Genomic DNA, 144179 nt, shown 5'->3' on the forward strand with positions numbered 1-144179 from the left:
AGCCGACAAAACAATGTCTCTTTTTGTATATCTCAGAGTTTTTACATATATACATAATTTAATATAATTGTTTTAACATCCTGTGTACTATTAAGAAAGATGGCAGTCAGGGTTGTTACCACATGCAATTGTGAAAGTAAAATCCTTAAATAACTAAATTTAATTAAAATGAATGATTTTAAATTGGAAGATTTGGTTAAAAAATATAAAGTAAGGCGACAAAGACGACAAGCTAATGATTAAAAACTCACCTGGACGTCCGAATTTCTAGGTGAGCTTATAAAAGTGGTGAACAATATTCGTTAAGATACGAAACATTAATACAATGGAAAAATAGTTTTTCTATTCACTTAAAGTTGCAAACAGGCTGATAAAAGATCAATGACAGATTGAAAAGCGCATCTGTTATTCTTGATTTTTACATTTATTTCAAGTTTGCCATTTGCTGCGATCTAAAATATAAACGGTTAATTCTACACATAAAGTAGTACTAATTAAACGTCTGATCAACATATGGCAAAGACATTTTGTGTCGAGTCTTAAAAAAATGTTAAAATAAAAAAAAATTATTTGTATTTATTGTAATTTTGTTCCATGTCATTGGAAAATGCTCCGTCACTTTAAATAACAATACATAAAATTCCGATTGGAGACTAAAATCTGTTATGTTTGGACTGTAGTGCTATATTCTGTAACTTGTTATTTATATCCATTTGTAATTAATCAAATATTACATGAACTGCTGTAACACGGAATTTTGGATAATCCAAGAACCAAATCGGCATTATATAGCGAGATAATCCACTTATAAACTGTTTTCTTTATAAGTATTTGTTGCTGCTGAAATATTGTGTTTAAGATACCGATTTATATGTTGGTAGGGTGTAAAACAAATTACCATTCCGCATGAAAGAGTAATCAAGGGAACCAAGGTTATAGCGGTAATCCAAAGAATGTAATCCAGGGACAAAGACCCAACATGGAAAACACAAAAAAGAACACACAGTAACTAAAATCATACATACAGAGTAACAAAAGCAAATGAGCAACTCGGACTCCACTAAAAACTGGGAGCATGGACCAGGTGCACCGGTAGGGTAAGCGTCCTCTGCTTTTCTAGAAACACCCGCCGAGTTGCTCAGAAAAAGTCCGGGGTAAACAAACGAGGAAAGGAAAAGTATGACCCGTTGAATAAATCAGTTTTCATGGTGTAGATTGATACACCATAACGATCCACGAGTTCATGATGACGACCATAGAACATCTGTAGTGATGACTTCGATCTTGTAGCAACATAACCCTTTTCCAGAAGCCTATTTGTTAGAGTTCTAGTGCGATACAAAAAGTTTGCGTAGTTTCGGCAAGCTCTGGCATAACGTATGAGTGATAGGAACACTCCATACGCAGGTGCTGAAGGGATGTTGCCACAGATGAAAGGCAAGTTGACAATTCTGAATGAAAAGTCATCACGTTTGTCGTAAAGTGTGGTCAATAGTTTTCCTTTACCATCGATTTCTAAGTGTAGGTCAAGATAAGAGGCTGACTTCAAAGTGTCTGTAGTATACTTTATTTCACGTTCTTTTGGGTAGATACGATGCATCAAATCCCCGACATTAGGATTGTTTAAAGACAATACGTCATCTATATAGCGGAAACTGAGATTGAAGGATCTAACCAAACGACAGTCTTCCTTCCTGATCAGATCAGCTATAAAGTCAGTCTCATAAGAGTAAAGGAGCATGTCAGCAAGTAAAGGAACACAATTTGTTCCCATTGGAATGCCGACCGTTTGTTGAAAAACACGTCCACCACACTGGACAAATATGTTGTCGATTAAAAATTCCAGCATTTTGTAAACATCTCTCTCTGTATATTTGGAAGATGATTTTGAATTATTTCTTACAAAGTATGAGGAATCTCGACCAAGAACTATATATTTGTATCTAGGTTTACCATCTTTTTTTGGAAAAACAACGATGTATAATGTTTTAAGTTGGGATTTTAACTGAGTTTGGGGAATAGAAGTATACAGTGTTGAAAAATCATAGGTTTTAATCTATTATGTTCAGATAATAGTCTTGAACTAATTGTTTCCAAAAGATCTTTCGAATTTTTCAGGATCAACATTGAATTAATACCACTACGGAAATAAAAAGTGTTGTGGTAGGACTGCAGAACCCTCTTTGACAGTTGTGAGTATAGAAATTAAAAGTGTTGAAAGAGGTTTGGTGGTACATTTTGCAGATCCAGCTATGAAACGTTGTTTGTATGGATTATTGTGGAGTTTAGGAATCCAGTACATAGTTGGTAAATCACAATCATCGTCGTTGGTAGAGAGACCAAATGAGGATAGCACAGATTTATGGTTTTCCACAATCTCTACTTTGGAGAGTGTGGTAGCAGTATAGGTCTTATCACTGCTACTATTTTCTACGTCGACCTCTGATAATAAAGATTGGATGAAAAATACATGATTCAAAAATCTTACATTATTGTGTATGTTGTAATTTTAACGTAAATACGTGTGAAAATATTGACATAATGCTTGACAAGATATTTATCTAATGCTGTTGCTGTCGTTATTCCGATCAGAAAACACTATGTTTTTTTTTTAAATTATTTACTGGACAATCGTTTTAACATGACAATATAGTTTTCTGATCAGTGAGTCAAATCCTATCGGTAATTCAGATCGGGACAAACCGCGATTCTGGTTGCATTTTAAAAATTTTTTCTTACTCTTTAGAATCTGACTTAATGGTATGCCTTCTTCCAAACGACAAATATATTTTATTATTATACCTCAGTATATAAACATCAATACAAAATTTTCTACAGTAAAGTTGCTATTTTTCTCCTTTTTCAATGTTTGACTATTGCGCAGTGCATAGTTTTCAGACTATTGACCGGCTATGTCTAAGTTCTGTCACCGGATTGGACAAAGGTTTTATATTTATTCGGAACGCTTGGACTTCACCCTCTCTTAATGAAAACCCCGAAATTATCACGTCTGCTTGTTTTGTCTGTTGACTCACAAATGTCAAGGTTAGCCTCCTTAACTGACCAGGATTTGGACACAATTATTGACCAAAAGGACTTTAAAAACACAAAATCCGTTATACGCGTGTCGAAACGGATTTTAAGTGACTATCTAATAGAAAAAAAAACTAATATTCAAATGTGTACATTGTTGCTGTTCTTTATCTTACAAACACCATGTAATTGATGTTGAAGGCTACTTTCTGCAAATTCAAACTCCTATGAATTACTAGTGAAAAGGTCAATGAGACAACATTCAGATTAAAATATTGCCAAAAGATGCATGGTTTTCTGGGTTTTGAACATTTTGAGGTTACGAGGGGAAAATATCAGTGACATTCAAATTGAAAATATTGTAAAAAAAAAACCGTTTTTCTGGGTTACCATTTTGAGATGATCATTCAACTATGAACAATGGAGGGATATGGAGTAAATGTATTACAAGTCTAAAGTTTTCGGTATAATAAAGTACTTATAGACTGGGTATGAGGGAAATAGCAAGTTTATTGTTCCCTTCGACTGTGACTACAGAGGAACAATAAACTTGCTATTTCCCTCATACCCAGTCAATAAGTATATACAAAGTCGTTTGTAGACATGATTTTTACTACAATGTAAAAAACAATTACCATGCCGGTGCACTTGGTCTATGACTAAAGTTATGTGTGCATGGTTTCGGGATGCACGTTTTTATGCATGTTTCATATCTGTATTTATTAATGTTGTCAGGTGTCTCTCGAATCAACCGTAATTTTCCTTTACCGTTACATATATTATATAGTATTTATGTACAATGATGAGTATTCAAATGATGATGGCACAAATCCAAGGCAATAAAACGTACTTCATAAATGATTTGATTTGGTTAGTTGTCTTGACAAAGCTAATTGGAAGATTTTTTTTTTTTTTTTGAGAGAGAGAGAGAGAGAGATTTATTAAAATTATACTATTGGTTATTGGTGAGAAAGTTTAAATAACATTCCTTCTGTAATGTTGCGCAAAACATCATCTTTAAATCTTCGTTTAAACTTTCAGAGAATTGTTATCAGATATATTGGTGCAAGTTACACATTCACAAAATTTTTATGACAAATTAATTTCTTCAATTATTGCATGTCAACTTTGCTCTCCATCACGACGAAATACTTCAATGCATGCATTTGTTTCTTTTTTTTTTTGAATACAAAAACAAACATATGTATTGTATGTGATCAATTAATAAAAAAGGTGTGACAAGCTACAGAACCTGGCCGCCGTTCATTTGGCGGAAGAATTCGAGTTGCCCCACATGATATTTTTAAATATGAATGCTTCATTTGTTTATCTACACCTGTTTCCAAACCGTTTAACGTAATTCATACAAAAAAATCGATGGGAAGACTACACTTGTACTTTATATTTTATTTATCTATAAAAACCGATCTGACAAAAATATGTTAAAGTCTGAAATTGTCCAAAAACATATAAAAAAAACTTAGCAAAGCCTTATTACACGATGTGAAAACTGCGGATTGTAGATCATTCATTAATCATTGGTATAGAACATTTGTACAAAAAGAATGTTTCAGCATAACTTGATATCAACGTTAATTACAATACACAACCACACGTGACAAAGGTAAAATGGTCAATTGATGACAAGATATCTTATTAATAACCCAAATTAATAATATTTGAGAATTAGTGTTTGTATATACTAAAAAACAACAATTCATAGCCATTATTTTTGTGATGCATTCCATGATTCTAAGCAATGAATTGTAAATTGTCAGTCATTAACATGTTAGGGAGGTAGACCTAGGATAAGAGATATAACTCCTTAAATCAGTGATATGTTTGATCATATTCAATTTCACCAAAGCCTATCAAGCTTTCATTTGAAACAGAATGAAATCTATCAAAGTTACTTTGATGCTTACATGAAATTGATGCAAAATGCTGAATACAAACGTTCCAATGATTTTTAGAGGACGCTTACCCTACCGGTGCACCTGGTCCATGCTCGCAGTTATTAGTGGAGTCCGAGTTGCTCATTTACTTTTGTCACTTTGTATGTATGATTTTACTTACTTTGTGTTCTTTGTTGTGTATGTCTGTTTTCCATGTCTGGTCTTTGTCCCTGGATTACATTCTTTTGATTACCGCTATAACCGTGGTTCCCTTGATTACTCTTTTAAGAGTTGTGTCCCTTACCCAAGGTCTACCTTCTTACGAAAATTGTAACGCCAAGGAAATTAGCAATTTGAATATGATTAACATTCTATATGCAATGTTGTTAACAGTGATTTTCAAGAGTGAATTAATGTGCTTGACATTTGTATGAACAAATACAATTTCATCGTGCAAATCGAATTATTATTCACAATTGCCCATTCCATGGCTTTATACTTGTAATTGATACAAATGTAAACTTGAATTATAACTTATCTAACTGCAAATAGATTAAAATTTAAATCATTTACTAAAATTTTCCGTAGCACAAAATTCGAAACCCCTAAAACACTCAAACGTCATTCATTGTATGTCAACAAGGGGCTACAATAATGTAACTCCTTTGACATACTTCGGAAGAACCTTTCGGTGCTACATTTGGCTTCCTATTTTGATATTTTTTTATTGGTTGGTTTTGAGTACTTCTTGCATACGATTTCCTTTGAAATCTTGAACTTCTTACATAATTGGTTTTAATGCTATTGAAAATAGGTGACTCCTTGAAACACAAGTACAGCCAACCTAAACCATGAATATCTATATGATTGGTATTTTTATTAATTGATGACTTTTCTTTAGTTATTAATCATTTAATCACAAGTATACTAGCATGTATAATTATGAAATGTTAATGCTGCACAATCAACTCAAGTGATTCCTGAAATGTGTCAACCGTTATGTTACAATAATGTACATGGGTAAAAGTAGAATTACATTTAAAAACAACGGCTATTGTTATCAATGATACTTTATCAATGCGTTCCATAGATAAAAAGGTGTAGGCGCATAAAGCTAAGAATATTGCCTAAACATATCAACTTTGTTGCAATAACATAAAAGTTGTTCATAACATAGTAAAATATATAAATACAATATATAAGGAAAATTAATATTTTATGACATTAGTTCATTGTAATGACGTCGTAATGGTACCTAGAATTGTAAATTTTGTTGTCTTGTCGGACATATTTACATTGAAAAAAGCTATGTCCACCACCAAGAAACAACTATATATTTTAATATATGATATACAATGTAATAATGGATGTATTCAAAAATTAGAAAGAAGTTGTTTCTTGGATGTGGACACCATTTTCTTGCCAAAAATATTACCAGAAAGTGACTGTCTTTTCAGTCAAATCTCAAATTCACAATTAAATCATTAAACACTTTATGATTAATTTTCAGTTGATTTTCAGGCCAAAAACACCCTTTATCGGCCCTTCTACAGTGTAAAAATTCCTTGGTGTAATCGATTTTCTAACTGATTCCGTTCTACACCATGATACCCGTTGTAAAAATCCATACAGATAACACGCGTGATTCAAAATATCAAACACTCTTCGCCTACATTATACACATCAGTTGCATGTTGACGTGAATGAAGTAGAGTTGAAGATATCTGGCATTACATCGAGTGAGAAGATTGGTACAGCCCATGTATTGATAGCCAGTGTCAATGAGAATATGGCGACAACATTCATCATCAGTCCCACAGACGCCTATAAAAATAAAATTTAAATTTACGGGAGTGTATTGATCGCGGATACTACATGTACTATTTGCACAAACTAACACGAACAAATGAAAATCAAAGTTATTTTCAACCCAGACTACTTAGTATAATTTTGATTTTCTAAAAAAGAAACTAAACATGTAATTTTAGGTTGTGATGTCATTATCGGAGGATGAAGAGAAATCTAGTGTGAAAACTTTGATTAAATAAGTTTTTTAAACGGGTGACATACGAGTTCAAGGTCTTTAATTTCCTTGTACTTCCATTCATTTTGTAAATACCTGAATTTTCCAAATACTTTGACGAATATCAGTCTAAATTTTAAACTCACATGAGAACCGTAAAATATTAAGGGCTTTCTTGTGCTAGTGTTAGTTAACAACAAGAAGAATTCTACAAAGTGACGATTTAATTATTCAAATTTATCTACAAGACAATGGTTGCTCTTAACTTTTCATGACGTGTCCTTAATGGCATAGCACTTTATTACACTTTTAAAATTGCCGAAGGCGTGACTGTCGGAGGAAATGAAATTCAGATTTCGTCATGCAAACTCTTACCTTATTTAAGTTCTATAGTTCTTACAAATTTAATACAAAAGATAATCCTGCACAATGGCAAGTCATCCAGTCCTTACAAAATGTTCAATTTAACTATAACAAGTATAGGCTTACATTGTTGACTGAGTGTAAACAATCCTTCAATACTATCTTTTACAAACATTTCCTGGTCCATTGTTTAAAATAAAAGCCGAATAAAGAAATGTACACAATAGTCTCAGAATGCGTATGTTTGTGCTTTGTACTTGTTTTTCAATAGACAAGGGACATGTTTTCAATATACTGTCATGTATATAAAGTGCTGTGCCTTCAATGAATCATCATTTTCGTTTTGTTTTTATTATTTTTTTCTGACAAAGGAACAAATGATATTTATTAATTTTTGGAATGAACCTGAAGTTTAGTTTTTATATTTTGAATAACGTTCGCAAAAGCAAAAAAAAAAAAAAATGTCAATTTTACATTCATATGCAAGCTAAAAAACAATAACAATGTATTATTTTTGTGCTAAAAAGCAATGCTTAAAACGTAATTAAAAAGAAAACAGAAATAAACAAAAATTTAAAAAAAAATATTATCAGAATGAGTGGTTGTATGACTTCCCTAAAATTAGCAAGGAAACAAAATGAAACACAGACAACAATAAAAAATGATTTAATAACGGCAATGATGGATGCATTGCTATAAATTATTCCTTACCATATCTGGAATCCTGAGAATACCCGTAGAAAATACGATGGCGTTCGGAGGAGTAGCCACGGGCAACATAAAGGCAAATGAACAGGCAACTGCAGAGGACACCATTAGGTATAAAGGGTTCTCTCCCAAAGTCAGGGCCTGTAACATAGACATCAAGGTTGAGCAATATATTGTTTTAATTTTTTGACAAAAATGCTTTTAATGTGTTTGAATTGCACTAGATAACTGTCAAATCTTCGGACGTGATACGGCCAAGTAACAGACCGAAGGTCGCCTGTTTTTTAATAAACCATAAACGCTACGTACAATTTGCTTACGATAAAGATGGCCATTTAACCCGCCAATAATTAAGGGTCGTTTCCACCAACCGTTCACGATCATTTATTTATTATCATTATTTTTTTTTTTTTTTTTTTTTTGGGGGGGGGTGAATTACGCATTATTGAAGTTTAAAATTTATGGGAATTCTATTGATACATACGTTAAAATAGGCCATTTTATTCTAAGATCCACGGGTGAAAAACACTGTCTAACCTCATTTATAGTTGTGTAAACTGCATGGAAGAAAGTAATTGGAAGAACCCAAATATATACCGAGAAGTCAACATGTGATAAATCCGGATAATTCTAACATTTTTACAGCACGAACGTGAAGGCAGAAATGTAATTCTCAATATATTAGATCAGTCGGGGTCGCCATCGATTTCAAATTTTCATGTTTAAACTTCGACATTTTTTTCCCTTTTGACTTCAGCATCAGATTCCGATGTCTTTAAATTTTATATATAGAAACAATGACCTATTTTGTTAGAATAAAAAGGATATCAGGTATATTTCCTAGTAACATACATGCTTGGTATTTTGTGTTTAAGTCATGCGCTAGTGCATTTGTTCCTTTTAAGATATTCGTTCTTTTTTTCTGTATATGTATCATTAACACTGTTTCAAAACGTTCGGTCTGACAGTTAACAATGGGAACCGTTTATCTGTTGAGATTTCTATTTCATTCATGATAACATATTATCCTCCTTCACTCCTTGAAACGTTTACGTTTCCCATTTTAGCGTGCGTGCATCGTTTATCTTGCGTTTACACATCGCTTTGTGTTCGTTTAAAACGCAAGATAGAAGCATTCGTTTAAACGCACGATAGGGGCGTTCGTTTAAACGCACGATACGATCGTATGTTTAAACACACGATAGAAGCGTTCATTTATTTTTGTACTTTGATTATTTTCTCTATTCAACTGTTATTTTTATATTATTTGCTATTATTAATTTACAATGTATATATTTTCATTTTCTATCTTCCCTTTCATCATTATTTTTTAAAATTATTATTTTCCACCTTTCATCTATTGGCGTTAATACGCACGCTGTAAGCGTTCGTCAATCGTGCGTTTGGTGAGCGTTTAGCGTGCGTTTAGGGTGCTTTATACAATTATATTAAGGCGCACTGTTTCGCACACCACGTTACCCCGGTCAAATTTTGTAAAACATAAAATTAAAAGTTGAAATTTGGTGGATATATTGTTTAAATCTAGATAAGCATTTATACATAGACAGATGTAATATATGTTATGGTAAACAGGTGTAATTTAAATGAAAAATGGTATCCGGAACGTCTCAGTCCCCTGCCGTATTAGGTTCTCTCGGATTTTCAAAATACCTTATTTCGCACGAACTTTTGGGACTAAAACTGTGAGAGAATGAATCGAAAAGGGTCTTATTATTTTTACCTTTTTCCACCTACTCCATGCATACTTTCATCCTGTGGTAGTGTCTAAGTGCCTGATATTTTATAAAACATAGTATTTGGCTAATAAAGGCACCCCTGATTTGTATTAAAACTCAGTAATATTTTTTTCAGTATGTTACCATGGCTACTGGATTTTATAGGAATAATCACTAAATAACTTATAAATGACTTGAACCTCCACACACCAAGGATTTAAACAAAATATGCACTTTTTTTTATGACAAAACACTAGAAATTTCTGTGTGGACTGCCTCAAAACAGCTTTATTTCAACAAAATGAGACCAAATTTTCAGAAATGACCTAACTGTATTGTACTACCTTACGTATCGTGCGTGCTGGAAACCTAAACGTCTCAAAGAGTGTAACTTGTATCGAAACACATTACACTAATTTCAGACCAGTTTCAGTAGTAGCAGTTTGTTCTATAGAAAGTATATATGAGCTATCTTCGTCCATACAGCAATATCCAACAGTAAAATTGTCAGTGTGTAAAAACAACACCAAAAAATGTATTTGAGCAACCAAAAACTCTACAATTGCACCAGCTGGGTTGGCGTTCTTGCTTTTTTTTAAACTACCGCCAAGGAGCTCGTATAATATCTGATAAAAAATGGTCGAATAATCAGAATACGTTTAATTTGTTCATATAAATATAATGAAAAACATCAAATGCAAACGCTGATAAATTGTAAAACTTCTGTATTGAAAATTTTGACATACTCTTTAAATTTCAAGATACCTGCTGTGGAAAAATTTTTTTTTTTTTCGGATATCCGTTTTTTCTACATTTTTGAAATTCGGAGTAAGGGTATTGATCAATTTTATGTAACCGTTAATAGCATCATACTTACCAACTCAGCCATAATAGGCATCAGAAGAGTGGCAGTGGCGCTGTTGCTAGTGACCTCTGTTGCACCGGCCACAATCAAACATATGATGAGATTCATCACCCAAACATCCAGGTAACTAAACACTCGAAGACTACAACCCACCATCTTCGACAGACCTGAGACCTAAAATAATATCGAAAAATGGTTTTATGATAATAAAGAGACCGGGAACCTTGAAAAAACACAAAACACAGTCCCAAATCCTTATTCTTAAAAGCCCATTTATATTTCAATAGTGTCTAGTTTTTGACAATATGCGGATGCAGAAGAAAGAAGTTTTAATAATGGTATTAAAGACTAATCAAGGTAGACCAAGCTTATAGCGGTTATCAAAAGAATGTAATCCAGGGACAAAGACCAGCCATGGAAAACCGACATACACAACAAAGAACATAAAGTTACTACAATCATATATACAAAGTAACAAAAGAAAATGAGCAACTCGGACTCCACTAAAACCTGGGAGCATGGACCAGGTGCACCGGTAGGGTAAGCGTCCTCTGCTTTTATAGAAACACCCGCCGTGTTGCTAATAAAAAGTCAAGTCCGGGGTAGACGAAAGAGGAAAGGAAAAGTATGACACATTGAACAAATCAGTTTTCATGGCGCAGATGGATACACCGTAACGATCCACGAGTTCATGATGACGTCCATAAAACTTTTGTAGTGATGACTTCAATCTTGTAGCAACATAACCCTGCTCCAAAAGCCTCTTTGTTAGAATTCTAGCGCGATACAAAAAGTCTGCGTAGTCTCGGCAAGCTCTGGCATAACGTATGAGTTGTGATATAAAAACTCCATACGCAGGTGCTGAAGGGATGTTGCCACAGATGAAAGAACAGTAGACGGTATGACTAAACTATAGATACAATTATCCGATTAACAAGTATATAATTACATATTACAATTCTGAATGAAAATTCCTCACGTTTGTCAGGAGGTGATTTTTAGGTGATATGCAAATATTCCATTGGAGTTATCGTTCTTTTCACGGTAAAAAACATAGGTTTTAATGCTATTATATTCTGATAATAGTCTTGAACTGATTGTCTCCAAAAGATATTTCGAATTTTTCAGGATCCACATTGAATTAATACCGGTACGGGAGTAACAAGTGCTGTGGTAGGACTGCAAACCCTCTTTGATAACTGTGGGTATAGAAGTTAAAGTTCTGAAAGAGGTTTGGTGGTACATTTCACAAATCCAGCTATGTAACTTTATTTGTATGGATTCTTGTGGAGTTAATAAATCCAGTACATAGACGGTAAATCACAGTCATCGTCCTTGGTAGAGAGACCAAAAGAGGATAGCACAGAGTTATGGTTTTCCACAATTTCTTCTGTGGAGAGAGTGGTAGCAGTATAGGTCTTATCACTGCTATTATTTTCTACGTCTACCTCTTATAATAAACATACGATGTAAAACGTTTTGCAGACAAAAACAATGTTGTTTTGGGCTTTGTCTGCTGGTACGACAACATATTTGTCATGTATAGTAGACAATGTTTTGCTACATCGGGGTCTTTGAAAACTGATGTAGCATTGGCACTCATTGACCTACTTAAAACTTTCATTCGTTTCAAAATTAAAGACCTCACGGCCTTTAACCACTCTGACAGAGAATCAATGTCTTAAATATTAATATCAATAAATGTGTTTTTCCATTCAATTCTTCTTGTTAAAAGACAACAATAAATCATGACAAAAATACAAAAAAAAAAAAAACAAAACATGTGAGCAAAATATTTAAATACAGGACAGCTACTGCAAGAATAGAATGCAGTTCAAACAACATCAAACATCATTTTTGCTCATTGAACCTCTCTTTTTACATAGTAAGTCATACTCACCTTGCTAACATCGGCCAAGGCGAACCCACCACCTAGAAGTACAATAACTCCCCATGGAACCTTCTTTACTGTTGTCTCCCAAGTAAGAATTGGCTCGTACGATGGCTTTTTCTCTGAAATTATTTGAACTAATCAACATTAAACTGGACAGTACCAGTATCAATCCACTAAATGCTGCTACTTAATACATTTTACTATAAATTGGGAATTGTATGAGACCTGTGCCTCCGTTAATCAAAAATAGTTTACATTGTGAAGTTATTTTTTTTATATTTCAAAGATTCAGGTAACAAAGAGCTGATGTATTTTCTTCTGTTTATCTATCAAAAGTTATGTAAGCGCTTACTATAGTTTTAAGAGCATTTCATTTTATTTAAAATAACTGTTATATAGACTATATATTTACCGTTAGATGGTAAAAAGCAGAAAACTTTTGGAATACTTTTAGGAAGAATGAATAATGATACAGCCATTAATATGGCTGCTGTAGAATCTTCTGTGTATGGTTTACCACTGCAATAAAAGAACGATAACTCCAATGGAATATTTGCACTTCACCTATTACTATTCAAGGTTGGTAATTAAGACTAGAATCGTAAGAAAAGTTAAAACGGTAATAAAAAAAATGTTTTATATAAAAGCGTAATCAAGGGAGCTAAGATTCCAGCGGAAATCAAAATAATGTAATCCAGAGACAAACACCAGACATGGAAAATAGACAAACAAAACTAAGAACGTAAAGTAACTAAAATAATACATACAAAGTAACAAAAGTAAATGAGCAACTCGGACTCCACTAAAACTGGGAGCATATATTAGGTGCACCTGTAGGGAAAACGTCCTCAGCTCTTCTAGAAACCCCTGCCGCGTTGCTCACAAGAAGTCAAGTCCGGGGTAGACGAAAGAGGAAAGGAAAACTATGACACGTTGAATGAATCAGTTTTCATGGTGCAATTGGATACACCGTAACGATCAACGAGTTATCGATGACCATAATAAAACTTCTGTAGTGATGACTTCAATCTTGTAGCAACATAATCCTGTTCCAGAAGCCTAATTATAAGAAGTCTGCATAGTTACGGAAAGCTCAGGCATAACGTATGAGTTGTGATATAAAAACTCCATACGCAGATGCTGATGGGATGGACAAATCTGAATGAAAATTCCTCACGTTTGTCGTAAAGTATAGTCGACAGTTTTCCTTTACGATCGATCTCTAAGTGTAGGTCAAGATACTGACTTCATAGTGTCTGTAAAACCTAGCCGAGAGCTGGGAGCTAGGCGCTCTGCCCACAGAGCAACTTTTATGTGTGCCCCAGGTGGAGGAATCGGGTACCCCTGGCGTGTTGCATGTTGGGGTTGTCAGGCTATAATACAAAAAACCTGACCGCAAACCATAGAGGTGTCCCGTGTTGGGAAAGATGCCACGCTCCTTGCACGTTAAAGAACCCTGCTGTGGTATTCGATAGGAGTACGAACCTTTGCGCTCCGCCACAGGAGGCTAAATTGCCCAACCTTACCCATCCCTCTCTTTTTCTAGTGGTAATCAAAATTTGTCGACCCTATTATCCTTGTGTCCCATCCTTTTTTTTCATTTCATCATCATTTCATGTTCATTTTAACATCCATTTCATGTTCATCGTCTGAATATAGCGGAAATATTGCTGCTCGGACGTTAAACCCCGACAATCAATCAATCAATCATAGTGTTTGTAGCAGTATCCTTTATCTCAAGTTCTTTTCGGTAGATACGATGTATCAGGTCCCCGAAACTAGAATTTTTTTTCACAGTAATACATGTACGTCTTCTATATAAAACTGTAAAAAAATGAACTTTCTCCATCACGATTCGACAATTTTCTACAATAGTTTTCTATTCTATTTAACTACACCCAAATAAGAGCGTATTTTAAAATACATGTAATCATTTCAGTTAATGTCGAATCTATATCACAAGTCACATATGTACAAGTTTATTAATGTAATGACAATGCCAGTCACATTCAGATTTATCACTACACTTCCAAATTACATGTATGATATATCGCAACCTTTTTTTTCTAGACACAGGTGTTTTTTTCAGAACACTTACACCGATAGCAAAACTAACTGTCATCACTATGTGTATTTTTTGTTTTTGGACTATAATTCAGACGTTTATGCAATGGAAGTTTACATTATTTGTGTACATATCTGTTATTTCTGAAAATTCTATCCATACGATTCACCTTCCAGAGTTTTATATGGAGCTTACCGCGAGTTCAGTTTAAATAGATATGCCCATCCACCGAATCCGGGGATGTATCGGAATATCCACAGTAATGCCAATATAATAAAACAGACAAATACAACTATCTCGCCAAACCTGTAAAAAGCAAAATGTATCAATTTCAAAATAAAAATAAAAACGTGAAATACATAATAGATTCATGTACATGTATTCTATGGCATATGAAAAAATCCTTTGTCCAATCAAATCACTTTGAATTCAGGAAAATTGTTTTTAAATTTACATGCACAAGCGTTACAAGCATAATTACTCATTACGACCAAAAAGTGGGGAGATTTTACCGTCCATATCAATTAAGATATATTAAAAGTGTCTAAAAACAGTTCTGGACAAATTTGTTTAGATATAAACAGTATGTTTAAAGTATGACTGCTGTGACATACAAGTAATATCCTCTTCAGTGAGCTACTATGAAAATTAAATGTCATTCCGATTGGTGGTTTATACGGTCTTGAGTATCCTCGCACGACCGCCCCTTGCTGGGATTGTAAGAGTAGATGACTGTTAGTTGTTGGAGGAAGCCAAGCCAAGCCTTCAGGATAACTGACCGAAGACCTCAGTCAAAGTATGTCCTACTAGCGGCTGGGCTGCTCTGTTTACGCTCTGGTCTACGCCTAGACCCCACGTGGGTCCGAGAGCGTTTCTCCACTCTAACTGTTTGGGAGTACGTCAACACGAAGAATGTGACTAAATGTCAGGAAGAAGAAATACACACACACACACACACACACACACAGATATATATATATATACACGCAGTGTTCATTGTGTTTATTTGCAGAGGTTATAAAGTTATTCACATAGCAGCCACTTTTTGTTGACCTTGATCGATCTGGCATATACACTAATTCTTCATCAAAAGATGGCAATAATTAATGTCACATTCTCTTGTCTGAAGTTGACAGCGCATGCAATATTTACACGTGTTTACCATTACGTTGTGCCTACGAGGTCAGAATGAAAATATTTTCTTGACAAATAGTACATGTATATCTAATACGAAGGTAATAACGATCATAGTATGGTTCTACATTGTCTTGAACAATACTGGCGTTCAACGGACACAGTTTTGTTAAATAAAGATTAACAATAAACGCTCTATTTTTTTTATTTATTTCAAAATAATATAAAGTTGTTCTTTGTTTTCTGTAGACAATTAATATGAAAATTTCGCAATTCTGCTCACTATCATATACCGCAATCTTGCTATGCAGTCAAGACTTTACACCCCCCTCCCCCGCCTAAAAATCTGTACAGGAGAACCAGAAGTTTGTTACGGGTTATCAGGTGGACGAAAAAAAAAAAGATTTAATGTAAGTTCAATACATGTAACACTAATTACGGAAAAGAAACCAAAGAAACTGGTTTCGATGCCAGCCCTTTTTATATTCACAATACAAGCATTTCGCTGCGTTCATGATCTTTAAAGCTGCATTAGCTGCCAAATTTGTTCAGTTTTAATTCTACTGAATTTGCTGATTCAATAAAATAAGTTAGTAGTAATGCAATTGAAGCAATAAATGTCAATAATACGTACAGAATATTGTGGCAACGACGGTATTTTAATCAGAGAAGATCGAAAGCTCTGATCTAATTATTTTTCGCCATTACCTCCGAAGATTTCCGACAGGACATTCACCTGGGTTAAAAATACTTTAACTTTTGTGAAAAAATGACAGTAAGGGATATACAGATAACACGTGTCTTGTTTCTATTTCATTTCATCTACTTCTTGATTAGTTTTCAAATAAATAATGATCATATTTGAGCCACATAATATCACATTAGGTATATTTCAAAAGAATCCGTGCGTTATGTTTGCTTTGTTTTTCTTTTACGGCGTGAGCCCGTCGGTCTTCCTTACCGTTGAATAACCACTTTCGCTTTGCAATCAGATTTGTTACTTATACAGCACATGCGTGGATTAAGGTAACCTTGCATACGAATTTATCGAGGTCGATTTTTTGTCATGCAAGACAATAAATATATAGACACCTATTTCATGTATTTAATGCATTTTATTTGTGGATATCAAATGAAGTTATACAAGAAAAGTACAATTTAGTAGAAATAATTCAGAGTAAAGGGATATTTAAACAGAAAAAAAATTACATAAGTGACAGATAATGCAGCTTTAATAAATAATAAACATACTTAATTTTTCCTATTTTCATTCTTTCCTTTCTAATAGCTTCTTGTATGGCTGTTTTTCTTACAGGGTCTGCTTTTCTTATACATCTATTTAATAAACAAAGATATATACGTTAATAACTAATTTGACAGAAAAATTTCAAAACACAAAAAAGAAAAATTTTGTAGTTGTACAAATAGTTACTATATGCTTAGTAGAAATATATGTATTTGGTTTGACATACGGGTCCGTAGAACTCCTGATTTCTATTTGATATAAAACTACATGAACGGTGTACTTTTTCATTTTATATCTACTCGTTTATGTACTATTTGAGTGACAGTCTTTGTAAGAGTTATGCAAATTCTATAACTATTTTATATTTGTTATATGTTGCTTTATGGGTTTATATGCATATTCATTCATTCCAATCTGTCTGTTCTCGATAATTCTCGACCGCATTTCTAAAGTTTCTATTATATTTAAGTGTCATTTACAGAGTTATCTCCCTTAACTTATTTTGAATTTTCTATCATACATTTTTATAATTCATATCTCCTAAGAACAATGGTAATATGAAATACTACTTTCTCTTTACTAATACATTTTAAATATCAAATATAAAAATAAGAAGGTTTTCCTACCATGTATCACCTTTTGCATGATACTTAGCTGTAGAGCTACTTATTTCCCATTTTTATGTGTGACTTATTTATATGTATACGGGTTAATTAGCAGATCCAGGCCTGAGGATTCCAGGGGAAGAACCCCAATTTTTGTTGCAAAATTGTGTACTTAAGTGTAAAATGGAGCAAATGATAACCTGGAACCCTCCACGCCCCCGTTTTTACAATCTAGATAGAGCACTTCCTTTTTATAAACTTTGAAATCCACCTCTGGAACTGTCCTCTTTTCAGACCTCGGTGTTCTGCATACATTGTAACAATCATTACTTATAGAAGTTTATATTTGGAATAAAGACGATGAATAAGCAAACGAAATTATCATCCCTCAGATGGAATTTTCTTCCATTTAGTTTTTACCATTGTACGTGCCTATTATCTCTACGTTATATACATAGGATGTATCTTTACATTGATGCAACTCTCCCGATATCTATAACTCTAATATATGCTCCGGATTTTGGAGATTAATACGAAAGAAGGGATCCAACTGTAAATTTGGGCCATGTATAGACAAAATATTATTTCGGCATTTTTTTAACTTGATACAAGATATGATGGCAACAAGGTAACGAATAATTTCAATGCAAAGTTCCGCTATGCACAGTATAATAGGACTGAAGGGATCGAACCTTTAATTCAATTAAGGGATATTTTAAAACAACATTTAAGCTTGTTACAAGTCAAAACACACACACACACACACACACACACACACACACACACACACACACACACACACACATTTTTCTATATATAATCCAATATCAAAAACCTATCCATTCCGAATTCTTTGAATTGATTGCATACAAAATTTGATTTTTTTTTACCTACTGAAACCTGATAAAAATCACTCACAATGATCTGAGGAATACCAACTGGAGCCATATCCAACACAGTAACAAAATAAGTATTGACAAGGGAAAGGCAAAACCCATCCAGTTGGCAAAAGTAATACCAGAATCAGCCCCTGGAGAAACCTTTTCGTATATACTGAAATGAAAAAAGTGCAAACTACTATAGAGCAAGAAGTTTTTTTTTCTATAAAGCAATTGTCTATATATATTTTGATAGAAAAAAAATAATATCATCGAAATGTAAAGTATAGTCGACTCTTCCTAAGCAAGCGTAAGTGAAATATGTTCACCCAATGAATAGTTACTGTACATGTAATAGAAGTACCCCTTCACAATGACCTGTTTTATAACTGTCTCTAGGCAAAGCATGAAATAAAATTGACAAGTATACAACCTCAATAGAATAAAATCCGTATATCATTCCTTACCCATTAGCTATTCCCTGAAGAATCAGATTTGGCGGAGTACCTGTCAGCGTGGCTATACCACCTGCATTCGCCCCGTAAGCCACACAGAGGGCTAGACCTTTACCAATGCGTACCAACTCTGGACTATCTTTTTCATTCTGTTTGCTACAAAATCTAGTCAATGTTGTTTATCGGTATTGAATTTCGTAAAATCACGAAAATATTGAATGTTGATACTTATAAATTACAAATATGTTTATTCTGTAATTACATGTATACTTAAATACTCTGTTAGTTAAACATGGAGTTTTACCTAAAGGCATTTTCTATTCAGGGAGGGGTGAAGGTTTTTATGTTAAGTCTGATAAAAATTTTCATGCGCAAGTGTGAGCGCGAATTATTATTTTTCAGAATCATCCAGAATTAATGTTTTATTTGAAAATCTATACATTTTCTTTATCGGGAATAATCAACTATGTTTTTTCTGTCCATGGATGTATCCATATCATAAGCATTTGTTCGATTCATATGGTAATCATATAATAATAATATCATGATCATAATTAAGATAATCATATGATAATTAATATATATGATAGTCATATGATTCTCATATCTAGATATGAGTTTGCTAACGAATATTTATCACATGTTTTTTAAAAATCACATAATTATCATGCGCTGATTGTATGTAAATCTAAACTTATGTTAGATCCTATTTGATAATCATATGCTGCAGTTTTTATTATTCTCATGTGTGCCACTTCTCATGTGTGCCACTTCTCATGTGTACCACTTCTCATGTGTACCACTTCCGGCTATGCACTTAGTAGTCTCTATTGTAGTGTAACAAGTGCAGTCTTTCCCTTTCTGGACACATAACCAGTCTCTGTTTTTCAATTAATGGTTGCGCTTTTAAGATAAGAATCATGTAGATTGTACATGAAATTGACACTCAGTAAGAGTTCTCGTTGTTGAGTTGGTTTGATTTGGATGATTTTAGTGGGAGATGAATGTATGATTTTCTCAAAAGCGCAGATCTAAATACGGAAATTATTATAATGTTAAAATATAGCATACGTAGACTAAAAACCATCGGTTGTTCGGTGATTTTTTTTTCTACACAATGAATCACTTTACTATTGGCAGTGTTCGAATTTTATATGGACTGGTACATAATATACAGGAAATCTATGTATGACCACAAGGTGGCTGCAGGCAATTTCAATCTGCATTTCAATACAAAATTTGACAGAATTATTTCTCACCGGTCAGAGGAGTCCTCAGATGATTCTATATCTCCGTCCTCTGGGTAGGCACCGTTCTTAAACTTTAGTGCCGTTATCATACTGGCAGAGGAATCAACAGTCTTGACTGACGGAACTTCAAAGCCAGATTCTTCAGCTGCCGCCTCTTTAAATTAAATTTAATAATTGAAATATTCCCAGTATTGATATACATAACCAAGATATATGCAAAAGTTAGCTGAACACAATGTACATCTACTTTTTAAAATACGAAAACAAACTTGCTTAATTATTGGCAATACTAAAGTCGGGGTAGTGTCCAAAAAATACTGAATAATAACAAGACAAAAATGTTCAAAACTACCAATGAAAGGCAGAAAATACAAAAGAATATATGAAAAATAAATACACAAAATAAAGTAAACAAGATAAAAAAAACTTCAAATCTAAATATATTCATTATATAAACGCAGCATTAAATTACACACTCTCTCTAAGGAGCTGGGGCATGTACTAACCTATAGTTAGATACAACTACGTGAAGTAAGAATAAACATAATATTATCTAGACAAGAAATAGAAGAATAACCAAAGTGTATTCTTGTTCTACTCCATATCAAATTCACGCACTAATGGTTACCATGGTTATGAGTGATTATTTAATCTTTGTCTTGAAATATGAATGTTATAATTTAAACAAAGCATCAGCTTTAAAAGACAGATGAATTCCGAATAAAAATAAACATCTATTGAGCAAAAAATGTAAAAAAATAGAATTAAAGAATGATATGATGTTGGCATTTTTTACAGAGCCAAGTGCATATACATGTACTTACATGTACAACTGTTCACAAAACCAGACAAACGCCTGGAATCAATGCAGGCTTAATGTCAAAGTTACCATTGGTAAGTGAAGATGACTGAATGCTTAAAGTCATGAAAGTACCAGATAGAACCTATATTAAGTATTGATAATATATTATCGGTGCGTTAATGATGGAAAACTATAGGACTGGTGGTAAAGATACAGAATATGGGTTATACACATCAGAACCAACCCCAACCACAATTATAGATATATACCCACCACAATGTTAGCTCACCTGAATACAAAGGCTGACTTTCTACAAAGTTAACAGACATACACCATTGTTTAAGTTCATTTCATATGTGCATGTACGTTTTTCTTGAACTTTTTAAAAAATATTTATTGAGTGACAAAATTTACATGCACTTCATATTCGACGTTGTGGTATTCATATATTCATTGGTATAAAGGGCTCCTGATTTTTCTATCCATGTCTTTTTTCCCTAGGTTTCTCAAGGATGCATAAATGTGTGCACCTATAAGAGGTTCGACATAACTTTTATTTATCAAATTCTAAGCGTAACTTACATTTATGAAGAAAAAATAGAATAAATATCATAGACATAGGTCGATATTTCAGTTGATTGTTTTTTAGAAACATAAAATGTTTGCCAAACAGTCTTTGTCAAACTCCTACCATTTCGTTGGTCACGTTTGATTCTCTCAGCCTCCCTGACCTGCTCCATCACAGCCTGTATAATCGGTATCATCATAGATGTCGCTGCAGTGTTACTGATCCACATGGACAAGAACCACGTGGGTAACATCAGACCCAGCATCAACCTACCAAACCAAACAGTTCTTAAGGAAATAGACCTAGGGCAAGGGACACAACTCTTACAAATCATTGGAATGTTTGTGTTCAGCATTTTTACATCCATCTCATGTAAACATCAGCGTAACTTGGACTGATTTCATTCAGTTTCAAATGAAAGCTTGATAGGCTTTGGTGAAATTAAATACAATACAAACATATCACTGATTTCAAGAGACCCTAGGTCTGCCTCCTTAATCTTTGATCTTCCTAATATAGTAATGCTCGTAAAGGTCCTCTGATTAAGATGAATGCAATTCGAATAGGAACTTGCATTTGCGAGTAACCAGTTATAAATCAACTATACAAATACATATTGTTCAATAGATACATGTACATTGTATACGGACGTTTTACATTTTGAAATGATTCAGCACAGGCCAACTTATATACAGAATGTATATTTTGCTCCAGTTACACATGAACATGCAACAATAAGATTTAGGTAAACTAGAAGTACGCTAAATTTACAGTATCATTTCTGATCAGTTAACCAGCATCGCTTTTTTAGTATTAATGAAGAATCAAGCTCCATGCAGCGGCAGGCGTTCGTTCCGTCTCTTACTAACCGCTGCAGACAAGCCTTTCGAATTTCTCGAACACTTTTCAAATAAAACGTCGTATGACAATCGGATAACGTTGCGTAAAATCATTCACTTTTCCCCGACTTTGCAAGATTCTTGCATTTTCAGAGTGGTCTGGCTGCAGCGTCTAGAGTGAATTTCGAAAGTCAGACGCTGCTTTGGAGCTTGATGAAGAATATTGTCAAGGAATACATTTTTGGTACATGTGTATAAATTTTTAAATAACACGAAGATATTCAAATGTCCTCGTACTTTAAAGATCTGATAGTTAAAAATATTCAAACGGATGCATATAAAAAAAACCACATACATGTTCGGATTGGAGCCAAGGACACTTATAATTGCCATGGCAATACGCGTGTGTAATCCCACTTCCTCTACGGCAACAGCCACTATCAGTCCACCTAGAAACAGAAGGCTGGTATGCTACAATATAAATAAATAAAAAAGAACTTGTTTTGTGATGTTAAATTGGCGATGATTTCTTAAAGAGTAATCAAGGGAACCAAGGATATAGCGGTAATCAAAAGAATGTAATCCAGGGACAAAGACCAGACATGGAAAACAGACATACACAACAAAGAACATAAAGTAACTAAAATCATACATACAAAGTAACAAAAGTAAATGAGCAACTCGGACTCCATTAAAAACTGCGAGCATGGACCAGGTGCACCGGTAGGGTAAGCGTCCTCTGCTTTTCTAGAAACCCCCGCCGAGTTGCTCATAAAAAGTCAAGTCCGTGGTATACAAACGAGGAAAGGAAAACCATGACCCATTGAACAAATCAGTCCCCATGGTGCTGACGGATACACCACAACGATCCGAGAGCTCACGATGAAGACCACAAAACTTCTGTAGTGATGACTTCAATCTTGTAGCAACATAACCCCGTTCAAGAAGCCTATTTGTTAGAGTTCTAGCGCGATACAAAAAGTCTGCGCAGTTTCGGCAAGATTCTGGCACAACGCATGAGTTGTGACACGAACACTCCACACGCAGGAGCCGAAGGGACGCCACCACAGATGAAAGGAAAGTTGACAATTCTAAATGAGAAGTCATCACGTTTGTCAATAGTTTTCCTTTATCATCGATTTCTAAGTGTAGGTCAAGATATGAGGCTGACTTCACAGTGTCTGCAGCATCCCCTATCCCAAGCTCTTTTGGGTAGATGCGATGCACCAAATCCCCGAAACCAGGATTGTCCAAAGTCAACACGTCACCCATACAGCGGAAACTGAGACCTAAGGATCTAGCCAAACGATATTCCCTCCCACCGATCAGATCAGCCACAAAGCCAGCCTCACAAGAGTGAAGGAACAGGCCAGCAAGTAAAGGAGCACAACTTGCTCCCACCGGAATGCCGACTGTTTGTTGAAAAACAAGTCCACCACACTGGACAAATATGTTGTCGATTAAAAATTCCAGCATTTTGTAAACATCTTCCTCTGTATATTTTGAAGATGATTTGGAATTATTTATTACAAAGTATGAGGAATCTCTACCAAGAACTATATATTTGTATCTAGGTGTACCATCTTTTTTTTGAAAAACAACGATGTTTAATGTTTTTAAGTCGGGATTTTAACTGAGTATGGGGATTACAAGTATACAGTGTTGAAAAATCATAGGTTTTAATGCTATTTTATTCAGATAATAGTTTTGAACTGATTGTCTCCAAAAGATTTTTCGAATTTTCAGGATCCACATTGAATTAATACCACTACGGGAGTAACAAGTGTTGTGGTAGGACTGCAGACCCTCTTTGACAGTTGTGAGTATAGAAGTTAAAAGTTTTGAAAGAGGTTTGGTGGTACATTTTGCAGATCCAGCTATGAAACGTTGTTTGTAAGGATTCTTGTGAAGTTTAGGAATCCAGTACATAGACGGTAAATCACAATCATCGTCCCTGGTAGAGAGACCAAAAGAGGATAGCACAGATTTATGGTTTTCCACAATCTCTTCTTTGGAGAGAGTGGTAGCAGTATAGGTCTTATCACTGCTATTATTTTCTACGTCTACCTCTGATAATAAATATTGGATATAAAACGTTTTGCAGACAAAAACAATGTTGTTTTGGACTTTGTCTGCTGGTACGACAAGTTGATAAACTATTTATTGTATGAATCAAGTCAGATTTAAAGAGACATGCACTTATGCTACTGTCAAAATAGGATGTTGAAAGATGCCATTTATTGTAATTGTAAAGTCGTTTTACATCTTTAGAACTTACATGCATAAAAATTGAAGTTAATGTAAAAAACCCAAAAGAAACCTATAGGGCATTGGAACTCCTGTATCAACTTACGTTTATGTACTTGGAACAGACTTCCTTGGCCTCCACCACACCAAGCAAAGGGAAGATAACTGCAGGCAGAAGGGCTGTAACCGGTATAGGGAAGGCTTCTGTCAGCCATAGGATTGACATAACCAACAATCCGTAAGCGCATTTTGATTCCTGTGTAAGAAAAATATATCAGGTTGTATGCTTCATACTGTTTTGACCATATTTTGTTACATGTTACCATCAAAGGGGATAGAAAAAGGTTAGGTTTGGGTCAATCAGTCATCAGAAAGGTTTTTTCCAGGCCCCACTTCTCCAGCTGGAGGTAAGACATTAATTCCAGTAAGGTGACGTATATTTGACACATAAGTAAGTGTGTAAGTCTGGACTTGAACATACATATATATTCTGTTCACAATAAACATCTATTGCCCCTGCGTTATTGTCCCAACTAGTACAATGTGTATGTTACATCTCTTCGTGTAACATTAATATTTGTTTCAAAATTGGCAAATGTGCGATGTGTACAATGTCTAAAAACTGTACTGAACTTGTACAACTTCAATTTACTGTATACTAAACACTACTAAATAGTAATCATAAAAACATATATGAAGAAATTATGCAAATTTTAAAAAGAAAAACAAAGATGATACGCAAAAGTTTAATACATCAAACAAGGTGTTGTCACATGTGATTGACCTTATAGATAGTTGGATATACTCAGTCAATAATAAATTAACATAAATATGTTTGAAGAGTCAGAAGTTAATGATTGTATCTTTTTAATCATTAAGGTTAAGTAACGTACTTAACTTAAGGCATGTTTACATTTAACACAATGCTGATAGACATTAAGTAATGGATGTGCATATTAAGCTATGATATTGGTCGCTTACCATGCTTCTGTATAATTTATGTACATCAACTTATTTTTTTTCTCTTTGAAAAAAAGATGCAGGTGGTCTTTTGCATTTCAATAAAGGTGTAAGGGCTTTGTTTCGAGGAGTTATGTACAGAAATAAAGTTACTTGTAAATGATCTTAAAATATAACTAACGTAGAAATAACTGCTAATTAATGAAGGAAACTTGGTATAGAAAGGCTAATCGACAAGAGTCCGTCAATTAATGAGGGAAACTTGGTTTAGAATGGCTAATCGACAAGAGTCCGTCAATTAATGAGGGAAACTTGGTATAGAAAGGCTAATCGACAAGAGTCCGTCAATTAATGAGGGAAACTTGGTATATAAAGGCTAATCGACAAGAATCCGTCAATTAATGAGGGAAACTTGGTATATAAAGGCTAATCGACTAGAGTCCGTCAATTAATGAGGGAAACTTGGTTATAGAAAGGCTAATCGACAAGTCCGTCAATTAATTTATGATTTTTTAAAATTCTTAATCATCTAAAGATTCTTCATATTTATACAATGTCTTAGCAAAAAAAAAAAAAAAAACAAAACAAAACAAACAAACAAACAAAACAAAAACACACACACACACACACAACACACACACACAAAAAAACAAAAACAAAAACAAAACAAAACAAAAAAAAATAGTTTCAAAATTGATGTCGAATAATCTCGATAATGTAATATTTGAAAAGGGTGTTCATGACATGTACATAACATGTGCGTTGTAGATGTATACAACATGATTAGGGCAAAAGAAAGCGACTTTGATAAAACAAACCTTATCATGGTTAATTATAAGCCAAATTAATATCGCGACGGTCCGCATCATCTAAGGATATTTAGAATAATTGCATCAAACCATCACATACATGTACAAACCAGTGCGGATTTAGAAGGGGTGTGATCCCCGGAACCCCCTTTTTGTTGGAATATTTGGAAAAAAATACCAAACAAAGCATGGAACTCCCTTTTTTCTTGAACCTCTGGATCTCCCCTTTTCAAAATTTCTGGATCCGCCCATTACAACGTTCGATTAACAATGTCGTAAGCTACAGTGACTACATGAATTGCATATAAATCAATATAAGCACGTGGCGATTGTTTTTAAAATAGAAGCATGTACTGTTTTTGTTATGAATGCCATATTGGATGGTACGTGTTTACAAAATCTGATGATACACTATGAACAGGTATTAAAACATAAAACTTTGTATTATCATATTACTTTACTAAAAGGTAGAATTAAAACTTTCACTTACCGCGCTTTCTGATGTTGCTAAATCTATAGGAACAGAGAAAGCTAATATTGTAATAAAAATATTTCGCAAAACCCACAAATTCCGACCAAAATATTTCACCCTCTCCGGAATCATTTTTTTACTCCACTTTCAACTGAACCCTGCACTTGTGTGATAAAAACAGCCTTGAAATGTAACTACAACAGTTACAAAGTTGATAAGGTCATTAAATCATACATAGCTAATGTGTCTGTTTCTTGATTAACATGACGAATGTTTGAAGTTTGTCAGAACTCAATTGACCCATTGAAGCTATCAGAGTTTTTGGAGGTCCAGTTAGTTTTGATGGTGAACCATACTCCACAGATTTATATGCGTATAAATAAAACAATATCCTCCATGCATTTTATTATCTTTCATTATATGCAAATATAACTTCATTAAAGTTGATTCAAATTCTGATTCAAAAGTCTGATACATAATTCATTTACACGCTAATAGATTTGATTCCTAGCAATAGCCAAGTACTGATTATTTATTTTTTAAATCAAGAGTTTAGAATTGAGAGGTAATTATTGCTCTCTTGTTTTGTATTCAGTCATTATATTGTTGGTGTGTTTTCTCGGCAGCATGAACAATTTGCAAAGCACATATTTGTTTTCCTGTACGATAAATCGGTCCTATCTGTTTCCAGTATTGATTCTTATGAAAGAACACCACGATCTGCCTTCAGAACTAAAATATCAGGTGCACAGTTAAAAAGGGTGACATCTGCAAGTCAATTGATAGTTTACAACCATGAATAGTTCATTGACATGAAAACGGTAGAAAATAAAGCATAAATATTGAGATAACAAATACAAGAAAAACAAATAGGGCGATTTACAAGTATTTATGAGAGTAAGATAATATAAACAGCTGATCAAATTATATTTTGCAGGTTATTTTTGATTATAATATTAAGTATTTCAGCGGTAGGGTCCGGAATTTTTCAAACGGTGTGCCCTGTTAAAGAGGTTTAAATGTTTTCAATTGCTAATTTTGCCAATATTTTCCACAAATTTCGAACATAAAGAAGGTTCGAATCCCCTAAACTCTCAAATTTAAAAATCTTACCGCTTTTTCTGATAGGGCTAAATCCAAAGGGGCAACGAATGCAATTATAATGATACAAATATTCCGTATTGCCCACAAATGAATTGCTATATGTTTAACCGTTTTAAGACCCATTTTAGCAAAGGGACCATGTCTTTAAGGTTACGTATTTAAACTACTGGCATATAATTATCAGCTGTCGAGGTCATAAGGTCAATCATTGTCAACCTTATTATGTTTATTTTCATACGTTAAACTTTTTAGTACTAAACAAATATTGACAGTTTTCTATTATAGTTTACACACCGATAACAACTCAATTGTTAACTTTACGGTCAACCTAAAATGACCGTAGCCTTGAATGTTTTGATGCCCACGATTTATTTATTTCTCTTCCGCTCAGTGACATATGTTAAAGTACTTTTGAACTGTATGTAAGGGTTAATTAGAAATAATTACGAGTTTAGTTGTAACGATCTTGTTCATATCTTTTTTAATAGATTTATATAGTTTTATTGTAGCACATCACGAAAATGAATATAGTATATTCTTGACTAATCCGAACCAGAAAATTGATGATTAACATTAACCAATGTTGTTCCAGATTGCTCGTTCATATTAGAATTGACACAATGCAATTTATGCGTGATAACTTATATTTTTCGTTACTTAGATGTCGCTGCTTAATCACTTATCTTTACATAACAGGTAAACACAAACGCATGTCCTTAAGACGTTCCTTATTGACGGTGCCATTGTACTTGCCGCAACTATATTTTGAAATGTTTTTAGTAATTATTAACAGAACTCATTTCTCGGAGTTTCAACCGACTTATTCTTGAAGGCAGCTGTTTTAATGACATTGATAACAACATCTCTCCACTGCGGTATGACATACTCTTTAAGTACCTCCTTATTTTTTATTACCATCTTACAGTGAGAAAAAATGTTTACAGACAAGGACACATTATACATCGCTGTTTTCTAATTATCGTGTTCTAAACGTATAATTTAACATAATTTGAAGTGGCAGTGTGAACTACATAAGAATCACACACTAGTTTTTTAGGGGGATCTTTGATTATGATTACATTGTGACAGTGCACACCAGTGTATAAACTGAATTTATTATAAATAAATATTAAGGGAAGAGTATTTACATTTATAATATATTTAGTTGTTCGGAATGTCATATGAATAAATTCATTTATTAATGTAGAGGAAACCTTAATCATACATTTATAACTTTTCCCTTACAAAAGGAGAGCTAAATCTTTATATATTATTGCATCGAAGCACTCCTCCCAAGAATACAATGTATACCCCTACAATAATTCTAATGTACAATGGATGACCCTTGTATAAACAGCTTGTGTTAATATGCAATCAACAACATGACCTCTCGTACATCTCGGTGTTTGAAGATAAATTAAGTATTTGTTTTTGAAAATATGGGACCTGAGATCTATAGTCACGCCTCTACATTGGCGACCGGATCATTGCGGTAACACTAACAAGCATTCTTCCTACTTCATCTGGGTTACGGCATTAAACAGACTCAATCATTTCTTTTATGGCGTCAGTTTGTTTTAAACATGATAATATCTGTCATTTACATAATTGACTATAATTTGCTTACAGCTATCGTTTAAATAACAAAATTCGAACTGTGACAAAGAATATCAAAAGTCCTTAGCTTTTGATCCTAAAATAAACATCCTTGAACCACAGCTGCATGGAATTGATAAAATCATTTACATAGTTCCAGTATACATGTACTTAAACAGATTCTTTATTTCAGTTAGTTAAGTAGAGATGTGGGGGAAATTCCATGAGACAACGACCCTGTGGTAAAGAAGATCAAGAACGAAAAAAAAGCCGGCAATCGACCTTGCTACTTGTACACTAAATTTCGTTGTGAAAGTTTACAAATTTATAAAATCAACACTTTCATATAAGATAATTTCGTAATTACAAAAATTAGCAAAAGGAGACAAAACTGTCACTTAATTAATTCCTAGCTATGGTCATATATTCATGTACACGTACATTTGTATTTTTTTAAAACATGCTGTTTAGATCGAGATACATTTGTCAATCAGTGGTACATTATGACTAATCTTTTCAAGAAATCGAATTTAAATTTCATATATTTTATTACAAAAATGTATAGATAAAAATTAAAAAGGAATTAAAAATATAATTGATATCATGATCTGGGTCCGCAATGGGTAAGATACACATACATATATTATATTACGGCCAATAACTTAATTTTTATCAAGTTGAATCTTATGAAAAGGTTTGACTGGCAATACATTACAAAATTAGTATGAAATGACATAAAAAGTATAGTTACCATCTTTTAACACACAAATCATAGATCCAGAGATTTGGAAAGGGCGGGTTTTCTGATCAGTTGGATTCTGAAAAAGGGGTTCCAGAAAATTTTGCCCGATTTTAACACACTTTTCCGACAAAAAAAGGGGGTTCCTACCCGTCCCCCATGGATTTGCCATTGTATTAACAGTAAGATGAAAATACATATTTTTCAATGAATTGTAAAAAAAAAATACACTATATATTAACAATAATATGTTTATTATAAAGTTCTGTATTAGGTTAATTGGTATGTACTGTTACAGAGATTCCTAATAATCAGACACAGTTACAGCAGCATCTGAACTATGGTACTCAACAATCAGCTTTTTTTGTCAAAGAAAGTATTCCACAGAATATTTGACATAGATAAGTTTTGGTTCATACAAATTACATGATGACAGTTGTATAAACTTAACATATGACAAACAATATCACCACATGGGACAGCCATAGAGTAAATCTTCTATATACAATATTTTCGTGTTCATTCGATTTTTTTTTCATTCTGATCTGTCTAAACTTGAACATTTTGTTAAAAACGATAAAATAATTGCACAACTGGAAAAATAAATAAACTGAAATACTTGGCCTATATATATAAGGTAGAATGAAATGAAGTAAGAATTATACATCGTTCGTAAATTAGGAGCAAAGAAAATATTAATGACACATGCTACATATATATATTTAACTTAAGAAGGGGGGATGCAAAAATAGGGCGTGGGTTGCATACGATATATTTTTTTAATTAAAAGTTCATCCTATTCATATCAAAAATGCATCCTTTCTCAAAATTGAATGTCGGTTTTTGATTAACTGCAACGGTTTAAGAGAAAAAAAAATACATTAAAATTCATTGAAAGGGGAGATAACTTTTCATTTTTGCGCAACATTTTGTTGCTTTGTTAGGGAACTTTAAATTCATTTTAGGAGCCATCTATTGTCGCTTTAAAAAAATCCTTTTACCTTTTGACATACATATGCTACAATGTATAAGCATTACAATGGAAGAAAAAAATCAGTGGGATAAAATTTGAACGATCACAGGATCTGTCTGATTTCTACATGTACAATCTCTTAAAAGTAAACCATATGTATTATGTATGGGTACCATTTCTCTGACAAAAAGGGGTTTGGTACAACTAGAGCACATACGGGTATGTATCTTGACAGGAATGTATCTCGATCTAAACATCATGTTTTGAAAAAAAAAATATATATATATGGTACAACTAGAGCACATACAGGTACTTACAGTACTTTCAGACACAGCTAAATCCAAAGGAACAACAAAAGCTATAATAATGATAAAAATGTTCCGAATAGCCCAAAGGTGCCTAGCAACATACTTTAGCTTCGCCGGAATCATTGTTTATGCGCTAAAGTTACACTTCTTTTTGCGTATGAAGTTAGTTGAAAAGGTCACTCCAAATTTTCGTTCACGTTCAGCCCATATTTCCTGATTAAAATCTCAAGGACTTGAAATGTTTATAATTTAGATGTCTCGAAGTTCAATGACTGATAATAGAGCACTCAGGTAGACCATTTACGTCTGATTGTTCTCTGTGTCAGTTTACATGTCCAGTGATTCAGTACTCTGACATCTGAGATTAAGTGAAAACACATTGGAATGCGTTTTTTTGTATCGCTTGATAGATGTACATGTGCATTTTTTAATCTTGGACAACATGTTAATTATTATATTTTGTTATTAATTACTTATGCAGTATTGTAGTATACCTACATTGTATCGCGTGCAATGGGCACGTTTCATGTCATATTCGTAGTTCATCAGTACAACATGTGAATTACTGAAATATAATGATATGCCAAAACAGGCAACATGACATTTGTCATAGCGGATCCAGAGATTACAGAATCGGATGGTGATATGCCAGGTTCCAAAGAAAAATGCAAGTAAATATGCATTATTTTCACGTATGTCAATAATGCAATGCTTAAAAACTATTTCTATGTCACATTAGACTATATTGCTTTAATATTGATTACTATAAAATATAACTTTTCAAAATGTTTATTAATAACCGGATTTGATCGACCTATGAATGGGAAAATACAATTAAGGAAAGACTGATATATTTTTACGGATTACGAAGAAAAAATTTCAATCACGTGGTACACACTAAATTCAAGTCAATCGGAACTCCTCAGCCTTTCTAGTTACACGAAAGAAAACATCGGAGACACTAGGCGGAAGAATCTGTCCGGAATTTGACGGATCCGATTTTAAAATTATAGTTTTACTGGTTGAATTTTTTTCCTAGCCCCTCGCTTCAAGCCGTAATTCTTCCCAGAGTTATTGTTTGTTTTATTTCTAGTGATATATAACCAAACTGTTTGGGGTCACCTGGTGGATAGAACTGCTTTGAGGTGCATATGACTACGATTTCGGGATTTTGTTAAAAAAAGAAATTCTCCTTTCTGCATCAGAGGTTATTTTTAGTGTAGATGAAATCGCCGAGTTATTCCGACTGAATTCAAGTGTGCAACACGGGTATTGATGCTCCTTCAAATAGACCCAAAATGATATCATGAAGCTGAAACCTTTTAACGCTCCCGAACAAACTTTAATTAAAAACAACTTTGATAATCTTTGTCAGCTCGATTTGATATATTATACTTATAACCTTCAAGTATGGTAAATTTTGTAATGATATATATTTTTCCTAAAGCATTATACTAATTGTCATGGTCTGATATGTCTTTTGGTCGAAATCTCCGGCACTCATTAGGAATTATTGGTTGCCATGGTCCGAAATGTCTTTGGGTCGAATTGTCTGGCACTGGTTCACATTATGGTTCTTATAATTTGAGAAACGTCCAAAAAGATATCTTTTATTGTATTTAGTTTCACTTCATTCTGTTTCATTTTGTATAGTTTAATAATGTTTTTACTACGATTTGATTCATTTTATCGAATTAATTCGTGTCGATTCTTTCTTTTATTGATCATTTTCGTTTCATGTGCTTCGTTTTCATTTCGCAATTTTTAGGAAAAAAATATGAGTAACCATTTTACAGTGTACCCACATCACCGAATCGCACAGTAAAACATGCCGAATATCGCCCGTTAAGTTATATGTTGGTTCTATTATTACGTAACACCGAGTTAGGCTAAACCTTTGAAGTTATATATTGCAACTATTTTTGTTAACGTTGAAACGTGTATACATAATAAAAACCTATCCATGCATCAAACGTGGATTTGGTGGTCACTTGTTACAGACGTTGTGTCAACATAGCCATCAAGTGATTATAATGAGGACATCAAATGGGACATGCCACGTTGTGTTGTATTATATTTTCATGGTCACATGTTTAATAACGAAATAAGCAAAATCGTATAAAAAATTTATGACAACTCGTATCCGTCTATGAATATTAAGACAGTCAGTATATCTGTTAGAGGGATTCGGCTAACGCATCACCCTCCAACAGAATATACTGACTGTCCAAATAATCATAGACGGTCACCACGGAGTTTGTTACTTATGATATATGTATTTGATTTTTTCTTTAATAATCAATTATGGATAATATAATTTCAATCGTATAGTGTGAAAATGGCAAGTGTATTTAAAGAGTAATCATGGGAACCAAAATTATAGCGGTAATCAAAAGAATGTAATTCAGGGACAAAGACCGGACATGGAAAACAGACACACACAACAAAGAACATAGAGTAACTAAAATCATACATACAAAGTAACAAAAGCAAATGAGCAACTCGGACTCCACTAAAAACTGGGAGCATGGACCAGGTGCATCGGTAGGGTAAGCGTCTTCTGCTTTTCTAGAAACACCCGCCGAGTTGTTCATAAAAAGTAAAGTCCGGGGTAGACGAAAGAGGAAAGAAAAACTACGACAAGTTGAACAAATCAGTTTTCATGGCGCAGATGGATACACCATAACGATCCACGAGTTCATGATGACGGCCATAAAACTTTTGTAGTGATGACTTCAATCTTGTAGCAACATAATCCTGCTGCAGAAGCCTATTTTTTAGAATTCTAGAAAAAAGTCTGCGTAGTCTCGATATAAATGTTATAATCAATATGATACATTTTAATATTCATACGCTTTCGTGGTGAAAGTACTTTTAAGGCGGTTATCAAACGGATGTCAGCAAATAGCTATATGACTCTTAAGACACATGACTTCCGAGTAAAATGCAAACAAACTTTCACTTTATTAGCATTACAACAAAGATTAATCAAACAAAATAATTTCGTATATTTATATTGCAAGTAAAATAACTAATTTATCGAAAAACAATTATAATTATGGGAAAAAATGACTCCATATACAATTAATGTAAAACAATAAACGAAGTAACTTACGCAATTCTTGAATATTCAATGAATAATAACTCCAACCAATAAAACATATTTTGGGGAGTGAAAAACTACTTCAATGTCCATCACTTTGGTGTAAATAATCCAATCAAATCGAAATTCGAACTTAATATATATTTTATGCTACTCTATAAATAATCAAAGTTTGAAATCTTCTAAATTTATCAACTGGGAACCGTCGTGGGAAAGAAACAGACCGTTACACAACTTTTCGGAGCGTATCACATAATATCTCGCCATTATTAAAACTAAAGCCGTGAATCATATATTTAATATGTGGAATTGTACATGTACATATACAAACTTTGCAGTATAATTCAAAAATAAATAAAACAAATCAATACAAAATGAGTTAGAAACCAATAAAATATGTAAAGATTTATCTTTTGTTTTCATCTTCCAATCAATGGTTGTCTCCCTTTGAATTCAAGTATTTATATATTGTATACCGTTTTATCACCTAACTTGTATGGTGACGTCAAAAATGTGACAGCCGATATTTGAACTAAGACATTTTACAAAGTTTATGTTGAAAAAGTAATTCAAAGGTATTTGTGATTACATTTGTATTTGTGTAACAGAGGACGAGTTTTTTGGTTGCTACAAGGACAGATTATATAGTAAAATTGAAAAAAAATAATAAGGTATAAATTATTGAATGAGGAAAACGCCAGTGCAACGGATAAAAACAAGAATGAATGGACAACGTAAATTTCGAGTATTTTTATGTCCCCGCAACGATAAGTTGGGGGGCATATTGTTTTACGCCTGTTCGTCCGTCCGTAATTCCGTCCGTAATTCTGTCCGTCCCATAAGTTTTCCGCAATTTTTGTTAAAAATCCTTGAAGATATTGAACTTATGTTTTGTATGTGAGCCATTCATGATTAGTTACAGATCGAGTTAAAGTTTCGTTCCGCTACGCTGAGTTTTACAAAAATTAAGGGCCCTGGACTTAAAACATTCCATGGAAATAACAGTTTTCCGCATTTTTTTGTAAACCCTTGAAGATATTGAAATGATTTTTTGTATATAAGTCTGTCATGATTAGTTACAGAATGAGTTACAGTTTCGTTCCGCTACGCTGAGTTTTACCAAAGATATGTGAGTCTGTCATGATTAGTTACAAATCGAGTATAAGTTTCATTCTTCTACGCTGAGTTTCACTAAAATAATGGGCCCTGCACTTTAAAAATTGTATTGAAATAATAGTTTTTGTAAATGCTTGAAGATATTTGACTTGTTTTTGGTATGTGAGTCTGTCATGATTAGTTACAGATTGAGTTTAAGTTTCGTTCAGCTATGCTGAGTTTTACTCAAAACCACATGCAGGGGCATCATTTGTGTCTCACACAGACAATAACACATCTGACAAAGTGCTTTTTACAATTCTAAGTTATGATATAGCTGTATGAAGGTTAAATGCGGGGGGATCACTTTATCTAGTTTCGTATTAAATTTTCTCAGCCAATTCAGGTAGATCGATACATGTATTTTTTATTTATTTTCTCAAATGTAAATTGGTCAATGAGAATATTATCTCAGTACATTAAATACAAAAGTAGGATGAATACATTTTTCAAATGGTATGTGTTGGTTTACATGAACTTGGTTTGATAGAATGTGAGACTAGGTATAAGTGTATAAGGATAGTGTATACGTTACGAAATCTTTTTTTTTCCCAATTTTTTCAGTCTAAATATCAAAATATTTGCTGAAACATTTAGCAATGGAATAAAAATAGTGCTAGATATGTACATACGGTTACATTTCATTAGATGTTGCTATGGATGCAGTTACATGTACAAAATAATTCAATCTATTAATTATTTAATGTTACAACGAAATGACGAAATGTTTGCATTTGAAAATGATAATGAAATGATCGAACGGCCTTATGTATTTTTCCGAAATTTTAAAAATATCATACTGTCCCAGAAAGGTAACGCAGATAAGACAGGATTTACCTATGTGTGTCAACAGTAACGATTGTTACTTCCTTAAGAACGTTTTAGGTAGTATAAACATGGATGGAGTTCAAGTTTCGTTTTTAATTTTCAATGTTTTTGTTATCAAAAATGTAAGTATCAATTAACTAGAGCAGTATTCAATGATTATTTTTTTCTTGATTAATGAATTTATATGAGAGTTTAAAGAGTAATCAAGGGAACCAATATTCTAGCCGAATCAAAAGAATGTTATCCAGGGACAAAGACTAGACATGGAAAACAGAAAAAAGCACAACAAAGAACATTAAGTTACAAAGTAATACATACAAAGTAACAATAGTGAATGAGCAACTTGGACTCCACTAAAACCTGGGAGCATTGACCAAGTGCACCAGTAGGGTAAGCGTACTCTGTTTTTCAGATAAACCCTCCGAAATGCTCATGAAAAATCAAGTCCGGGTTAAACGAAAGAGAAAGAAGAACTATGACACGTTGAACAAATCAGTTTTCATACTGCCGATGGATAAACCGTAACGATCCACGAGTTCATGTTGACAACCATAAAACGTCTGTAGTGATGACTTCAGTCTTGTAGCAACATAACCCTGTTCCAAAAGCCCAATTGTAAGAAGTCTAGCGCGGTACAAAAAGTCTGCGTAGTTACGGCAAGCTCTGGTATAACGTTTGAGTTGTGATTTGAAAACTGCATTCGCAGGTGCTGAAGGAATGTTGCCACAAATGAAAGGAAAGTTGACAATTCTAAATGAAAAGTCATCACGTTTGTCGTAAAGTTTAGTCAATAGTTTTCAATAGAAAGTAGGTAAAGATATCAAGCTGACTTCACAGTTTCTGAAGTATGATTTATCTCAAGTTCTTTGAAATAGATGCGATCTATGAAATCCACGAAACACCACCACAGTGGGCAGATATGTTGTCGATAAAATATTTCAGCATTTTAGAATTTTTTTTACAAAATATGAGGAATCTTTACCGAGAACTATATATTTGTATCTAAGTGTACCATATTTTTGAGAAACAACAATAATGTTTTTAAGTCCGGATTTTTACTGAGTATTGGGAAGAGAGGTATACAGTAATGAAAAATCGTTGGTTTTAATGCTATTGTATTCTGATTATAATCTTGAATTGAGGGTCTCCAGGAGTTCTGTCGAATTTGTCAGGATCTACATTGAATTAATATCACTACGGGAGTATCAATTGTTGTGGTACTGGAGACCCTATTTGACAGCTGTGAATATAGAAATTAAACATTTTGAAAGTGGTTGTGTGGTACATTTTGCAGACCTAGCTATATAATGTTGTTTGTATGGATTCTTGTGGAGTTTAGGAATTCAGTACATAGACGGTAAATCACAATCTTTGTCTTTGGTAGAGCGACCAAAGAAGGATAGCGCAGATTCACGGTTTTCACTATCTCTTCTTTAGAGAGTGTAGTTGCAATATAGGACTTATCACTGCTATTTTTTCTAAGTCTACCTCTGATAATAAACATTGGATGCAATACGTTTAACAGACAAAAGCAATGTTGGTTTGGGCTTTGTAGGCTTGTACAATTTAATTTTACTCCAATTTGCTTCCTTTATTTGAAAAGACCATTATTTTTATCTTAGCATCTCACAATTTGTTTAATAGAATGTTGAAAAAATAAGGTTTTTGACAGACTTTTCTTCCCTTGAGCTGCTGGTCAAGAAATAGAGCAGGGACAACTGCACATATAGGAAAATGTGTCACGAAGAAAACCACAAGAATCCGTAAATTAACACACATGAAACAACAACAGTTTCAAATCGATACCGGTAAATTCATTCAATCTGATAAATACCCTTAAAATGGAATATAGATGGAAAATAAAGAACGCCCAACTTGCTAATGTTCATTCTTTTTTTGAACAATATTTCAAGTGACGTGTTCATTCTCTAACCGCGTTAAAACGACAACAAACGATCGATGTAAAGATATCATTCATGAACTGGCAAAACGCTCAACAAGTATTGGACAGACGTTTTGCTGTAAAGCAACCAAGAACTGTTTCTTGTATTTTCCTTTTAAAATGAATATTTCAGTATTGTTAATAAGAACTGAAGTACGTACATGTATGATTTATCGTTAAAACAAAACTGTAAGGAGTATACAAATTGCTTTAACATTACCTTCTGTGGCTATGACTAGTGACCGACGTAGATGTACACATGTTGTTTTCAAAATTTAGATATTATAAAAAAGTGTTTGTAAGAATCAGGCAATATGGGAAAAATCAGAAGCATGCATCCAAAAACCTCACAGACCTGACAATATAATTTTACTCAAGTAATATTTCTTTATTTGAAAAGACCATTATTTGATCTTAGCATCTCTCAATTTGTTTAATAGAATGTTAGGAAAATGAGGTTTTGGACAGAGTTATCTGCCCCTGAGATGGTCTCTTTCATTACATTTTAATGAAACAATACCCCAATTTACCAACATGATATGGAAAATCTTGTCTTTTTTACTGGATTATGATTGTATGTGCAAATAGTCAAATTAAACTTTCAAAACTGTGTTTTTTTCATAACATGTTTCACTCACTGTCAGATTCTTACAGAGACTGACACTGAAATGATCAAATTTAGACATTTGCAAGTTGTTAAGAAAACAGAATACTTTTCTTGTGCATCTGATCGATGGTTCCGGTTACAACAGAGTATAAGATTGTTTTATTTGGTTTCAGTTCGTTATGTCACGTTTCTTTCTTTTTGTTTAGAGAGAGGTTGATCCATCTCTTTTCTTTCCTTTTGAGTATTGCAATGGCATTAGATAGACACGATTAGAACTTTCAAAATGTGTTACAAAAGTTTTATTTTAAAGACCTGTCTATTTGTTATAAAAGCCTAAATCACGAATCTAATCGATTGACAATTAGTACCATTAAACCAACAACTAAACTGTCTATGTCAATCAAAAAATTGATTTTAAAATTTGTATAGTTCTCAAAAACGAAGACAATTGCGATCATTCTTAATTTCTCTTCATTACCATTTTAATCAGTTTGCATTTCTTATAACTCAATTATTATTTGTATTTTTTTCTAGTTGTCACGTCTATCTAAACAATATTTGCTGAATGGAACTACTTTACAGTTTCTGTAGTATGATTCATCTCAAGTTCTTTGAGATAAATGCGATCTATAAAATCCTCGAAAGATATGTTGTCGATAAAAAATGTCAGCCTTTTAGAATTTTTTTTACAAAGTATGAGAAATCTTTACCAAGAACTATATATTTGTATCTATGTGTACCATTTTTTTTAGAAACAACAATAATGTTTTTAAGTCGGGATTTTAATTGAGTATTGGGGAGAGAGGTATACAGTAATGAAAAATCGTTGGTTTTAATGCCATTGTATTCTGATTATAATCTTGAATTGAGGGTCTCAGGATCCACATCGAATTAATATCACTACGGGAGTATCAATTGTTGTGGTACTGGAGACCCTAAAACGAAGAATTTCTCTTCATTACCATTTTAATCAGTTTGCATTTCTTGTAACTCAATTATTATTTGTATTTTTTTCTAGTTGTCACGTCTATCTAAACAATATTTGTTGAATGAAACAATTGCTTTTAGCTTTTTGTGCATGTAAATATGTTTCAAAAGTCTTAAATGTTATACATAGAATATATCTTAACAAAATTTAAGCACAATATATCAACTAAAGGAAGAAATCAACAACCTATCTTCAAGCTATTCAAATAACCATTATTTAAACCTAAAATATTGATAAGTTTCCCTCCTGGGCCTCTATCAAGGATTATATATGTTTGACATATAACCAGGTGTTTGACAAAGAACGAACATTTATAAGAAACAAAATACTAAAGACAACAACGAACGTTCGTTTTTTTCTAAATCTTCACGGTCACCTTAAATAACAACTTCACGTTATTATGGATTTGTTTCTTAACAAACAGGTTATGAAAGGCAAATAGTTTGTTCTTGATTATTCTGATCTATCGATCACTTTATTTACATTCTGTAAAACCTGCATTACTTTAAATGTATAAAATATAGATTTATACTTTTTAAGGTTTGTAGAGATCTGTTTCTACCTCTCTTAAGAATTGTCATCGATTATCACAATGACTTTCCCATAACTATTCGACAGATACATGTCACTTTTAAAACCATTTAAAATTGGTGTCTCTCTTTCTAGAATTCCAGCAACAATTTGCTATGACTAGAACAATACCTAAAAGTTCTACCCTGGACAGTTATAGACAAAAACGATCAGAAAGGTTTCTGATGCTATGTTCTAAAACGATTTAGGAATAATATACACTAAACTAAACTAAAACTACAATTATAACTCAAAAATTCATGACAATGACTGTTATAACCCAAGACACTTCTAGAATTATAATGTATAACAGTACCATTGCCTTATATAGAATGTTCATTACTTTTCAAGAATAGATGTTCTCTATACATGTAGTTCTTTTGTCTTGAAATAGTATAAGACTGACTATTTTAGTTAAGTATTGCATTTGATTTTAAGCGTAATAAATAATTTTATTTTTCAGATAGAATGCTTTAACCCTTCGGATGTAAAAGTAACTCATATGAGAATACTAAATGCTAGCTGCCTCGGATTGCTTACGCAAAATTGTTGTAATTACAGTCTCAAAGTCGGGTTTAAAAGGTATATATATGAATAGTTCAAATCATATAAAAAGACAAATATCATAAAAGAAAAAACTATTTTGCTTACTGCGCTTTTGATGAAATGTGTATGTTTTTCTTATTAACGGATTAATTTACTTATGAAGACAAGGACGAATGCCAAACAACCTTTTTATAACCATGAAAAAATTTACCAGGTTGTTTTGAAATTTGTTCCCCAGAAAATACATATACAAATGTAACATATAACTTGGTGAGTTAGACTTCGGATGCGACTGTTTCCTTGCCTAAGATCTGTAAATGTACAATATCTATATCAATATAAACGTAAGGTGAACATAAGGAAGTATACTAGCCATTACACTCACTTTATAACAAACCACATATTACGAATACACAAATGGTAGAAATCATAATGAATTAATTGCATCTTTTCATATAACTAAATAAGAATATACAAAGAAAAGTATTGCAATTATCCTGGGCAGTTCTGTATTTATCTATAGCGTCTGGCGAGATTAATTCAGTTTCCACATACAATACGTACATTGTAAGGGTATAATGGCATTATGGAGGAACTATTGTTGATATTATCAATAACACATTTTTTTTTACACCTGCCCGATGTTGAAAACCTGATTGATAATGACTTTATGCAAACTTATCAGAACCTAATGTGATTACACTAGTTAATTTACTTACGTACACATAATAACACATTAAAAAAACAAACGTTTGATGGTTGTTTCTGTTATAAGATATAGAGTCAATATTTACATAGATCTCTAAATTTGTTATATTCTTTCAAATACTTCTTCCGTTACCTCTTAGTTACATTATATACATAAATCAGTCAGACTGAAAATAAGCCTTTCATGATATGGATTCTAAGAATAGTGCTTAACGGTTTTAAATGTTAACGATTCTGACCATATATGGGATACCATAAATCTTTTTAGACCCCCAATTCCATCATGCTCAAAAACGGATTTCAATGTAAGAGATTTTTTCTTTGGACAAACTGAGAATATGAAGAAAGACGTTATTTCTCTGTGTTCAACTAAGTTCATATCTTTCAAAAGAACTCCTGTTACAAAGGTAAGTTAGATTATTTTCAATAATTGATCTGTTCATGAAATAAATAAATTTAAATCATGATATAATACTTTAAAATTGTATTGTTTTTTTTTTGTTTTTTAAAAGGTATTGAACTGTATATTAAATTTACTGTATTAACAAAATTACCGACCTGATAAACTATAGACGTCAATTAAAAAAATAGCCAAAAAGGAAAGTAACAAAATGCAGGGGCGGATCCAGTCACTTTAAAAAGGTGGATGACAGCCAGAATTCCTAAGCAAATGTGGGGGAGGCTTTGACAGTCATTACCATTTTGTTTTTCAGTTTTACATATGGAAAATACGTATTTCCAAAAAATGCCAACCCCTGCTCCCCTCTGGATCCGTCACTGAAATGGTAACACAAAAATAACAACCAGAAAGTTGTAAACCACCTCAATGGTCCTGAATCGTCACATATACCTCAGATAGTTGTACAAATTTATAACAAAAACATTTTCTGTCTGTGTTTTGAAATAGCTAAATATCAATTTGATAAAAATAAAAATTAAAAAAAATCTTAATTTTTCGTTGGTGAATGAACTTTTTAACTGAAAATAATACGTGCATTACGACAAAAAAAATCATACTTTTGACAGAAACTAAATATCATTGCTTATAAATTTATTGGAAAAAATGAGAGGATAAATATGTAATACACATATTTTTCTTTTTGACAACAAAAATGTGAGTTTGAAGTTCGCATGGAGTTATCTCGAAAATGTTTTCGGCGGGATGGACGTGTACTCGTTTCATTTGGTCACTGACAAATGATAAAAAATATTTTAACAATTAATTGTATATTTTGATTCAATCTTGAACTTGACCCACCGTCCTCACAAAGATCAATAGTTTTTGAAAGTCATACATGTAGTTTGGATATTAATAAATTTTATTGTTTCTTGGTCTTTTTTTTTCTCTTATTTATTGTTCATATATTCTGATTTATTCAACGGGTTATAGTTTTCCTTTCCTCGTTCGTCTACCCCGGACTTGACTTTTTATGAGCAACTCGGCGGGTGTTTCTAAAAAAAGCAGAGGACGCTTACCCTACCGGTGCACCTGGTCCATGCTTCCAGTTTTTAGTTAGTGCAGTCCGAGTTGCTCATTTGCTTTTGTTACTTTGTATGTATGATTTTAGTTACTTTATGTTCTTTGTTGTGTATGTCTGTTTTCCATGTCTGGTCTTTGTCCCTGGATTACATTCGTTTGATTAAAGCTATAACCTTGGTTCCATTAATTACTCTTTACTGTTTTGAATTCTGATGTTATCGATTTTGAGATGAGGTAATTTCATGCTGGCCATCTGTGTAAAAATATACCAAAAATATTGAAACGAAATGTAAGCAGGAGGATTAGCGCGCTGTTAAACTTAGTTTGATCCACCTTCTTTTTTTTAAATGCCTGCATGAAGTCAGGACCAGTGTGGTTGTTTCCAACGTTCCAATTTTTACTCTTATATTGCCTTTAGTTTTGCGGACTTTCCTTTAGACTGTTCCTTTTGACTACTACCTGGATTTTATCAGTTCGGTAATTTTGTTATTACCATTCATACATTTTATCGGTAATCTGTACGCTTTCTTTTAATCTTTTTGACAGATATTTTTCCATCTCTCGTACGTGACATGATATTTGAAAATATCCGTCAAAACATTTGGAATGACACCTTCTTAAGAGTTTTAACGGAATCCGAGTTGCTCATTTACTTTTGTAACTTTGTATATATTATTTTGGTTATTTTATGTTCTTTGTTGAGTGTCTGTTTGCCCGTGTCTGGTCTTTGTCCCAGGATTAGATTCTTTTAATTTCAGCTAGAATCTCGGATTCCTTGATGAGTTTCTGGATTTTTTACTAAAAGAACATAAAAATGATCAAAAATGTATTATTAGGTTGACAGGGGTTTACTACATTTTGCAGTTGTGCAAAATGTAAACAATAACAACATACTATACCATATTTGTGAAGGAAACCAGAAAACCTCACACAGAAAGCAAAACGAAAACTCAACAATCGTGTATATTGATATGCAGAATTTGAATATCAGGTAATTTAGCTTTTTAACAATTTCATTTAGCTAAGAAAGTATATTTTACGAAAGCATTGATTCAATATTAAGGACAAAAATCTTTTTATTTGCTCCTTATACACATACACATCCATAAAAACAACACATTAAAAACGAAAATAAAAACACAAACAAAACACAAAACAAAACAAAGCAAAATAAAACAAAACAAAACAAAACAAACATGCACACAAAAACAAACCAAATAAAAAAAACAAAATCCAAATCAAAACAGAAACTTGTAACAAACAACTAATAGAAATCAAATCAAGTACAAAGCAATGTTACGAGTTTATCTAATGTAATCAGACAGGTACAGAAACGAAGCAATGCGATTTTTATTGGGAATGTGTTTATATCTTTTACAGCTTTGCGGTAGAAATTTTTACAGAATGTTTCTATGAAAACTGTCGCGGGCTGTTATGCGATATATGTGGTAAGACTATAAGTTAAAATCCCATGTTCCTTGAAATGCATGCAAAAATTATGTAAAACTTTTGACAATGCATTTCTGTTTAGATATTAAATGTGCGAAAAAAAAAAGAGATTGAAAAAATGAAACCTTTTGCAGAAATCAATAAGTAATATATATGCAAATGCCAATGAAATAGTAAATACAAACACATTTATACACATGCATAATATACTTATATATAAATATTTCAAAAATGTCTTCGGAATTTTAGAAAAGATGTTTATAATCACCACGGGAAATATTTTATATAGCTACGATTATACAATAATAATTGATAATGCACAGCTACGTTATTATATCGCTGGTGTCTCGACCATGAGATTCATATTATGTACAAAATAACACAAAAATTACAACAAACAAAATAAATTATCAATGATGGAATAAGACTCGTATCAGTAGCCTGTAAAAAACTAGTAAAACTGTGTTCTACATGAAATGTTTTTGTTTGGCTTCAATATATTTTATTGCATGCAATGAGTTATATACATACATGGAAGCTCAGTGAATTCGGCATCATGTTTTATGAAACACTTAAAAGAGATATTGAACGAGGCCATTGATCAAGGTCGACATCCTTTAAGTGTTCAATGAAACATGATATTGCATGTACCAAGCTGACATAATTGTTTTAATACATTTCTCTGTAGAATTTTTAATAATTTCCCTCTTAAAGAGTTAATCGTCATCACGATTATAAAACAAATACTTTGGTAAACATTTAATTTGGTCGAGTCAAGTATAATCACTGTTTGTGAGGTTTCTGCTTGATATCTTTTTTTTCAAATTTAGGCAAATGCCTTTTATATTGTTTAACAAATGTTTTATTTCATGATGATGATTTTGCTACATAAAACACTTTTATCGTGAATGTAAACAGCTGACGTTAGCCATGCAATATGACTTTGAAAACGTCAAATGCGCATTATCACAAAATATGGATTTGTTAGAACTACATCGTTTAAATGGAAACAATAAAACACAAAATGTAATAATTTTGAATATAATTTATTAGAGACAACAAAGTTCTCTTTACATTCTACTGCAATAGCATCAACGACAGAAACAGACAGTAATACCGATTCCACGTCGAGTTATCATGTCCAGAACACTTCGATGATTACTAACAAATTATCAACAACCCCCAAACAGGTATATTATACTAGGGATTTTTACAAACGTGTGTGCATTTGTCAGATAATGACAAATGCAAGTTTTTTTGGGGGGTTTTGAAACAGTAACTAAATCGATGAAGACTGAAATTGGAAGTCTGTCTAAACCATGAACCTTTTATAGTTTTTGAATGTCAGTTGCAATGGAATAAGAATAATGATCGAAATAGATTTACTGATGATCAAGGCATAAAGAACAAACCATTGAACACAAACTGACAAAAAAGTATACACAGAAAAATAAACTACAAAAAACTAACTAAAACAAAAGTGATCACTGATGTTTCTGTTTTGCAATTGTTAACTAAATTAGGAACGGAAAAACAGAACAGCTTCCGAAATCTTTTTTTTACCTGATATCACTTGATTATAGTGTATTGTTTTCTTTTGTTTATATAGAACAAATTAACGATAGTTGTGATCGTTTTACCGATAGTTGGTGTTGTTGTAGTTGTAGCGATTGTAATACTTATGTAAGTTTATCAAATGGAATTCTGTATACTTCTGGTCATTCACTAGTTTTAGAGAATATAAAAGAACAGTTACGAATATGTTGAAATGAGTAAGGTTTTAGTGCAAATAAAACTGAATTTTTATGAGAACTTCGAGTTTTTTTTCCATTAGCCTTCCATTGATTTGTAGTTTGTGAATTTGATAAAAACTTCGAAAATCCTCCTTCCTGTCAACCACAATGGTTTTCTTTTTTCCGAAATGCACAGTGTAATAACACACAAACAAGCATCAAATAACGTTTATTCATTGAACATGTAATGAAAATTAGGTTTCCTTACAATAATATAAGCCATAAGCAATGTATTGTTTTAACACAATCGAAAACGAATGTTTTGCGTATGTACATTGTAATTTACATTTAAAAAATGAAGATCTGGTTGAGCCCCTAGTTGGTAAATACTGAGTTACATAATTGATTGGTCAGGTATCGTTACTGAAATAATTTATCGAATGCGTTTGTTTTGTTTTGTTTTGTTTTGTTTTTTGCGTTATAACCGATTTCTATTTCGATAGTTTTGATTTTGAGTACTTTCTTGTGTACATCTAAGTTTCCTACATATTTGAAAGGTTACTCATTGAAACACGTACAAAGCATATCTTAATTTATAAATTAATATAAATGATTGGCATTTTTTTCGTATTTATATGCATAATGTATTTTACCTTATTTGTTTCTACAAAATATTATATGGATTTTTTTTTCAGTTACAGATTTAAAATTAGAAAAAGGTGAATAAACACAAGCACACCAACATGGTCAAATCAAATGCAAAGACCGTCGACATGATGCTCATTTTTTCAGTTTTTTAGTGATAGCTAACCTATTGGCATTTGTTCATTTGCATTATTGTATACAAATGATCTTGAAAAGCTTAATATCAACAAGTCATTGAATGATGCAATACATTTTATCAAAATGGTAGATAGATCTAAATGAATTAGTAAAATTTAAAAAAATATTCTGTCATATCTTTTAATATTTTGCACATCACCACATTTATATTGATTTCTTACATTGTTAGGTTTTGAAGTGTTAGCTCAACAATTTGATTGTTGCGTTTTTCTCTTGTAAGGAACGTCTATGTATTATTTTTACCATATTTTGTGCACTTGATGGCTAACTCATTTCTTTTCTATCTAACATTTATCGTCACAAATGAAAAAACACATTTATGTTAGATGACATTTTAGATATTCATTTTGTGTCTCTTATTATTAGAATTAGGGTATTTGACATTTTAGTATTTGTTAAAAACACATTTTTAATTTATGTATTTAATTTTAACATACTGTATGTATTTGCTGACGTTTAGTTTAATAGGAATTTGACACGTGTGGAATAAACTGTGTACAACCTTTAGATTGCAGTCAAGGATACTTTCAGTTTCAGGAGAAGAAAAACTTTTTTGACTGTACAATTCTTTTCGCGTCGAGTTATATCCAGAACACTTCGATGATTACTACCAAACAGGCATGCGATACTAGGGATATTTATTAACGTATGTGCATTTGTCGGGTAATAAAAAATTCAAGTTATGTATGGATTTTGAAACAATAACTAAATCGATGAAGACCAAAAATGGAAGTCTGTCTTAACCATACGCTTTTTAAAGTCTTTGAATGCCAGTTGCAGTGGAATAAGAATAATGACCGAAATAGATTTACTGATGATGCAATTGAAGAGACAAAACAAGACAACAAGGTAACATAAAAACAAGGCATACAGAACACACCATTCAAAACAAATTAACAAAAAAGTTACAAGGAAAAATAAATTACACAAAACTAACTAAAACAAAGATGACCACAGATGTTTCTGGTTATTGCTTCTGGAGAGATATTCACAGTTCGGTTTTTGAAGGGTCAAGTTTGTTTAGTGAGCAGTCAGGACATCGTTTTGCCGATAGTTGGTGTTGTTGTAGTTGTAGCGATTGTAATACTTATGCAAGTTTATCAAATGGAATTCTGTTTACTTCTGGTCATTCATTGGTTTAAGAGAATATAAAAGAACAATTACGAATAGTTTGAAATGAGTAAGGTTTTAGTGCAAATAAAATTGAATATTTATGAGAACATCAAGTTTTTTTTTTCATTAGTCTTTCATTGCTTTTTAGTTTGTGAATTGGATAAAAACTTCGAAATGACCAGGGGTTTACTGTTGTATATTTGAAGTATGTCTAATCTAAACAGGGTCTTTCATATGTATATTGTGCAATGTATTTGGTGTGCTGTATGCTTGTATTTTGGCTTTTCCTTTACGCCTTTCTTCCTTTTTCATATTTTGAAAACGAAGCAAAGGAAAAACACTTCAGTAATTGTAATAAAACACATTTTTGATTTATGTATTTTAATTTTAACATAATGTATGTATTTGCTGATGTTTATTTTAATATGAATGTGACAATTGTGGAATACACTGTACAATCCTTAGATTGCAGTCAAGGAAACGTCCAGTGTTAAGAGAAAAAAAACTTTTTTGACTATACAGTTCTTTTATAAATGAATTATTCAATGTAGTGTAACTATTTTGTCTGATAAGATTTAATTTGATTGAATCTTGTATGTTGTTAGACAAATGAGGTAGAATAAATAATTGTAAACAAATGTTTTTTTTTCTCAATTTTCAAGAACTATTTACTATCGAATATAATTCCTAATGTCCATTTTTGATTGCAGTAAAAAATAATAAATATAGATACAGAATAAAGAACTTTGTTTTATCTCCAAGCAATGCAAATATCTTATAGGCTAAAAACCACTAATTCCACTTTCCATAGGCTTCTATGCTAATTTCACAATATTCAATGGCTTCTCTGGACTTTACCTTAACTTTAACCTGCAGAGGACTATATATCAGCATGATTCTACATATGTCAGCTCACAATCCTCAGAATGGCATGTGGGGTTAGCAGACTTGCAATGCAGTACTGGTCATCGGAAGTGAAGGGTCTATAAATAGCATGGGAAATCCCAGTGTTTTCACAAGATAGGGGTATATTTAAAAATCATTATGGAGATTAGGCTTCACATCACAAGAAGCAAAATGCACCTATAAAATGTACAGAAATGTTTTTCCTTTCAGAAACTGTTTAAATTTTGTAAATAAGATGAGAACTTTTTTCACAGCACTATGAGGAACAGGGGTAATTTCTGCGTAGGACTATTTTTGCGTACGTTCCAAATGCTCATTGGTTGAATTGGTGGTCTGTAACCTAAACAGTCACTTTTTGTCTTACAAAAAATAAATAACTATACAGGTATCTTCCTACACACATACTGAATGCAATTGCAAAGTTTCAGTGAAATGTGACAAGCACTTTTTTAAATATTTGATTTTTAAATATAGGGTAACCAAGTTGTGCGAGCAAAAAAGTGACAATATTCTACCATACTTAAATGCATTAAATATTTGCAAAGAACTTTTTCTGACTTTTCAAATAAAAAATATCAATCGCAACTTGTTTTTTAACAATATTAATGAAGAAATAGTTTTAAAAGTAATCATTTTCTGAGAAATTGGTCTATTTTAAAAAATTTATTTCTGACATGCCTCCCCCTTTTTCTTGATCACATGTCAAAAATCCTAAATCTTTAAATTTTCACAAAAGGTGATATATTTGGCTTTAAATTTGTAAATACAGTGTTTTCACATTAAAACATGACCAGTAAAGGGCACCTAAAGCAAAAAAAGTACTCAATAATGGATTTTCCATGTTGCCATAGGGGAATGCTTATATGGCCTTAACCGCAGTAATGAAAGTGAGTTTTTCCTCATTTATAACCTAATTTTTGCTCAAATCTACACAAAACTTGATTTCAAGTGCTTATTACCACCATATTTAGGTAAATATAGCCCTCAAAGTTTAATATTTGATATTTTTAGTAAATTTTCTACACTTTTTACAAGATAGGACATAAAAATCAGCCAAAAAGACCAATTTTCCATAATTTGGACCTATAACTTAAAAAAATGCACATTTTGAAGGATTTTTGTAGTGTATTCCTCTCATGGCAAAGTTAACAAGATCTTCAAGTAGTTTAAAGCTATTTCAAGAAACTTTTCATTTTGCCATGGCTTCAGCTTAAGGCTAAAAACCACTAATTCCACTTTCCATAGGCTTCTATGCTAATTTCACAATATTCAATGGCTTCTCTGGACTTTACCTTAACTTTAACCTGCAGAGGACTATATATCAGCATGATTCTACATATGTCAGCTCACAATCCTCAGAATGGCATGTGGGGTTAGCAGACTTGCAATGCAGTACTGGTCATCGGAAGTGAAGGGTCTATAAATAGCATGGGAAATCCCAGTGTTTTCACAAGATAGGGGTATATTTAAAAATCATTATGGAGATTAGGCTTCACATCACAAGAAGCAAAATGCACCTATAAAATGTACAGAAATGTTTTTCCTTTCAGAAACTGTTTAAATTTTGTAAATAAGATGAGAACTTTTTTCACAGCACTATGAGGAACAGGGGTAATTTCTGCGTAGGACTATTTTTGCGTACGTTCCAAATGCTCATTGGTTGAATTGGTGGTCTGTAACCTATATTAAGAACTTTACATGCCTAGGACAAGATTCCCCGCCGAATGTTTTTTTTTTCAGAGACCCTTTGCCGGTTTAGTATTTTACAAAACAAACACTGTTATGCAGTATAATCTGAATTTATTGAACATTTTTGACATGGTAGAAGTTCAACTGCCCATGTAACTAATGTTCTATTAATTCCTTGAAAAAAAGATTTTTACTACTTTAAGGATCAGTATAATACATCTCGACCTAATCGCTCTTCCTTTCCCGACATTTCCTACATTTTGTAATATATCATTACAATGTGGTATATAAATGAAGTGATTGACGACAAACATAAATTCTTTTACAGTACGCAAAAGTAATGATGCGATCTAACTTGATATTCCTCAAATACTTTTTTGTTGTTCTTTGTTCCTAGAATGATAATCATTTGAATTTGCATTTCAATTTTAGCAAATAAAAAAAAATATTTTATATAATATTGAATTTAGAAAACAATTGAATGCAAAGTGGAAGAATGTACACATGCAAAATTGGTGCGTTTCCATTTCACGTTTCAGGTTGCATGGTACTTAGAATAAAGGAATAATATTAATAATAAAAACAGAAAAGTTGATAAATAATTTCAAACGGTCTTGCTCCTCACAGACGTTTATCAATATCCACCTTCCACAAGATTTATTTGCCTTTTATTTATAAATGAAATTTTTGGATATTGATTTGTAGATATATTCTATTGCCGACGAATCTTACATTATCGTCAGAATCGCATGAATTGAAGCTATACACAATAATCATGAGGTGGTATTTAGTTGCATTTTTTAGTTATTTTGAATATTGTAAGTGTTGTATTGAAATCAATTGGTTTGGTCTTCAAATTCTCAACAGACTTATTTTTACTCTTAACATTTGTAATGCTAATTTTCGTCGTGTATACATGCACCATACTGAATTTTGTTAAATTTAAATGGTTAGATGGAATAAGAACTGTATAACCATAATCCTGGAACGAAAATAAGACCAGAAAAAAAAATAAATAAACGAAATAAATACATATATATATACTACATGGCTACTAGTTGGTTTGTATTTATTTATGGAAAAATATGGCAAACTTGAAATTCCCATTTGGTTCAGCTTCGTATACATTATATATTAGAGTGAGTAAAATAACCAATTATCAATGCTGATCTGATAATCAAAGGAAACAAGATTTGAGATGAAATAAAAAGAATATATGCCAAGGATAAAGACAAGATAAGGACAACCGACACACGAAACTGATTTTGAAAAAAAAATAAAATAAAAATAAAAAATAAAAAAAGAAACAGAGTGAATTTTAATGAGCAACCCGGACCCACTGATAACTAGAATACATAGACCAGGTGCGCAAGTACGGTAAGTGTCCTTTACTCTTCTAGAAACATCCACTGATTTCTGCATAAAATGTAACGTCCGTGGTGGCTGAATGAAAAAAGGAAACTTACACGGTGAACAAATCTATTGATCATAAAAGCTTGCTAAAGTTCTGCACTTTAAATATTTCATTGACTACTTCATCTTCGTCTTTATTCAATTCTTTATGAGAATACTGTCTCATTATGGATATCGATATGTTTAAATCTGTTATGGTGGATAATATCGTGTTGTTAATAACAACTCTTTCTTCCTACTTAACTTGGCATTTACTATTTCCCACATTGTATACATCGTCAGATCATCCTTATTATATCAGATTACAAGATCAACTATACCCGATAACAAACTCAACCGATTTACGATATCGCATTTTAAGTATATTAGAAATCTCTGCCAATAACGTTTAAATCTTCTACTGAAAGGGTGTTGGTTAGTTATGCGTAAGAAGCTTGTCAAACGCTTAGAATCATTTTTTTCTTTTACTCGAAAAGAGCAGAATTGAATTGAGCAAACAAGCAATATTTGTAAATTTGACGTAAGCATACCCTGTTCATGAAAACTTAAATACTACAGAAAACCTCGATTCGTCTTGCTATCACTGCATACATCATTTTGTTATGACCGATATTATAGAAGTTACGCTAATAGGAAAAAGAATAAAGTGCGACCTTCACAAGATATGTCTCGTGCTTTTGATGTCGAATTCAAAAACTATGATACTCGTTGTGTTACAATCAATGGCCGTAATTATTGATAATGATATGAAGAAAAATTTAAACTTTTAACATGAATTTGCAGGCATATGTATGGAAATGATGAAGCAAAAAATTACCGTCAGAAGTGAGATGGTCAAAACATTTGATTACGAACACCCGCTTCTCCCAGTGCTCATTGCCGTCAATGAAAAATGTTAATTCTCATTGTATCATTATTTTATATGCATTGTTTGATGCATCATGCGATGCAGTCATTTGTAGTAATGGTAACTTGATTTGTCAGCCTTGAGATACCATCAAATTGGTTGATTAATCTTTATTAATTGTTTAACAGGAATATTGGCGTCTTATGAAACAACTTTTAATAAATAAATTTTGGCCAAATGCTGTAATTTGATTGGCCTTTAATCAATGAACATAACTTCACATGGGGACACGCCCCTTAATGGAACAATTTTGTTTATTGATCCAAACAAAAAACTGTCAGCAAAAATCAATATTAACAATATCTTGTCTGACAATGTAGTCTAGAAGATCAAGATAATAGTGCTGCGGACAGGTATCAGAAAGTGCTTTAGTTTTCGAGTTTAATGGCCATAGAGGGTATTCGGCTATAACATATGTCAATGGAAAAATACATCAATGTAGTTTTGAATATCGTACTTATCAAAGTGAAAAACGGTAAAGTTTTCTGTCATTTTGCATTAATTAGGGGTGGGGTCAAAGATCAATCGACCCCAATACACTTTGATAAGTAATTTAAGTGGAATCATGTATTGTAGGTATAGGAAACAAGTAACATGTAAAAGTCACATGTATAGAATTTCAAAAATGTAAAAAAGAACGTTTTCTGATAAAAGATGACTATTTAATCTCAGAAAAAAATTGCCCCTAAAAAATGGTTGCATTCTTGTTCATTTTCAATGATTAAGAGATAATAAGACACCGTAGAATATTACAATGTTCATCTGAATATTCTTTACTGAATTACAAATAAAATAAACACAACGTTCTCGATGAGATCTGCACCACGAGCTTTACAAAATATGTTTGAAATTGCAAATTTTTACATATTTTAACTACTAATTATACTAAAATTGTAAAATACAAAAGCATTTTTTGGACAACCTATTTTGTTTCCAAACTGTTGATACAGAAAAGGATGAATATTAAGTTTATATTTCATGTGTTGCCAAATTTATTACGAAACCCAGCCTTATCATTTTTTTTGTTTGAGAATCCCTGATTCATGGTTAAATATTTAACGTTTCATTTAAGATCCAAGCATAAAAATGCAACAAAAAAAATGTATGATTTTTGTATGTATGAAAATAAATCTCAATACTGTTCACAAAACAGTCCGGAAACTAGACAAATTGTCCTGAAACGATCCCTTGTTATTCAATTTTAGTACAATTAATACTTTAAATATGTTAAAATTTTTGCATTTTGCATTGCTCATGTTGCAGATTGAATCGAGAACGTTATGTTTATTTTATTTGTTATTCAGTAAAGAATACTTAGATATAAATTGTAATATTCTACTATGTCCTATTATCTCTTAATCATTGAAAATGCAGTAAAATGCAACTAGACATTTTTGTTCTGTGATTAAATAGTCAACTTTAGACGGAAAAAGTTCATTTTTATATTTTTGAAATTCTATACATATGATCTTGTTGTCCGATACCTACAGTGAACAATTTCACTTAAATCACTTGTCAAGGTGTATTGGGGTCGAATGACTTTTGACCCGCTCCTCTAATTAATGCAAAAGAGCTGAACACTTTACCACTTTTCAGTTAGAAAAGAATGATATTCAAAAACTACATTGATTAATCTTTCCATTGACATATAATATAGCCGTATACCCCCCTAGGCCCATTAAAATTCGAAAAATCCTCAGTCGTCTGCTGCACTATAAAACAAAAAAACGGACTAAATTTTTTTTTCTAAATTTGATAGCATTTTTTTTTACATATTTACATTCGAGAAAAATAGCAATATTTCAAATGAATAACAACGAATTAGGATGACAGCCTAAGTTATGTTTGTTTAAAAAAAAGCATCTTAATCACATTATAAATCACATTAAATGGTGATTTAAAAAAAATATGTTATTATTATAGTGAAAAAATGTGAAGCAAAAAATGTTCGTTGGTATAATACTTCTGACCATTTAATCAATTTATTATCAAAACCTATCAATTTGTAGACAGGACAGAATGGAATTCGTATATTAACAAATAAGCTATATTGTTACATTATTTGATAGGGACCAAAACATTTAATGTTTTAAAAAACATGTTCAAAATATAATGAGAAATATTTCTTAAAAATATTTTTTTTCTGATGTTTTTTTTAATAATGTTTTTAAGTAGTGTAAGGAAATGTGACACAAATATAGGTTTATCAATGCCTTGTTAAATTGCGCTCTCATAACTAAAATATGAGTAAAATATTCATAGTTTCCTATGTCGTTTAATTGAAGGTTAATTGATTTTAAATCTAGCCGTATCGTCATCTGAATTGTTGCATGATTTCTACAACTGAGAGTGAGCATATTAAAATTTGTTGTTTACCAAATTTTATAGGAAGGTTGGGTTCCGATGTACAGTTATGCATGAAGGAATACACCACTGTCAACACAAATTTTGATTTATCCACTCCCCACAGTAACAGTATTATGAGTGGAGTCATAGTGTCTCCACTTTTCAAAGTGGAGCCACCATTTCAAAACTTGTCTGCAGTTTACTTCTCATGTCTATATACCAATATCTGCCCTAAAATTGAAATGTTCGAAGGCCTGATATCAGGGAAGTATAAACATGACCTTGCACATTTGTAGTCTTCTGGCAATCTATTTGATGTAACCTATCTTAAAAGTAGAATTCTGCAGAGTTCAAATATTTTGCACTAAGATTGATGACCTCTTTAGATTAAATTTACTGAACCTTTATTCATTATCAGGCATCATAAATCGATCTATAGATCATTTCAATTCTTCATGGAATATATTGTATCCAAAGGAAGCCTGCGAAAGAAAGTTTGAACATGTAGTCGTTTATACAGTTATTTGGAATGATTTATAATAAAAAAAATGTGTCAATGTCACATGATTTGCATGTAACGTGACAGGCAGGCATGTTTTTTTTTGTGTCAAATAATACTTACACTTTTAACTTCTCGGGGACTGAGACTTATTGAAGGGTAATGTTCCAATGTTAAGTATGTGCAATGGTAGTGACTGTATTTTGTAAACATGCATACGTAATTTGTTTTCTTTATAACAAGATTAATACATGATTTTGTTACTTATATAAACAGTCATCAGCAGAGTTTAACGTTGAATTGTTTAATGCTCTGTAGTTTACATATATGTATACATAATGTATTTGAAAACAAGATTAAGTTCATAGCATATGTGTAAGAATAGTAAAAGGAACCAAGGTTATCACTGGTTATAGCGGTAATAAAAAATATAATTCAGAGACAAAGACCAGATATGGAAAACAGATATACACAACAAAGAACATAGAGTTACTAAAATCACACATACAAAGTAACACAATCATGAATGAGCAACTCGGACTCCACTAAAAACTGGGAGCATGGACCAGGTGCATCGGTAGGGTAACAATCGCTGTCATACTTGATGAGTTCAGTCTGTATTTGGTATTTAGATAAGTTAACCCGCGAGTTCAACGGTTTAGCCATTCAGGTAGGTATCACATCGTTTCTAGGCTTTACATATGAAATATGAATTATAAAGTAAGATAATTGGTCGTGTTTAATTTTATAAGAATTTGAAACGAGAGAAAATATTTTATAAAAAAGAAAATCAGAGCAAAATGACAAAGGATTGAATTTAAAATTTGTAACAGTAAAAGGAGACAAATAAAGAAATTAAAACATTCTTGGAGTATCCAATGATATCTGACCATATATCTGACTAATGGAAGAAATAAAGACTTCATTGAACAATACACTAACAAATATAAAATTATTTGATATTATTGATATGTTACAAAGGTATTAATTTGTAGCTGGTTAAATTTAATCATATTAATCGTGGATCGACGTCATATTTTTTTTATTTCACATTTTGTAGAAACATTTCTTATTTGAACAAAACAATCCCAAAAAGTGTTATGTGACCATATTCATTGAAACATCAAAGCACAGATCATTGAAACATTGGCGTATGTTCAGCAAATTTATGACCATATGAGTATCTTTACAATTTGCAACTGACATGTTTTGTTTGAAGTGAACACTTATGACATTTAAAGTAGAAATAAAAGTCACTGTTTAGTTATGCAATAGTTTATTGAGTATCTGTTACCCAGTTGATGAGAAAGGAGTTTGTATACATTGGTAGGTTATGAACAAACATATGAATGTCTAATGATTTTGTAATTTAGAAATGTGATTCATAAACATGATACATTTATATTGCAGTATGTTAAATAACGACAAATCTATATACGCTTATACCTGTTATATCGCTTTAGAACATTATCAAGATACAATTCCATTTTTTAATAATCAGTTAATATATTTTCCAAACAGTGAATTCAACAAAAAACAAAAACAACACCCATTATAAACCAGCAATTTTTCACCTTAAGTAGGAAAACAAAAAGAACACCACAAACATAGTGATATGTATGTATGATAACCAAAAAAAAAACCAAACAAACAAAAACACAAAACAAAACAAACGAAACAAACAAACAAACAAATATTGTATGTATCGGTTTGCTGTACACATGTTTAAAGGCTAACCTATCAGCATTAGGATCGAGATTGTGAAAATTATTTATGTGCAAGAAGTACTCAAAACACTAAAATCAAAATAGTAGGGTTAGTCCAATACCGATGAGGTCTTCTAAAGCATATCAATGAGCTACAACATTTGAAGCAAGGAATGAAGCCTAAGTGATTAGGGGTTTCGGACTCTGCTCTACTGTAAATTTCGGAAAGTATAATATGTGCAACATAGTTCGAGTCAGGCAAGTCTGACAAATGGGTTAGTAAAACAACCCTTGTGCATCCCTAGCACACAATCAGTGGAATGGACCCACTGGATTGTAAATGAAAAATACCATTCATATACATACTACTTCTTTCGGTATTCTGTATACGAGTTTCAAAGGAATGATTAAGTTGATGATAAATTAAAGTTTTATATTAACTATTATTTTATACAGTTTATTATTTTATGCAATCATTGCATAGTGGAAATGTAACTACAGTGTTATCTTTTTCTCAGGTAAATAGATATATTTCATAACGTGGAACTTCGGGTCGGACTGCGTTCACAGTGAAAGGGTTCTGTAATGGAATAAAGTTTAATATGAGAATTTTAAGCTTTCTGGGATGTACTTTACTGATCTGTACAATATATGTGAGTATGAACTATTTAATTTTACTTTAGTCCTATAAAATGTAAACATATTAAAACATTTTCTAAAGATCTGATTTACACATTTCCCAATTAAACGATTTTATAAAGATAAATAAATTTAGGCAGATGTTACCTATACGAGTATCAAATGGATGTTTCACTTATATTACATGGTCGTTGGGAATTTCCACAACAAAGGATTCCCGTCAGACTAAAACCATACCATTTTTAATTGTAATACGCCCCCGAAAGGACGTAAATTGTTGTATTATCAACTGGGCTCAGTATACTGATGAGCAGAAAAACCATCAATATCCGGTCTATGCATGTACAATCGGGAGCTTAAAAATAGTATCATGGCAGCTTCGTTCTCGTGTACTTGGTAAATGCAATTGAGAACCACACCAGTCTAGGAAACATTAGATGATTAAATACAAATCGAATCTTAGCTTTCTCAACGATAGGAATGGTCAAAACATGGTACTAGATTGTTTACGAAAATGACGTAATCTGCTTATCAATACCAGATAATTGCACCAAAAACATTATGGACCATGGCAACCTACAGTTTCTTACCAAACCCGGATACTTTGGCCAATACATATTTCAGACCATGACAATAGGATAATGCATAAGTACAATAAAAACCGTATATCATAACAAATTTTGCCATTTTAGAAGTTGATAATATTAGGGCTGACAAAAATTATGGAAAGACTTAGGTGTTTGAATTCGTCTGTTTCTTCGGGAGTATGTAAGGTTTCACCTTCCTCATATTATCATATATTAAATTCGTATGTGTATAATCTTAAAGACTTCGTTCTCCATTGTTATATGGAAGTATTTTTTCAGTGAAAAAGAACAGTTTTCGTTCTGTTCACGTGTGTTCCCAATTGATTTAAAATGTTAATTTTGCCTTATTTTCAATGTTACAGAATGGTAATTTGCGATCTGATGTTTCTACTGTGATATCATCTAACAAAGAAAAGCTTTGTATATATTTGTTATATGGTGAATAAGTTAGATTGCATTATATATGTTAAAATCATCTCTTTCATTATTTACATTCACTTTTGTATATATCTCTTTTATATACAGAGGTATGTCAGGTGCAATGAAATTTCTGTAAAAGTGTCCAATTCTTCCTGTGATACTATTGCTCAACCAGGCTGCGAAGATTTCTCTATCATGATATGTTACCGCCCTAAAAGGTATGTCTATTTTCGTTGACAACCGAATTTGATAAAAGTGTTACAAGTTCTGTTACCTTACAAATGTACGACTTAATATCGAACAGAAAACGGTCAATCACTTGTCAAAAGAAGTGTTTATATTTTTAACATTTCAAACACTTTAAACGTACAACGATCGGAAATATTTGACACGCGTTTATCTAAAATTGTGAAGATTTTAGACTCTTACACATTCGTTACTTGTAAGAACATGCACGAGGTCTATAAGAGACTGTAATTATCTAACATCATGCAAATGAATTATTAATTAAATGTAACAGTTTTAGATATTGAGGCATGGTCATTTTTATTTTGTCTTAGAGTTGCTAATAGAGATTTCCACTAAATTGACAAACGAACGCACGTACCGATAGGGAACGTCTGTTTTGTTATGTGGAATGACTACTATAATTACAGTAGAAATACTATTCAAACTAAGGCTCAACTCATTCCGATTTCATTGAAGTTATAATGAAAATGAATATAATGCCTTTACTTAATGTGCTTTTATTCATTAGACTGTAAATCGAGTGATTTTTTTTCACGTACCTTTCGTTCGGTTACGAAGAAATACGTATCGCTGGGATTATGACAGGGAGTAAACTTTAAAATGTTAGTTGTTGCCCATTATTTCTTCAGCTTTATTTACTTTTCTTATAGTTGTTAAGATTTCTTATATTTCGTTTTATGGTAAGAATAAAAAAAAATAACCTTAATGTATTTTTAATTTTTAAAGTGTGAATTGAAATTTCTTTGCAAAATATTTGCAAAAGCTACACATCATTTGAACATTACAAAGGCAAATTAAAATTACTGAATAATTCTAGCTGTACTAAGGCTGATGTTTCATATCCATTGACTATCACATATAAAGCATACAGTTCATAACTTGTTGTTGTGAATTATCTATAAATTCATAGATTTATATAACAGTCATTCCTGCGCAGGATAAATTGCACGCAATTCATACATGTTTAAAACTGATGCATGTGACAGGAGTATTTCGTGACGTTTTCTAGATGTATACTTATGTAGAGTAGACTCGGGAAATGACTGTTTTGATACTAAATTATTACACTTAGTAAGAATATCACTCGAGACAAAGTCTGCGTATGGATATCTAGTGCATGTATACCACCCTCGTTTTGCCAGACCCCTTTTTTTTTCTATTTCCTTGTTTTAGTTTCATATCGTTAATGAAAATTTGCATTACATTTTTTTCTTGTCTCTATTATTGTTATTTTTGTTATTCATATTTAGTTGCCGTCATTATACATTCTTTGTAATAATTGCTTGCTTGGGAGAGGACCTCAATAATTTTGTTATAATCTGAGTCCGATCCCTTTGCTTATATTTTTGACCAAATACATATGTTTAAACTAAACTAAACCATCAGCTACACTCAATATGTGTTATATTATACGGAATATCATTAAGTTCGTGATCGGATAAATTCTCAAGTATTTGTTTGGATTATTTCTGAAAATTGTATGTTCTCCCTCTCTCTTCTTCGTGGAAACTGAAGTCTTTACACTTCGGGCGAAAAGTATATCTGTATGATCTGCACCTGTATAGGGGTATTTTAGTGCTGTGGAAATGGCCAATGATTTTCATTTATAATAAACATCTAATGTTACCGAAATCATATTAAATAACAGTTACTTTGCGAAAGGTAAAAAATGTACAATCTTCAGCGAACTTGTGTGTTACGCTTCCATATCGATACATGAATGTTTAATAAAACTAAGACAACGAAATTCGCGCAAAGCATGAAAAGTGAAAGCATGTATAAGTGATATACAAGTTGAATCAAATTTTGTGTTGCTTACTCCTAAAGATGCTATTGCTAGGGATAAATGTATCGAATGAATCTTTCTGGCTTGTATGAACATTTTGTTTTGAGAGCACACGTCTGTATTACATGAATTTGTCATATGGGATATGATAATTAATATTTCGACATATTTATTTTAGTTTTACTGTTTGCAGTGTAGTACTTCCTAAGGACTGCCTAGAGGAGAAAAGTAATGATAGCTTTACAATCCAAATGGGATACAAAGCAGGAAGTAGCATGTCGTACGAATATATAAATGTAAATTTTATTCTACCAAAATTAGATTGTAGGGCATTTAATTCAAAAACAAAATATCATACGTGGCAAGTAAACAGTGAAGAAAAATTCCCAACGATGGTCATTTTCTCCGCGGGACTCAAACTCGTATCGCTATGACAACTATTGCAACAGCGCCCTAGACCACTCGGCCAGCTAGGCTATATAAAATATAGCTTTCGCTGGCCGGGTCATTCCACCTCGTAGGATTAATCTAGGGCTGTAACTTAGTACCCGGTGTATGGTAGTACGGGACAGTTCATCTAGGTGTTATTATGTAGGCTAGAGGATCAAATTATTGATGCATGTCACAACAAATCAATATTATACAACGTCTCGGAATGTGACGACTCTATTTGCTACACTGCTCCATCAAATCAATTGATACAGGGAAGATAACATTAACTAATAGAAGGGTCTGAAAAATTCCCAATGATATTAGAACTGTCAAATATATGTGTGTATACAATTTGCTTTATTGATGAATCGAAGATATCCAAGAAGTTGGCCAATTTGTATTTTACCTACTTACATATTATTCATTCGATTGAAAAATGGTTTGTCATTTTTCACAGTTGATGGGATATTTCTATATCGCAGTTCTTAAGACACATAATTTGGGATCAGATCCAGTGGTTTTTCTTTGTGAAAAAATCAGAGAAAACGTAACATATGATGAACTGAAGATTACAACTCAGGACAGTTCTAATAAATACAGGTTAGTATTACGTTGCGTTTTGATACGTTGTATCTACCCAATTAATGATTTAATTTATAATCAAGTTAATTCATGATCTTGTTTTTGCCATTAGGCAAAACAACTTTATTATATCTTTAACATTAAATCTGTATTTAAAGATTGGAACCAGAATAACACGTTCAAAGAAACAAAAGTAAATGGGCAACTCGGATTCCACTTAAAACTGGGAGCACAGAGCAAACGTATACTATTTCAAAGTTGTGACCTTAGCAAGTAAAGTATTGATTATGCTGAAGCATATTTCTTTTAATTTCAGACTCGTCTTTCTTATAACCGATACCAAAGGTAAGTTTAAAGTGTTAATCTTAAATATTCCTTATATAACAACGTTTTGTGTCACATAATTAAATTACTAATTAAATCAACTGATCAAGAATATTGAAGGCCTGTCGTATAGTGACGTCGATATGTCAAACATAGCATGGCATTAAAATTTAAAAAAAATAAGTTGTACAATACACCAATTTTGCAAATGTTTCTTAACATTTTATGTTAAAAATAATTATTTTTTTCTAAACAAAAGAGCAAATCGTTATGTGAATAACAAAATATTGATTTTTGTTTGTAACACATGTTACTTTTTGATGACGTGATTACTTTTTTGAACAGTAGTGAAAACAACAGAAGTAGTACCAACAACAGCAACAGCTTCAGCTGTGACGTCAACCAGTCTAACAATAACAGTAATACATATTTCATTTGTTCCGAGTTCCTACACTTTAGCAGGGTCACTATTGAATTTAGCTGGTACACACAATTCTTATCAGTCAAGCGTATAACGTGTAAAAAATCAGTGTGACCTTTGCATTGTGGCATGACTTGAGTTGTGCAGATGTGGAATCTGACATGTAGCTCACGATGAATGGAACGATTCAATTTAAAGATGATTAGTTACATGTCACAACAATGCACAACGAGAATGTCGGGTCGTGTGCCATCCAAACAGATTACTCAGTTTAAACACGCATTAACTTTAAAGGATGAATCAATGAGATAATTGTAATCTAAAACAAATGGCAAAATGTATTTTAAGTTAAAGGATGTTGACTTTGGTTTTTATACAATCGCTCACCATATATCCCATTTAAAAAAATCAATCATCAACATATTGAGAAGCAATATAGAATATCGAGTACAAAGCGACGATAAAAAAAGTCAAAACATGTGATTTTTATGTGTTCAATTATAGCAATATGAGATATGGTATAATTGCCAATGAGTTTTCCACCACATTCCAATCAAAGAACAAATAAACCTCAGCAGGTCACACAGTTTTCAGTGGTGGGCAAATCCCAAACCATAAATTCAAGTTACCCAATCATCAGGGAAACGATTTTTTTTAATAAAGTCCTTAACAGAAATATTTAATTGATAATTATCAATAATATTTAGTAGTAGAAACAAGAAAAAAGGGGAGGCAAAGAAAAACAAAAACAACAACAGCAATAACAACAAAAAACTCAAAAACAAATGAACTCAATAGAATTGATCAGACCTGGAAAGAAACAAAACGAACAGCAATGGACAGAAAACGTCTTTCAAAACTATATGAGCATAAAACTAGTTTTAATCCAAAGGAAAGAATATCGTTTAGCTAGATCCTTTAATCTCAGTTTCCGCTATATAGATGACGTATTATCTTTAAACAATTCTAAATTTGGGGATTTGATAAATCGCATCTACCCCAAAGAACTTGAGATGAAGGATACTACAGACACTATAAAGTCAGCCTCATATATTGACCTACACTTAGAAATCGATGGTAAAGGAAAACTATTGACAAAACTTTACGACAAACGTGGTGATGTCTTTTCATTCAGGTTTGTCAATTTTCCTGTCATCTGTGGCAACATCCCTTCAGCATAACTCATACGTTATGCCAGAACTTGCCGAGACTACGCGGACTTTTTGTATCGTGATAGAATTCTAACAAATAGGCTTCTGGGGCAGGGTTATGTTGCTACAAGATTGAAGTCATCACTACAAATGTTTTATGGCGGTCATCATGAACTCGTGGATCGTTACGTTGCATCCATCAGCGCCATGAAAATTGATTTCTTCAACGTGTCATAGTTTTTCTTTCCTCTTTCGTCTACCCCAGATTTGACCTTTTATGAGCAACTCGGCGGGTGTTTCTAGAAAAGCTTAACCTACCGGTCCATGCTCCCAGTTTTTAGTGGAGTCCGGGTTGCTCATTTGCTTTTGTTACTTTGTATGTATGATTTTAGTTACTCTATGTTCTTTGATGTGAATGTCTGTTTTCCATGTCTGGTCTTTGTCCCTGGATTACATTTTTTGATAACCGCTATAACCTTGGTTCCCTTGATAACTCTTTACAGGCTCGATGTAATTATAAAATTCCGTTAAGACTGATGTAACATGCATGTATTGGTTCAAAGTGCTTAATTTTTATTATCTGAAAATTTTACGTGTTACGTTTGTAAGAACTTAAGTAGCGCTCCAGCTAAGAATCATTCAAAATGTGATTTATGGGTAAAAAGCCTACATATTTTTATTTTTGATATTTTGTTTGAGTTGCCATAGTAAACAGAAGTTAACATTCAGTTTTTCATAGAAACCGTGTTCTTAGGAGACAAAAAATATATAGAATGCACTGTATATTTCAATATTAAGGGAGATAACTCTGTAAAAGACACCCAAATACCATAGAATCTATTGGATTTTCAATGTTGATTATCTCCTAAGAGCTGGCAGATGTGAATGAACAACTGAATGACAAAAATAAAAAAAATGTAGCCTTTTTTGGGGTGTATCACATTTTCAAATTTTGCGTGATTCTTACAAAGACAATTACTGAACATAATTGAGTTTTTATTCAATAAAGTATTATTTGTTGATGAATTCATTGAAATAGATCCCTTCACAAACGATTGTGTTGTAAACTAGTTATAAAAAATGCATATTTTGATTACTGCTTCGAAATCTATTTTTAATATTGTTTCTCAACCTTTGTCTGTTGATTATCTAAACCTAATGCATATGGTTAGAAACTGTGACAATAGATACCATGGTTTATTTTTCTACCCTAAATTACATTTTGTCATATGTTTACAGTTACATGTATGTGTAGATTATAAGTAGTTCTTTAATTCAGCCATAGACCTGATGGTGTGCTGAAACTGAGTAATCGAATTGGATGTTATTCGATTACCTGACTGACGTAGCACACGCACAACTTTCGATTGGGTTCTTTGTTTTGTGCATTGTTGTGACCTGTAACTAACTATCTTTGGATTGTTCTATTCATCGAATTACGACATCAGATTCTACGTCTGCGCAGCTCACTTCACACATCAATGCAACGATCACAGATTTACAGGTTGTAAGTCAAGACAATTTTTTTGAGATAAAAAATAGAGTTTGTAACAATTATCAGATAGACATATTGTCAATAGTTCAAAGTACCACGTTTACATTTAAACATATTTAAACCATAAGAATGATACAAAAAATGTCTGAATCATCTTCATCATGATGGATTTGTATAGGTCTCTATAGATCTACAAATGCATTGGACCAATGACGGAAATATCAGTTGTTATAACAATTTACAGCTTATTTAGAATTATTCTTATTTTGTAGATTTTACCAAATATAAGTACAAGACCTCCGGAAGTTGGTGTCAGTAATGACGCAGTTATCTACGGCGTTATTGGAAGTATATTAGTGCTATTGATTATCGTTTTTGTCGGATGTTGTGTATATAAAGCGTGAGCATGTTTTATTCATAGCTCATTTACATTGTTTGTCATTGATCAACTGAGTATACACTCCCGTTAAAGTACCCTATGTAATAAGGGAAATGTGTATTACCAGGAACAAAAAAAAAACAAAACAAAACAAAACAAAACAAAAACAAAAACTAAACAAAACTAAACTAAACAATAACAAAACAAAAAAAAAAAAAAATTAAACAAACAAATTTAACAAGCAAAAACACCTGGGTCCATTATACAGCCAAAACAGAAATTGTATGAGGACCACACAATGATGACATGAGAGATACGTATTCCAGGTTCACCTGAAATTTACATGGAATAGACAAGTATTTTGAAAGTGGGAATTTCGAGTACTTTTCACTTCAAATGAACTTCTTGTGTATATGTATTTGCTAAATGTTGTTAAGTGTGATGAAAGTTAACACTTTTTGTGTTCATTTCTGTTTCAAAAGCATTCGTTTTGAAAAATAGAGAGTGGCTATTTTACCTAAAGTTATGCCTGTTTTTATACTATTTCTACTCACAGTTATTCAAGACGAAATCGGGAAGTAGTGAATAATGAAGTTCAGGTATGTTAGTATTTTACTTATTGATCATACGACGAAGTTTTATATCCTTTTACCTCCATTCCCTGTTGCTAAAAAATTAAGTCATCACTATAAAATATTTCGGTCGTCATCTTGAATTAGTAGATCAGTATGATGTATCTCTGCCACATGAGTATCGATTTGCTAATCACATGATAGTTTTCCCTTCCTATTTTGTCTACCCCGGACGAGACATTTTATGAGCAACTCGTTGATCGTTTCTAGAAAGGCAAAATTCAAGTGCACCAGGTCCATCCTTTCCAATTTTTAGTTGAATCTTGGTTGATCATTTACTTTTTTTTATATATGCATATAATGTTGGTCGTTTCATGTATTCTGTTGTGGTGTGTTACTGTCATTGTCTAGTCATTATACATGGTTTACGGTCTTTTTATGACTCGTTCAAATCCTGGTTCCCTTTTTCTAATTCATAAACTTCATATTTCATTTTTGGCAATATTAAGGAGACATGCATATTTATGTTTATGCCGATCATGAATAAGATTATATGAATGACTCTAAGTTCATTTATATATTCAAACAAGAAACGCAATTACAAAAGGAGAAAACTTTAACAAAGCTAACTAAATGATATACCCTCTCTAAAAATGTAAAAATGAAGGCAAAGTATATAGTCAGGGAGGAAGTTGATGTTCTACAACTTCAGGTCTGAAATCGAATCTCATGATATGTCTTACCTAAAAGCTTCTTTCAAATTAACGAGCTGCAGTGATAAATGGTTGCTGAGAAAACTGTTGCATAAAGGTGCTAACAGTCAAATTTATCATGATAACTATATGCTTAAAATTAAAGTAATTATTTTATCATTTGTTGTCAAATGATTTTCAAATAGTCGCCGAAACGGTGTTAAAAGAAAACAATCAATCAATCAATCAAATAAATAATCGAGAAATTGATTAAAGATTAAACCTTAAATTTATTTTCTGCAAAAAATGTTGTGTAAACGATTAGTAAATGACAGATGTTATATTATTTTTTCATACCTGTATCAATAATTTGAAAATGAATCATTCCCATCTAAATCTATTTAGATATCAATTGTCAGAAATGCAATAAACACACCCAGTTTAGAAATGAGAAGTAGAACGTGTAGTTTTTGAAAGCACTTTCTGAAAAAAATCCTAATACGGTGACTTTAATTCTTGAAAAGTGAAAGATCATACAGGAATTTTAGACATATCTTCTTTATACTAAAAGTTATGACATTTATCTTAACATTATCATATCATTTTGTAGAATGCTTTAGAAAACAATGAAGCAAGAGGAGTCGAAAAAGACTTGCAAAAAATAGAAAAATTAGAAAGAAAACTCGCAAAGATGAAAAACAAAATAAAGAACCAGAAAGATGACACTGAAAAGAAGAAAACAAAAATAAAAGCACAAAGGAAGGAAATTAAAGAACTTGACATATTAGTAGAAATTGAGGAAACCTTATGGAACGAGTTGCACAACATTAAAACCGAAACAAATTCGCATGAAAAGAATGAATTGAAAAACGATTATCAAAGCAATTATGAAAACCTGTTGGCAATTATGGAGGAGCTTCAACAGAAAAGAGAACAAACTGTCAATGACCTGAACAGATTACGTAATTGAGAAGAAACACTTGTTTCCGGGCCACTAAAACATCGGCCAGTAACAGCAATCAACTATGTACTTTTCCTTGTTTTTTTACCTGATGTGTCATAGTTGTATTTTAGGTATATTATTTGAAAGTGCATTGAAATTATTTAATCATAATGTATCTATGAACTATTCGATATTTAGTACACTTTTTGTATAGGGTATGCGCTTTGCAAATTATAGGTTTGCTTTTCGTTTTTACAAATATTTGGAATCTCAGAAAAACTATATTGTATATGTTCGACAAGAAAAAGTTGAAATTGGAAATGTGTAAAAAAAAAATCACGAAACACGAACAAACAAAAGGTAAGCAAATGTGTATAATGTTAAAGAGTAATCAAGGGAACCAAAGTTCTAACGGAAATCTAGTAATATAAATATCGGCACAAAAATACCAAAATGGGATTGAAATACGTCATAATTCAAAACATTGCTTTAACGTGAACGCTGAAACAGAGATCTAGAAGATCTCCATACCTTCATAAACAATTTAGTGAACTAATGAAAAAGATTACACATCAAACCTGTAGTTGAAGAAAACAATACGTCACATAAAAGAAACTAAAGTACAATCAATACAAAATTTAACAAAAAAAAAAAAACCCCAAAAACAAACAAACAAAAAAAACAAAAAACAAACAAACAAACAAAAAAAACGGGAGTAACACCAGGTGAACAGAAAGAGTTAGGATGTCCTGCTCCGTCAGCGATAATGAATCAATACAAAATCGGTTAATCAATAAATACAAGTTTACTTGCAATTACTGATGTATACAAGTATTTCACGTACAATAATGTTTAACTTTTAGGAAAGAGGTTCATAGATACGCATAATGTTTCAAATACTCATTTCAAAGACTTTAACATTGAACAGTCTTGTGAATTTGGGTCGTTCCAGTATTGTCAAATGCATTAAGGATTCTAATAATTGCAAAAAAATAACATCTTAATTATTTCATTACAAGTTCATTAATTCTTCATAGGTTTAACCATTTAACAATTTAACAACAAGTCAATGTCGAATTGTGTCTTAGAAATAAAAAAAAGAGAGAAAATAGATTTAAGTAAACTCTATGATAACTGCAACGTCTATCAGCATGATCTAATTTCCTTTTCTATATTGAAATATCCCAACAGCCCCAAATAATAAGTGCGGGGTTTTAAACGATTTTCAATCAACTGCGACCATTGTATCGATTTCTGTAAATTGCGACCACTATATCGGTTGTCTGGATAGAGCTGGTTTACTAGCACAAAAGCGTCCAGGACAAGGACAAGCTGCAAACATATTTAATTCGCCGTGTCAATAAATATGATAAATGCAAATTTCTACACTCAAAACAATGTTGGGTTTGGTAAAAATTGAGTGTTATCAACTTATATGATATAGGCAAAACAAAAGGTGAAAGAAAAATAATCGATGACAGCGTTTTAAGAATTATCCTATATTTACTTTGATCGAGGTAAACGTTAGGATAAAATCTTGTGATATACACCCGTCAACAAAGGTAGTAACACATATAGCGAACTTATTAACTGAAAGAAGGAACATTGAATGATTGGTCAATCAATGAAAGCAATGATGCACGGAATAAATAAAAATAGCTGCTAAAGTCATGATTTACCCTTATATTTCATAGATTCCATAAATCATGCGCATGCAACAGATGTACGATAATATCAAAGTGGATGGTGCAATCAACAAACTACATCCAGTAGTTGATCAAAGATTTATAAGAATGACATTAGCAATAAGGTCTGGCTGAGATTTCAACCCGATATGAGTCGACCATAAAACAATGACAACAGACCAAAACACTTGTCTTATATTGATTAGACCTCACATTTAATTACTTTTTGTTGTGCTTTTTTGTTGTAATTTTTTAAAACTCAGAACAGCGCAATTTCAAACATTAAGGTATGTGTTTCCCTCACTTATAATATATATAACATCCATTGTATTGATGTATATTTTCAAAATCACTGGCAGTGAAGGGTCAATTTTGATTAACTGTTAACACGATATACAGCCTACCTTGTAAAAGAAAAACACTGTTCAGTTGTAAGATGATGGTTTTCCGGGTGTAAAACATGAATATAAAAATAATTTGTTTTCAATTTTTAATATCAAAATGTATCTTTTATTGGGAAGGAAAATATTTTATACTGTAAACACAAATAAAACATTTAGATTGATATTAAAAATAAACAGTTCATATGCTGTGACAATTAATCAAATACGTTGTTGTTTTTTTTCATGTGAGTGTGTTAATATATTGAATGGAATGTGATAAATATTATTTGTGTTTTTGAGAAAGTGAACTACCTTGAACAAGCACAAAACTTCGTTTTGGAAAAGTATTTTTTTTACATTAAACAGAAAAAAAAAATCGTACACAAAACAATTCTTGCTTGTAAGAAAAAAGCAGTTCACTGATGCTCTTCACCTTTGTCAAAATTTTTGAAAGGTATCAATGTATAATAATACAAACTAACAAATAACATCCTCGAAATCCAATGCTTGCTTTTTCATATTAAGTTTTTGCTTATCTTGTCTCCCAAAAATTGAAGTAAATTGTATTATATGATTATTTTCCTATTAAATGACATCAGTTTGCTTTTGAAACCCTCTAAATTGCAGTTGATTAACACGTGATATCAGTGCATTTATTACAATATGTAATGTATTTATTTGTTCAAATAAGAACGCATTTACTTACGGTGTAAAATTTACACATTTAACATTCCTGGAAGGCATTCTGGTTTCTTTTAAACGAATATTTTAAATCATTTAGATAAAAGAACCGTAGTCTGTGTAAACAATTAAATACAGGACCTGTTTTAAAAGATCAACTTCTGTGCAGTTATGTAATCTTTTTTGACACATTATAGCAAAGGTTATTGTTATCTACGAAGGAACATTAGTTTATTGGGACTTGAATGGAATGTTGGTATATGAAAAGATTTTCATGTACTAAGAAAATGTGAATTTTAACATGAATGACTTTTGTGAAAGTAGTATTGTTTCGTGGGCTATCAATTTACAATTTGGTAAACCACGAAATTCTGTTCCAAACGAAACCAGTGAATTTCCGGAAGATTTGGGAAATAGAGTATAATCTACGAACGAATTTCCATAAACCACGAGAATTGGTACTCAACAAAAAAGTAATTCATGTACACAATATGCCTGATATGTCGAAACTTTGGTTTGTTTTAATTTTCATGGGAAAAACGGATGTATATTATAATGTTACATTTTCCTTTCGTAATTGTTAATATGTAACATTTTGGTTACTTATTTTTGGTTATGTTATTTATGTGTACAAAAACTTAGCCTGAATCGGGTTTCAAATTTTAGGATTTAATATGGTAAAATATCAAACAAAGGCATAATATATATATATATTTACTAATGACAGATGCACATTTATTTCAAAATAACATATTTCATTCCAAAAATTTTATAGAATGTAATTTTTATGAAGTATTAAATATCAAAACTAAGTTGATAAATTCCAACGTCGGCTAATGTAAATGAAAGAGTAATCAAGGGAACCAAGGTTATAGCGGTAATCAAAAGAATGTAATCCAAGGACAAAGACCAGACATGGAAAACAGACATACACAACAAAGGGCATAAAGTAACTAAAATCATACATACAAAGTAACAAAAGCAAATGAGCAACTCGGACTCCACTAAAAACTGGGAGCATTGACCAGGTGCACCGGAAGGGTAAGCGTCCTCTGCTTTTCTAGAAACACCCGCCGAGTTGCTCATAAAAAGTCAAGTCCGGGGTAGACAAACGAGGAAAGGAAAACTATGACCCGTTGAATAAATCAGTTTTTATAGTGCAAATGGATACACCATAACGACTGCAATCTCTTCCGCAGACTTATTACCGCTCCCTTATTAAGTACCTAGCTAATACTCTAAAGGGTTTTTAGGTACTGGTCATGAACAAATCACAAGGCATAAGCATAAGCAGCGAAAAGAATTAGTTGTGATTAACAAATTTGTGAGACAGGGTTAAATATGGAGTTTGATAGTTGTGAAAATCTTTTTAAAAAAGTAAATATACCTTCTGCGCAGGACATTGACAAATATGGTAACGTTAAAAATGTAAAAAAAAAGGTTTTTAAGGGAGTGTATTAAAACCAGAAAATATTTAACCAGATGAATCACTAAAACACTGCATAACTAAATACCACATATCGTTTTAAACAATCGAAGTAAACCCCATATGGACAAAATCCAATGAACAAGTACAAGATGCAAAACACAAAACGTACATAAGGAAATCACATCAACGAAACTCGGGGATGTCAGTATCGATGCATGGTGCTCTAACGTCTTAAGCCGAACTGCACTTCTTTTCAAGTTTCTACCATTATCACTTATGCTGTGTGCAATCAACTTTTCATTTAAAACGTTTATTCCACTGTCTGTGTACAGTCACTGAACCGATCCGCACAACTGTTTTACGGATCTATGACCGCGGACAGAATGAACACTAACCGATCGATAAATGGTGACCGGTGACCAATCGAATCGGTGTTTTATTATCTAAAATGACGGATGATCGGTTCATGTAAGTTTTTGAATTTTCATTAAAGCTAATCTAATATAAAGCCATGTTAAGTTTGTTTCAAGTTTGAGATATTTAAAAACATTAGTTGTATTTCGTTAGACATAACATAAATGTCAAATTAAGGTAATAACAAAAATAATAAAAGCAATGTTTAAATCTATTGCACTTAGTAAGTATGTGTAAATATTGACAAAGGAAACAGCAGAATCCAAAGATATTTTCCGGTCAGTGGTCATGTGATGCAATCACCGGTTTAAAAGATCGGTTTGACGATGGATGACTGATCGGTGATCGATTACCGATCCAATGTTTTAGTTGCATGGATCTGTTCAAAAATTGTAGGCTTGTTCAATTGTCTATCGTATCTTAAACTACATTATAAATATAACCAAAGGAGTAAAATCGCTTTTTAAGAAAAACGGTCCTGCAAAATCCAGAATTTTGCGCCCTTACCAATAAAAACGATAACTCAACAATTATGAACACAATATATCATAGTCTTCAAATATGCCAAGCAGTCATATTTTCTGATCGTTAAAAACACTTATTACATTGCCGAATCAACGTCGGTAACGGAAAAGTGCGCATTTTAGCTCTAAAAAATGTTTTATTTTATTAAAATTCTATATCACGCATGCAAGAACCATAATTTAAATTCGTGAATTTATTTTTAAATGTATTTGCCTTCGAAAAATAAAGCTCTTAAGCCTTTGTCGAAAGCTGCGGCCATATCGTAATTTAAAAAATAAACATCTGCATCGTCTGCTGCTGAAACCCGGAAAAAGAGGTTCAACATAATATATTCACAGACTTTATGATTGAAGATAAAGTGGTGATACAGGTACATATTTGTCAGAACTTTCTTTATCAGTTATTTTTAATCACCCGGAAACAGAATATTTAGTAGACGAACATTCTGCAATCTTTTGTCTTTCCCGATTAAGTCCACTTATGACTAAGTTTTACAAAATTATGAATTAGACCTGCCGTTGGCTAGCGGTTTCGTGGTCAATTATTATGCATATGAATGGTTGTATGTTCGAATCTTGTTCTTCAGTTTTGTTTTTTATAAATATATATTTAAAGCATTATTATTATAATTATTTAATCTTTAGTATGCATGTAAATACGTGTTACTGTATGATTATAAGGCAGACTTAAATGGAAAAAACAAGATATATTTACCAGACGAACAACCTGTTATCTTTTGTCATTCCCGACTGCGCCGATATTTGACTATCTTTAACACATATCAATCACAGCGCAGTCGTGGTCTAGAGGTTCCGCAAACACTTTTTTTTTATGCAGTAGAATGTTCGAATCTGTGTTGTTTTTGTTTGTTGTTTTTTTTTATAATTATTCTTATTTTAATTGTTAAGTCTTTTACATATGAATGTACATGTATACGTGTAACTGTATGTTTAAACCAGACTTACATTGCCCTTGAGTTGATTTAATATATTAACCATTCAAACCTTCTCCTGCGTTTCCAGCAAATGTTATACATGTAGCAGCTATAGCAGATGAAACACTGCGATTTATTTACAATTTTGAATATGATTTTTAACACATAACTGGCTATCAAAAGCATTGTACCTTCTTGACGCATATTTATATTGATTTTTAACATATATGCAGAAAAGGTCATCGTGGTCGAGTGGTTTTATAGGGGTTAACAAGAACAACTTATTTAAAATTCAAATTTTATAATGTAACTTTATAATTATATTTTCTATCATAATTATGCGGTTTTTTACTCGTTTACTCTTAGTTTACGGTTTTAAATGTACACTTATTTTTATAGGATGGCTGGTTCTGGTCCTCGTCAGTATCCTTGCATATTATGCAACAAACGTACAAAACCATGTGAGAAAAGACCAGTAAACAAAGATTTTTCAAAATTACTGAGAAAATATTTCCTACTATCCAAACCAGAGGGAGTAGTTCGTAATAGATGTTGGCATAAGTGCTAGTGCTATACAATCAATGACCAAATGGCTAAACAAATAGTCCTAGTAACACCAAATCTGTCACATCAGAAAGCAAGGTTAGATAAAGTGACGTCAAATGCTGTTTCAAGTCCACCGTCAGTCAGTTAACCAATACAAAGTACAGCAAAAGCTCATGCTTACTGCATAATATGCAGGAAACAAGGTCCAAAGAGTAACCAAAGAGGGAACCAAGGTTATATAGGTAATCAAAAGAATGTAACCCAGGGACAAAGACCAGATATGAAAAACAGACATAAACAACAAAGAACACAGAGTAACTAAACTCAAACATACAAAAGCAAATGAGCAACTCGGACTTCACTTTAAAACTGGGAGCATGGTGCATATGGATACACCATAATGATCCATGATCGAGTTCATGATGACGACCATAAAACGTCTGTAATGATGACTTCAAAATTGTAGCAACATAACCCTGTCCTAGAAGCCTATTTGTTAGAATTCTAGCGCGATACAAAAAGTCTGCGTAGTTTCGGCAAGCTTTGGCATAACGTATGATTTGTGATATAAACACTCCATACGCAGGTGCTGAGGGGATGTTGCCACAGAAGAAAGGAACATTGACAATTATGAATGAAAAATAATTACGATGCGATGTATCAAATCCCAACAAGTAGGATTCTTTAAAGATAATACGCCATCTATATAGCGGAAACTAAGATTGAAGGATCTAGCCAAACGAAATTTTTCTTTTCGGATCAGATCAGCTATAAATTCAGCCTCATAAGAGTGAAAAAATAGGTCAGCAAGTAAAGGAGCACATTCTGTTCCCATTAGAATGCCGACCGTTTGTTGAAAAACACGTCCACCACACAAATATGTCGATTAAAAATTCCAGCATTCTGTAAACATCTTCCACTATATATTTGGAAGACGATTTGGAATTTTTTCCTACAAAGAATGAGGAATCTCTACCAAGAACTGTCTACTTGTATCTAGGTGTACCATCTTTTTTTGGAAAAAAACAACAATGTACAGTGTTTTTAAGTCAAGATTTTAACTGAGTATAGGGAATAGAAGTATACAGTGATGAAAAATCATAGGTTTTGAAGCTAATTTATTCAGATGATAGTCTTGAACTGAATGTCTCCAGTAGATCTTTCGAATGTTTCAAGGTCCACATTGAATTAATACCATTACGGGAGTAATAAGTGTAGTAGGACTGCAGACCCTCTTTGATAGTTGAGAGAATAGAAGTTAAAAGTTTTGAAAGAGGTTTGGTGGAACATTTGCAGATCCAGCTATGAAACGTTTTTTGAATGGATTCTTGTGGAGTTTAGGATCCAGACGGTAAATTACAATCATCGTCCTTGGAAGAGAGACCAAAAGAGGATAGCACAATTTTGTGGTTTTCCACAATCTATTCTTTGGAATGTGTGGTAGCAGTATAGGTTTTATCACTGCTATTATTTTCTCTGTCTACCTCTGATAATAAACATTGGATGTAAAACTTTTTGCAGACCAAGACAATGTTGTCTTGGGCTATGTCTGCTGGTACGACAACATATTTGTCATATATAGTAGACAATGTTTTTGCTACATCGACGTCTTTGAAAACTGATGTAGCCTTTGCCCTCATTGAAACTAATAATTATTTCTTCTGATATCAGGTTTAAAGTGATTATGGTATACAATATTTTGATTCCTAAAGATTCTCGGTATTCTCCCTGCCATGTCACAAATGGCATCATTGAATATGTAAAGAATGTCCAGTCTTTATTTGATCAATCTTGTGTCAATAAATCCACAATAACGGAAAAAATACAACAACTGATAGAAGATGCAAATGCTAAAGGTGTAAAGCGGATTGTTTAACTGGTTTAGCCAAAGAAGAATTTGATGATCTGATGACCTACGTTACAGATATTAACAATTCTAGGTCCAGAAGTACAAGATCTTGTATTGTTAACAAAGATGAGATCTGGGATGGACAACAATTTATTTATTCATGTTTATGCACGTTCCGATTACAACACATACGTGTATGAGGTGTATTCAAACCGCTGCTTATCATATTTATCATACCCAACTCAGAAGGAAAATTGGTGTTTACGGTCCTTGTACGTTTGTCTGTACATCATTCGTTCGTCTGTAACAAAGGATTTCGTGAAATGTTCGAAAGAATTGCGTCACAGCCCACTGTTGTAATTGGGTGTTTGTTGCGCTTACATATTCCAATTTTCTGCCATGCGATATTTCGGTTTATCAACCAACTTGTACGTATTAGAACAGCTGGTTGAATGCTTCTGTATGCTTAAGCGAGTCGTATCTTAGTGACACATATTTGCGAATATTACTATAATTGATCAAATTATTGTAAAAGCTCATATCTTCAGTCTACGTAATAATATTTTACTTGCCAAGTCAAGATTTTGTTCATCTTTTACAGATACGGAGGACTATTTCGTCTGCTCGACGTTCTTTGAGCACCAGCTTTGTATCGAAATATCCCGGTTTCAATCATTTGACACTAGGAATTGTTATTAACAACCACACACGGCCATTAGCAAAGGAGATAATTACACCAGGAGTTTTGTTTGATGACATTGTAATACTTGTTCTTAACGGGACGTATGCATATGTACAGAAAAGCGCAGATTTCGAATTTCAAAGATCATATAGCATGCACAGGCATCGACCTTTAGTGAAGCCATTATTGACTGTGACTACAATGGGTTATATAATAGCCGTTTTAGGGCCGTATCTAGCTGACGAAAAAAAAAAAAAAACTCAGATGCAAATATTCTTAAACATATTATTTCAACAAAAGTGCAAGAAATGAAATCTTGGTTGCATGAAAGCGAAGTGTTTGTGGTTGACCGCGGGTTTAGAGATTCTGAGGAGATACTGGAACAAATTGGGATCGAAATGGAAATGCCATCCTTTCTACAAAACGGACAAAAACAGCACACGGTGGAAGATGCTACCAATTCAAGATTAGTAACTAAGGTAATTATTCAAAACATATCTAACCCAGTCTATTAGTGTTATCTTTACATTGTATTAAGGGTCAAGAAGTAGTTTCTACATGCTTTGTTTGAGAGTTTTGTTTGCACTAATCGTTGTTAGAGACGACTTTACTGATTTAATTTTGACAAGGTAGCTTTAAACAATTTCAAATAAGTATTTTGACTCTGACCATTTTTTAAAAATAAATATTTTTATCTTGATGATGATCCTAATATTTTTATATTTAAAAATATACACATTGGATCGATGTATGTTAACAAAATATTTTATTTGTTAACATAGTGAAAATAAAAGTTGATCCGAATAATTATACCGAAATACGTTATCCCCTTATTATCTCTACCGGCTTTCATTTAAAATAATGAATGATATTACTGTATACAATGTATACTATACTTTGTCTACAAGGCAAAATCTTATAACTTAAAAGATTTCATGTACATGTACAATATTCATTTTAAGTATGACGACATGTCTTCTCAAAGTACTTGCAATTGTTCTACTGGGTTGTAAAAATGCATCTGCCGACATACGACCTTTCGTAAGCTAGGTTAATCCTTCAAAAGTAATTCTTAGAGCAGAGAATCTGATGGCCAACAATTGTAGCTCTTTTGGTCGTAGATCAGATTGGTAGTTGAATTCGTCAATGGAAGTATAAAACCTGGCGATATTTAGACCACCTTAGGCCACCTTATATTGAAGAATATGTAAAAATAATTAGTGCCATCTACAACAAGTACAGATAATTAACCGTTCTTCAAATGTCATGTTTTTTGTTTTGTTTTTTTTTGTGTCTGTCTTAGAGCAATATTCTCTACCAAAGCTGATTGTTATATGATCTCTTAATATGGCTAGTAATTATGAAAACGTATACTAACAGTCTCCGTCTAAATAAATTACTTAACCTTAGATTAACGATTGCCAAATATAATTGTAAAGTATATGTTACTGAAATGGTAAGTTTGTCATAAATCTGAAATGGATATGATAACAATATTTTCACATCTTTTCTCTCTTGCCATGTTTGATCAAGATCCCCAATTACATGTATACAATCTTCAAGAATATGCTGACGAACATTGTGTTTTTTTTTAATTCTAGACCAGCGCTCAGCGTAGGAAGCGATAATGATATTTTGGTGGCAACACAAACCCTTCACCTTTCATCTCAAGGAAATACATTAAAAGACCTAGTTATTGAGTTAGATAAAAGGCCGTCACAAAGGAAATCAATAGACAATAAGAGGAACTTAATGATTTTCCTGAATATACAAAGGACGAAATAAAAGCTTTACCATTAGGCGTGTGTCAGGTAAAGTTGGCAAAAAGTTATAACATTTAAAAGAAGATGGAACTTATGAAATAAAAGTATGTAAACCACAGCAGGCTTTGTTGTCAGCGAAAATCCAGAGTAGGCATGTTACAAGCAAACATTATCTTTGCTGGATAAAATCCGCCGAGGGTGCAGTTTTGGCCTGGTATTGTCAATGCAAAATAGGAGCGTTGTAGGACCATGCGCTCATACAAGCGTCATATGGTAACTTGCTTATGCCGGACATTCTGGTCTCAGACTTGATGGTAGTAAAATGTAGTTAGACTATATTGACAATGCTTCGAAAATTCCAGATGCGGTGGATGCCAGTGACAGTGATGGCAAACTCACGGAAGAACAACTTTTAAAATGTTTTAACTTCATATTCTGTTTGATTGAAATGCTCATGTAGAAATTACAGTCTGTATTAATGATTTTGATTTTGTTCAGCAGTCAAAAATACGATTACGAAAAATATCCCATACCAAACATAGTGTACATGTACATTTGAATTTAATAATGCGAAGGTCAATTATTTTTAGAAAACGCGATAGCAATATAGAATTTACAGTACTGTAAACTTCACATACGACTACCCTTTTTGAAATGACGTTGTTCAAAACTTTGTTTCTTTAAGTTTACTTCAAAATATTGGTTCCTTATTATACGGCACCATATAAGCTTTGGTAGGTACACAACATTTAAATTTCTATTTTTGATAATGACGTCTGAACCACTTTTTACTCAAAAACATTTTTTGAAAATTTTAGATCAGGGCCGATTTTCGTCAAAAATGTACTTTCTCCTTTAATTACATGTTCATGTATTGATTTTCATAACATTGCCTTTGATAAACTAGTGTAGTGTAATACGCACTTAACCGCTGCAAAGATACAGATTACATGATATGTTTTATTCCTCTATTTTATTTCAGTTGTGTTACAGTTGTATGAAAGGAATACACGTTTTCTTAATCTTCCTTCGATCTGTAAGTTGCGTTTTCATTCCCTTTTGCACGATATACATTGATAAGTCTCACGCTTTTAGAATGAGTGCTACCAAAAATACTCAAAATTCCACTTACATATGTACAATTTATAGATAGTGAATATGATGTTTAGGGTTTTCAGATAATGGTTTAAGTAATATTTCAATCGATAACTGTTTTCTAGATTATATTTTTCGGCTTGTTGAAATCTGATCATAGAATGACATAAAAATAAATCTTCAGTGATTGTTCAGTCAATACACATAATTATATTTAAAATCACTATTGTGCACAATTTATACAGATATTTAAGAACTTCGTGCATGCTATCACAATGGAAAGATTACTTCGAATAAACCAGTGCATTAGTGTTGTGTTAAATTTTATGATTAACAGTGTTCTATAGCCATACCGGTCTATAACATATCACATGTAAAAGTAAAAGGGTAATGTCAACAACCATAATGCAAAATAAAGAGAAAACGGAGAATGTGTCAGTGCCAATGTATCTTGGAATGTGACAACAAAAGGCTCCAAAGAACTTGAAATGCTCGCCTGGATCGATCAGCAACATTTTATTATTTTTTATTTGTTGGCAAGAACTACCATGTTTTTTTAGGATAAGAATTCATTAATTCTAAAGAATAATCATAGAAATTTTCATTGAATCCTTTCCACTAGTGTTTCAGAAGAAAAATTTTGAGAGTAATAACATTAAAAAGGCGAAAAACGTCGTAAAAGGACAATAACTACAACATGGTTGAACAAATTAACATGCCACTGTGGCCACAGATAGATCTTATCATGCACATTTTTTTGTTAGAATCTTTCTAATTTTTTGAGTTAATATATGCGAAATACTTTTGTCTAAACCCTATGTTGTATTGTTGAAAACGGCGGTCATGTTTTTCAATGGATAAAAAATACCAACATTAACTCTATACATAAACTCGAATATGGCTGAACATATTCACACGAAAATTTGCCCACAGCTAGTTTTTAACCTTGCTTAACACTTAAATCCTATCAGAATTTTGCTTAACATAACTGTTTGGAACACATATGCACACAACTTCTGTATGAACCTTATGTTCTGTTTTCAAGTAATGGCATCAATGTTTCTTATGACAGATATAAAATCTCCACATTAGTTCTATGCAGAATAACTAAAGGTCATTCTTGATAAGTGTGATTTTAATTGGATCGGGCCAGAAAAGCCAAAATTGGATTTATGAAAGAAAGAGATGACTGTTTGTTTACTACACAGCTTCATGTTCTAACCTACTCGTAGAGATTCATTACAAGATGGTATCTACCTATACGACAGAGGAGATGACTTTCAATGCCAAGTGTCGTCATCTGAACGCTTGTTTATTATTGTTGCCTATATTTCCATAAGTCTAAATACTCATTATTCTAAAATAGAAAACAGTAACTGTTTCACTACTTGCACTACAATCATTTCATTGTGAACATCAGTATCAGTGGCCTAATCTTATTTTTTTTATTTCGTGAATCGCAAAAGTTCAATATTTATTTCGTCGTAGTTTAAATTTTATTCGATGTTGAAATAATTCCTATATAATTTCAGATTAGAGATATACTATCAGCAGAGCACATTGTGTTGGGTACAGAAATAACAATATTTAATGAAACCTGTTTTGAAGAGTCTCAAGGAAACTGCTGTGTTCATTTTAGTATGTCAATAGGTTTTAAAGAGTATGTTGAATCACTATCTTCTTATCATAACATGAAAATTATCATTTATCTAAGTTAATCGTGGAAAAAGGAAAGAACGTGTGAACTGCACTATCAATACAATATTTGCAATGGTTGTAATTTAGTGGTTGAATAAACTGTACATGAAACTTGCGCTTTGCAAGAGTAGAAATTAGTTCCTGTTTGAATTGAAATAAAAAGGATTGCGAAAGAGTAATCAAGGGAACCAAGGTAATAGCGGTAATCAATAGAATGTAATCCAGGGACAAAGACCAGACATGGAAAACAGACATACACAACAAAGAACAAGAAGTAACTAAAACCATACATACAAAGTAACAAAACCAAATGAGCAACTCGGACTCCCCTAAAAAACTGGGAGCATGGACCAGGTGTACCGGTCTGCCTTTCTAGAAACACCCGCCGTGCTGCTCATAAAAAGTCAAGTCCGGGGCAGACGAAAGAGGAAAGGAAAACTATGACACGTTGAAAAATCAGTTTTCATGGCGCAAATTCATACACCGTAACGATCATCGAGTTTATGATGACGACCATAAAACTTCTGTAGTGATGATTTCAATCTTGTTGCAACACAACCTTGTTCCAGAAGCCTATTTGTTTGAGTTCTAGTGCGATACAAAAAGTCTGCGTAGTTTCGGCAAGCTTTGGCATAACGTATTAGTTGTGATATGAACACTCTATACGCAGGTGCTGAAGGGATGTTGCCACAGAATAATTCAGTTTTCATCGTACGAACGTAATAATTAATGAAATGTTAAGAAATAATGTTAGTCATACTTTGAGCTAAATCAAAATACTGAGAAGAGCATTATGAGATCCATTTTTGGGTAAAAACATGAAAAAACAAAAAACAAAAACAAAAAAAAAAAACCCAGAAAACTTCTGAGTTCTGGGATTTTCAAAATAACAAGTAATAGAACATAATAGGTATGGTTGAAATAATGGATATATTGCATAATGCTGTACTCTATAATTTTGAGAATAGAAATTAAATTAAATATATTTATTTTAGCTATTTTTGGGTAAAAAACATGAAAAATACAACAAAAATGAAGATTTTTGGGAATTTTTAATAAAAACTCCTGGTTACTTAACATGATTGTAACCTCATATCAGAATTTAAATTCATAATGCATTTTACATTTAAATGATAGGAAATATACCCAGAATGCATAATTAAGTCTTTTTGGGGTAAAACCATTGAAGTTCCGAAAAAATGGAAAAATCAATATATACACAAAAATTAGTGCTTTATAGACAATTCTGTAGAATAACATAGAAACTACAGCAAAAAAGGGATATACAGAAATTTTAATAAGGAATACATAAACTTTAGATTGATTGAAATAAAAGATGCGTCATTAGATAATGCTCTTTTACATTTGTGAAATATGCATGTACACAAAAGTCAATGTGGATGACATTTGTTGGTGAAATTAATATCTTAGACATTTTTTGGTAAAAACATGTGAAAGTACAACAAAAAAGATCTCTTTGAATTTAAGATAACAGAACAGATTTAAGTAACTTACCCTATGAGAAAGTGGTAAAAAATGCCTTCTGAAGGAACGTTAAAACTGTTTTGAAGTATAAATACACTTTAATTCTCTCTATTTTTCTGGATTTTAGCCATACTTATTATACATGTACATCCCATATTTGTGGAGAATCCACAAAAAATAATTTCTAGTTAAAACAGCTTTTATCTAAAAAAACTATTGTACGAATCTTTCAATATCATTTAATTTTAATTGTCATATCAAGTTAACTATCAAATTATAGTAAATGTATATGATGCTTATTATTATGAGACCAATAAGCAGCAACCACCCTTAAACACCAGTACTATTAACTACACTAAGATCGCCATCAACAGCATCGTAGATAAATATAGTCAAACTATCAATACATATATCACATTTACAAAATTGTTGTGAAATACAATTAAAACATCTCTTAGTTTTTCATTCTTCTGTTGCACTTTCTGAGCCATCTACCAATTCCGGTACAAAAGCAGCATCTTCAAGAAAGTTTGACCAATTTTTTTTATACATTTGATGTCCCCTTCATCTCGAGCATACCATAAACACCAAAGAACTGATGATATATGAGAACACGCTCCTAATACTCTGGCACCAGCCCTTCACTGACAATATCAACCAGTAATTGTGCTGTTATATTCAATCCAAACTAGATATGACTTTGATGATGTGTGCCGACTCTGAAATCTAACCCTCAGCAGACCTTCAAAATCTTCATTGACCATAAAACTATATGTACCATCATCACCGAGGTGTTCAGATGTATAGCATTGTGCCAGCTTTAGTTGGTAGACACCAAGTGTTACATTCCTCTTTCATTGAAGGGGAATCTGCTAGAATTCCTGGCTCTTCTATCTTCTTCCACTTTGCTGTTCTTCTGTCTAAAAGCTGCTCCTCTACATTTTTTTAAAATCATTATATCTGCTAGCTATTACCTAAACATAAAAATATAGAATTACCAAATTATAGTATATTTTAATAATTGTAAGCCAGTATTTAAGTAGTATGCATAAAATACTATCAGTCCTTCAATATATTATTGGTAATAACTATTTCATTACTTCAATGTGCCTCAATATGTAATATTCATGCGCCTCAATGAATTAAAATAAATGTTGTAGCTGATAAAATAATTGACATTGATATATTTGATTACTTGTATCAAATTGATTTCATAAAACTTTAAAGAGAGTTAAAAAAATGTATTTGTAGCTGTCTTATAATATGTGGGTTTGTTAAGAATTTATGGTACAAGCCAAATCTCTAAATACTTGTTGTTAATATATGCTAGCACCATATGAAAAATAATTGAAACAGAGAAGTAAATCATATGTCAAAGAAATAACATTCCCAAAATGTGTTAATATAACTTCAAGACACAAACATAAAAAATGAAAATGTTGTAAGTATTTCACAAAAAAAAAAAAAGAACATTTATAATCAGAATAAAAATGTCTATGTAAATTTGCTGCATAATTCAAATCCTGTGTAGAGCTAGGTCTTTTCCTCAAGTCAATATAAACTTTTATTGACACATACTTGGTAGTCAGTCTTGGCAGAAAAAAAAGAAGCAGTATAAGGACACCTTGGTTTTTAGTCTCTTTACTAAGATTTTTATTAGTTGAATGGGTCTTTGGTAGAAACCTCAAGTAATAGTTACTGCCAGTAACTTACTGGGCCTACCAGGTTGAAATTTTATAGCATATGATTTCTAAACATGTTTATCAATGAATCTGCGATGACGTAACATGGAACCTGATTTTGTTTTTGTTAGCTTACATTCCAGATGTAGGGACCAAAACATTTATAGTTTCCCCCTCCCTCATGAAAATTAGTACTTACACATTTTTTTTTTATTTTGATGTCAAGTTATATTTTTTCTCAGCCATTCCATTTTTCAAAGGAAATTTGTCAAATAAAAATCAAAGACTACCTACACAAATGGTCAAACTACCGTAGAAAAATCATTATCCTGAATAGGTCGGGAGAGAGGAAACAAATATTTTTAAACGTGGCCAAGGCAATGGTTGGGGCCTGTAACTATTTGCCTGGTTGTATATCAAAGAACTGCAACATTTTATTAGTTGAATGGATCTTTATTAAGAAAACTCGGCTTATAGTTTAATACTGGAAGCGCCTGGTTGTTCGTGTGTGATTCGACTGTTTGTTATTTTAGTCGTTGACAGAGTGATGTATTTTAGTTTGCAGATATTTAAGAAAAAGGGGTAGTTCAACACTTTCTTTGAGGTTTTTAGTCTCTTTACTAAGATATGTACCTGTTTTTCAAACTTATGTGCTATTTTCCGAGATATAAAAGTCCTAGCAGCAGAAGACATTTGTACTTCCTGTTCACAACTACGTGTAAATGCTAAAACTGATAACGGACTGAATTCCACATAGCCGGTCATACTTTTATTTTTTTTTACACTGGCAGCATGAAAAAGAACACGAAAAAAGTTTAATCTTGGATTGGGAAAATCATATCTGTTTCATTCATAAAGTTTGAAGTTGATCCTTTTATGCGGCCACATTGAATTTTTACCTTATCGATGCTGAAATCGCGGAAATGACCCGTTTTCCGGTTGATAGGTGATCGTTCAAAGAGCGATAACTCGAGTTATCCGCGTTAACAACATGTTAGTAATCGTACACAGTAAGATCAGACATTCGTCTCCTTGGATAAAACGGTTTGCCATCACAAATTACAGCTTTTTGTTTTAATGAAAAATGGGCGTATGGAGGTTTTTAAAGACCTTCTCCTTTGTGTTTACAATTGTACTGAATTACATGGTGACATACATGTATTCAATCAAAGGCTCTATATCAATTCTAAATAAAAGTTGTTTTATTTCAAATTTATTTTAAATCCAAGTACTCATGTAATGCATCAATTAATATCAAACGAGAATCATATACTTAATCTCACAACTACATTAAATAAGGAATAGCTACATGTATATGGAAATTCAAGTCAGATACAAGATAGTGTCATAATATCTTAGATTTTCCCACTCATTTATTTTTTATCATCCAGATTATAATCTCCTTAATAAAAATTAATACTGCAACGTATCAATAAATAAACTGAAAATAAAATGAAATTCAGATCTGAGTTAAGAAAACTGTGCCTCCCAATTAATACCAGAAAGCAAAATAATCCCCAAATCATTACATGTACATGTTGGTAAGTTGTATAAAACAAAGTTACTTTTATACATTCCTCATTAGAAAGATGGAACAAAAATCCATATACAGTACATGTATTAATCCCATAGGCTCCAGTTACTCAAACTTGTGACTGTCAATAATGGAGAGTGCTATATAACAGGTATTACTAATTTCTCAACTCTAGCAACTTAACCTTATTAATTCCAATAAATATGTGCATGTGTATATACTTTCCTGTAGAGCAATTCTGTATTCCCTGACTTTTGCTCCTTAATATATACTGTATTCACATTACAGCAAGTTGAAACAGTAACCACTATCGCAAATGCTATGACTGCAGGTACTGTCCCTAAAGAGTTGCTTTGCTATTGGCATGATGATTTTTCCTATATATTTACACAACACTTATATCTGTTTGACATCATGCCCTGCAAACGAAGATCATAACTTGAACCATGTACAAATCAAAGTGCCTTGAGCACTGGAGGTTTTGATTCTTTTTTAAATATGTAACAAATACTGAATCTCAAACATTACAGCCTGTCACATGTTAATAAAATGATACCTGGACTGCGGCTAGATATGCCTACAGAGGTTGAACTCATTTGAAAATGGCTTGTAATGAGATTCTCAAAATTATAATCACAATCCTTGCAATATAGGGACTTTTGTCCCATGACAGACTTTTCGCAAATGAGATGTTCGAATGTAATTTTTTACATGTAAAAATTACTAACAATAATTCTATTAAAAAGAAAATATATTAATGCACAATTAAGGTTTGAAACCCAAAGTTTTGGCTTGGTGGCCTACAACTCAAATATTTATAGCTCTTTAAAATCAAAGTACGCAACATAAAATTTTAGGGGGCAGTGGCAAGTGGGCTCCTGCTAACCCGGGTCATTATGTATACAGTACACAGATAATCAAATTACATTTATGTAAACAGGAATTTTTGTCTATTTCATAAGAATTTCTGAAGATGTGGTGGGTCCACATAGGGGCATATATTACAAATTTTAATAAACAGCTGCACCACAAGCACATGATACGACGTAAACTTGTGAAGAAAAAAAAACAAAACAAAAAACAAAAAAACAAAAAACAAAGAAAACATTATACATGTTGTTGGAATAACATAAGGTTGTAAGGATGTCATGCTAATGCGTTAATGCATTAATGATTAATGCACCTCATTTAAAATGTAATAATCATAAATAGTTTTTGAGATACGGTGCAACATGTGAACAAATATGACAGATCAGGTATTATGCAACCATTTGGAACACACCTGAGACTGACCTGGTACTTTATCAAAAATACACTAAGGCTATAATAACAGAACAGGGTTCCAATGTCCCCCGCAAAAAAAGTGAGGAAAACATTAAATTCACTGAAATTTCTCAATTCCAAGGGTCATTACTTCCATAAAAATCAATCAACCATAACCAAAGTCGAACTTAATCTGTAACTTCTCATAGTAAGACTATATGTAAAATATAAAATCAATTGGTGAAAGCATTACAAAAATAAGTAGAAAACTGTAAATTCACTGAAATTGTCTAAGTCAGAGGGTTATAACTTCTGTAAAAATCATTTAACCGTAACCAAAGTCGAACTTAATATGTAACTGATCATCATAAAGCCACATACCAAACACCAAACTTATTTGGTAAAAACATAACAAACAAATTTATTAAAAACGTGGACGGACAGACAGACGAACGCCTGGCATTTCCATGTCCTCTCGCGACGCGTCGCGGGGGACAATTAATTGAAAAGAGTGAATAACCAAATAATGATCACGAGTACAGACGAATGCCTAGATTTAACGAATGTGTAGAAATTGTTCCGTGATCGAGTTACATTTTAATGCGTTCTTGGGACAAGTAATTACATTTTTGGTTTTTAATAACCACTTGAAATCCTATTTATTACACAGATTTTTACCACCCACCATTCCTTACTTTTTCAACATAAATATTAAACTTTGTAAATAGTAGATTGATATTTATGTTGTGATATTTCTGCAGGATAAAGTTCGAGAGTGAAATTACCAAATTTACTTTTAATTGTGATTAATGATTTCTTTTTACACTGGAAATATTCGGTATATCACTGCTATCTATATAAAAGCCCAGTTTTTTTACACTAAAGATAATTAACATACATATGTACCATCAAGAGAAAAGTTGAAAAAGGCATATACCAGTGAATTGTATTATACTGTACATGACAATTTATGTAAGTACTTACCTTGAAAACATTCTCTGCATGTACACTTTGTACAATATATAAACCATCTAAAGCTCTCCTAATGTTCTAGGGTCTTACACAGTAGTATTAGTCTGAATTACTGCCACTTATGACTACATGAGAGTTCTTCCCAACTGCTGATCTAGTATTCTTTACTTCAACTTTTTCCTAACAAAACAAGTAAACAATAAGTATCATATCCAAACATTGGCATACATAATACATTGTACATTCATTTGTAAATGTTTAATCTCTGCGTAATATTCTTCCTAAAGGTCCCAAGTACAGAACCACGCTCCATAAATTAGAATTATCACTTTAAAATTCTTATGGATATCGTCGAGGACTATGCAAGAAAATGGATAAAACGAGAACAAGGAGACATTGATTCTTTGTCAGAGTGGTTAAAGGCCGTGAGGCCGTAATATTGAAACGAATGACAATTTAAGTGGGTCAATGAGTGCCAAGGCTACATCAGTTTTCAAAGACCCCTATGTAGCAAAAACATTGTCTACTATACATGACAAATATGTTGTCGTACCAGCAGACAAAGCCCAAAACAACATTGTTTTGTCTGCAAAACGTTTTACATCCAATGTTTATTATCGAAGGTAGACGTTGAACATAATAGCACTGACAAGACCTATACTGATACCACACTCTCCAAAGAAGAGATTATGGAAAACCATAAATCTGTGCTATCCTCTTTTGGTCTCTCTACCAAGGACGATGATTGTGATTTACCGTCTATGTACTGGATTCATAAACTCCACAAGAATCCATACAAACAACGTTTCATAACTGGATCTGCAAAATGTACCATCAAACCTCTTTCAAAACATTTAACTTCTATACTCACAGCTGTCAAGGAGGGTTTGCAGTCCTACCACAACACTTGTGCTCCCGTAGTGGTATTAATTCAATGTGGATCCTGAAAAATTCGAAAGATCTTTTGGAAACAATTAGTTCAAGACAATTATCTGAATAAGATAGCATTAAAACCTATGATTTTTCAACACTGTATACTTCTATTACCCATACTCAGTTAAAATCCCGACTTTAAAACATTATACATCGTTGTTTTTTTTTTCAAAAAGAAAGATTGTACACCTATATACAAATATATAGTTCTTGGTAGAGATTCCTCATACTTTGTAAGAAATAATTCCACATCATCTTCCAAATATACAGAGGAAGATTTTTACAAAATGCTGGAATTTTTAATCGACAACATATTTGTCCAGTGTGGTGGACGTGTTTTTCAACAAACGTTCGGCATTCTAATGGGAACAAATTGTGCTCCTTTACTTGCTGACCTATTCATTCACTCTTATGAGGCTGACATTATAGCTGATCTGATCAGAAAGAAAGAATATCGTTTGGCTAGATCCTTCAATCTCAGTTTCCGCTATATGGATGACGTATTATCTTTAAAGAATCCTAATTTCGGGGATTTGATACATCGCATCAACCCAAAAGAACTTGAGATAAATGATACCACAGACACTGTGAAGTCAGCCTCATATATTGACCTACACTTAGCAATGGATGGTAAAGGAAAACTATTGACCAAACTTTACGACAAACGTGATGACTTTTAATTCAGTATTGTCAACTTTCCTTTCATCTGTGGCAACTTTCCTTCAGCACCTGCATATGGAGTGTTCATATCACAACTCATACGTTAAGCCAGAGCTTGCCGAAACTACGCAAACTTTTTGTATCGCGCTAGAACTCAAGATTGCTACAAGATTGAAGTCATCACTACTGAAGTTTTATGGTCGTCATCATGAACTCGTGGATCATTACGGTGTATCCATCTGTACCATGAAAACTGATTTATTCAACGGATCATAGTTTTCCTTTTCTCGTTTGTCAATCCCGGACTTGACTTTTTATGAGCAACACGGCGGATGTTTTTAGAAAAGCAGAGCACGCTTACCCTGCCGGTGCACCTGGTCCATGCTCCCGGTTTTTAGTGGAGTCCGAGTTGCTCATTTGCTTTTGTTACTTTGTATGTATAATTTTAGTTACATTATGTTCTTTGTTGTGTATGTCTGTTTTCCATGTCTGGTCTTTGTCCCTGGATTGCATTCTTCTGGTTTCCGCTATAACCTTGGTTTCCTGGATTACTCTTTAAACATTCTTGATTGCTTATTGTAAATGTTTTCCAGATCACAGCACACTAAATACTGTAGTTTTTAATGATGCTATATGTACATGCACTAAAGTGTAATATACTGACAAGTAAACGAGTTAACATGTAAACGGGTACATTCATTCAGCAATTAAGTAGCTGTCTTTGTAAGAGCAATCAAGGGAACCAATGGAACATTTAAGTAAAAATGAATTAATCATGTCTGACAGTTTTCATTTCTTTTACTTTTTGTTTACTTATTTAAAGAAGTGAATGTAATGTTGTAAAAGAAACTTCGGGAAACACGTGGATGTCCGTACATGTATCTCCGCTGTTTTACTGTTGCTGTAGTCAAAAACCTAACCCGCCTTGAAAAAATATAACTTAGATTGTATTATTCAAATCGAATCTTAGCTTTTCTAAGATAGGAAAGGCAATCATTTACTTGTTTGTAGCTGTCAGTGCCTTAATCTGTTTTCAGTTGCGTCTGAAGTTTGTTTACGTCACATGATATGTGTAAAATATTCCCATCATTTGTGGAGAACTGTAATATTTCCGGTATCTGTACAAATTGATCTGACCGGCTAAAACTGAAAAGGATGTTACTAGAATTGTAAAGTATAGATATCGACTAATTAAATGGCGAAGGGAAAGGGGGCATGGATTTGGAATTTTTTTTGGAAAAAATATTTCATAGTCATTCGTTTCAAGCAGTTAAAAATATGCTCCTTGCTCATTCATGGAAAAAATCCCCATTATTTAACAAGACAGATTTTCAAATAAAAATATTGATTTCGCTTGCCTTTGAAATTTAAAAAGAATTATTGCACTTGCCAAACAAAAATGTTCGTTCGACCCCCACCCTTTTTAATTTTTGTAATGTTTTTACTAGTTTGACAAATCTCGCACACACAGTACAGGTATGGTAAAGCTCTCGGTGCTAGCTGATTTAGGCAATGCCTACTTCATATTAATACATGGTGGATATGGTATCTGGCAAGTCATAGAAGGCGAAATATTCATTAACATGGAGCGTATTGTAGGGGGCGGGGTACACAGATGTATCTACATGTAGATTAGTTGACTTCTTACGATAAAAAGATACGTAAAGGAGATATATTACATGTGGGTCGAAATGACTGCATACTTCCCCTGCTGTCTTGAATTTTTTATTTCTGGAGTTCGGTCATTTGGTCTCATTTGGTGAAATTGAATGAACAGATAGATCTATTTCTGTATATTTCTGAGTACAGGTTTTTACCTAGAATATTTTTACCGGCGAAATTGTGTACTCTGAAGTGTCCCAGAATTTTTACCGATGCAGTAAACCAAATGTTTGAATATCATAATAACACACACACTGAGACCAAATTTCACGGAACCATACTTAAAAGTAATTCCTGACCAATTATTTTTATTTTTCTTACATTTGTAAGTAGTATTTGATACACGTATGACTTGTACATGTCATGTAGCCAGTGATTTAAATTATTTTCAGCTAAACTTACATGTGTTCCGAGCACAATTTCTTTGTCTTGAACTGAATACATGTAATACATGTACTTATTGTATTTAAGTAATTTTAGAATTACAATCCTCTGTTGTCGCATGTAATTCAGCAAACCCTTCGACCCAACCATTACCTTTGGGGTTGCTTGAGGAATATTATTCAAATAAAAATTAACTTTTTCATTCATGACTATTCAGCAAAAAAAATCATTTTAATTTAGTCACATACATGTACATGTACAGTACATGTGCTATTTAAATACTTTGTGCATGTGCACAATGTAGTTGCTCTAGAATCTTCAAATTTCATAGTTTTTTGCAATGCGAATTTTACATGAACTCTTTTGTTAAAAAATACAAAGTCAAGTTTCTTACTAAGACTTGTTAACATGAATTCATAATCAATTTTATGAAGCTCATCAATTTATCAATACGAGGATGATCATATCTTAAAACAGATCGAAGATATGGGGACAAAATATATGTTTTACGTGCGATAACAAAACATGTGTTTTACATGTGTAGTGCTTACGCATGGTTGAATTCATGCGTAGAACGCATTTATTTTCACATATGGTTCCCATGTAGGGCCAAAACAGGCGTAAAACGCATGGTTATCATGCGTATCACATATGTAAATAAAAACATGTATAAAACGTATGGTACAAATGTTTTTTATCAACTAAATTCGCTTTTTTCAGGTACAAAAGGAGTAAAAAGGGACCACAAAGCCCGATCCAAGACTTTAAAAACATCCGTCAAGAAAATCAACAGTATTCAGATGAACGAAAAGTTGAACGGCGCAACGAAACTGTATCCTGCGGAATAGGTGTGTTCATTCCTGTTACAAGGTCACATGCAAACCAAGCTAATGAAGGCAAAAATACAACAAAAAAGAAAAAGAAAAAAAAAAAAAAAAGAAAAGAAGGAAGTACACAGTTGATTTTTTGATTATTTGAGGACTAAAACATTACACAACCAGAGACGGCAGAAACACATCATGCTAAAAATAAAGGTTATGTGTTGATCAATAGCAAAACAGAAATGAAAAAGAAGAGGGAAAAGACAAATCATCCGTAAATGCCAAGAAAAAATGTTCTGAAACAAAAGTTGACAGCAAAATTCATTTACCTACAAATACTTGCGAGGAAGATGGACGTCCAATTAGAAGAAATAAAATTTGTCCAATAACAGGAGATGGTGGTATACACGAGAAACCGATGCCATTCTTTACAAAATCTTTTACAACAGTGGAAAAGGATATCTCTACAATAGAACAAATAGGATGACCGCAATCAGTCTTTGATCATTCTGAAAACATGCTTGTTCCGTTACCGAAGGCATATAATTGGTAGTTGTAAATTATGGTGATTTTTATGATATGCATCATTTCTGTCATTCTAATATACATCTTTTCTCACGCATGCTTTGAATCTTATTTCTTACGGATTGCTTAAGAATAAAGTGTGTAAATTTCATCAAGTGTACATTGTCAAAGGATAAAAATTCTGACTTTGTAATTAATAAAACACTTTACAAAGCACATTAACATTAACGCATATATTTTATGGTTTACATTTGGACTATTTCACTTTACTGTACGTATAAGGAACATGTGAACGATATTAACAAATGAACAATTTGTATGACTATCAACCACAATGTCCAGGCAATCGGTTAATCATTGTTTAATTCGTATGCGATGCCTTAAATAACAAAGCCTACTCACTATACCGATTATCTTCATCCGTGTTCCTATTTAAACAAACCTCATATGTTTTAAAGGAAATAGGAGGATTTCAGAAACAGCAAATCACACAACTAAGTAACAAATGATGAAACTGGATTAATAATTTTTTTCAGGTAACACCTTAACTGCTGTTCTTTATTTTGCTGACCAAATTAAATAAATACTCTACTTAATAAGGTATCACACCATCTATTTAAAGATTAGCTTATTTTGAAGTAGGATTTTTTTATTATTGTTTTATCTTAAATAAAGAAAAAACTAGAAAAAAATTGAATTTTATGTTTCATATGATCTAACTGGGTTTCAATGAGTACTTCGTAAAGGCTTTCTAATTTGGCACCTCAAGATCGTGCTTCTATTTTTTTCTTGTGGTTTCCATAAGTTGTCTTCCTTACATTCGTTTTTCCCGTCAGTGTATCATAATAAAACCATCGTTGTCAACGATCATACTTCCGATTTCTAATTTATTTTAATCAAGTTTTTGCTACCATGAGAAGAAAGATGATTTGACAAAAATATTTACAAGAGTATATAGTAAAATGTGTATATTGTTTTTGTATTTTCAATTCATTATTTGCAAGATATGCAATTTGATAGCGTATTAATGAAGAGTCGTCTTGTTAGTTACAACCGTTAGTTTAGAATAGCAATGTAGCAGTCTCTATAATGTGATCATAACAGAAAAGATATCAAAGCTTGATAAACAGATGAAAGTATTTAACTCTTGTTATTTAATTACAAGAAAGATAAACCTGTTTGTCAGATATACTGGCACATTGTACGTGTAATTATAGTTATCTTGGTGGGCGACCCATGTTTAACCAAAATCTCGTTCTCAATTTATGATTTGTATCTATACGTTATGCTACATTTGTGCTTGTATTTTGCAATTGTAAAACTTTCTATTGTACCGAAACACTATTGTTCCCTTGAGATAAAGGACACTACAGGCAGTCAGTCTTATATCATTTTGGAGAGTAATGGTGTAACTACCTGCACCATGAAAACTTTTTCGTTCACCGCGTCATAGTTTTCCTTTCTCCTTCGAATACCAAGACGTTACATGCATGAGCAATTCTGTGGGTATTTCAAGAAAGGTAGAGGACACTTGTCTTACTAGTGGATCTAGTACATGCTCCCAGTTTTTCGTAGAGTACGGGTTGCCAATTTACTTTTGTTCCCTGGTACGTGTTATTTTTGTTATTTCATGTTCTTTGTTCATGTCTGTATTTTACGTGTCTAGTTCTTACCCTTTGTTTACATTCGTTTCCGAATGTTCACGTCTTGAATCCCTTAATTTCTCATTGACAAACCCAAGACAGTTGTAACTATTGTAGATTAGACGAAAACTAATTTATCAATTACCTGTATTTGCCTAGTACACTTTATATATTTAATTTTTGTATGTTTTAAACATGAAATTAAAAACAAAACCCTAGCATTAAGTGTGGTTAAAATGATTTTGTCAAAACATTTTAGGGTTTTAATGTATTTTTTTATCCTTGCTTTTTTATATTCATACGATATAATATCTAACAACAGAAAAGGTAACAAATACATTATATGTATATATTGTGCATATACATAGACCATACTTAGATATCAGGAATAAATCAAATGAAGATATTTCACCTTTTATTTTCATTTTATTTATATACGTCTGTATTATAAAACGTGTTTATTTAATCAGATTTGCAGCTTATTATCACATGAAATGAGCGGAATACCACAGGAAACATTTAAATAATTTGGTCTATTAATGCATTGTATAACAAACACTTTATTCAATAAATAAGTTGTGCTTGTTTAAGAAAAAGCCAGAGTTAAGTCAGAAACGGTTTATGTAATTTTACTGTTTTATGGGTCTGGTTAGAAATTTGTTACATGTTGGGGTTAAACATTCGCTTTAGTATGGTAAATGGGAACATTGTACGTAGTGCCAGGGCGTTTTGATAAATTTCAATTGTCCATTTACAGATACAACGTCGATTTGAGGATTACGTCGAAACTTTTTGAATTTTTTAATACACGCACCTTTTTAAAAAAAAATATCTACCAATTTCCATACACTAAAAGTTAACTTTTTCGATTGCAAAGTTAGTAATTTTCATGTAAATATGAGGTATATTCTCTCAGATGAAAATATGATCCCAAAAGCATTTTGATTGATAATCCTTCAGTAAGCCTCATAAAAACTGTATTTAAAATAAAAGTACAGATGAAAGTTGCCGACTGGAGGTATTAACACGTATAGCTTTGTTATGTTCTACTACAGAATAAGCACGGGAAGATTTCACTCTAGAATGTTTATACTATTACCAGACAAAAATAGTTATATAGCAGATCCAATAATTTGATTATAGGAGGAGTAGTTTTTAAGACGTTACAAATGTATTTCAGTATTTTATTTATTGTCTTCAGATACGATGAATCACCCTCTTCCTGGTTTTTAGAGAGAACCATGCATAAGTTTAATTCTTCACAAACGTTTCCCTCCTTACATTTCTTTATTCCAACTGGTGTATGGATAACTATTTTAAAGTTTCAATTGATTTTTAGATTATATCTAAGATAAAATTGGTTTTAGCATTTATATAATTACTCTGTTGTTAGAAACGTAGCTAACTGTTAAGACAGCATGAATGGAATTTATTTTCTGTCTTTTGTTTTTAATATGGTAAGTATGTTTTATTCAATGTATTTTTTTTCTGGGTAGTAACCCGATCGAATGTTTTAAAGACAAATAAAATATTCAACGGTTTGAAGTATTCATTGTTTACAAGCTAAAATGTATTGTAGGACTGTTGCAGTATCAAGTCGTGCCAGGTAGACAAAAATTACGCGTGCAAACATGAATACTTAACACTACTAAGTTGTATAAGTCTGAATAGGGTACATTGTTTTCTAACTTGTGTTACCTCTGTCTTAACTTCTCTAAATATGTCTGCAAAATACTTTGATTATCTTGACCGAGTCTCACCTTGTACAAACTAGTCTCAACTAGTCTCGACCATGTCTCGACTTGTCTTGACACAGTCTTGAACTGTTTTGACCAAGTTTTCTCAAGTCTTAAATAGTCTCGACCAGCCTAAACAGTCTTACCAGTCTCAAATAGTATCGATTTAATCTAAGCTTAAGACTAAGTCTTACACTGTCTCAACAATCAAAGCTCTCAACAACCTTATTAGTCTGGACATGAGTTTTTCAACCATTATAGCATTAGAATGTTTGGACACTGTCTTATTAAATTTAAAAGTGGGAATGTTTATTGTATTTCAAGTATATTTTCTCTGAATAAAGATAATTTTTATTCTAATATCTAAATATTAGATATACCTTTACTTTTACATTTCACGACATATTGTCATTTTGTTAATTTTGTACCTTTAATTTATATTTTTTATGTAGGTCCTTTTTACCCTTTAAAGGTGGCTATTGTTCATTTATCCGCTATTGTAATTAACATTTTGTTTCGAACCACTTCAAACATATAATATTCTTAATTTTCCTATCCGGGATATATCTAAATAGTTGTGGGCCTTGAAATATTTCGTTTTACTTGGGCCTGTAACTTATAAAAAAATGAAAATAAAAATGTACTTCATATTCAAAAGTTACTTAAAATTACACAAATATTCCCACTTCTTAAAAATTGCATGCATGTATTTAGATAACTTTAAAGTTTAACAATGGACTTATAAACTGCCATATGAGGGGTAGTACCCCAAGGGGGTTCCCTAACTTGAGATCTTGTTACCTCTGACAGTAGGTATAGGGGAGATTTCCCTGATTTCAACTATTTTATGTGAGAGACTTTGCATAACATTTTTTTTCCTCCCCAGAACATATAAAAAAAATCTAAATTATTTAGTGTTCTTGTTATGTAGCATTTACACTAAACCACTGTTGTAGCTCAAAAATGATTGTTTTCCTGATTTAAAACTCTGCAACTTGTTTCATAGTTAAATAATCATGTTGCACAATATGAAGTCCTACGTGTATACCTGTCTGTTAATTACAAGCCCACATCTGTGTCAACAGATCCTGGAAACGCAAAAAGATAAAAGAAGCTGCCAACGCTATCTCTAATTGAGGAAAATTGTTCCTTGAATTAACTACAAATAAAGTCCGATACATAATGTATTTGCAAATCAGTCCAAACGAAAATTTAAGTTAAAAGTATATATATCGTCGTGGATTTATCCCAGGGAATCCGATTAACTGAAATAAATAGCCGACAACAGGGTTGTGGCACAATCGACATAAACCGTCATTTTTTTAAAGAATTAATTTTTAATATAGAAATACTAGTTTCAAGCTCCTAGTCTAATATTACATGTAAACACCATTGAGGTGAGTTTATCACTGAAATACATGAAGTTCGATATTTATATTTATTCCAATGAGGCATCTCTAAAATTGCATTGTTTTTTTTTCTATCTAATTCCGCTTTATTTTTCCCTCGATATAAACACAAATTCATTATACACATGTATACATAGCCCATGTAACTTATCGCAAACAGATAGTACTTCGATTATAAATGGTATTACTTAGTGCTTGATCTATCTGCTGCATATTTCAAACCCCAGCGCGCAAATTAATTGTGCGTGTGAATTATACATGTATGATACATGTGATGTATCTAACATGAGCCTCCGTAGCAAACGTCACACAATGAAAATACTTAAACATTAAGGTAATTGGTATGTTAATAGCTGAGCTGTCTAATTTTTAAATAGAAATATTCACGTAAATTTTGTACATGTAAAAGTGGAGTAAGGGAAGAGCCTTAAATCTCCATTCAAATCAGAATTTTCTTTTCTTTCTTTTTAATTCTTTGTTACAAGTGTAACTGCATGTGTATAAGGTTTAATTTTATTCAAATTTCTCGTCTTCTGGTCACTTGGTCAGTACTAAATTTTATAACATTACTTTGATACAAAAAATGAACTATATATACATGTACAAGTAACTACACCTCTAGTATATAACATATTAAATAATTCCACTCAGTATCTGTGTAATGTCACTTAAGACGCAATATACACGGGTGTCACTTATCAACTGTCAGCTAACTACCATGTGTTTAAATACATGTATTTTATGTTAAATTCTGAAAACTTAATTAATTAGGGAATAATAAAGCCCCTGATTAAGGTTTTTATAATATTGGGACTAACCCAAGAAAGGATCGCCCTTAATTTAACGATAAAACATGCGTGCATATTATACAAATTGCTATATAGAAAAACAGTAATAAAAATGTACACATTGACAATTCATCATACAGGTACATTGTACATGTAAATACACGAAATTCCTTTTAATTTGATACAGGTCAATAACTATACAAATGTAAGTAAAGACATCTTTCACCTCTATACCCCCACGTTACTGGCTCCTGTCTAACACCAATAGACACATTGTTTAAAATACAATCGATCTTAGTATTACACCGAAACTACCGTCTGTAAAAAGAATAGTTTATAAACCATAGAAACAACCTACTTAAATCTCAGATGATTATGGTGATTGTGTTTTGTTAACAAATTCAAACATTCGATTTTATAATGCATAGCCATACTAAAAGGGATCAATAATTGCATGTTTTTATAACATTATAATTGTTAAACATGAAACTGATACAGATTTACGGCCACTAGTTTGCTTTTTAATAGATAAGCCAGACACATTGTTTTCGGTGCAAACGAGAGTGTGAACTTTTATTTGGCAGTACGATTAGTTTAAAGCAGGGTCTGTTCGATTGGTAAAGTCGTCTCGTCCTTTCTGCCAAAAGACGTTAAACCATACCATTAAATGGTCAGACATTTAGATATAGTTATACCTAAACTTGCAAAGTGAGGATATGTAAAGATGTAGGGTGTCCGTACTTCCGTCCTTCCTTATGCTATATAGGGGGTGCATCTCGCATCTCTCATATCTTCAATTATTTCAAAATACTTAAAACATATTTTGGTTTCTCTTCCGACTATACATAGATGTACTTAAGATATAAAAAATTAATTGCAAATTAATTTTAAAAGATAATGTTATTATTGACAGGCACGATTTTAACCCATTTTCTTCTCTGAACAGGAGTATTTAAAAAAAATGGGCTTCAGAGGTTACCATGAACGGGTTTACAAGCTATAATCTGCACAATTTTGCCCAAAATTGTACATTATTCAGTTGTTACTTATTATTCAAGTGCTCAGGACAATATTGCTGTCTAAATCTAAGAATATGTAGAATCGGTTTACTGAAAATGTTTGTATGCATGCATTGATTTAAATTAGGCAGAGTAAATTGTATTTAATATATATTTTTTTTTATTTAACAGGCAGCGATGAAACATCAAATTTTTCAATTAAACTATTTTTATTTGATTTTCTTTTCAACTTTTTCCATCCAACGTTGATGTCTTCCATATCATAGTATCACTATGAATGTTCTTTCCTACAACCTGAATAATTACGTAACAGTCTCTATAAACATTATGCAAAAGGCGATTCATGATTAAGAGAGATACAGTGGTTTTATCTATGAATTCTTAAATTAGGACTGTTTTCAGGCTTAAATTGTTCAATATATGTTATCGAGACAGTTTAAGATTCATTTGAGACTCGTCAAGACTTCTTTAAGACTATTCAAGACTGGTAAGACTGTTCAAGACTCTTCGAGACAGGTTGAGACTGGTGGAAACTTGGTCGAGACTGGTCAAGACAAGATTAGACAAGTCCAGACTGTGTCAAGACAAGTCGAGACACAGACAAGACTTTTTGAGACTTGATTGGACATGGTGAGACTCAGTCGAGATAATTCAAGTATTTTTCAGACATATCTAGGGAAGTTAAGACAGAGTTAGCACAAGTTAGAACAAAATGTAACCTATTCAGACTTATATAACTTAGTAGTGTAAAGTGGTACAAATACAACTGTATTTAAAAAGACCATTTTATCGCAGTTTTTAAGCAACAGACAAAAAGCTATACGTTATATTTGTTTTAACTATCATGTGAATTTCTTTTTACATCAGTTCAGGTGTGGACAAACTGGTGATGTTACAATGACCAAAATAACAGTATTAAATGCAACCTGTCCGCTATCACCTTCACATGATTGTTGTTCTTACAAACTTATAATTGGTTATACACGGTACGTTTGTTAATAGTCAAAGTGAATTTCAGCATATATATATATATATATGGTTCAAAATGTAATTAAAGTTTATGCTTTAACAATTTCTGTTTGGAATAAACATGAATATATAATATTACACATCTCTACGAGTAAGTTTCATTAATTGGTAGATCACAAAAATCACTTATTATTCACCTGTCAACCAAAGATATGTAAATAAATACAAACATACAAATAGGGTATCAGGGTATCATACACAGGCAAAATTTGTTTCGTGAAATTCGTGTGATTAGGCTTCGCGTAAAATGCACGCAAATCTCTGATATAATTTACGTGATTTTCACGTGATCTCAATTTTACAAGAATTTTCATCAACGATGTCAGATAAAACGGACAAAAGAGCTAGATTAACACGAATTTCATGTGAAATCTGTCACTTTATTTATTTGTTCAGTTTTGGATGTAAATCATGTGAAAATAATACTGACTGTGCAGGTCCTCCAAGTACTGGCTAAATTTGAAATTAATTTTATCGATAGTATAAACAAGTATTAAAAATGAAATAAATAACATAATAAGAATAACTTATGAAACTGACCTAGTAATGATGCATGCTGTAAGGTTATATTTTTAAACACCCGCAAATGACTAAATGTATGATGTTTTTTGTCTTATAATCAAGTAGCAATGCTTAAAAAATGTACGTACGTAAAACTTTACAGACAATCACCACTTCCTTGCTTGAATACTGATATTAATCAAAGAGGATTTCATTACTCAAAACTGGGTTCCAATGAACAGGTCGATGCTCTCCAAGTATGCTCACGCAATACATCATCCTTCTGGCTGTCTCCTATTCTTCCGGTATGTTCCCATGATTCATTTGATCGTGTGTATTTCCCTAACACACTACTTTTAATTTTGATACTCGTAAAACTTTAATAAATAAATAAGTACTATGAATGAATGAAGACGGCATGTGATGCAATCATTTAGTGTACTTTTGTGCCTTTATACCACAGCTCTTCTGAAAAATGATTAAAAAACATAGTAACAATACCATCCCCTAGATTTCATGACAACATTCCTAAATTAAGGTTTTTTGTTTCTGTTTCTGATGTATCTTGAATTTCATTTTCAAATGCTAAAATTAGTATTCTATTGTGAAAAAAATCTCTGTAACTGTGTTCTGCATAACTTGATAATTATAGAACAATTATGACCCCGATAAAGTGTTGCTGCATGTGGCAGTTGTCGATACAGGAACATCATACCAGGATCATATATGCGAAACAAACACCTCACAGAGAAGAGAAGATAGTCATTCAACAGTTGTCAGTATGAGTATGGTTGAAAATGGTAAATTAAAGTACAGGTATGTCATTAATAAAAGTGACGCTTGTCTAAACCGAACGTCTGAAAGACTGACATTTGTGATCGGTGAATGTAAATGTTTGAATTGCACTGGCTAAAAACATATTGAAATTGATATGAAAGAATTTTTTTAAATGTTTGGTTTACACATTTTACCGGTTTATCCAGGGGAAGATTTCGGCAGGTCAACAAAAGGTTTACACTTAGTGCATGCACTAATATTATCCATTGTTTGAAAATAAAAATAAATGGTCATCATAATAAAGCAAAGTGATCAGTGAGGTTTCTGTTGAAGTGATTATAATAATGCAAATTAAAACAATTGTTTTTCTGCATGTCTAATAAAATAATAGAGCATCACTGCTAACATGGCAAGGTTTCATTACAGTGCTTTCATATACATATATTTCAGATTTTTTATAAGACTACTAACGGAATGTGGAGACAAAAGTTGCTATGGTTTAACTTGCGACACTTGTGGTGAGTTCTGTTTTTGTAAATAGCATATAAAAAAAAACTATTACTCAGTATTTTTATTCAGAAAAAGAGCTCACCAGAAGGTCAAATATACTGCTAAGATATATAAGAGGTTCGATTCAACTAAAAAGGAGCTTAGTATTCATTTTAGTTCAATAACAATTAAGACAAATGCCGTAATAGCATAACATTCTTTCAAGAATACTTTTACTTTTTGGGGAAGAATTTGTAAACAAGAAACTATAAATATATTTATTATAAAGTTACAACAACAATGCAACAGGAATCTACTGTAAAAGAACTTACAACAACTGAAAGTGTAACAACGACTGAATTATTAAAACACGGAAGCCCATCTGCAAAACAGTACGTCATAACAACACAACGTTTTACACAAATTGTCAAGGAAGACCCTCCAACGACAAAAGGGCCATTGATTGGAGCAGCAGTTAGTGGCATGTTTTTAATTTTCCTGATTTTAATTATTATTTTCATGTTAGTATGCCACTGTATATATCAATCAAGTTATGTCTTCTACTACTATTAATACTACTACAAAAATAATATTAATAAAAAACACATATTTTTTTCTGGAACAAATTATACATTTATATTGTAATATAACAACAACGTTCAACTAGATAAACCAATTTAAACTTGATTATAACATATTTTCCATCTCATGCACAGAAGCATTCATTTGGCAACGGTATAGCTGTCTTTTATTTTGTTTTTTTTATTCAAAAATGACAATTTTCATATTTATGGAACAGGGCTTATTAAAGCACGTCTACTGATCTTACATGACACGTAACTTATATTGTATGTTGTTTTGAAATATAGTTTGTATAATGTATAGAAAAAGGTGTTTCATGAACAATTTTAACAAACAACATCAAACAGGGTTCAATATTTTGCAATTCAACGTACCAATGACAGTAATTACGTCCTTGGCTAATAGTAGTTTTTCTGTGCATTTTCGTATGTGTGTGTTGTTTTAATTTTCTCTCCTGCTAAACTGACGTCGACTATTTCAGTTTTCTTTTTCTTCTATTTACACATTAAGACTTGCCATATCCGCATTTGTTTAACTCATGTTAAACATTCATACATTTATGTCACACATGGCACTTGATTTTACTAATTCAGATATAAAAGAGTGAGAAAAAAGAATGTAGAAGAACATAATGAAGGTATGCCAACAAGTGATACACATATAGAACCAAATTCTCCACCGGTAGGCAATTTTTACATTCATAACGCATCTAAAAAGGACGAGGTGAAACATTTCTTGGACAATGGGCACGACGAATTCCCAACGACTGCTACTTATGGTCAATCAACCAGTTCCTTACATGATAAGACTGGGTCTAATGACAACGGTTTAAACGACAAGAAAAAGAAAGAAAAGAAAACGAAAAAGAATGAAAAGAAAATTAAATATGAAAATCAGGAAAATAAACTACAGATAGAACAGGATCAGGGAATTTCAAAGGTGATAGATGGGGACAGTCTAGAAAAAAATAAGAAATCAAAAAGGAGTCACAAAAATAAGGTAACAGCAAGGACAAATGCAGAAAATGAATGCAGCAAAAGTGATGAATACAATGCTTTCCAGCACACATACACGACCGGTGTCAACATGAATAACGATAAAGAAATAGTTAATGAAAAGAAAAAGAAAACGATGACAGAGAAGAAAGAAAATGAAGACTCATTAGAAATGTTGAATGAGGCTCTACAATGTGAAACTAACCTGGTTTTTCAGGACACGGCGAAAGACAAACATTTTAAAAAGAAGAAAAAATCAAAGAAATGTAAAGAAAGAAAGAAAACTTTAGAGATTGCGGACGAAAATTTGAATGATAAAATCTCGGATGACAGTTTAAACACTCATTCTAATCAACAAATGTCTGATGTCAATGCACCCAAGTTAAAAAGCCTAAAATATAATCAAGTTGAACCCTTAAGTAGCGACAAAAGAGCACACTCGTTTGTAGAAGCTGAAATTGAAAGCCAGCCGCATAGAGGAAGGGCAAAATCAGCCAGACATTATACAAAAGGAGAAAAGTCACAAGAGCCAATCAATTTGCCTAAAATGAATAACTACATGTAACACTTAAATCTACCTGAACAACATTACGATTGGGGTGCTTATGTTGACAACAAAATACCAAAAATATGTAACAAAAATGTGATTGTTGTGGAATTTTTAGTTGTTTCTTTTTTATGATGTTATAATTTTGTGTTGATGTTTTGACAGCATGCGCAACGTCAACAAAAAACAACAAAAAAACTGGTATTGTTACTTTTTTGGTATGTTATTTATTACATACTGCCTTGTTTGGGTATATGTACATATGTTTTTATGGTGGAGATGGGTACACCATAACGATCCACGAGTTCATGATGAGGACCATAAAACTTTTGTAGTGATGACTTCAATCTTGTAGCAACATAACCCTGTTCCAGAAGCCTACTTGTTAGAGTTCTAGCGCGATACAAAAAAAGTCTGCGTAGTTTCGGCAAGCTCTGGTATAACGTATGAGTTGTGATATGAACACTCCCTCCATACGTAGATGCTGAAGAAATGTTTCCACAGATGAAAGGTAAATTTACAATTCTGAATGAAAAGTCATCACGTTTGTCGTAAAGTTTCGTCAATAGTTTTCCTTTTCCATCGATTTCTAAGTGTAGGTCAAGATATGAGGCTGACTTAACAGTGTCTGTAGTATCCTTTATTTTATGTTCTTTTGGGTAGATGCGATGTATCAAGTCCCCGAAATTAGGATTGTTGAAAGATAATACGTCATCTATATAGCGGAAACTGAGATTAAAGGATCTACCGAAACGATATTCTTTTTTTCGGATCAGAGTAGTTATAAAGTCAGCCTCATAAGAGTAAAGGAATAGGTCAGCAAGTAGAGAAGCACAATTTGTGTCCATTGGAATTCCGACCGTGTTTTGAAAAACACGTCCACCACACTGGACAAATATGTTGTCAATAAAAAATTCCATTTAAAAATAGAAAATAGATAAATATCAAACTGTCAACAGTTTATGTACAAAACAGTTGCATGTTGGTTAATGCTAGATCGACTCACGCACTTGTATATTACGGCAGATGACTTATTTCATGCTAATGCTCGTATACTGATTTTTATAAACCTTGCATAGTACGTAATATTCAAGAAAAATGGTAATAAGACACACCTGCCCAAAAAACTCTCCGATTGTTGACAGTAATCTCCCAATTCAATGTGACAGAAATGTATTTAAAAATGAAACATTGTTTCATTATATTTTATGCTGTATTGTCAATTTCTGTTTGTGGTGTCAGTATTATATCTTTACAAAGGCAAATGAAGATACCTCTCTTGGTGTTTTAACATGCCACTCTGCCTTTAAAAAAAGCCACAATCCCATTTCTGAGCATTGTGCCTCTTTAAAGAAAAACTCAACACTATCCAAAGTCTTTACCGAATCACCTATGATTGTTTTCAGACAGCCGGACAGTTTGAGTAGTCTGCTTGTGTAGCTGAAATATCTAAGCCCAACTTGACTTCAGGCGAAGATCGCTCCTGTGGAGACAAAATGTGGAAATGTTTCAACGAAATGCACCACTCGTCATTATTCACAAGCACGGTCACGGGTAAACGCCACAAACTATTTTCCAACATGCACTGAAAGAGTGTTAATGTAATATATTTGATATGTGTTTGCTATGTTGGTGAATCTGCATAAATTTGAGCGGACAAAGGAGAGATCGGTATCGTTGTACAATCCTTTAGACTAATGCATTTATTTTGTTTGTGCTGCATCTTTATGATCGTATGGAACATATGATTTGCAGTTCTACCAAATATGCATTTCAAATTTTGAAATTCTTGTTCTTTTTTGTCTAATGACAATGGAATGTTTCGATAGTTTTGATATTTTGTTTTAACCAGAATAAAGGAAGCACCTGCTCAAATACATTTTTCTTAGGTTTAAGATGTTCCCGTTTTACAATTCCCTTTAAGAATAAGATTATGTTCTGAACATATCTGACTTTAAAATCTTTTGTATATTTATTTAGAGTATACCCATGTAAATGAGACTTTAAATATGAATTACGCCAAGTAATTTTCGTGATAAGGAAGTAACAGTTCTTCGAAAAACTAATGAAAGTTTTGTGTAAAAACGAAATCGTTACTGTGTCTTAGTTTGGTTTATGCATGAACCGCAGACCAATGCTGAGATTATTTTCAATTTTAATCACCGCGTTGATATGCAGCATGTTTGTATTGATTATAGTGTCATAACATATATATTGTTTTTATGCGATTATATTTCTTTTTTCATTGGATACATATAAAACTGCTTTATATGTTGTTAGAGATTGAATACACATATAAACCTATTGTATTGTCATGTGTTAATATCGTTGATTTTCAGAACATGTATAAAACTATTTTTTCAAAAAAAGGCATCTCTCAAACTCCTCCATCACTATCATATCCGGATTAATTCTAGTTACATAAACAAAAAATGTACATGTTCTTTTTGAACTATCTCATTTTGTACCTCTCACAATTTAACAAAATGAAAATCTCATTATTCATCAATTAATCTTTTGAACAAACATATAGTCTCTTTCAGAAAAAAAACCTGTTCTTTGCATATTATATTTCAAACCGAATTTTTTTTTCTAGTTTCGTGATAAATGATTTTGCAAAAAAAGTCTTTCCAGAGCATTATTGATTGTTGGAGGTGTTATCACTTGAAACACAAAGTTGGAACAATGAACAAACGTGGTTAATGTACCTAAGGAAATAAGTTGATCCAAAACATCATGCAGTCTTATAGAAATAAAAGATGTGGTAGGATAGTCAATGAGATAGTCATCCACTAAATACCAAACAACAGACAACTTAACTTATAATTGAAATGGTAAACAAAGATCGGTCCAGTTCTTGATATCGAAAGAATTAACGATAAAGATGAATAAAGACATATGTCAGGATGTGAAGTAAAAGCAAAATGATATAGAAGTTTTCTCTGCCGGTTAAAACAAATAAAAGTCTTTCAAACCATCCATTTATGTAAAATTATTTGAAAGTGTTATCACATTAGATTTCAACTTTATTTGACAGGTCTTTTATTGAACATACTAACAACACCTTAGAGTGAATAATGTGTGTTAACCTTTAACCAATGTCTATATTTATCACTTATGAAGACACTTGGAGATATGAATGGCTACCATTGTCAAGTATGTTTCGAAATAGCCAACCATTAATGTAAGTCAAATTTATTGTGATGTGAAGTTTGTGTTATAAAGTTGTTGAAATTTCGTTTGTATTGTGAAGAAAAGAATGAACCTGTGTCTTTGGTGTAAAGGGGTAATAAACTTTCAATTTACAGAATAGAAAATAAATAACCCATTGTAACCGATATATGGGTATATTTCCCTTTGTTTTGCTTTGCGAAGATGTTGTTATATAGGTGTCTTGTGTAAATGCTTGTGACATATACATTCGTATGTTACAATATACTTTACCCAGTAAGTTTATCATTATAGTACTAATATAATGACTTATTTGTTGTATAACAAACATTTCCGCTCTTCATTTATTTACTCAGAATAAATTTGTCGGTACTTAACAAAGCCATGTTTCACAAAACTATTTATTCAGTTATTTCAAGTTGAACACGTTACAAATTAATCGACAAATTTGATTAATTTGAAAGAGGTATATAATTTATACAGAGGAAAAACGGCATTAACTATAAAGAGGGAGTCCATGCAATAACTAGGCAGTGGGTGGCACATGACACATTTTGATTTCACAAAATGTTAACTCATTTCATAACATAAATGCATCCTTTCTCAAAGTTAAAATTGGGTTTTTGATTAACTTCAATGATTAAAGAGAAATAAATTGTATATAAACCACTAAAGTTAATTAAAAAGGAGAGATAACTATTTAATTTGAGAAAAAAAAATGGTTGCATTGTTCGTGAATTTAAATGTCAATATCTCTTCTACGGTTTAAAAGAAACCTTACAACAGTGTACATATACTACATTGGAACGAAATATTCAGTGGGATACAATATACCATGTGCATAAAATATTTTAGGATCTGCCGGATTTTGCATGGACAGCCTTTTAAAAAACAGACCGATATTTTGCAAATGAAACATGAACATATTGATAGGGAAACCAGTCGAAATGTATGATATACATGTACCTCTAGACAAATCTAAAATGTTTTTGTCTCACTTTCGTAATGATGGCAAACTGCGTGTAAATGATTTGAACCAAGCTAATATCAAATCAACATATTTCTAGTGTATGTCTTCAAACACAATTATATAATTTCTCGATGATATATGATAACCGTTTTGATTGATAGAGTAAACAATAAACTATCAGTCAAATTTCATGAGGCCAACACGTTTCCAAAATTTTAACATTTCACGACTGCTATCAATGATTTACTTAAAAAAAGATGTCATTATTTTCAATAGAATAACAGTGTCTGTAACTATTTGCCAATCGTGTATAATTGATTGGCACATGTATGTATACACAATAACGACATTAACGGTTAAAACAACCAACCGTGAACATGTTCGAGAAAGAATAAATTTAAAAAGGATTGCGCACACAATTTTGAAAAAAAATAATAAACCCATTTACAACTTAAATGCATTCAACACTCAAATCAAAGACTCGTATAAGAATACATGTGCTTAGAAAGCCTTTTGAATTAAGGTCCGATGCTATCCATATAAACAAAAACCATCTTAATTGTCAGGAATTTGATAATTACTTATTGCAATCTCGGTATCACTTTCAATAGCTAAAATAAACTACTTAAAAAAACAACAACAAAAAACCAAAACTGAATAAAAAAACAACTAAATATTGCATCTATACAAGACAATTACCCATTTCATCAAAGTTAATAAGATACTGCAGAATGTCTGTAAAGGAAATTTTGAACAATATATAGAGAGCAAGACATCCAGCAAGCCTCAAGAAATTTAATCTATATGAACATAAACAGTGATTTAAGAAAATAGTTTTCAATGTTTTCATCATTATCAACATTGAAAGAGTAATGAAGGGTACCAAGGTTATAACTGTTATCAAAAGAATGTAATCAACGACCAGACATGGAAAACAGACATACACAACAAAAAACATAAAACAACCAAAACCATACATACAAAGTACAAAGCAAATGAGCAACTCGCATTCCACTAAAATCTTGGAGCATGGACCAGGTGCACCGATAAGGTAAACCTTCTCTGCTTCTCTAAAAACACCCGCCGAGTTGCTCATAAAAAGGTCATGTTCGGGGTAGCCAAAAGAGGGAAGGAAAACTATGACACGTATAACAAATCAGTTTTCATGGAGCAGATGGATACACCGTAACGATCCATGAGTTCATGATGACGACCATACAACTAATGAAGAGATTACTTCAATCTTGTAGCAACATTAACCTGTTCCAGAAGCCTACTTGTTAGAAGTCTAGCAAGATACAAAAAGTATGCATAGTTTCGGCAAGCTCTAGCATAACGTATGATTTATAATATGAACACTCCTATGCAAGTTCTGAAGGAATGTTGACACAGTTGAAAGGAAAGTTGACAATTCTTAAAGATAAGTCATCGTGTTTGTCGTAAAGTTTGGTCAATAATTTTAAACCTATTTAAAAGCACATAAAGGACAATTTTCAACCGCATACCAGTTATATAATTGATTTACAACAAAATATTTTTAAATCAAGTGTATATGGGAAACAGTAGATACACTAGGTATGGCAATAACATATCAATATTGTAAGCCTTTTTTTCTTGATTACATAATTATTGAATAACAAGTTGTTGAAATGTTTAAGCTGTTAAGGAACTTCGTACAAATAGTAATCTGCAAAAGCATAAAGAAGCCATTTCGGTCAGATGTATTGTTTGAATCAGGTAAGATTCATTCCAATCATCACATAGCGCAAATTTAGTTTATATTTATCAAATAATGAACGTTCTTAAAGATAGTAAACAACTTTTGTTTGTTAACAAATTAAATATATAAACATATATTTTAAAGCAGAGAAAAAAAACGGAATATGTATAGAACGTTCCATGAAAAGAGGAAGGACAATAAACGTACAAAAGACTCCTTAAAAACCTACATTATCATTTTAGATACACTCTAAACATGTAGACGTCCACTGAGTCACCGAGGAGAACAACATGCACAAGTCTTATTGACACTTTTGTTGCACAGTCTATTTAAAGCCAACTGCTAAAATATAGGTTTTGAAGTATGAACATTGAATTTTCTCGTCTTTATTTAACTATTAACTACCTATAATATTGTAAAAGAAATTTTTTTACAGCTGTGTAATAGCTTTCCATCCAGTAAAGTGCTTGTGTCAACATTCTGATTCTGTACATTTACGATGCAAGCACTAACTAACATATAGCTATGAGAGCTGGCTGTGCCACTTACACTGCTATGCTATCCGTTATTATTGTAAGTTAATCATACAGTCCAATTCTAACTTAATTAAATAAAGAAAAAACAAACAACAAACAAATTTTAAAAAATGTAAAAGAAAAAAAAAAGAAAGAGTGAATTTGAATTATACTTTTAAGAATGTATTTGTTGTACCTCTAGTAAAAATGTGCGTACTATATTCTGCATAATACAAACTAAAATGTTTAGCTCCGAATACCTACGAATAACATTTATTTAATGTGCAAGGAAGTTTACATGTATTTTGCTATTGTGATTTGGAAACAAATCTAGACATGAACAAATGATACAACACTCTAAGACAATTATTTGTAACAGTATTTAAACAACACAGCTATACACGTGTCATGCGTCATCATTTGAATTTGTTTTAGGTTTGTCACTCTTATAGTTTTTTTTTATTAACAGAGTTCACATAATTCCATTCAAGGAAAGAAATTGTATGTTAAAATTACGTGCGGACTGCCTAATTTTAATTACTGGTTGACCATATGTCATCCCCGTCCTTCGTTGGCGTCTCGTATTAATTGTATTATTTTTCATTATTTAAATAATCATCTACAAAGACATTTACATTGTCACAATCAGAGGGATCTTGCATCAAGTTTGATATAGATTGATATCTTTACCGAACTAATCAATGTTTCTCTATAGAACTACACAGATACGGGTTTTTAAATCAATCATATAGCGGAATTCATAATGTTCTGACCAAGCCGTTATTAACTAAATACTTCATATATGCACTAAAAGCGAAAAATAGAAAATAGAATTTTCCCCTAAAAACGAACAGAAATGAAAGTTCACTAAACGAATTTAAGGTACATGTATTTGTTGCACGCACACAAACTAAATCAATAGTTTTCTAAACAAATGCATTAAAACTACTAAAATCTTTGATATATCAGCATTTCGTGTCTATTTGAAATTTGTTTTGTTTATAAGAAATTATATCACCCCAATGCACACAAAAGTACAAAATAGAAGACTGAAGTAAAATAAAGTAAGAGTTTATTTTCAGAACCCTTTTAAGAACTTTCTATGAAAGCTTACCCATATTTCAAGTCTGTTTATTAACTAAAATATGTGATCATAGCTTCTTGGTTCATTTCAGTTCTTCAAATCAGACAATATTGAATGTATTTGTCCCAGAAAATTCCTTCAAACGTGTAAAGGCTTAAAATAAACATGCAATAATGATATATTTTTGTATCATAATGACTTAATTGGAAGGTCATTCCAGGATTCATGTTTACGTGTACAGCAATGAACTTACCTTTTATAATAGAAGAATTCTTAACAAATAAAGATTCAAGTATGGATATGTATATTTATACTAATGACCAAACTTTACGACAAACGTGATGACGTTTCATTCAGAATCGTCAACTTTCCTTTCATCTGTGGCAACATCCCTTCAGCACCTGCGTATGGAGTGTTCATATCACAGCTCATACGTTATGCCAGAGCTTGCCGAAACTATTTTTTTATCTCACTAGAACTCTAACAAATAGGCTTGAAGTCATCACTATTGTCGTCATCATGAACTCGTGGATCGTTATGGTGTATCCATCTGCACCATAAAAAACTGATTTATTCAACGGGTCATAGTTTTCCTTTCCTCGTTTGTCGACACCGGAATTGACTTTTTATGAGCAACTCGGCGGGTGTTTCTAGAAAAGCAGAGGACGCTTACAATACCGGTGCACCTGCTCCCAGTTTTTAGTGGCGTCCGAGTTGCTCATTTACTTTTGTTACTTTATGTTCTTTGTTGTGTATGTCTGTTTTCCATGTCAACGTTAAAATAAAGTTTTTTATCCTTCAAAATGCACAGTTTCTGAAATTTTAAAAGGCCTTCCTGTACCTTCAGCCTTTTGATGGTGGTTGAAAAAAAGATGGTCAACCTCTATTCACATGGTGATTTTCGATCTCAGAATGAAAGTGCTTCAACAAAATATTATTTTTGAGTCCTAGTTTTAATTAAAAATTACTGAAAAAAGGTTAGTATTGGGGCTATGGGAAAATAAATACTACCGTTTTCCCTTTACAAAACAATTGCATGATATATCATTGAACAATATATAATAACTTTAGACGAGGGGATAATAATTGGTCAATGCTAGATCAACTAACGCAATAGAATATTATGTTAGGTGACTTATTTCATGTGAAAGCACGTCTGCTGATCAAAACTACACAAAACCTCATCTTTCATGTTGTTTTGAAACATGGCATAGTTCGTTTATTCAAGGAAAACCAAACCACGATAGACCTACACAAACAACTTGACGATCGCTGTTAGCGATCTCCCAATACCATGTAACAGAAGTGTATCTAGTTTTGTTGATATTCAATATTGCTGCAGTGTTGTTGTCTGTTTGAGATAAATGACTTTATTTTGACACCATAAAAAAGAAAACTGTTTCAAATTAAAAAAAAACCATCAAAATGATATAATAAATTATGGCTATTTTGTTTACAATCCCTTTGATCTTGCTAAACGATAATTTTCAATCTCATGCCAGTCGACGACCCAAATAACCTGTTGGTCTGTTGGTTTATTGCGTGTGAAATAATGGCTAATTTGTGGCCATATTTTCTAGACTACAATGAAAAATGATTAAATTTAGTAACCGATTGAAATGAAAAAATCCCAAAATTATTCCACAAATTTTAAACGGGACCGTCATAGTTAACCGATTTTTTTTTTCAAATGGTGTGTATCACAGCTGCACAACATACTGCACAAAACAGCGATAAACAGAATATTAAATATTTTTTCAACTCGCGGGAGTTTCGTATGCTTTTCTCTTCTCGCGGCAGAGCCGCTCCACGAGATCAGCATAATAAACTCCCGCGAGTTGAAAAAAAATATTAAATAATCTAATAATAATATATAATTTTTGTATTGTAATTTACCAAAAAGGTTGGTTTTCACAATGTGTTTATTTTTTTTTTAAATTGCCTTGTCTTTGTTTTATATATACACATGTCCGTATTTAACATCGCCAATAACTATTCAATCGCGTCATCGAACTTTCATTTATTTAAGTATTACAATTGTCACATAAGCAATCTCTTATATAACGAATTCATTGTTTTCTTTACAGTCAGATAAGGGTACAAACTATGTGCATACTCTATTTAGGAAGTGGTGACTCTAAGAAATCATGTTAGCATGTTACAATGTATACACTGTGATTATCCTTAAGGACTACAAAGTTATTGAAATTCAATTTTAAATTAAACAATACCAATTTAAACACAAAAAAGAAATAAACAAAAACCCATTAAATTATGACATTTTGAACACATGATTTGCAGTTTTCAGACTACATTTTAAATTTTGCAAATCATGTACATGCTTGTCTTATGACGATGACATGTCTAGAATGTTTCAATAGTCATGACATTGTGTTTCTGAACAGAATAAATAAAAGCACCTGATCAAATATATTTTTCTTCAGTTAAAATGTCCCTTTTAACATTTTCCTTTGAGAATAAAATGGCATCCTGAATATATTTTTCTTTACAATCTTGTGTCTATCAGTTTTGTAATATTTTTATTATTTTTTTTGTATGCGATTATATTTCTTTTTTCTTCGTTTTCAGATACATATAAAAATGCTTTATATGTTGATAGAGATTGAACACAGATATATATCTATTTTATATTTATGTGCTAATATCGTTGATTTTCAAAACATGTTTAAAACTATTTCTTCAACAAAAGATATCTATGTTACAATATACTATATCCATTAAGTTTATCATTTTCGTACTAATGTATGACTTATTTGTTGTATAACAAATTTTCGGTCTTAACTAAAAATATGTTTTGGTGCTTAACGAAACCAAGCTTCACAAAACTATTCATTTAATTATTTCAAGTGGTGCACGTAACAAACTAATCGACAAATTTGATTAAGAAGCATAGTATTTATTTGTACCAAGAACGGCATTAATTCTTAAGAGGAGTCCATACAAAAACTAGGCAGTGTGTGGCATATGACAAATTTTGTTTTCAAATAATGTTCACCCATTTCATAACACAAATGTATCCTTTCTAAAATTTAAGATAAGGTTTTTGATTAACGTCAACGATTAAAGAAAAATAAATTATATATAAAGCATTGAAGTTCATTTAAAAGGGGGAGATAACTGTTTAATTTGAGCGAAATGTGGTTGCATTGTTCGTGAATTATAATGTCAATATCTGAGCCATCCATTATCGATTTAAAACAAACTTTATACTATTTGGAATACATATGATATATTACATTGGGACAAAAAAGTAAGTGGGATACAATATCCCTTTTTAACCCAATATTATAGGATATGCCTGATTTTTGCATGGTCATGCTCTTACAAAAAACAGGCCGAGACTTTGCAAATGGAATGTGAACATATTGATTAGGAAATGATCAATCCAAAAGTACGATATACATGTACCTGTAGACGCATTAAAATGCTTTTGTTTCACTTTCGTAATGAAACCAAAACTGCGTGTAAAGGATTGAACCAAGCAATTGAACATATTTGTAGTGTATGTCTTCAAACGTACAAAATTATATAATTTCTCGATGATATATGATAACTGCTTTGGTTGTTAGAGTAAACAATAAACTATCAAACATATTCATGAGGCCAACAAGTTTTCAAAATGTCAAATTTCACGACTGCTATCAGCGATTTACTTAAGAAATATGTCATTATTTTCAATAGAATAACAGTGTTTGTAACGTTTTGCCAATCGTGTATAAATTACCGGTACATGTTCACGTTCGGACGTTTTTTCCGTTAATGTCGTTATTCCGTATACATACATGTACCGTTAATATATAAAATAAAAACATTATAATTTCCATAAATAATTACTGATTGCAAACTAGGTATCACTTTCAATAGTTAAAATAAACAATCTGAAAAAAAGACCGAAAAATTACAAAAAAAAAACAACGAAGAGAAAACAACTCAGCATTGCATTTACACTGGAAAATTACCCGTTTCGTTAAAGTTAGTTAGTTACTGCAGTATGTCTGTAAAAGGAATTTTGAACAATGCTTAAGAGAACAAAACATCCAGCAAGCCTTCAGAAATTGAATCGATTTGTAAATAAAATGTAATTAAAAAAATGATTTTTAATATTTCCATCATTGTCAGTTGGTAAACATTGACAAACGATCTAATAATACATCGTTTATATAGGATTCTTCATAAACCTTATGGGCAAACATTTGTATCTCATATGGTACCTAATCATCACCAAAACTTGATTAATTAAGATATTTTAACATTGATGAAATATAGATGTGACCTTGTGTACAACCTTTTAATATGCGATTCAGTATTATCTTTTCGGTTTCAGATGTTTTGGAAAGGAAAATTAATATGTAATTGTGATTTGTGTGGAATTAACACATAAATGGTTTTAACATTTGAAATATCAAACTAATTAAAATCACACAACAATATAATGTTTAAGCGCATACCAGTTATATAATTGCTTACAACATATTATAAATCATCTGTATACGAGAAACAGTAGATAAACATTGGTATGGCGATAAAATATCAATATTGAATGCCTTTTATTATTACATAATTCTTGAATAGCAAATCGTTTAAAATGTATAAGTTGTTAAGGAACTATTTATAAATAGTAATCTTCAAAAGCCCATAGAAGCCATTCCAGTCACATGTATTGTTTAAATCAGGTAAGATTCATTCCAACCATCACAAAGCGCAAGTTTAGTTTACATTTATCAGATAAGGAACGTTCATAAAGATAGTACAATGGGTTGTTTTTTGTTGTTGTTTTTTTTTTAAATAAATATATATAAGTAATTTGATATAAACTGAAAATATGCAGAGCAGAGAACAAGCGGAATATGTGTAGAAAAGAGAAAATATATATATATATACGTAAATAGGAATCTTAAAGACCTACATGTTCAAATGAGATACACTGTCAACGGGTAGAGTCACCGAGCATAATAACTTGCACACGGCTTATTGACACTTAAGATGCACGGCCCATTTAAAGTCAACTAAAATTTAGGTTTTAAAATATGAATGTTGGTTTTTCTCGTCTTGATTTAACTATTCACTACCTATAATATTGTAAATAAAATTATTTACAGATATGTAGTGGCTTTCCCTACAGTAAGTTGCTTGTTCCAACACACTGATTCTGTACATTTACGAGGCAGGTTATAACAAACAGATAGCTATGAGAGATGGTTTTGTCATATACTCCGCTTTGCTTTCCGTTATTCTTGTAAGTTAATCATACAGTACAATTCTTAGATGCAACTTAAAAAAAAACAAAACCAAAAACGAAAGTAAAACAAGAAAAAAAGAATGATTTTGAATTATACTTTTAACAATGTATTGGTTGTGCCTTTAAAAAAGAATGTGCGTACTGTATTCTGCATAATACAAACTGAAATTTTTAGCACCGAATACCCACAAATTGCATTTATTTAAAGTGCAAGGAAGTTTACATGTATTTTTTTATTGTGATTTGGAAACAAATTTAGACATGAAAAAATGATACAACATTCTAAGAAGACAACTATTTGTAAAACTATTTGAAAACCACAGCTATACACGTGTTATTGCGTCATCTTTAATTGAACTTGTTTTAAATTTTCACTCTTAAAGTTCTTTTTGCAACAGAATTCACATAATTCGGTTCAAGGAAAGGCACTTTCTGTCAAAGTTATCAGTTCTACGTGCGGAGTGCCTGATTGCAATTTCTATATGACCATATGTCATCCCCGTCCATCGTAAGTTTGTATCTCGTTTTAATTGTGTTTTTTTTTTTTATTTTTTAAATATTCATCTACATTGACATTTACACTGTGATATGAACAAATAGAGCTCATGCTCATTTTTAGGACGCTTACCCTACCGGTGCACCTGGTCAACACTCCCAGTTTTTAGTGGAGTCATTTGCTTTTGTTACATTGTATGTGTGATTTTATTTACTTTATGCTCTTTGTTGTGTATGTCTGGTCTTTGTCTCCTTTCCCCTAAACATGAATTGAAATAAAAGTTAACTAAAAGAATTGAAAGTACATGTATTTGGTGCATGCATACAAACTAAATCAACAGTTTTCAAAACAAATATGAAAACAGATAAAATCTTTGATAAATCATCATTTCATATCATGTAATATATTTCTTCAAGGCATGATATATATCATACATAAATGTTACTTACATTTTGAAAGTGTTTCTTAAAAGGATAATTTAAATACGTTATTTCAGAACAGATATTTGTATACAAGGTATGATAAAGCAGTAAGAACTATTTACAGGTAGTTCATTTGATATATTATCGTTTCATTGAAAAAAATTAAATGCATATTTGATGTATATATTTTGAACTTTACTGTCATAGTATGTTACTGTATTTCAAGGGAACCAAGGTTATAGCGGATAATTGGGTATAACTTTATTTTTCAATGACTGTATTTATGTGTAGATTTTGCAATAAACCAACTATCGTCGATTATAACGAATGCCTAGAAGAGAAAAATTTCGATGGCCAAACAGTCAAAATGAGATACAAAGCAGGGGACAACCAAACATACGCTTACACAAAGGTATGTAAATACAAGATACCAATCAAATAAATGTTGCTCATTTCGGTATGGTGTTCATGTATTTCAAGGAGTAGCCATTCATCAGCAGTATTATAACAAAATACTTGTAATGATAAAAAGAAAGAAAAACATCTAAGAAGTACTTAAACCAAAATATACAACATTGAAAGCCAAATAAAGCACCAATAAATTTAACCAAACTTTGTCAAATTGTACAGTTCTCTTGACCAGATCTCATATAATTTACACAATTTCGTTCATGCGAATGCATTTACTCATCTACATTTGTTTTTGTTTCATGATTAAGTGACATGTACTTTTGAGCATTTGCAAATGTAAATGGGCGAGTATTTTGGTCTAAATAGATAATATAATTAACATACACAGTCTTGTTTTCAAATCAAGTGAGAATACTGAAGTAAATTTATATCTGAGATCATTTACTTTGAAAATACAGGTTTTAACTATTTTCTTTTTCGTCAAGGTTGGTTGCACTTTATTGAGTAGATTCATAGCCATATATATTATAAGCATAATTAGATATTTCAAATCCTGCCAGATTTTCATTTAAGTACAGCAAATAAGAATATAAACAGAGGTTCATTTTTATTAGACATCTGAATGATTTCTGGATTTCCGTATTATATTTGGATAATCCTGTGTTATAATTTTAAGGAGGGGATGTTCAACGTTTCCCAGAGTGTAAAATGTACTGTTACTACGGCTAAAAGGATTTCAAATTATTTGATAGTGGATCAAGTATAAACAAATACTTTATCCTTTTAATTTCTAAAAAAAACTGTATTAGTTGTATAATACAGTTTCGGATTTATCAGTAGTGGTATCCGGAGTTTACACCCTTTTCGTTATGTAGGAAAGAATGCCCAATTTGTCAGTTGATCAAATGATAGGCTGAACCTCTATATATATAGAAATATAATGTTTTAATTCACCCCTCTTCTGGATTGACCCGTTTGTTGTTGCACTTTGGATTTTCTTTGCAGCTTATTCTAACAACATTTGTCTTGAGCTAACTATTTACATGTATATGTTTTATTCCTTTATATCTACTACTTTCTAGTTCTTTTCCCTAAATGTAATAGATTTTCTAAAAACTAATAAATAGAAAAAAACATAAGTTTTATTCCTTGTAAGATTTTCATAGTTGCACAGATGATATAATGCGATTGGTGAATGGTTAAATTTAAAACAAAAACAATTTCATGATAGAGTTTACGTTCCTATTTACTTTTTCAGAAATGTGTTTGGTTTATATGAAATGATATCAATCCAATGCACACAAAAAAGACCAAAAAAAAAAAAAAAATAAAAAATAAAAAAATAAAAAAAATGAAGTAAAATTAGACCGAATTTACTTTCAGGTGAAACTTTTTAAAGAAGTTTCTGTAAAGGCTAACACTTATTATCAAGACTGTTTATTAACTAAAAGATGTGATCTTAGCGTATTGGTTCATTTCAGTTCTTAAACTGAGATAATAATAATTGCATTTGTACCAAAATATAATCCTTCAAACGTGTGAAAAAAACGTAAAACAAACATGGAATAATGAAATATTTTTATATCATAATGGCTAAATTGGGAGGTCATTCCAGGGTTCGTGTTTACGTGTACAGCGATGAACGTATATTTCATAGTAGAAATATCGACCAATAAAGATTCAAATATGAGTACGTAAATTTTTTTAACAAGGTTTCTGACCAGTTCTACATTGCACTATTTAAAAATGGGCTTATATATGAGAGTAATCCACTTGTATTACTTTGCCAAAGCGCAGAAGAATCTGTAACGCCAAATGAGCGAAATATTACAGCAACAGACATATCGGGAAAATACAGGTAATTATTTAACAAAAAAGAAAATAGAGCACAATAAATATGACGCCAACAGCATATATCTTAAATTGACTCTGAAGTGATTTTTTTTTATTAAACTAACTAGTTTTCGTTTTAAAGTTAATTTTATGTCACGTTAATTTCAGGTGGTCATTCAATTTCTTTGAGCAAAATTAGCGCTTTTTAATTTCATGTTATCATGTACTGCAATTCTGTATTGAAAATCTAGATGTTACAATACATCTAAACGTAATTTTACAACAAAAATATAACTATATAGTTTGGAAACTTAAATACGTACATTTTTGCAGGCTTACATTTTTGGTATCAGAAACAGGTAAGTCTTACTTTAGAAATGTTTCACTTTTTGTTAATCAATCAATTATGACTATCATTATGATTTTATACATACTGCATGACGTAGAGGATGATACCCCAAAGTAACACACAAGGTAGATGTATCCCCCGAGGCGTAATCGAAGTTGATGTAATTTCTGAGTTGGTCACTCGGTGTATCACCCTCTGATGCAGGCAATATGTGTTATATCATTCTAAATACACCTTTTAATACATCGACTTTTATGTACGTGTGCATAACTTTTAAGAAACGTATATGAAGTTAAACTCTGTTGTAATTGTTGCAGTTCCTAAGATAGAATAATTCTACAATAAATCAACAATAGCAAAAGAATGATGAACAAACATGATTACTTCCAGTACTATTTATACAATATCTTAAATGAAAATAAAACGTTGAATCAACGGACAAGGAAAACAGGGAGATCTATAGTAATGAAGGTAATGTATCGGGATGTTTTATCGTGGGGATATATCATAACTACAAATGATGTTTAAGGGACAGGAATTGCAACGACGAAAAAAGACTCATAATGCTTATCCAATTGAATTTTGCGATTTCGTAAGAAGTAAAAATCTTTACATAAAACGCCCTTAACATTACTGAAAGAACAGAAGACTGTTTTGTTTTTAAATTGAAATGGTCTTAAATGTAAAGGTCAAGGTTCGACACCAACTTTATTGAGGTTTTAATTCTTCTTAATTCAAAGACCCATTTTCTCTGGATGCGGCAAAGCTCAGAAATAGCAAGGTTATGAACATGGGTGTTTTGTTATTTGATTGGTTTGACATGTCAAGTAGGCAAAACTATAATTAAATACTCGACTGACATTTAAGTTATAGCTATTTTCATTAAGACCTAAATTGGTGAACAAAGCAGTCTGTTCAAACTCTCCTTATCAAATACTTTTAATTATTCTATTATTAATTTATTTTGCCGAAGAATTAATTATGCATTTTTTAAATTTATTTCTTCTTCTAATATTAAACTGCACCTAAATTGATCATATTTTTTTTTCATACGTTTGATCCATTTTTTTAATCATACACGTAATGAAGATTTTTATGACAACTCATTTGTCTACATGTACATGTCATGAATGTGTTAACAATGCAAGATATTTATCTGAATTATTTATATGCAAAGACGCCGGTTAAAAAGTAACTTTTTATTGAAATTTAAGCAACATAATCAATATTTGTTTCATCTGAATTGAGAGTGGTCACGATCAATGTTGTTAATTGAAATATTACAAATCAAACCATCCCCAACAGTATAATGGAAATATAACATTATTAAGGCAAGGTTAGTTTATTTAAACATTAACAGGATTAATGTATAAGGAAAGTCTTTACTTTTTGTACTTAAGATGACCCAACAGTAGCAGAAACTACAACAACCCCAAAGGATACAAGTGTCCCTATTAATGGAACATTAACTACAAACTTTGTCACACCGTCGACAGCAAATATATATTTGACAGTGACAAACGTAAGTGTGTGGATAACTATAGGTGTTCATTGTTGATTATCAGTTAAAACCAAATTTTGAGAATGATTTAAGATCATATTGATGTCCTTTTTTACATTGAGCTCGTCGTCAACGAAAAGAACACTTAATTCATAAGTCGAGAACAGCATTATCGAGCTGATTCAATGCAAAAACATTATTGATATCACTCTAAACTAATCTACAGTAACTTGAGTTTGACAAACCCTTATGACAGAACAACGCGAATAATAGTAGTCATGCTCATTAAATGTATAAGCGATAGTGGTTTTCAGATTCGTACCAAACATGTTTATTATCACTTGTTATGAAACTGAATAAAATATCAATTTATAACTTTATACGACTGATGTGTGTTTTCTATACCGCAGATCTCGAAACATTTCCCAACATCGCCTTCACCATTGAAACCTTTAGTATTGGTATACATTTCTGTCGGCACTGCACTGTGTTCAGTATTACTCGTTATTATAGGGTGCCTTCTATATAGAAAGTAAGTTGTTATCCATAAATTATACAAAGCTATTCTATCGGTTCATACATAGTAAACAGATGAAACAAGATTCGAGCTGAAATATTTTTTTTTTCAAAAAGAGAAAATTGATATACCAAATTACCAACAACACGTTCAAATAGACTCTAAAAGTAAATGAGCAAACCGGACTCTATTACAAAATCGGAGCATGGCCCAAATGCGGTTGTAGAGTTAGAGTACTCTGCATTTTCATCCGTCAAGTTGCTCATACAATATTATGTCCGTGTAGATAAAAGAGGAAATGGAAACTATTGCACGGATATCAAACCGGTTCTAGGTGCAGATTGATAGACCATGACGATCCAAGAGTTCATGATGACGGCCATAAAATTATTGTAGTGCTGAATACTGCGGGGAACTTAGTTGTGGATAGTTTTTAAAGCGTCCGACTATCAGCTGGTGTATTTTCGCAAGTTGCTGTTTGACAAATCGTTGTTTGCACCTCCTATCTTCATCTATCAGTCTTTTTTTTCTGACACTTCATACAGGTCAAAAGCACGACTTGGAAGCGAGGAAATTGTGAAGAAATTTTGTTTCGGCTACCTTTACGCAAATTAGATTATGACCTGGTTATAAGTGAAATATCTTATGTGTCCTCCAACCCAATATTGTCCGCATTTAAATCTTTACCCACTAGAAAAATAGAATATACTTACTGTATATTTGTTTTGATAACAAAATGTACTTTGACGATATGAACGCGAATACTAATCAACATCTAAACATTAATCTGGTATTTGCGGAAATTTTAAGATGATAATGAAAAAAAGCGTTGGAAAAATGATACAAAAATAATCGTACTATTTAGTTTTATCCTTTGCAAACAACTTGTTGTACTATGCCTAGAATGTACGGTTGTTTGGTTTATTTATCAATCAGAATTTCTGTGACACAGTTTTTAAGGAAATGATATCGTGCGTTTTGTACAACAAGGTGTCAAAAATTTGATTTTGAAGAATTCCACTGATAATAATTTTCATTTTCACAATGTTAACAGTTAAAATATTTACTTTCACACACATATAGTTAAGTATTTATTTTCATAGATTTAATAGCACAATTTTCAAAAATCTTTCCTCTCTCTACTCAAAGTCAAATGGCCATCAACAGATTTCGACAGCCCAATAGATGTATTTGTCACAACTGGTTGCGAAAATAGTTTTTTATTCTTGTGAGGTGAGTTGTTCACTGATACACATAGAATATATTCATTTATGTCACTTTGGTAATATTTCGTTCATAGAGTAAAGCTGCCAAAAAACATTTAATTGACAGGCAAAAAATACCTTTTTAGTATACGAACATATTTCAATTGACAGATTGTTAAGAAATAAAACTGGCCATGCTGAAAAACCATCAGATAAAGCAGAAAATCCCTCCAAACAACTGGCATCGGTAGAAGAAAGTAAAAGCAAGGTAAGGGCTAAAGGAGTTGATTACAGAAACAGTCATTCCAATTCAGGTGAAAACAGCAATGCAAAAGCTTATTTGGATAAATTAAAGAATGATATCAAAACAGTTGACGAAGAAATGCCTAGAAGTGATACAAAACGCAATAAAAATCAATGTAATAACAAAGATCCAACCGATGATATAGAAGAAAATGTAAGCCCTTTGGATTCGAGTCGAAATGATAAAAATCACGAAATAATAAAAAAATCGGTAGCTGATGAGGTCGCAGCAACAAATTATGTTGTCACAAAATCAGATACAAAAGTTACTACTACTAATAAAAATCAAAAATTGCAAGAGAAAACGAAACCAAGCATGAATTCTAATGATATACCAAGTCCCTTTAATCCAAGATCAGAAGAAGAAGTAACACACAGCAACGATCCGTATGAAAAAGTATCAACAGAAGATGAAACCGACGAATTGAGAAAACCCAAAAAACAAAAGAAATCAGATGTTATCAATCATGCTGAATGTTGCTCAAGAAAAACCAACGATGAAATGTTAGCAACAGCCTCTGACTCATCCGAGACAACAGTACCCTCTGGTAGTACTTCATCATCTGAACAGAGAAGTAATTCATCTTTTCTATTAAACTAGAAATCTGTAACTGGAATTCTGTAACGATGAATTTAGAATATATTAATAATTAAAGTTAAGTATTAGCTACTCACCGATATAATTATAAAAAAAAACAAATATGAAAAAAGGGGGAACGCGGTGATAAATGAAGGCATAATATGGTAAATAAATGAATAAACAAAGCATGTGAACTTCTTGCTTTCATATCGTGGTATTCGTAGGTATGGCTTATAAACACTTACAATACTCTTATGAAAAGACTTTTTTCAACAATGGTTGGTTAAGAAAGGTTTTGGATTTTTCAGGGTTCGTTTCAGACAAGTGTCACTCTTAAATATGATTGTTTTGTTTCAAAAATCTATTGCTTCAAAGCAGTAAGTAGTATATCACCAACTATATATAGTCAGGACTTTTCAAACACGCAATTTGCAGTTTTATACAAATATAGACTGACTAAGTATATTCCCCTCTAGGACATCCTAATGAAGAAGTTCGGATATTAAGTAATGAGGTTGGTAACTTAAAGATTAATGCTACTGCTTGAACGTTGCAATCATTTTGCAGAATCAGACATTTGTGAAAGACCAAAAACTTATCAGACATTTTGTAAAAATTCTTTCATTTGTCTACACTTTAAAAGTAGTGAAGAAAAAAAACAACGTTTGTTTACAATGTTGTGAAAAATCAAGACAAAGAAGTAATACTGCTGTACAGTTTGTTATTTACCTTTGTTGTGTTTTTGTTTTTGTTTTTTTTGTTTTTGTTTTTGTTTTTGTTTTTTGTAAAACAATAAAATCATATAACACGTATCGGATATTTTTACGAGGCGATTATATCTACATTGTAAACATGTAATATTATACAACATATTTCAAGGTCACTGCTCAATGGAATACACGAATACTGACTTGAATAGTTGAACTTTTATCACAGTATTCATTTATTAGAGATATTGATACATTTAAATTCTGGTTTTTACGACAAACGTGATGACTTTTTATTCAGAATTGTCAACGTTCCTTTCATTTGTGGCAACATTCCTTCGGCTCCTGCGTATGGAGTGTTCATATCACAACTCATACGTTATGCCAGAGCTTGCCGAAACTACGCAGACTTTTTGTATCGCGCTAGAACGAACTCTAACAAATAGGCTTCTGGAACAGGGTTATGTTGCTACAAGATTGAAGTCATCACTACAGAAGTTTTATGGTCGCCATCATGAACTCGTGGATCGTTAAGGTGTATCCATATTTTCCTTTCCTTGTTTGTCTACCCCGAACTTGACTTTTTATGAGCAACTCGGCGGGTGTTTCTAGAAAAGCAGAGGACGCTTACACTACCGGTGCACCTGGTCCATGCTCCCAGTTTATAGTGGAGTCCAAGTTGCTCATTTACTTTTGTTACTTTGTATGTATGATTTTAGTTACTTTATGTTCTTTGTTGTGTATGTTTGTTTTCCATGTCTGGTCTTTGTCCCTGTACTACATTCTTTTGATTACCGCTATAACCGTGGTTCCCTTGATTACTCTTTAATATTTACACATAACAAAAATGAGTTTTTTCTTTTAATCTGTTTTGTTTCTTTGTAAAACTTGTTTATGTATGTTTGTTTTTTTGTTGGTGTCTGAAATATTTATTATTGCTTAATTCATTACAAAAATAAATGCTACAAAAATGCAACATCAATGATAATAAATCAGTATATTTGAATTAATGTTCACATTAAATTCGATGTAGAATAATGAGATGTCACACCTGAAGCAGAAAATAGAAAGATTAAACGACCAAGTTGCCTCATTTAAAAGTCAACATGCGAGGAAAATAAAAAAGTTAGAAAGCAAAATAGAAAACTTGGAATCAAGAAACAAACTGTACAATGATCAAATAGAATCACATAGAGAACAAATTATATCTCTGGAGAAGAAAAAGAAAAGGAATACTGTGAGGAAAAGATTAAAACCAAAGAAGACAACTGTTGTTCGAACTAAAAAGAATGCAACTGTAAGGTATACATTTTACATCTGAATATCATGCTTTACTGTCTTAAGGACAGCTTCAAATATCAAAAGTATCAAAATACTGACAGTAAATTGCTTCCGAAAAAGATAAAATGTCACCATTAAAATCCTAATCACTTGGTAAAGCAACGAAACTAATGCAAATACACCTATGTAAATACCTTATGTTTACCATTTTGTTTATAGTTTAATGGCTATAGTTTTGTATGTATGATTTTAGTTACTTTATGTTCTTTGTTGTTTATGTCTGTTTTCCATATCTGGTCTTTGTCCCTGGATTGCATTCTTTTGATTACCGCTATAACCTTGGTTCCATTGATTACTCTTTAACATTAACGGTTATTTTTATTTTATAGAACACCTAAGCAGACCAAACTACTACGACGATTGCTGATATACACACTCAAAACATATAAAGTAATATAGGAACAATCATGAAGAAGCAGTTATTATATGTACTAAAACAGACATGTTTTTTTTTTGTAGTTTACTGCTAATATTACATAACTATCTGTTAGTGATATATTAAAAAAATACACAAATACATTTTGAGGTTTCTTTTAATTTCTTGAAAGATGTTGTCACAAACCTTTACGGTACCTAAATGGTTTGGTTTATGGTGTTTTCATTTAGGTGTTTACTTGACATTACTCCAAGAAAAATTTCTGAAAGCGATACTGAACTAAAAATCTTGTTTTCTATTGATTTTACATTCCGTTCTTTTATTCCAAAAAAGTTAAATAGCACCACCTTTACAAATGAGTGTGAATAATGAATTATCTGGCATCTGCAGGAAATGACCCCCCTAAAATAATTTTAAAAAAGGCTGCATTTATAAAGTTTGATAAGTTAGGTACACTATTTTGGAATCGAACCCTTGAATTCCGGAATACTGAGATTGCGTCTACTAGACTTCAGTATAAAAAAACATTTGCACCAATAATGTACTGATATCATTTTTTCCATAAAACGAGAGCGAGAGAATGACTTTCATGTTCTCATGTTTGTGCTTTCAAATAATGTATAAAATAATTTTCTGAATAAAACCATTCATCCAATTGTAGTTTAATTAGATTGTACAACGTGTAACGTAGATAGAACTTCCCTACCGATACCAGGTGTGGAGGGTAAACTATTTGTTGCAATAGTAAACGCCATGAATAGAATGTACCTACCATGATCAGATTGTGCCAAATATGACATGTCTAAATATCTTTCTTGTCTCTGTGAGCCCTCCCACAAAACAAGTAACAATATTAAAAAACAATGACAAGCCTGGACCAGTCATATAATACGAACACTGTAAAAGAAAAAAAACAGTTAATGTGAAAAACAAGTTATACAATCCGCATGGACGTTATACTTGATTCTTGGACCCGACACTTTCATTAAAGATCATATCATACCATACAAGTTTACACCTCGAATTCAAATGTGCTGGAAATAATGAAGATTGGGCATTCTATATGTTTTAAAGGTTTCCATTTTACGGTGTATCTGTGAACACAATAAAAGCGGAAGTTCGTTCTGTTCAATCTGAATTTCTTATAAATGGCATAAAAATGCTTGCAAGGGATCAACATATCAACATTAGTTATTTATTTATTTATTTAAATACAAACAGAAATATACTGGAAAAACTGTGAACAACGAACATTAAATTGATATCACCGTTCCCAAAATGACGCATGTACCTATTGATCTGCAAATCGATTATGATTCAGATGTATAGTGGGAGGTGCACAAACGGAATACGTAATGCATATTCTGTGAAGTTAATATTGATTTCCATTTTTAAGTACCAAAGGAGATGCAGATAAGATAAAGGTACCCTCTATTAATAAAAGAATATCATGCTATAACAAACACCAAAACAAAAACAAAAATCATTTAAATAAGAATATTGCATCTTTAATATGTTATACATATTTTGTGAACGTTTCATTTGATTCCATTTAGTGATGTATGAAATGCAGTAAAAGGAGATTTCCTTTCTGTGTAACGAAAGTATGGATAGAAAGAAGCAAGAATGATCCCAGAAGAACGGACACACATTCCAATTTATAGGGTGATATTATTGTCAAAACTCAATTGAAAGAGGTAAAATTATTCATTCTGGCTTGATTGCGACTTAGTATGCGTGTTGTAACTGCATTCAATTGGATGATTTTGTTGTTCTAATCCCGGTGTTATGATATGCTACAACCTGGTTAATTGTTTGGATTGCTTGGAAACATGTTAATTTGCAATGGCTGAATGTTGTAATGCAAAAATTAGATGGATGTGTATATGTTTACTTTCGATGATAAGGAACATAGACAAAAAAATAGAAATAAATGCACTGTTGAAATAAAATTTAATTATTTAATCTAGAAATGCATTAATATGTATGTGAAAAGGAAAGGTATTACGAAAATATGAATCTTTAAATTTGTACAAATTTATTTTTGTGTACACGATACAATTCTTATGCATCGTAAGAAGAAGAGAAAACTAATTGATAAATTCTTACACTAACGAGGTACTAGTAAATTGAACATATATAATCGATAAGTATACGATGCTTATCTACACGGCAAACTAATCCATATAGTTAAATTTTAGAGGAGTTCGGAATGTTAATTTATTCTTTGGATTTTTTTCTTGTAGACGCTTTGTATTTCTTATGTTCTTGATGTATTTTCGAGGCCTTGTGTTTGTCTCCTGAACATAGATATACCGTTCCTAGTTTTCTATATTCATGGTCATCTTGTTTTTGTTCACATGAAACGATCCTGAGCAAGTCTTAAAGGCCGTGATGTCCTTAATTTTGAAACGAATGAAAGTTTAAACTAGGTTAATGAGTTCCAATACTACGTCAGTTTTTAAGGACCCTGATGTAGCAACAACATTGTCTACTATTGACAAATATGTTGTCGTACCAGCAGACAAAGCCCAAAACAACATTGTTTTTGTCTGCAAAACGTTTTACATCCAATGTTTATTATCAGAGGTAGACGCAGAAAATAATAACAGTGATAAGACCTATACTGCTACCACACTCTACAAAGAAGAAAGTGTGAAAAACCATTAATCTGTGCTATCCTCTTTTGGTCTCTCTACCAAGCACGATGACTGTGATTTACCGTTTATGTACTTAATTCCTAAACTCAACAGGAATCCACACAAACAACGTTACATAGCTGCAAAATGTACCACCAAACATCTTTCAAAACATTTGACTTCTATACTCACAGCTGTCAAAGAGAGTTTGCAGTCCAACTACAACACTTGTTACTCCCGTAGTGGTATTAATGCAATGAGGATTCTGAAAAATTCGAAAGAGAGACAATCGGATCAAGACTATTATCAGAATATAATAGCATTAAAAACCCATGATTTTTCAACACTGTACACTTATATTCCACATACTCAGTTAAAATCCCGACTTATAAACATTATACATCGTTGTTTTTCAAAAAAGATGGTACACCTATATACCAATATATAGTTCTTGGTAGAGATTCCTCATACTTTGTAAGAAATAGTTCCAAATCATCTTCCAAATATACAGAAGAAGATGTTTACAAAAGTGCTGGAATTTTTAATTGACAACATATTTGTCCAGTGTGGTGGGCGTGTTTTTCAACAAACGGTAGGCATTTCAATGGGAGCACATTGTGCTCCTCTACTTGCTGACCTGTTCCTTCATTCTTATGAGGCTGACTTTATAGCTGATATGATACGAAAGAAAGAATATTATTTAGCTAGATCCTTTTATCTCGCTTTCCGCTATATAGATGACGTATTATCTTTAAACAATCCTAATTTCGGGGATTTGATACATTGCAGCTACCCCAAAGAACTTGAGATAAAGGATACTATAGACACTGTGAAGTCAACCTCATATCTTGACCTACACTTAGAAATCGATGGTAAAGGAACAATATTGACCAAACTTTACTACAAACGTGTTGACTTTTCATTCAAAATTGTCAACTTTTCTTTCATCTGTGGCAACATCCCTTCAGCACTTGCGTATGGAGTATCACAACTCATACGTTATGCCAGAGCTTGCCGAGACTACGCAGACTTTTTACATCGAACTAGACTTCTTACAATTACTCTTCTGGAACAGGGTTATGTTAATACAAGATTGAAGTCATCACTACAGTGGTTCTATGGTCGTCATTGTGAACTCTTAGATCGTTACGGTGTATCCATCTGCACCATGAAAACTGATTTCTTCCAAGTGTCATAGTTTTCCTTTCCTCTTTCCTCTACCACTGATTTGTCTTTTTATGTGCAACTCGGCAGGTGTTTCAAGAGTTACAGAAGACGCTTACTGCCCTGGCTCATGCTAGCAGTTTTTAACGAAGTCGGAGTCGCTCATTTACTTTTGTTACTTTGTATGTATTATTTTAGCTGCTTTCTGTTCATTGTCGTATTTGTCTGTTTTCCATGTATGGTCTTTGTCCGTGGATTACTGTTTCATTGCATTTTCAGATTGAGATTGTTTATACTTTAATCCGCTTAAAATGTTCATAGATATATGAAAGGCGCGAAAGCTTATCATTTTAACTAGAATATTGCCGTGGATATCTATTACAGAAGTTTTTTGTTTGTCTTTTGAGAAAAAGTTGGGGAATATCGCCTTGACGTAATCAAATGCTGCGTAATATAGTTGTATAGGCTATTTTTCGTAACAAAACTGCTCAGAATATGGTTATCCGCTTAGTTTCATTTGGTTTTCCGATAAATCATGTGAATTATAACTACACTTATAAGGCAAACGCCAAAAAGTTGAAAGGTATAAGGTGCAACTAAGGTTACCAAGAGGAAAATAAAACTAGTATTATACAAACAAAAAATAAACAAGAAGATAAACACAAATAAAAATAAATAAAATCAACAACGAACGACAACGAAAAATAACAAAATATACATACCAATGCTTTCTTGCGTATCTAGTTTGTTTTTTTCATTGCTGATTCTATTTTGAACAAAATTAACAAATTGTAAATCTTGTGTGATATTTACATTATGAAACATATTGATAGAGAACTCAATTTGAATGTAAGATAGGTAGATGAACAAAGATTGTTTGAAAATTTCATGTTCCTTAAAGCGATTGAAGTCTATGTTATAAGGGGAAAAACTAATTGAACTTCAGCGCGAACAAAGCATCCTTATCAGTATACATATGATAATACAAATAAGATATTCAACAGCTTGAGACCATTAAGACTTTTTAAAGAGATTGTCAAAATGTCTACAAGAGCATCAAACGTCTACAGTGTTTGGTATTTCCATTTAGACATTTAACCATGGACCATAATTAGTCACTTATTTTCTCATTTTCATGAAGTGTTTTTATCTTATTGGCCTAATATTTGACATAATTGATTAGAAAAATGTTTTTGGTGTCTAGTGTCGGTAATATTTGTCATTATGTTCGTTATTCTTCTTAAACAACTAATACCTACTCGTTGACAATGCAATTTTCTAAATAAAAAGGACTTATCATTTATCAACAATCATTGTTGCATTAGCAGGCAAATGTATTGTGTTCCACTGTAGTTATAAAAGGAATTACGACGCATTGTTGTATGCATTCACTCTGTTTGAAAATAATAACATATTTCTATTTCCTTTATTGTTTAGGATAACAATGTTCAGTAGTATACACATCATCACACATTTTCTTTAAGTATATACAATCTCTATCTAAATATATCATAAAACAAAGGTCAATAAATGTAAAACATATAAATAATAAAATTTGGAGTATTCGTTTTTTAAAGTAATAAACATTTTTGATTTGATAAGGAAGCTTTAGCTTTATCTTTCAGTCATTAATTTAAAAAAAGTAACTTTTGGAGAGGAATTATAAATGGAACTTCCCTCGAAATCAGGATCTTGGAATACCAGGTCATTCCGAAAGATTACAGCTATGACAACAACATCATGATTAAAATCATATATTAGTAAATGGGGTCTTTCCGTCGAGAGAAAACATAATGAACTTTCGCGCGTGAAAATGAAAATAATGTAAGTCATAAATGATGTTTCGGAAATGCTGACTCCTGATATTATAGAGGTAAGCATGTTGTCCTTTGTAAAAGTATAGAATTTAATTTAAAAAAAAAACTATTCATAGTTTATCTTAATTCGCAAGTTATTTTATGTCTATCATCAACGTGATACTTCAGTAACTGATCAATAGAATAACAAACAAAAAATTAAACAATGAGAAGACTTTTAGGTAATACTCTCATTAACTATGCAGTTACGTTAAAAAATGTTAAGGTGGAATATCTTTTGTGTTTTGATAAATATTTCCAAACTTGTTTTTAATGATATCTGAAATGTTCTGATGGTTGAGTGGCTGTGAATAGCAACGCATCCAGAAAGGTAATAATGATTTCTGATCAAATATGACGTATGGATCGCGAGTCGCTTCGTATGGGGACTTGTAATTGCATGTGTTGATATGAAGAAGTTTAAGATCTTGACTCCATTGCAATGATAAGTATTAAAATATTTTTTCTTTCTAAATCATTATTTTAGTATGTTGATCGCGCGGCTAATATCCATGAAATAGTCTATTATAGTAATGTTGAAACCTGTATTTGTGTTTGTGCAATATTCAGCTAACTTATTTTTGATTTTATATAAATATAATCGACGCTGTAATGCTACGGAACCAAATTTAAAAATGGAAGGAAATGTTTGCTTCAAGACGACAATAATCGTATTGATTATGGTAAGTGATTCATAATCCATTCAGTTAAAAAAATAAACTTTACATTCAACAGTAACATGATTAGATTCTTTTGTAAGATCGTGACAGATGCTCAAAACTAAATTATTAATTCCAAATGGAAATCCTTCACGTGTTTGATAAAATAAAAGTCTTTAACAATCGATACGAATGTGATTGTTCTTCTCTTTGATATAACAATAATTATTTATTCAAATGAGCTATTATCCATGTCCACGTGTTGCTAACGGTATAGTGTCTACCTTGTACTTTTTTGTCAGATTTGCATTACAAAAATACAAGGAACAGACCTCACGATCAAAGTGCTCAATTCTACATGTGACAGTACAGCATATCCAAACTGTAATACGTTTTTTAAAATGATTTGTCCAAATCCACCATCGTTAGTAATCGTAGCTCATAAGTATTGAAATGTATTTTTTATTTGACGAATCTTTAAATTAATGCTAGTAAGCAATCTTCTTTAAAAAAAATTCCTATTACATATAACTTTCTATGAAATTCCCCATTTAATGCTTATAGTTTTACTTGTTTATAAGGTATGGTTAAATTTGCACTTTTTTTGCAAAACAAAAGGTTTAAATGAACAATAAAACCATGACTGACTGAGAATTTTTTGAGAATATTATTATTTTGTGATTTCATGTTTTGAAATTCGATCTACATATTGTTTTTAATCAATTAATCATGATTATTAAACAATACAAGTCAATTTGAACAAGGCATATGAGCAAATGTTGCATTTGGACCAACTTATATATGTTCTATCTTTATACGAGTATGCACTATACTAAATTCAATCGATCCATATAAGTGCCTCGAAGAAGCAGATTTTAGCGCATCAAAAATTTTGATGAAATTTGCAGCTGGAAACACCCATACTTAAATAAGTGATAAGGTAATTTTGGGGAAATTTTAAAAGGTATTTCATGTATATTATGAATTGCCGTGGCTGTATGCCTGAACAATATATCATCGTAATTCTAACTGACACAAAAAGTTAGCACTGTATCACTTGATCACTTTACTATTGTCAGAGGACAAAGAATTGACAGAAACAATTGTCAAGTATATATATAACAAAAAAAAACCAATAAATTTATACGAATTAAACAAACTGACATAAAAAGGAGCGAAAAAAGGATTACCGACTAACCGTCACGCGTATATTGCACATATTACCTACATAAATGTATAATTTATAAGTAGGGACAATATTCTAAACTGGTAGATGAACATTAATACTTGACTGCTTTTCAGTAATTTCCGTAACATTAATAACGCTTTTAATGGTAGCCACTTAGATAAAAATGATGTAATTTCAGAATTACCCTACTCAGTAAAAATGATATACATTATGAAAAAAATACATATTTTAGGAGACAAAATTATATTATCAAGAGTACTTTCATACTTAACTTGTTCATAAACACACAATATGTTAAACTGGTACACAGTAATATATCAAACGTTTATATATGTCATTAAAAACTTAGTTAACAGCACTAGACTTGCCACAATCCAATACACCTCTCTAATCTTACCTTCATATCAAACATATTGTATCTTATTAACTCGCTTATATTTAAATGTTCTAATCATAAAAAAAGACTTAAACACAATTTAATCGTTTTCTAAAGTTAATTTTCTAGAAAAACCCTTATGATTCTTTTCCATCTTGATAAATGATCTGATCATGTGTATTTTCAGACAATATTGTTACTACAACATACCAAATTCCACTAACACCACCGACAGTTTGTAAGGGTTCAATTGACTATTCTATCAACACAGCTGCCACTAATACACCCAAAACGTTGTATTCTACGTCGTTACAGAAAATACGGACATCGTTGAAACCTGGCGGTATAAAAAAAAACAACTTTATTATCGAGATCACGTGCACATGTAAGATAACGTTTATCTATTTTTTCTTGTTTATTTTTAAATTACTCGCATGAGAATAATTACTACAGTATGCATGGATGCCGCATGCGAAATACACAAGTTGCATACACAATGTTAACAGCGAACATAATTACATTTAAAATTTAGCAAATAAACAATGTACCTGCGGTAAAAAAAAACATAAACCAAAATCGTTAGTGACATCAGGTGTTTGTAGAAATGGAACTATCATGTGCAAGTGAGTTAATTTCAAAAGACATAATGTGTATTCCAAAACGATGTTGAGTTAGATTGAATATGTATTGTCTCATCTGTGAAAAAGGAGTCCTTATTGGTACAGTATCTGAACCGATCCGTGTAACAAAAATTGCGATCGGTCATCGATCACTGATCAGTTTCCGGTCAGTCATCGACCCGTCAAACCGATCCATTTAAATGGTGATCGCATCACATGATCACGGAGTGGTCAATGTATTTTACGGTTTTTGTTGTTTTCTTTGTCAATTGTACGGATATTCATATAATGTAATAGATTTAAACATCAATTTATACTTTTATTTTACATTTTTTTTATTTAAACCAGATATTACGTCATTTAACATGACAAAACTGCAATCAGATCGGTCACCGGTCATCGATCCGTCAGCTATCAATCAGTCAACGGTCATCGATCTGTCAAATCGTTATGCGGATCTGTTCAAGGACTGTAAATCAAATTGTGATGACGACATGAAATCGTATGTAAATATAATACGAACAACAACTGAATACCTGTAAAAGAAACAACTGGACAGTATCCTTGCCCACCTTGGAATGTCCGTTTACAAATTATTTGCACGACAGTAACAAATCTATATATCTTGAACACGTATTTACATTTACGACCAAACAATCATGTGCTAATATATGTTTTAGAATATCTCTTATTTTTTTTAAAGATGAAAAAATATTAATATGTACAAAAAAATATTGATGATATATTTGACTTTTAATTTAAGGGTATGACTACAGTGGAGTATAAATCCAGTTTCAAATTGAGTGGCCTTAAATCATTGGCTTCGTAGTCGGCACAATACTTGTTGTTATGTGTGTTTTTGTTATTGATTTCATTGTATATAAAAGGGGAAATAGTTTTAACTTTGAATGATGAATTTCACAATAGTATGATTTTGTGTATCTTTAAGATAATTAGATAGCGGCAGAAAAACAACCGAAGTGTCAGCAGTCGGATAATTCAAACACGTCAAAATCCCAAAAGGACGATCGATCTGGATACACAGTATAGCCAAACAAATGATAAAATCAAACGTAAATCATAAAGATTAGACAAACAAAGATTAATCAAGGGAACCAATATCCTAACGGAATTCAACAGAATGTAATCCAGGAACAAACACCAGACATTGAAACAGACACATCCAACAAAGAACGTGAAATAACCAAAATAGTATGTACAAAGTTACAAAATTAAATGAACAATTCGGATTTCATTAGAAGCAACTCCGCGACACGTGCAAAACGTTTCAAACACCATTGACAGTAGGACATACCATTTCATTATTAACTAATATTCATATTGTAAGCGTAGTAGATAACTAGGAAATATATAACTACTACGATCATTATATAAGAAAAATATAGTTTTCTTATTACTTGAATAGAATTATACGCAGTTTAAATATTCAACTTGATTTATCTGGCTTTACCTTTATATGGCATTTAATAAACTGCCATCAAAGGGTTGATGAATGCAAAATGATGCACATATCACGTTCGGCTAATTTGATTCATTTTGAATACAAAAACTGACATTGATACATGTGATTCCCTAATTTTTGTCAAAAATAATCTTATGAGAAAAAACTCACAATAGTAAAGTTGAAAGATCCATAATACCTGTTTTTTATTTGAATTTGTCGCAGTTGTCGGAAAAAAATGTAAAAGTCTCGCCATATTAAAAGGCATTTTTTGTGAAGTGTAGTTGTTATTTGGTTAACCCTTAATTTTTGTCAGGAATTTTCAAGCAAGGACAACTTTTCTCCAGAAAATTCGGAGGTAAAACATTCATTCGTGCTATACATTACGCAATCCAATGTTAAGTTTTAACAGCATGCAAAACAAGGGGAAAAGAAATACGATATTACGCTTAAGCATTTTTTTTAAACCTTAAGGATGTTCGCTGCTCTGTATAAGTATAACAAGGATTTCGGAGGTTTGTGAATTTATCAAAGACATTTCATGCTAGAACAGTATGAATGGAAAATAATGGGTCAGTGTGTTCATTTTTCAGACGTACGAATTCAAAAAATTATTACCTTAGATTAGTCAAAAATTAACCTATTTCAAAATATCGAAGAAATTACAAGAAATTCAAATAAAATTTCAAGTTAACTTTTACGAAATCATTAACAGAGAAGAGACGTCACTGGGCAAAACAAATTATAAGCTATGAAATGAATAAAACAACTGGAGTCTAATAATCTGACAAATGGTCTGAACAAAAGCAGCAAACATCCTGAATTTTTTTTTCCTTAACATAGGAAAAAAAAATAACTTGTGTTATTGAATGCAAAAAAATGGAGAAGAATATCCCTCATCGAAAATAATAAGTATTGCAACAATTTAAACAATTCCATTGTTACTTAAAATGTTTGCATTTTGTGCTTATTTATGCATTATTGCCATGCTATCCTTATGTTCTATTGCACATTTTAACCAAAGAAATGCATGAAGTGATTATATAATTTAATGACAAATCATACTATTTGATAAATATGGTTAATTTTATTCAAAAAATAACTTCTTAAATACCAAACTGAATCATATATATCACTATTATCTTAACTATTTAATCAACATGCATATTCCAGGCACTTTTATCACTACATATCAGTAGTTACCAAGTTCATGTCAAAAAATGTCACCTGAACGAAATCATGAATTTGAAGGCACTTTCGTTTTGAGTTTTCTACACACATTTTACATGAAATATAACAAAATATTTGCATTATTTTATGAATCGTTTGAAAGTTTGAGGAACCGATTTAACGAGCAATCAAGGGAACTAGCTATGACAAAGAGTCAATTACAAGAACTGAAAACTTCTAACGAAGGAATGATGACAAAAAATGAATTATCAGGATGATAAACGCTAACTACAAAAGAACAAAATGCAGGGTTTTAAAGAATAAGTTGAAACATAAAAGGAATAATATAATGTATATTGAAGACGACAAAGACCAGACTGGAAAACAGACATACACAACAAAGAGCATAAAGTAACTAAAATCATACATACAAAGTAACACAAGCAAATGAGCAACTCTGACTCCACTAAAGAACTGGGAGCATCAATTAATGTATCCAAGATGTTATAAATGATCTACAAACATCGACAATGAGCAAACATCCAAACTATAGGGTTTTATCAGAAAAATCATGGAAAGGTTACGTGTATTGGAAGAAAGATGACTAAATTTGTTTTCTTAAATGTGAATTATTTCAATTTTGGTCGGGCGAATTGCATCAAATGACAGTGTAATCACTCATAAGTGTGTGTTTAAAATGTGTCGTGCCTTACTTATGGAATCGTGTTAGTAAATCACTTTTTAAAACTGTAAAATTGCCTGATGTTGTTTAATGCAATACCATTCATATTATTTTCCCACAATAAGATGAAACTTAAAAAAACTTGTGAAAAATGCTCACTAAATAGCTACACCAACTCCCCCTTTTTGAAAACATGCATTTTTTTTCACGCAAATATTTTGTTGGATTAAAATCTTAAAAAAGAGGGTGTACAACGGTTAATCTGTTACTACCAATTTTAAATGCTTTTGGTGTGACTCGATCGTTGAATATATCCACGATCTCCCACACTGGATGCGAGCATGCTACTTTGAGATCACCAAATCGGTTCCGCCTATGGCACATTTCGAGCTTCAATCATGCAGTACTATGTAAGAATGAATCAAACTAATAGGTGATGATATCAATTTTACCTGTTATTACCTATAATGACATGCTGGTAATGAAAAGACTTGATATATCTTACAAAGACCCCTGAATATGTATCAAAGGTGGAAGATGTAAATAAGATATACCTCCAAAATGAAAACATTTTCACAGAAACATTGAACAAGCATGCTCCAATAAAAAGGAGAAAACCAAGAAAAATAAATAAAAAAAATAACATTATGAACAGAGATCTACTCAAGGCCTTTTACACATAATATATGCTATATACTCAATACACAAAAAAACCAGAATTTCCAAAAACATGGGAAAAATAGCGAAAACAACAGTTTCTGGTTAACAAAATAAAGAAAAAAGGCTTTTTAGAAGGATGTACAGGTTGTGCAAAAATAGTGACTTTTGGTGTTCTACCAATCCATTTTCTTCAAAAAGTGTAATTTTGGTGATAATAAGTCTGTTTTACAAGAAAAGAAAAGTATTGTTAATGACACAATTAAAGTTAATAACATTTTTGATTATTTGTTTCGACTGTTGCAACAAAAGATGGTGCAGTTGTGATTTGCAATTAATCCACTCACCCTAGTATTGTTAATATTTAGTCAGAAAGAGAAAATTTGTGCACTTTTGATTTTGAAAAGGTTGGTGAAAATGATCTTAATAATTTTTGTTTGTCTAATATGGATAAAAAGGCCTCAGATTAAAATGGCATATAATATAAGATTAGAACAATTGTGAAATTTTACCTCATGTTACAAAGGATGAGGTTATATAAGGCTCTGTCGCGCCTACTAGAACAAATGAAATTATCTCCCTTTTGTGAATTCAAAACTGCTTCATTTTTTTTTAATTCAAAGCAATTGGTTTTGTCTTTGCTTGTGTTCGAGTTCGAATGAGTAATGTTCGACCTTATTTAATATATCATTTACTTGGTAATCTGTCTGCCCCGAACTTTATATTACAATGGTTCATACTGCATTTTAACTAATATAAAGAGACCTTAAATGAATTGTATAATATAATTTCGGATTATTTAGGCTTTGATTTAGAAAAAGTTTTATCGCATACATTTTTGTTACAAAATGCACTGATTGGCTAACCCAGTATTAAAAACAATATCTTAATTTACAATTTCTGTACTATTCTTATATCTGTATCGTGTTGATGCTACATATAAGTTGCATGTCTCTAATGAATGAGTATTATTTGCCAATGAGACGTGGAATTATTCACATTTAATCTGTATTTAACTCTATCCCTAACATGCCAATGGTAACATATGAAAACATATGTTTTCCTGAAAACTGTACGTGAAACACTATATTTCTTAATGGGTAATGTTTCATTGTCTAAATTAATACACTGTGATACTCGTGTGCTTTTCTTCAATGTTTCTGACGGAACAGGTCATGCTAATCTTCCGGAGTACCAAATGTCATTCCCATTTTTGGTTTGTTTTTTAGTTCATATTGCAATTGCTTTAGTGTTTCGTGTGATGTCCTATTTTCCTTATTTGTATTTTTGATATAGAATTGTGTTCTATCCTTTCCACTAAATTATGTTTCATGTTCAGGACAAGTATTTGGATATTAATGTATCTTAATCGACCAAATATTGATGTATGGGTATATTTTCTCATATTTTAAATATCATCTTGAATAAAGATACTTAAGAATTTTAATGTAAAAATGCTCTACTTGATTTGAAGGTAATTGATCTAGATAATAAAATCTATATTTCATATAGATTACAAAGGGAATTTTCACTTTTTTGCAAGCATTTGCGACAAACTGGAATTTAGATTTTTTAATTTAATTTATATTAAGAGCAGTTACTTGCATGCCTTTATATTTCATACAGATAATTGGGGTACCCGAACTTTTTTTTGAAACTCAAATTCCAATAACATTTCTATAAAATATTTTCGCCTTAAAATCTTCCTACAAAAGATGCATTTACAATTAACATCATTAATTTTATGTTACAAAATAATAAGTAAAACAAACTTAAAATATAACCGAAACAAATTATATCACACCGTTTCAAGCGCTAATACTTTATTGAAAATATTTATGTGTACAGCGCCTAAAATTAACGACAATCCCGTTTTCCTTTGGATGACGTACTATATTTGGATGTTATTAATGAGTCCAGAGTCCGTTCTTCACAATATTACCTGTGATCGAAGGCAATATTTGAATTCCGGTATATATGAGTCAGCAAGTCGATATCTCATAGATAAGTTATAACGGCCGTTAACCCATAGAAAACGGGAAATCTTGTATCCATACTGTTCGGTAAAGGTTATTATATTTTAGTAAATTCATGCAAGTCCCTTCTATATATGAATAAATATGCACATATATTTGTTTGTAACGCAGTAAAATGTTTGATTTACATCAAGACACTGTACAAAATAGGTTTTATTGAATGCTTTGGTATACACTTCGAGTCAAAAGTCTCATGATTGTTTGTTCCTGTCGTATATATTTATTATCATGTTATAGAAGACTGAGTGCCATTGTCAGTATTACAAAATACAAAAAATTGCATCATTATATCTCGGACAAACAAACGCAAATGAGCATCTCGGATTCCACTAAAAACTGTGAGCATGGACTAGGTGCACCGGTAGGGTAAGCGTCCTCTGCTTTTCAAGAAATACCCGCCGTGTTCCTAAAGTCAAGTCCGGGGTAGACAAACGAGGAAAGGATAACTATGACCCGTTGAATAAATCAGTTTTCGTGGTGCAGATGGATACACCATAACGATCCGCGAGTTCATGATAACGACCATAAAACTTCTGTAGTGATGACTTAAATCTTGTAGCAACATAATCCTGTTCCGGAAGCCTATTTGTTAGAGTTCTAGCGCAATACAAAAAGTTGGCGTAGTTTCGGCAAGCTCTGGCATAAGTTGTAATATGAACACTACATACGTTTCTTTGGAAAACAGACAAAAGTTGCATGTTTAAAGTTATTATTGTGTTTCCAATTATTATCAATCCATCTGTTATTGATTATAATGAAAATTATCGATATCCCTTTGATCTTGCCAGTAGAGTGAGAATAAAATTATCGCTAGTTTCTATGCCCCACGTGACATACAAACAACAGCGTAGGAATATTTGACGACCCAAATAACCGTCTGTTTGTTTACTGCTTATAAAATAATGGCTAATTTGTGGCAATATTTTCTAGTCGACAATGGAAAATGATTAAATACAGTAATTTACCCAATTAGAAAGAGTAAATCCCCACATTATTCCACAATTTTTGAACGCGACTT

At 32.0% G+C, this 144179-nt stretch overlaps 5 protein-coding genes and 1 long non-coding RNA gene across 30 annotated transcripts; 5 read left to right on the forward strand and 1 right to left on the reverse strand.

The window, feature by feature from the left end:
- Positions 1–4421: 4421 nt before the first annotated feature.
- LOC148607908 (solute carrier family 13 member 2-like) lies at positions 4422–31812 on the reverse strand. Its single transcript, XM_088544804.1, has 15 exons — positions 31577–31812; positions 24713–24862; positions 22715–22830; positions 21644–21789; positions 21242–21262; positions 20160–20304; positions 18913–19056; positions 18486–18620; positions 16968–17051; positions 14778–14888; positions 12930–13036; positions 12524–12636; positions 10636–10797; positions 8026–8163; positions 4422–6752 (listed from the first exon to the last, which is right to left on the reverse strand). The coding sequence occupies exons 1-15, from the start codon at positions 31688–31690 to the stop codon at positions 6612–6614; spliced, it is 1827 nt and encodes a 608-aa protein (XP_088400930.1). The 5' UTR covers positions 31691–31812; the 3' UTR covers positions 4422–6611.
- LOC148607909 (uncharacterized) lies at positions 28689–49270 on the forward strand. Of its 7 annotated transcripts, none has more exons than XM_088544811.1 (8): positions 28689–28826; positions 41224–41342; positions 42283–42421; positions 44331–44485; positions 44875–44942; positions 45997–46133; positions 46553–46626; positions 47372–49270. In XM_088544811.1, the coding sequence occupies exons 2-8, from the start codon at positions 41263–41265 to the stop codon at positions 47397–47399; spliced, it is 681 nt and encodes a 226-aa protein (XP_088400937.1). In that variant the 5' UTR covers positions 28689–28826; positions 41224–41262; the 3' UTR covers positions 47400–49270. The 7 variants fall into 7 exon arrangements, with proteins under 7 accessions (XP_088400937.1, XP_088400934.1, XP_088400931.1 ...); XM_088544808.1 differs by lacking the exon at positions 28689–28826 and adding an exon at positions 32100–32238; XM_088544805.1 differs by lacking the exon at positions 28689–28826 and adding an exon at positions 36648–36775.
- A 9334-nt stretch (positions 49271–58604) lies between these two features.
- Positions 58605–70929, forward strand: LOC148607910 (uncharacterized). Of its 5 annotated transcripts, XR_015915287.1 has the most exons (10): positions 58605–58751; positions 59850–59962; positions 61958–62075; positions 62669–62811; positions 63110–63138; positions 63463–63536; positions 66457–66583; positions 67113–67162; positions 68438–68901; positions 70465–70929. XR_015915287.1 is itself a non-coding variant. In XM_088545809.1 (9 exons), exons 1-9 carry the CDS (start codon positions 58701–58703, stop codon positions 68795–68797), a joined length of 1059 nt encoding a protein of 352 aa, XP_088401935.1. In that variant the 5' UTR covers positions 58605–58700; the 3' UTR covers positions 68798–68958. The 5 variants fall into 5 exon arrangements, 4 of the variants coding, with proteins under 4 accessions (XP_088401935.1, XP_088401933.1, XP_088401934.1 ...); XM_088545809.1 differs by lacking the exon at positions 70465–70929 and having other exon boundaries at positions 66457–66584; positions 67120–67162; positions 68438–68958; XM_088545807.1 differs by lacking the exon at positions 70465–70929 and having other exon boundaries at positions 68438–68958.
- Positions 70930–97369: 26440 nt separating this feature from the next.
- LOC148607911 (uncharacterized) lies at positions 97370–105991 on the forward strand. Of its 2 annotated transcripts, none has more exons than XM_088545089.1 (7): positions 97370–97475; positions 101838–101956; positions 102664–102805; positions 103153–103316; positions 103728–103795; positions 104056–104287; positions 104942–105991. In XM_088545089.1, exons 1-7 carry the CDS (start codon positions 97437–97439, stop codon positions 105906–105908), a joined length of 1731 nt encoding a protein of 576 aa, XP_088401215.1. In that variant the 5' UTR covers positions 97370–97436; the 3' UTR covers positions 105909–105991. The 2 variants fall into 2 exon arrangements, with proteins under 2 accessions (XP_088401215.1, XP_088401216.1); XM_088545090.1 differs by having other exon boundaries at positions 97404–97475; positions 101843–101956.
- Positions 105992–108921: 2930 nt separating this feature from the next.
- On the forward strand, positions 108922–129273 carry LOC148607912 (uncharacterized). Of its 14 annotated transcripts, none has more exons than XM_088545074.1 (13): positions 108923–109074; positions 112188–112324; positions 118471–118607; positions 119009–119118; positions 119820–119940; positions 121652–121797; positions 122106–122131; positions 123522–123643; positions 124033–124154; positions 125516–126222; positions 126704–126741; positions 127968–128236; positions 128605–129259. In XM_088545074.1, exons 3-13 carry the CDS (start codon positions 118560–118562, stop codon positions 128672–128674), a joined length of 1779 nt encoding a protein of 592 aa, XP_088401200.1. In that variant the 5' UTR covers positions 108923–109074; positions 112188–112324; positions 118471–118559; the 3' UTR covers positions 128675–129259. The 14 variants fall into 14 exon arrangements, with proteins under 14 accessions (XP_088401209.1, XP_088401200.1, XP_088401201.1 ...); XM_088545081.1 differs by lacking the exon at positions 108923–109074 and adding an exon at positions 111683–111768 and having other exon boundaries at positions 127968–128231; positions 128605–129273; XM_088545080.1 differs by lacking the exon at positions 108923–109074 and adding an exon at positions 111683–111768 and having other exon boundaries at positions 125516–126195; positions 128605–129271.
- Positions 129274–133971: 4698 nt separating this feature from the next.
- Positions 133972–138888, forward strand: LOC148607913 (uncharacterized). The gene is made up of 3 exons (XR_015915232.1): positions 133972–134993; positions 136722–136919; positions 137503–138888. It is a non-coding gene; the product is annotated as an uncharacterized LOC148607913 (long non-coding RNA).
- Positions 138889–144179: the final 5291 nt, after the last annotated feature.

This window comes from Perna viridis, chromosome 9, assembly GCF_037379345.1.
Source record: "Perna viridis isolate PV_CMFRI_1.1 ecotype Kerala chromosome 9, ASM3737934v1, whole genome shotgun sequence".
In the NCBI taxonomy this organism is placed as follows: Eukaryota; Metazoa; Mollusca; class Bivalvia; order Mytilida; family Mytilidae; genus Perna; species Perna viridis.

Coding starts and splice junctions, on each gene's coding strand:
- LOC148607912 (XM_088545074.1), top strand. CDS start 118,560: ATGAGAGATGGTTTTGTCATATACTCCGCTTTGCTTTCCGTTATTCTT. Junction 118,608..119,008: donor CTTTGCTTTCCGTTATTCTT/GTAAGTTAATCA, acceptor TTTTTGCAACAG/AATTCACATAATTCGGTTCA. Junction 126,223..126,703: donor TTCATCATCTGAACAGAGAA/GTAATTCATCTT, acceptor ATTCCCCTCTAG/GACATCCTAATGAAGAAGTT.
- LOC148607910 (XM_088545807.1), top strand. CDS start 58,701: ATGAGAATTTTAAGCTTTCTGGGATGTACTTTACTGATCTGTACAATA. Junction 63,139..63,462: donor TCTTATAACCGATACCAAAG/GTAAGTTTAAAG, acceptor TTTTTTGAACAG/TAGTGAAAACAACAGAAGTA. Junction 66,584..67,112: donor CGGATGTTGTGTATATAAAG/CGTGAGCATGTT, acceptor ATACTATTTCTA/CTCACAGTTATTCAAGACGA.
- LOC148607908 (XM_088544804.1), bottom strand. CDS start 31,690: ATGATTCCGGCGAAGCTAAAGTATGTTGCTAGGCACCTTTGGGCTATT. Junction 20,305..21,241: donor AAGTCAGCCTTTGTATTCAG/GTGAGCTAACAT, acceptor TTTAATTTAAAG/AGGCGGCAGCTGAAGAATCT. Junction 18,621..18,912: donor CTTCAGGGAATAGCTAATGG/GTAAGGAATGAT, acceptor TTTTCATTTCAG/TATATACGAAAAGGTTTCTC.
- LOC148607911 (XM_088545089.1), top strand. CDS start 97,437: ATGAATGGAATTTATTTTCTGTCTTTTGTTTTTAATATG. Junction 101,957..102,663: donor CTTATAATTGGTTATACACG/GTACGTTTGTTA, acceptor AAAACTTTACAG/ACAATCACCACTTCCTTGCT. Junction 102,806..103,152: donor GGCTGTCTCCTATTCTTCCG/GTATGTTCCCAT, acceptor TGATAATTATAG/AACAATTATGACCCCGATAA.
- LOC148607909 (XM_088544805.1), top strand. CDS start 36,665: ATGTGTGTCAACAGTAACGATTGTTACTTCCTTAAGAACGTTTTAGGT. Junction 41,343..42,282: donor CTCAAAGTCGGGTTTAAAAG/GTATATATATGA, acceptor AAATCTTTTTAG/ACCCCCAATTCCATCATGCT. Junction 44,486..44,874: donor ATGCAGAATTTGAATATCAG/GTAATTTAGCTT, acceptor TATCTTTTACAG/CTTTGCGGTAGAAATTTTTA.